This window comes from Oncorhynchus nerka, linkage group LG9a, assembly GCF_034236695.1.
Source record: "Oncorhynchus nerka isolate Pitt River linkage group LG9a, Oner_Uvic_2.0, whole genome shotgun sequence".
Lineage (NCBI taxonomy): Eukaryota > Metazoa > Chordata > Actinopteri > Salmoniformes > Salmonidae > Oncorhynchus > Oncorhynchus nerka.
Genome location: NC_088404.1, coordinates 38,578,295 through 38,689,929, shown reverse-complemented (window position 1 = coordinate 38,689,929; position 111,635 = coordinate 38,578,295). Strand labels below are relative to the sequence as shown.

Here is a 111,635-nt window from a genome sequence, read left to right as displayed (position 1 = left end):
AATTGTGATACAGTGAATTATAAGTTAAATAATCTGTCTGTAAACCATTGTTGGAAAAATGACTTGTGTCATGCACAAAGTAGATGTCCTGACCGACTTGCCAAAACTATAGTTTGTTTAAAAGAAATTTGTGGTGGTTGAAAAAATTAGTTTTAATGACTCCAACCTAAGTGTATGTAAACTTCCGACTTCAACTGTATAACATGTAGAAATACCTGTGCTTTGTCTTCAAAGATGGATCGTACTCATTTACTGTGCTCCCTTTTGTGTTCTCCCCTGCCCTGAGGATATTCACCAATTGTACAGAGTAGCAAGGGCTTGTGACTCTTCAACTACGGTACATGACCCTAACCCTCACCACTAAACTGTTTTCATGGATCTGACAGGATTGGATGGGTGTAAGCAATATGGTGGAACCTCTGTCTAGGCTACCAGAAGACCAGGTGGAACCTAGGGGTTTCGGATAGGGATGTATTTTGGACTGGGTATGAAGGTGGGACTTGTATTTTCGCCCATGGAAGGTGAGACTTTTTAATTCATGAGTGACATGTCTCTTGGCCAACCCACATGGTTATAGATCTTGTTCAGCCTGACCCGTGTGTTGTGGTTGTGTATTCCCCTAGCTATGTGCTACATCTCGTTCCTCTCCCTCAGGGAACTAAGATTACATATCGTAATGAGTCGTTCTCATTACACATGTCATACCTCTACATTAACAGTTGTGTGCTGCTCTACGCTGGGCTTGGTTAGTGTTAATTACAGTTGGTAATGAGAGAACTCATCCAGACTGTGAGACATTGGGTATTTTTAGATGTTCGACAGGGTTATCTAACATTCAACTTACTTACTGCTTTATTCCTTTAGAAATAAACAGAGTGCTTTCACCTGTAGACTTCCTTCCTATGTTTTGTGAAATAATATTTTTTAAAGTAATATCTTTAATAAGCTTTAATACATTTTGGGGGGAGTTCTATATTAGTGTATTGATACATTCAGACATTACTGTATATACAAGTTCTTACAGTTGCTTTCAAAACAAATTCTGTCAAAATGATTTTTTAAAGTGTTAAACATTTCAAATCAAGTTTCAAGACAATGTATTGTATGTGGTTTGTTGACTGTCTCTGCCCCATGACTGGATTTGGAGAGTGCCCTCATTGAAAAAGCAGAGATTGAAGAGTCAGGGATTGGAGAGGGGCGCTGAGGGCTTTTTAGAGGGGCTGTTTTAATGAGCCTCAGATAAGTGTTATTTCAGAGCTGCATGGCCAGACCAAGGTCTCTGAAAAATGTGTGACACAGGGAACTTTGTGGTGTCCTAATTTACAAAGTAAACATCTATTTCTTTCTTCAATATCATATACCAGATCAAACTGGACTCGAATGTACTGTCTGAGGGGTATTTTCTTCAATCCATTTTTTAATTGGAAGGAAAGTCTCTGGAGCTATTTGTGGTCTGGTGCAAAGTTGGAAATGCCAGCTGTCTCCCATCAGAGCTCTGATGGAACCAGTTGTTATCTTTTGTGTTATTGCAACTTAATATTCATGCCAAATATATGATTTGATATTAATACATAATTCATGCATATCCATTTTTTTATAGAAATTTAACTTTGTTAACAGACTTTTTTCATACTTCATGGTAATATGCTTCCTGTGGAAGAACCGACTGAGTTGAAAGGTGTTGCATCTACTGCCGTGAGGTAGAGATGAAGGATCTCTTTCCTGAACCTTACATTAAAAGTACTGTAAATCATGTTTATGGGTCATTTTATTGACCAAATAGCGTTTAATCATCAGCTCATGAATACACTAGAGAGACTTTTTATCAGGAAAAGTCATTTTTACTTGATAAGTCATGATGTTTGCCCGTCGAGTGTACAAAACATTAAGAACACTTTCCTAATATTGAGTTGCACTCCCTTTTGAGAACAGAACAGACTCAATTTGTTGGGGCATGGACTAGAAGGTGTCGAAGGCATTCCACAGGGATGCTGGCCCATATTGACTCAAATGCTTCTCACAGTTGTGTCAAGATGGCTGGATGTCCTGTGGGTGGTGGTCCATTATTGATACACACGGGAAACCGTTGAGGGTGAAAAATCCAGCAGGGTTGCAGGTCTTTACACACACAAACTGGTGTGCCTGCACGTACTACTGTACCATACCCAGTTCAAAGGCAATGAAATCATTTGTCTTGCCCATTCACCCTCTGAATGGCACGTACACAATCCATGTCTCAATTATCTCAAGGCTTAAGAATCCTTTAACATGTCTCCTCCCCTTCATCTACACTGATTGAAGTGGATTTAACAGGTGACATCAATAAGGGATCATAGCTTTCACCTGAATTCACATGGTCAGTCTATGCCATTGAAAGAGCAATATGTTGTACACTCAGTGTATATGAATCACAATAACACAATAAGGAAAACCTCCTAACACCTTCTGTGCCCATGACTGACAGCTGCGGCTGGTCCAGAGAGCCCCTGAGCCAATCCCTGTCAAACAACGCATGCCTGGCATGTCTGCGTCCATCTGGGGTCCTACCCTTCAAATTGCTGTCGCCCCACTCCCTCCCGGCAGAAAGACCAAGGGACAGGAGGAGGCAGAGGGTGTGAAGTCAGGCCTCTCAGGGGCAAGAAGGAAAGCATCCAAAGCCAGCTGGTCTGGCTTTGAAGTACAAAAGAGAGAACGAGTGATACAAAGAAGAGAGACCGAAAGATAAAGAGAGGAAATATATAGATATAGAAAGTGAATCCTTGCAGGAAAAAACCTGAAGACCCTTTACAGCAGGTTCTGTGAAGGCATTCGTGCAACAACTCAAACAGGTGAGACACGCAGTGACTTAGGCCTTTGTGTTACACAAAGGTTGGGGGGTGTCATGAGTGGCATCTTTGTCTTGACTTATGGAAGAGGAAGGTTGGATATGAGAAGTGTTACCCAGGCAAGGAGCATTGATGTGGACTCAACAGTACTATTTAGTAGGTGATGAAAGCAATGATGGGTGAGCAACAGCTCTTTCTACTGAGAGGTCATTCCCCTGAATCTCTTTAATTCACAAACAAACATGGTGATCATAAGATAGTTATATTTATTGTTATGCCTCAATCATGTGTTGAAATGCTGACCAGTGACTTCACACAATGATGTAAATCTTAGTTGATGTGTAAAGGATTTATAACCTGGTTGATGATATTTATAGAATCAAAGAAAAAACTATTTGAAATTGGTGATATGCATAGTTAAATCAATTGTTATGACATGTTATTGCATGAACACATTGTGAAAGTCTATACCATGTTATAGCACAAACACACTCTTATAGAGTACATACAAACATATACAAATCCACTTCCACAAACTTAGTAAATTATGCTGAACAAAAATATGAACACAACATGCAACAATTTCAACGATTGTACAGAGTTACAGTTCAAATAATGAAATCAGTCAATTCAAATAAATTCATCAGGCCCTAATCTATGGATTTCACATGACTGGGCAGGGGCACATCCATGGGTGGGCCTGGGAGGTCATAGGTCCTGGTCTGCGGTTGTGAGGCTGGTTGAAAGTACTGCCAAATTCTCTAAAATGACGTTGGAGGCGGCTTATGGTAAAGAAATTAACAAAAATGATCTGCCAACAGTTCTATATGCTTTCTTATCAAGCTGGGGCTGTGGAGCAATACACCTTTTCTTCATTAATATCACCAGTAACTGTGTATATGGTGAGGTTTTCAGGGGTACGTGGGGAGGTTTTCAGGGGTACGTGGGGAGGTTGACAGGGGTACATGGGGAGGTTGACAGGGGTACATGGGGAGGTTGACATGGGTACATGGGAAGGTTTTCAGGGGTACGTGGGGAGGTTGACAGGGGTATATAGGTAGGTTTTCATGGGTACTGTATATGGGGAGGTTTTCACGTATGGGGAGATTTTCATGGTTATATGGGATGGTTATCAGGGGTATATGGGGAGGTTTTCAGGGTTATATGGGGAGGTTGTCAAGGGTACATGGGGAGGTTTTCAGTGGACCGGGGATAACAAGTGTTTGTGAAACAGATCTACAGAATATGCCTCGCCATGGCAGGACTATTTTTGCAGGTGGCTTGTGCTTTGTCAGGACCAAAGTGGAGCTACAGAAACGGATTAATAAACCCACTAAAATCAATGATAGTACACCCATAGGAACAATCTAATGTGGGATTAAGGAGAGCTTCATTTGAAGGATTCATTACTGTGACACAGTTGCTGGATTTTGGAGATCGAACATGCCTGGGATGTAACTGTGTGTCTGTAGAGGCAGGTCTACTGTGTAGTGTACACACCCTGTTTCCATGCAGTCACTTGGTGCTGCTCACTTGTGCTCCTAACACACACACTAGTCTGACATAAGGCCAGTATTTTCCTGATTCCTGTATACAGTCATTTTAAAGAAGAGAAAGAATTTGATACCCCAAATACATTGAGGGTTGTTCTTCTAATGAGTTATAGCAATGGACATCCAAATGTTATTATTATTATTTATTTTTTAACCTCATGGGTAACACTTTATAACATTCATGAATAGTCTTCAATAAACTATACTAAATATATAAACTATGAATATCCTAACATACTAATAAATAATAACTTAATGATTTGTAACTTGTAATCATGTATAAAGGTTTTTATAAACATTGAATAATTCATAATAGCTTATGAAACTGATGATAGTATTAACCAGCTCATAACATAACAGTGTGTGCAGACTGTGCACATTGATGAAAATAGCGCCAGATCATTTATTTATTTTATAGGTGTTTCCTAAACCCATTCTGGTAAGGTGCAAATGCAAAATCTCATCACAAATTGTCAAGTTACAATAGCGTTACTTTATTTCCACATGCACCTGTTCCTTTAAATCCTGGTAAAAACAACGTGAGCCCCGCACCACTCCTCTTCCTCAGATCCTGCACTTACACGTGACTTTGCCACATGCCAGCTATTCAGATCCCACCTCCCTTCTGTAATTGGTTACTGACCAGCCGCTGAGTATTTCAATTGGATCAGAAACATGTCCTTTCAAAATCAATGTTCCCGAGTTGCTGTTGTCTTTGAGACATATGACGTCAATCGTAGGGAGTGAAGTGAAAGAAGCCAACAATCATAATTAGAATAATTTTATTTTATTGCTGAGATTTCAATTTATATCGTCATTTGAATGAATTTGAGTATAGTTGCTGCCACATTTACACTGTCAATCACTTACAATGTAAGATAGCCTACATTGTTGTATTACACTTCCTATGTCTCACTAACTTACTTGCCTCAAGACACAGATGTAGCAGATTTGAAATTTGACACTGGAATACAAGGGCAGGGGTGCTATGTTGACACCAAGACTTGCAATTATCATGTAGCAAGAATGCAATTACTATGTTATTATCATTGTAAATTTGATACAAACCATATAAAGTTTACCAAACTGTAAATAGCATACATAGGCTCGGCCTACTTGAGTAACATAGAGCACATCTTACTAATCATGTCATCAGATAGCCTATATCATGCCTTCGCGCACTGTCATTTTGACATTCTATTTCACTGTAAAAGTCACATTTATCGAGGTATATAGGTAGCCTACGATGAAAGTTAAACAAGTTTGGGTATAGTTTTTGTAACGATAGACATGAGCGGGAGGAGGTTGATTTCTAACTCGTCTGGTGTTCGTCAGATAAGGGGAGGAGTCTCACTGACAAGAAACTGGCTCTACTGAGTTTGGCTGCTCCCTAAAATAGCAGTTGTGTGTAAATGTGACTGAAATTACGTTAATGTTCCACGCACACGGTATCCATTGGAGGCTCTGATATAGAGTATCTATATACAGCGAGGGACTTGAGAGACAAGGTGAGTAATAAAAATAGCAACAATATTGCACTCGTGTGAGAGAGAAAGCGCAAGAGGGAGACGTAGAGTGAAAAGCCATCCCATACTGTAGCGCTTTTATATTATGTCAGTTTCTGTGTCTATTCTGGATAAAAACATTTTTATTTGTATGCCTATGAAAAAGGCTACAGTTATTTAATATTAATATCGATCGTATGAACGTGCGTCTTTGTACTTATTGACCCAATCGACTAAGTGAGGAGTTCCGCTATCTTTATCTTATTTAATTTGATAGTTTACGGTTAATTTGATCAACTTTTTCGGAGTCTGTCATTTTAAGGATATTTTTTAGAATAATAGCTTTTATCAATGGTCTTGAATTACTAATGGCTATGACTTTACTGGAACTAAGTTACAGTGGCTACAATAAGCTCTCATAGAGCGCGCAATATCATTTGACAGTCAGTGTCGGGGACTTCTCATACAACGGGAGGCATACCTTTGCTAATTCAATTGAACTTTGTTTTGTATTACCGACATTACACATGTATTTTACATTCACATAAATCACATCATCACTATAGTCTACATGCTATCAAACGACTGTTTGGATTTTGAATACATGGATTGCTTTGAAATCCATTATAATTTTCTGTGCATACTATAATTGCATGACGTACACTAATGGCCAGCTGATTTAGATGTCTGAACCACTAAAGATTGTGCGATTAAAAGTAAGGATATTGCCTATATCCATTCCATAGGCTTCTTGCTGTCACTGTAAACTCGAATGCATTTTCTTGGTTATGGACCTGTAGATTTTCTTATTTTAATAGGTGACACAATACCAACTGGTAACCTAAGCATGCAATTACATTGTTATAATCAAAGAGTATCCATGTTGAAAGTGTCAGTTTATTAGTAATATGCTTTGTATTGAAGTCCTGAAATGTATATGGTTCTGGTCAGTTAATGGCCACTTTGCATTTCCACCTCTGCTGTGGAGAAATGTATGTTTTCCACCATTGTCTCTCTACTCTCCTGATATTGATTGCACGATTAAGGTGAAAATCTATGTTGTGTGGGACATGCCGATACACGTAATCTGAATGTAGGTTTTGTCACTCACTCCTGGCTGAATTAAGCTTCCACTAAGTGAAGAATAAACTAAATTATACAGCAACACTCCACAATGGAATTAGTCCCTGCACCTGTTTGTAGGTTTTAATATCTAATTACAAGCTTGATGGGAGGCAGTCAGGTCATGGGGAATAGTTAGGAGAATGACCTCAACATGTGTGTCTGCTGTCCTGACAGATTTTTAACAGGTAGGAAGGAGGCATTGATTTGTTTTGATTATTTATCTGCCATTGAAAATGACCATAAATAGTTACCAGTAAGTGAATGTTCAACATTATAATAAATGACACTCTGCTCATTTAACATATTTGTTAAGTCCACATGCCATATTGCACCTGTCAGTGTAAATTGAGATTTTTTTGTTTGTACCAATTGTGCATTTTGAACTTGTTAATGAAACATATTGTTTTGTAAACTCACAAACTGAGAAAGTAAAATAATAAACCTGTCCTTAGTATAGTAGATAATTAACTGTCTCAGTCAGTTTAAGGACAAACGTTTATGGCGTCTTCACTTAACCCCATTGTTTATAAATCCAGATGAAGGTAAAGAGTGTGTTTGGCCGAGACTGACTGATAAATGTCTAACGTTCCCTATGGTCTCCCCAACCATGAGGTATTCCTGGCTTGGCACTAAATGAAAATAGCAAAGTTTTTCAGGGACAGCCGTCTTGGCAGCAATATAAAGGCATATCTGTGTGTATTTTTATTGAGTATCTATTTTGGTCCCCTCTGGAGGAGCCCCCCCGTTGCATTTACATTACTTCCCCAGCAGACCGATAGTGACTATTAATGCAGCAGAGCAAAGCACCCTCCAATCCGCCGACGTTAGGTTCTGAGACGCCGAAGGCTTAACCAATAATGAGGCCCTGTTGCTCCTGATGCACTTCATGTGACCTCTTATGTCTAGGGTGTGGATGAGTTACATATAGCAAGTCAGACAGCTTCCACCCATCTTACAGAAAAGTGTTGTGTTGAAGTAGAGTAAACTTATTTAAGAACATGCAATATGCTACTGCAATCACCCATATCACCCATAACCACCCATTACTTGTCTGTAATCGTCTACTGCAACATGAGCTGCATTTTTACGCTCTAGTGTTATGTCAGGGTGCAGTAGAGCAAGCTATCAAATGAATTTGACCTTTACCAGGTGAAATTAATTTTACTTTTACCACATTACATCATGGGTGTGTATAGGCCTAAATGTCTCTTTATAAATTGATAGATGTGTAAATACAGCCTTAGGTTTGAGTGGAGAAAGTTGACCCAGGTAAAAGGGATAAGTTCTGAGGTGGTGATTGGTGCGATAAGTGTGGGCCTGGAGGGTCTCCCACAACACTCCTCTTCATAGCACCAGAATATCACAGTCTGATCTCAGCTCCTTCCAGGAGACACAGGAGAAATGTGGAGTGTGTGGGCGAGTCTGATCTGCAATTAATGCTGGTTGTCAGAAAAAGAATGCTGCCGTTGACACCATGCCTCTGAATCACTGAGCAAAACACTTTCTCTCCTCTCCCCCTCCCAGGACATTTTTCCCAAGGAGGAGAAATCTGCAGGAAGCTTAACGCGAGTGAGGGAAGCATTGAAGGCTAAAAGAAGAGACAGACAGACAGACAGACAGACAGACAGGAGCTGGATATTCTTGGTCCGATAAAGAGGTTATCACTACTTTGATAGTTGGGTGAGCCCCATGTTCTTTTCCCCCTCTTTTCTTGTTTACCTGTTTATTTATTTATTTAACATATTTATTTATGTTTGATATACTTACTTTTGATTGTAATTGACATGTATCTCCATTCATGTTTCATGTTTTATTTGGTCCTTTTGGTTAATCTCTTTATATACGTTGGGGGGAAATCATTAAGACCATCTGGTTACATGAGAGTTTTAGCTATACATGGATTTTGTAGTGTTCACCATGTTACATCAGTGTACTGTAGGCACAGCACTTCCCCTACAGTACACTGGAGAGTTGAACTGTGTCAACTGCAGCTGGCTCACAGGCACAGATTTATAGCAAATGACATAGTCTTTGTTTGAGAGTTCTACAAGACTAGCTAAATGTTTGTTAAAAAGAACCAGTAGCTAACATGATGAGCTATTTTCATCTTCTTTAGATAGATCGATAAAATAACAAAGAAGACAAGCAAAGAAGAAAGGTTGTGTATTACACAAGCTCGAGACAAAAAAAACAAGTATCTGCAAAGGTCATGATATGAACTTTTTTTCATCAAAGTATGTGTGTATATTAGTAGTTGTTTCACTGTTTCTCGCTCATTATTCCCTAGTGTGACTGTGACCTTATGTAGCAAGTCCTCTCTTCTTCTCAATGTTAGGTGTGAGGGCACTTTGGCTATTACGTTAAAGATATTTCTCAGTTCAACAACGGGGAGAAACTACTCTTGTTCTCTATGTCCACTTTGCTTCGTTTTTTTGTTTGTTACAAAGCTCTTTGCGCATGCTCTCTGCAACATGATTCATTGTTTTTTAGAGCTCCATCATCGAACTGGAGATTCCAGCATTCTCCCGTGAGACCTGGAGGCAGGATGCAGAATCTTGAGCCCTGCAGATAATGTTTTAGGCCATATTTTGCTTGTGTATTCACTAGACTCTCAGTTCTAAAGGAAAGCCTTCTAAGTACCTTTAATAAATAAAAGGGTATAAATGAAGTTCTTCTATCCCAGAATGACCAAACCATGAATAGCTGTGTAACCCAGAGGAATGCGCAGTGTCCTAGCAGGGTTACCCAACCCCACAATCCGACCCAACAGAGAGCTGAGCTCCAAACCCAGAAACCCCTGGCTGCCTCCTGTCTCACCACCAGGCCACAGAGCCTCACCTTTGATGCTAAATGCGTTAGTTACCCCAGGATACCAGCCAGTGACATGTTTGACAAACATACAAAATCATAATTTAAAATGTGTATCAAAATATTTGCTCCTTGTTAGTTTTTTTCTCTCCTTCAATCTCACAAAACTGAGTCTGTGTTATTGTGCAAATACGTTTCTGTGGAGTGTGCCAAATCAAACTGTCTATCATGTTTTAATGCAGCACAGTTATAACTTTATTAGGCAGGCCCTTAACGTGCTGTGATGATGAATTCCAAACCTTTAGCCTGGGGATCAGGGACCAGCCCTGGCACAGGCTAGTATACCACATATACACTTCATAAATATGGCTTACTTTCCTACATGGCAGTGTGGTTTTCAAGTTAATGTAATTACAATATTTATCAAATCATATTCAAACACTTATTATGCCGAATTCATATATTTTTAAAGAAAAGGCTCATATATATGTATGTATGTGTGTGTGTGTGTGTATACACACAGTACCAGTCAAAAATTTGGACACACCTACTCATTCAAGGGTTTTTCTATATTTTTTTTCCTACATTGTAGAATAATAGTGAAGACATCAAAACTATGAAATAACACATATGTAATCATGTAGTAACCATAAAAAAATATATATATATATATTTGAGATTCTTCAGTAGCCACCCTTTTCCTTGATGACAGCTTTACACACTCTTGGAATTCTCTCAACCGACTTCACCTGAAATGCTTTTCCAACAGTCTTGAAGGAGGTCCCACTTATGCTGAGCACTTGTTGGCTGCTTTTCCTTCACTCTGTGGTCCAACTCATCCCAAACCATCTCAATTGGGTTGAGGTCGGGTGATTGTGGAGGCCAGGTCATCTGATGCAGCACTCCATCACTCTTCTTCTTCACCTGGCCTCCACAATCACCCGACCTCAACCCAATTGAGATGTTTTTTTTTGTCTGGTACTGTATATATACTCATATATAAATATATACATTTACAGTTGAAGTCGGAAGTTTACATACACTTAGGTTGGAGTCATTAAAACTTGTTTTTCAACCACTCCACACATTTCTTGTTAACAAACTATAGTTTTGGCAAGTCGGTTAGGACATCTACATTGTGCATGACACAATTAAGTTTTTCAACAATTGTTTACAGACAGATAATTTCACTTATAATTCACTGTACATACACTAAGTTGACTGTGCCTTTAAACAGCTTGGAAATGTCCATAAAATGATGAGACATCAGACAAAAAATTGTAGACCTCCACAAGTCTGGTTCATCCTTTGGAGCAATTTCCAAACGCCTGAAGGTACCACATTCATCTGTACAAACAATGGTATGCAAGTTTAAACAACCATGGGATTACGCAGCCGTCGTACCGCTCAGGAAGACGACGTGTTCTGTCTCCTAGAGATGAACGTACTTTGGTGCAAGAAGTGCAAATAAATTCCAGAACAACAGCAAAGGACCTTGTGAAGATGCTGGAGGAAACAGGTACAAAAGTATCTATATCCACAGTAAAACGAGTCCTATATTGACATAACCTGAAAGGCCACTCAGCAAGGAAGAAGCCACTGCTCCAAAACCGCCATAAAAAAGACAGACTATGGTTTGCAACTGCATGTCGGGACAAAGATCATACTTTTTGGAGAAATGTCCTCTGGTCTGATGAAACAAAAATAGAACTGTTTGGCCATAATGACCATCGTTATGTTTGGAGGAGAAATGGGGAGACTTGTAAGTCAAAAAACACCATCCCAACCATGAAGAACGGGGGTTACATAATCATGTTGTCGGGGGTGCTTTGCTGCAGGAGGGACTGGTGCACTTCACAAAATAGATGGCATCATGAGGATGGACAATTATGTGGATATATTGAAGCAACATCTGACGACATCAGTTAGCAAGTTAAAGCTTGGTCGCAAACATTTGACCCAAGTTAAACAAATTAAAGGCAATGCTACCAAATACTAATTGAGTGTATGTAAACTTCTGACCCACTGGGAATGTGATGAAAGAAATAAAAGCTGAAATAGATCATTCTCTCAACTATTATTCTGACATTTCACATTCTTAAAATAAAGTGGTGATCCTAACTGACCTAAGACAGGGAATTTTTACTATAATTAAATGTCAGGAATTGTGAAAGACTGACTTTAAATGTAATTGACTAGGTGTATGTAAACTTCTGACTTCAACTGTATATACTAATAATGTACAGTGGTGCGACCCAGGATTAAAGTGTACTCGGAAAAGGAAATGGAAAAAACACCATTATTTCCTATAGGCCTATATTTTCTTATCACATCTGCCTGTTATGTCACTGTAGTATATCAGCAAGGCAACTCTGTTGACAATTAGCCCCCTATCATTCTGACCTAGATATCAATATCCTGAACTACAGTGGCTTATAAACCTCTGATGGCCAGAAACACTGTTTCTAACACAGAAGCACTAATGAACCACTCACTAACGTACTGTTTGTCTAAGGGAGCAGCTAACAGTGACCTTTCAACTGCCCTGCCCTTGGTTGTGACCTCTGGTAGTAAGCAGCCCCATACGGCCCACTCAGCACATGTGCTGCTGAGCAGGGCAGAGCGGCTTAAGGATCGACAGCCTCTTCCTGTCTTCTTTGCCCTTCCCCTGCGAGCCCTCAGTCAGACGGAGGTGTCCTTACCCCTCAGCTTTCTCTGGCCATACTGGAGAATCAGCAGTAAGATCCTAAACCAAAGTGGCAGCCTCAATCTGCAGTTAATCCTCTTTCACAACTATCATCCCTGTCTCTTTCTCACCATTCCTCTGTATAAGTGGCCCACACAGGGTTAAGAGTGCAAGTCAACTTTGAATGTATATTTGTATTTTTTAAGTAAACACTAGAGAAAGTTTGCATAGTGTAAGTTGAGTTAAGGTTTTATAATAACCTTACCCTTTTAAAGCTATTAATCATCACAATTATATATTTGAGAGTTTTATGTACATTCTGATCCATGTGTCTCTCTATACTGTATTGATTTGGACTGTCTCCTGTAGGCTGGTTTTTCAAAGCATTCTATTCTGATGACATAAAATCCCACCTCTGATAAGAGCGCTCATATTTGCTTAATTTCATAATTTTCCATCAGTTTGCCCTTTTAAAGTCTCAGCAGTAGCAGAAATAACTTCTTCTCCAAAGCAAAATTGACACAGGCCATATTTTGATTCCCCATGTACATTAAATCTACGAGCTTCGCTTCTACAAAGCATTGTGTTGGAATGGCTTATGTGAAATGGCCTATGTGAAATTGACTAGAGCTGTTTTCGTGTTGAGTCATGTTGGATCAACAGTGCACTCCTATCTTTAGACGTATTTATTTATGAGTGTTTGTTTGACAGGCTATCAACAGATGAAAAGAAAGCAAATGCAGTGCCACTATGGTACACATGATAAACAAACCAGAGGGCTAAACTGACATTGTGTCATAGAACGAAATTACTGGCCATGTATCATGTGACACACTTAACTTTCAGGTGTACTATTATGTTACTTAATTGGCGTAGGACAAGAACCACACAATTCAGTTTAATCTATTCACCACTCCCAAGTCAAGTGAAGTGACTTGAGTTATACTGGGGCGGCAGGGTAGCTTAGTGGTTATAGCGGTGGACTAGCAACCGGAAGGCTGCAAGTTCAAACCCCTGAGCTGACAAGGTACATATCTGTCATTCTGCCCCTGAACAGGTTAATCCCCTGAACAGGTTAACCCCCTGAACAGGTTAACCTGTTCACTGTTCCAAGGCCGTCATTGAAAATAAGAATTTGTTCTTAACTGACTTGCCTAGTTAAATAAAGGTAAAATAAAAAAAAATACTGAGGACTGATAGCAGATATAAAGTGAAAAGACAGAAGTTGTAGATGCATGCTTCTCTAGCTGCAGTGTGGATTCTGGAGTTAATCTGTGAAAGATTCTGCTAGAGATGATGGCTTTGACCAGAGTCACACTGCAGCTGTGGGATGTCTGGTCTCTCATTCTATAATATTTGTGTCACTATTGATATGTTATCAAAAATTAGGGTTACTTGCATAACCCAAGTTATATTAGAACAGTGGTTCCCAAACTGTTTATAGTTCTGTACCCCTTCAAACTTTCAACCTCAATACCCCCTCTAGCACCAGGGTCAGCACACTCTCAAATTATGTTTTTTGCCATCATTGTGAGCCGGCCACACACACAATACAATACATTTATTAAACATAAGAATGAGTGAGTTTTTGTCACAACCCGGCTCGTGGGAAGTGACAAAGAGCTCTTATAGGACCAGGGTACAAATAATAATACAATAATCAATCATTTTGCTCTTTAGTTAGCCATCTTACATATTAAACTTTATTTGTTAATCGAACATTGTGAATAACTCACCACAGGTTAATGAAAAGGGTGTGCTTGAAAGGATGGACATAACTCTGCAATGTTGGGTTGTATTGGAGAGAGTCTCAGTCTTAAATCATTTTCCACACACAGTCTGTGCCAGTATTTAGTTTTCATGCTAGTGAGGGCTGAGAATCCACTTTCACATACAGTTGAAGTCAGAAGCTTACATACACTTAGGTTGGAGTCATTAAAAATTATTTTTCAACCACTCCACAAATTTCTTGTTAAACAAACTATAGTTTGGGCAAGTTGGTTAGGACATCTGACACAAGTAATTTTTCCAACAATTGTTTACAGACAGATTATTTCACTTATAATTCACTGTATCACAATTCCAGTAGGTCAGAAGTTTACATACACTAAGTTGACTGTGCCTTTAAACGGCTTGGAAATTTCCATAAAATTATGTCATAGCTTTAGAAGCTTCTGATAGGCTAATTGACATCATTTGAGTCAATTTGAGGTGTACCTGTGGATGTATTTCAAGGCCTACCTTCAAACTCAGTGCCTCTTTGCTTGACATCATGGGAAAAAAGATATCAGTCAAGACCTCCACAAGTCTGGTTCATCATTGGGAGCAATTTCCAAACGCCTGAAGGTACCACATTCATCTGTACAAACAATAGTATGCAAGTTTAAAAAACCATGGGATCATGTAGCCGTCGTACCGCTCAGGAAGGAGACTCATTCTGTCTCCTAGAGATGAACATACTTTGGTGCGAGAAGTGCAAATCAATCCCAGAACAACAGCAAAGGACCTTGTGAAGATGCTGGAGGAAACAGGTACAAAAGTATCTATATCCACAGTAAAACGAGTCCTATATTGACATAACCTGAAAGGCCACTCAGCAAGGAAGAGTGCTCCAAAACCGCCATAAAAAAGACAGACTATAGTTTGCAACTGCACGTGGGGACAAAGATCATACTTTTTGGAGAAATGTCCTCTGACTAACTCCTATGACTAATTGGGAATGGGATGCAAGCGTAGGATTGATCACCCTGTCGCTGGCTGCCTTTGGGGAGGGTGTATAGTGTGAAAGGCCGAAACACCCTAGGAACCAAAGGTACACTACTGACGATGCGCTCCCCAAATTTCACCAGGCTCACTGTTCATGAACTCTTGGAAGTGCTTGCACAAAGGATAGTAACATCTCATCCTGTGTTCTTGGAATCTGGTCTGATGAAACAAAAATAGAACTGTTTGGCCATAATGACCATCGTTATGTTTGGAGGAGATAGGGGAGGCTTGCAAGTCAAAGAACACCATCCCAACCATGAAGAACGGGGGTTACAGCATCATGTTGTCAGGTGTGCTTTGCTGCAGGAGGGACTGGTGCACTTCACAAAATAGATTGCATCATGAGGATGGACAATTATGTGGATATATTGAAGCAACATCTGATGACATCAGTCAGGAAGTTAAAGCTTGGTCGCAAATGTGTCTTCCAAATGAACAATGACCCCAAGCATACTTCCAAAGTTGTGGCAAAATGGCTTAAGGACAACAAAGTCAAGGTATTGGAGTGGCCATCACAAAGCCCTGACTTCAATCCTATTGAACATTTGTGGGCAGAACTGAAAAAGCGTGTGCGAGCAAGGAGGCCTACAAACCTGACTCAGTTACACCAGCTCTGTCAGCAGGAATGGGCCAAAATTCACCCAACATATTGTGGGAAGCTTGTGGAAGGCTACCTGAAACTTTGACCCAAGTTAAACAATTTAAAGGCAATGCTACCAAATACTAATTGAGTGTATGTCAACTTTTGACCCACTGGGAATGTGATGAAAGAAATAAAAGTTTGAATAAATCATTCTCTCTACTATTATTCTGACATTTCACATTCTTAAAATAATGTGGTGATCCTAAGTGACCTAAAACAGGGATTAAATGTCAGGAATTGTGAAAAAATGAGTTTAAATGTATTTGGCTAAGGTGTATGTAAACTTCCGACTTCAACTGTAGGTGTGTGGTTGCAAAGCGCATCAGTGTCTTAACAGTGAGATTTGCAAAGACAGGGTACTCTGAGCACAGCCCAATCCAGAAAGCTGTCAGTGGCTTCTGATTCAATTCAATTTTCACAGAACTGCTTGTTGCAATTTCGATGAGGCTCTCTTGTTCTTGTATCGGTAAGTGGACTGGAGGCAGGGCATGAAAGGGATAACGAATCTAGTTGTTTGTGTCATCTGTTTCGGGAAAGTACCTGCGTAATTACGCACCCAACTCACTCAGGTGCTTCACATTTGACATTGTCCTTAAGCTTGAGTTCTTTTGCACACAAAAAAATCATACAATGATGGAAAGACCTGTGTGTTGTCCTTGTTAATGCAGACAGAGAAGAGCTCCAACTTCTTAATCATAGCCTCAATATTATCCCGCACATTGAATATAGTTGCAGAGAGTCCCTGTAATCCAAGATTCAGAAAACGTCTCCCAGATAGGCCCGTCGTGTGAGAAACTCGTCATCATGCAAGCGGTCAGACAAGTGAAAATTATTGTCAGTAAAGAAAACTTTAAGCAAGTTTTTCAAAAAAAAAAAAACATGTCAATACTTAGCCCCTTGATAACCAGCGCACTTCTGTATGTTGTAAAAGCGTTACATGGTCGCTGCCCATATCATTGCATATTGCAGAAAATACACGAGAGTTCAGGGGCACAGCAAGTGGTACCGGAGCGCCAAGTCTAGGGCCAAAAGTCTCCTCAACAGCTTCTACCCCCAAGCCATAAGACTGCTGAATAATTCATAAAATTGCCACCGGACTATTTACATTGACCCCCCCCCCCCCCCCCATTTGTTTTGAACACTGCTGCTACTCGCTGTTTGGTATCTATGCATAGTCACTTCACCCCTACCTACATATACAAATTACCTCAACTAACCTGTACCCCCGCACATTAACTTGGTACCGTATATAGCATTGTTTAAAGCCTTGTTCTTGTTATTTACTTTTTATTACAATGATTTACTTTAGTTTATTTGGTAAATATTTTCTTAACTCTTCTTGAACTGCACTGTTGGTTAAGGGCTTGTATAAATAAGCATTTCACGGTAAGATATACACTTGTTGTATTCGGCGCATGTGACAAATAACGTTTGATTTGATGAAGCTGGTCGAGAGAATACCAAGAGTGTGCAAAGCTGTCATCAAGGCAAAGGGTGGCTACTTTGAAGAATCTCAAATATAAAATATATTTTGATTTAACACTTTTTTGGTTACTACAGTACATGATTCCTTATGTGTTATTTCACAGTTTTGATGTCTCCAAAAAATAAAGAAAAACCCTTGAATGGGTAGGTGTGTCCAAACGTTCTACCGGTACTGTATGTGTAACACACACACTACATGTTAATGTTTTTATATTTATGTACATTGTAAAGTCTCAGGATCTCTGTATTTCTGTACATTGAAATTGCCATTGATAAAATGCAATTGTGTTCATTGTCCGTAGCTTATGCCTGCCCATACCATAACTCCACCGTCAAACTGGGGCACTCTGTTCACAACGTTGACATCAGCAAACTGCCCGCCCACACAATTCATAGTTACATATAACTAACTATCATTGGCTAACATATATTAACATTGATTGACATTATGTTTCTGTGGTTTTATTTCTATTTGTCAGTATGGGATTTTGTTAAGGGGCTGATCACTGGCTTGAAGTATCCACCAAGACTTGGTTAACCAATACTGCAAGGCTTTAGCTAACTAGGTTAGCCAACGCCACAAGGCTTTAGCAAATTTGGCTAGCTAGCTGGAAAGCAAGCTAACCACACCAGCATTACACAGAACAAAAACATGAGCGCAACATGTAAAGTGTTGGTCCCACGTTTCATGAGCTGAAATAAAAGATCCCAGAAATGTTCCATACGTACAAAAAGCTTATTTCTCTCAAATGTTGTGCACAAGTTTTTTTACATCCCTGTTAGTGAGCATTTATCCATAATCCATCCACCTGACAGGTGTGGCATTTCAAGAAGCTGATTAAACAGCATGATCATTACACAGGTGCACCTTGTGCTTGGGACAATAAAAGGCCTCTCTAAAATGTGCAGTTTTGTCACACAACACAATGCCACAGATGTCTCAAGTTTTCTAGCAGCGTGCAATTGGCATGCTGACTGCAGGAATGTCCACTAGAGTTGTTGCCAGAGAAGTGAATGTTATTTTCTCTACCATAAGCTGCCTCCAACTTCGTTTTAGAGGATTTGGCAGTACGTCCAACCAGCCTCACAACCGCAGACCACGTGTAACCACAGCATCCCAGGACCTCCACATTCGGCTTCTTCACCTGCAGGATCGTCTGAGACCAGCCACCCAGACAGCTGATGAAACTGTGGGTTTGCATAACCTAAGAATTTCTGCACAAACGGTCAGATACCGTCTCAGGGAAGCTCATCTACGTGCTCATTGTCCTCACCAGGGTTTTAACCTGACTGCAGTTAGGCTTTCTAACTGAATTCAGTGGCAAATGCTTACCTTCGATTGCCACTGGCATGCTGGAGAAGTGTGCTATTCACCCATGAATCCTGATTTCAAATGTACCAGGCAGATGGCAGACAGAGTGTATGACGTTGTGTGGGCGAGCGGTTTGCTGATGCCAACGTTGTGAACAGAGTGCCCCATGGTGGCGGTGGGGTTATGGTATGGGCAGGTGTAAGCTACGGAATGCACAGAGATACCGTGACAAGATCCTGAGGCCCATTGTTGTGCCATTCATCTGCCACCATCCCCTCATGTTACAGCATGATAATCCATGGCCCCATGTCGCAAGGATCTGTACGCAATTCCTGGAAGCAGAAAATATCTCAGTTCTTCTATGGTCTGCATACTCACCAGACATGTCCCCCATTGAGTATGTTTGGGATGGTCTGGATTGACGTGTACGACAGCGTGTTCCAGTTCTCACCAATATCCAGCAACTTCTCACAGCTATTGAAGAGGAGTGGGATAACATTTCAGATCCACGCCCGTACCTTTTTTTGAGGGTGTCTCATGTGAAATCCATAGCTAAGGAGGTGGAGAAAACACCTGTCTCCAGATTACGTCTTCAATCAAACTGAGGGCAAACATGGCATCCGTGAAAGGGAGAAGCGTCCATCCATGATCTAGCTAGCTACATTTTCAGATATCACACGTCTCTAATTTTGACAGAAAGTCGTTGTCATTTCAAGTTAACGTGTACTGTTCGCTAGCTTGCTAAAGTTAACTGGCTGGTTCGCTAGCTAATATTACGTGTATGATCTGTTTAGTAATATTATTTGTATCTCAAAGCCATTTGCTTTGCTAGTTGTAGGTAGCTAACATTGAATCTGGTTGGTTAGCTACCTGCAGATTCATGCAGGGTAGTAACGTCATGAGTTGGGATTATGGTTCATTGTTTACCTAGCTAGCTACATGTCAACAAAATACTCCACTATGCAAGTAACAATTTCAATAGAATGTCACTGTGACAACTGTTGATAGACGTAGCTGTTAAATTCACTCTAAATTCACTATAAACTCAGAAGGCAGGAATCGTGGTTGCAGGCAAAGGTCAAACACAGGTAGGCAGTCAAAACCAAAACAATATCTCACAACCATACAAGCAGAAATAACTTAACTAAATAGGGAGCTGATGAGACCAGGTGAGAAACGAACACAGGTGAAAGAAATAAACAAAAATGAAAGATAGGGCTATGTTCTAGAACACAAAGAAACAGTGCTACGTTCAAGAACACAAAGAAAAAGAACACAAGTTTGACTAAGAAAAGAAAAGCAGAACCTTACAATAGCGCCTCAAAATCATCACACATAGCCGGCCGGCATTGCTATCATCCTCTTTCATCACTTCACCAAATCTTTCCCAAACGACTTTTCTCGCCATGCATTCTTTTTTAAAAACTCCATTTCGTAGCTTTTCTCTTTTTGAATTATACTTTTTGAATTGCCTCCATGGATAGACATGAACATTTTCTGTCCCTTCCCAAAAGCATTTTGCGATTGGCTTGTAGGCTATTTGGCGAGCGTACAGTTAGGCCCTAAAGCTTAGGTTTACGCACTAATGCCAGATAGCCAAAAATAATGAAAGAAAAACTTAAATGTTGCCTATCGATATAAATTGCACAAGAAGGTTACTACTACTACATTATTGGATTTTATAAGGTGTTGTTTTCGATTTATTTAACCTGCCGGCCACCCTCCCGCCATTCATCCACGTAATATTTCATTACCCTTAACCCGCCCTCCCTGCGGATATAATCGTGGGTACTGCGGGGTATGTGTCAAACTGCGTGCAAACTGCGAATCAAATCACTTGCCCACACACACATATTATGCGCACACATGCATACTTATGCCACAAGCACACACATATTATGCGCACACATGCATACTTATGCCACACACACACACACACACTTTTTAAAAATCTTTATCTTTAACTCCGCATTGTTGGAAATGGACCCGTAAGAAAGCATTTCACTGTTAGTCTACACCTGTTGTTTACAAAGCATGTGGCAAATAGAATTTGATTTGAATACCTACAGTATCATAGATCAAAATTGTTGTATTCATTTTCCCTTGAAGTACATCAATTTGCTGAGTTGCACTTTGGCTGAATTTCAATGAGACTTTGAAAAAGCATATACAGTATCAAAGGAATACATTATAATCTAATTTGCCAGATCAAAAGATTTCTTGTGATCGCTAATATGCTCCCCTGTATCACATTTAAGACGCAACCGCTTAATCTTAACATAAAAGTCTGGAGTCCCCATGAAGACCTGATTTCTCTTGCTGAGTTTATGCATTTTGAGAGTACTATATATTTACAGTATGCATAGACAAGCAGCTTATAAAGCCTAAAACATTTCCCTCAATCTGAATAGTATACTGTCTTGCACTTTAAGCTCCATGCATGTTATACAGGCAATACAAAGGCAAGGTTGCTCTGTGTGTGAACATTTAGTTTCTAATCAATGTCACTGATAAACATAGTGTATGCTGCTCCTGTTGAGAAGGCAATCTGATAATGAGTTCCACAGCTGCACCACTGAGAGCATCTTGACTGGCTGCATCACCGCTTGTTATGGCAACTGCTTGGCATCCGACCGCAAGGCGCTACAGAGGGTAGTGCGTAAGGTCCAGTGCATCACTGGGGCCAAGCTCCCTGCCATTTATGACCTCTATACCAGGTGTTGTCAGAGGAAGGACTCCAGCCACCCAAGTCATAGACTGTTCTCTCTGCTACTGCACGGCAAGCAGTACCGATGCACCAAGTCTGGAACCAACAGGAACCTGAACAGCTTCTACACCAAAGCCATAAGACTACTAAATAGTAAGTTAAATAGTTAACCAAATAGCTCTCGGACTGCGTTGATCCTTTTTGCACAAACTTTTTTGACTCATCACATACGCTGCTACAGTTTATTAGCTATCCTGTTGCCTAGTCACTTTATTCCTAGTTATATGTACATATCTATCTCAATTACCTTGTACCCCTGCACATCGACTCAGTACTGCTACCCCGTCTATATAGCCATGTTATCATTACTCGTGTATTTATTATTACTTGTTTTATTATTTGTTATTACATTTATATTATTTCTACATTGTCTTTCTCTCCGCATTGTTGGGAAGGGCCAGTAAGTAAGCATTTCCCTGTTAGTCTACACCTGTGGTTCACGAAAGTATGTGACAAATAGAAATGTGATGTTAGAGGATCAGCAGGATCATACGGTGGAATCTGTGAGCTATTCTTATAGGCACTAGCCATGGTCACAGGGTTGTGTAAGATATCCCAAAGCATTTGGTAGAAAACTATGGTATTTGCTCAGACAAAAAAATATATACAATAATATAGAATTGAATCCCACCAGGGGTCTTCTGAATAATAAACAGATTTGCAGGTGTTTGTTTGGGGATCTGGAAGTCATAGTCCCTAGTGTGATCCTGTGCAGTCAGTAAGTACAGTAGCTGGTGGTGGGAACAATCAGGCCTCCTGCAGCTGGAGCGAGTCAGGCAATGTGGGCTGGAGGAAGAGCCTGGGGCCTGACTGTATCCTTGTTTTTCTGCCTGTCTGTGAAGCCCTCTGAACCTGGACAGCTGGAGGGATGTCGTAATTCCCATTATCCTGCAGCACACAACATGTCTATTACCAGTGAAGGGAAGTGACTTAACACACTCTTCTGGTCTGAAAGGGGGTCGGGTCCACCAAAGGACTCATCCTAGAGTTCAAGTTCCACCATCTCTCTGCTGTGAGGGCAGGATGTCTTTACTCACCTTTGCTTTGACACTGTAAAATGATCTAAGCTAGTGTTGGGCGGTATACCGTATGTACCGTATACCGGGGTATTTGGAAATACCGACGGGATGGTTTTCATATACCGACAATATCGTTGAAACTATTTCTTTGAAGTACTTGTAGCTACTTGTTAAGTACTCTGAACAATTTTTACGATTTTACTGAATTTCAGTTCATATAAGTAAATGCCTTAAAAAATATTACAGATGCCTTAAAAAAATAGGTAGGGGCGTGGATCAGAAAACCAGTCAGTAGCTGGTGTGACCACCATTTGCCTGATGCAGTGCGACACTCTCCTTCGCATGGAGTTGATCTGGCAAAAGATTGTGACCTGTGGAATGTTGTCCCACTCCTTTTAGATGGCTGTGCGAAGTTGCTGGATATTGGCGAGAATTGGAACACGCTGTCGTACACGTTGATCGAGAGCATCCCAAACCTGCTCAATGGGTGACATGGCTGATGAGTATGCAGGCCATGGAAGAACTGGGACATTTTCAGCTTCCAGGAATTGTGTACAGATCCTTGCGACATGGGACTGTGCATTATCATGCTGAAACGTGAGGTGATGGCAGTGGACGAATGGCTCCACAATGGGTCTCAGGATCTCGTCACAGTATCTCTGTGCATTCCATAGCTCATGCCTTTACCATAAACCCACCGCCACCACTCTGTTCACAACATTGACATCAGCAAACCGCTCATCCACACAACGCCATACATGCTGTCTGCCATCTGCCTGGTACATTTGAAACTGGGATTCATCTCTGAAAAGCACACTTATCCAGTATGCCAGTGGCCATCGAAGAAGAGCATTTGCCCACTGAAGTCAGTTATGATGCCAAATAGCAGTCAGGTCAAGACCCTGGTGAGGACAACAAGCACGCAGATGAGCTTCCCTGAGACCGTTTCTGACAGTGTGCGAATTCTTAGGTTGTGCAAACCCACAGTTTCATCAGCTGTCCGGGTGGCTGGTCTCAGATGATCCCGTAGGTGAAGAAGCCAGATGTGGAGGTCCTGGGCTGGCATGGTTGCACGTGGTCTGCGGTTCTGAGGCCCGGACGTACTGCCAAATTCTCTCAAACGACATTGGAGACGGCTTATGGTAGAGAAAATTAAATTATCTGTCAACAGCTCTGGTGGACATTCCTGCAGTCAGCATGAAAATTGCGCATTCCTTCATATCTTGAGACATCTGTGGCATTGTGTTGTGACAAAACTGCACATTTTAGAGTGGCCTTTTATTGTCCCAAGCACAAGGTGCACCTGTGTAAAGATCATGCTATTTAATCAGCTTTTTGATATTTCACATCTGTCAGGTGGATGAATTTTCTTGGTAAAGGAGAAATACTCACTAACAGGGATGTAAACACATGTGCACAAAATTTGAGAGAAATAAGCTTTTTGTGCATATGGAAAATGTCTTGGATCTTTTATTTCAGCTCATGAAACATGGGACCAACACTTTACATGTTGTGTTTATATTGTTCAGTATCAATACCAACACTCAATGTGTGCAAGGAGATAAAGCAGATTGCATTCTTCGTTTCGCCTGTCACATGTTTGTTGTAAACAGCACAACAGGAGAAAGCGGGACCTGATATGTCCATAGCATTCTATTGGTGAGTCTCTCTCTGTTGTACGGCTGACATGAAGTTACATGTGTATGCTATCCGATTACACCAAGACAGTTGTGAAGAGGGCACGACTAAACCTATTCCCCTCAGGAGATTGAAAAGATTTGGCATGGGTCCTCAGATCCTCAAAAGGTTTTACAGTTGCACCATCGAGAGCATCCTGCTGGGTTGCATCACTGCCTGATATGGTAACTGCTCGGCCTCCGATCCCAAGGCACTACAGGGAGTACTGCATACGGCCCAGTACATCACCGAAGCTGGATTTGTCTCTATAATTACTTTGTTGGTTTCCTTGTGAATTTTCTATTACTTGTGAAAAAAATGTAAGCATTCTGGTAAAAATGCCCAATGCGCTTTTTTTGAGTTTTTAATGCCCCCTTTTGTTCTATGCCGGTAATACTGTGAATCCTGGGAAGAACAGTATGAAGGTACGAAAAACTGGGTACCGCCCAAGCCTAATCTAAGCACTAGGTACAGCCAATATTTCTCCCCATCAATTTCCCCTACGATGTTCCTACGCTAGTGTAATGAAAGAGACTTGACCCCTGCCTTATTAGGAGAAGTGGAAGCCGGGACGGGGACGTATCACTTTTACTGGGCTGGGCATGACATCATCCCTCTGCCTTTACAGCCCTGGCAGCATCCAACCAGGGAAAACATTACACCACTCCTGTATGAAAACATGTAGTCGCACAATCTCGCTGGGAGCAGTAATACAGTACAGGTTATCGCCTGGAATGTAAAACCAAAGTTTTATATTAAGGCACTCATTTTCTTTCTTCATTGCAAAAATATATATTTAATTCCTGTCCTGGCTGCAGTAGTTGTACCCTAATTTCAGTCTCCAGAGCCTGGCTCTCTTAAGCCTCTGTGTGAGAGTTTGTTGAGTCTGCCAGCTGTCTCTGCCCTCCCTCTCTCCTTCTCTCTCCCAGTCCAGTCTGTCTCTGCCTGGGACCAGACTGTGTGCAGTGTGTGGCGCATGTGCGCTGCTGATCCAGGTGAAATAGTAGACTGACTGATCCCACTGGTGTATCAGCTGTTCTCTGGATGTACTCGGCCAGTGTCACACTCTCTGCTCCCCAGCTTGTTCCTAGTCCCCTCCCTCTCTCCCCTCGGCCCCCCTGTCACTGACCAAGCTGCCAACAGTGTTCAGACCATGCATGGGGGGAGAGGCATCCGTCACCAGCAACTGGGCCTCAGTCAGGGCCACAGGCTATCACAAAACAGTCGGGTTGGAAAGATTCCTGGAGAGGCAGGCAGCAGGGCCAGTGGGTTTCTGTGTGTGTGTGTGTGTGTGTGTGTGTGTGTAGCACACTATGTATGTATGGATGGGAGGATATGTTTGTATGATGATCTGTCAAACAGCTTTATTTTGTGTTTGATCCATCTGTCCTATTGACTTTGAAAAGAATGTGTTTCATTTAGTATAATATCGACTCAGAGGACATTTAGGAAATTCCAAAAGGCAGAGCTGTGCTTGTAAATCCCAAAGTACAAAACAAAACATGCAAATTGTGGTAAAGATAGATCAGCTTTACATTCTCATCCATACATAATTCCTTGTTGTTCTCTAGCACTACTTCTTTATGGAGGTACTGAATCATTATGCAAACTAAGCCAATTCTCTCTGGAATGCCTGGAAATATTCATAATATCGTTTATTTGATGTTGAGCCCGTGGCATAAGAAATACATTCCTGGATCATTTACAATACATTATTCTTGATCTTGGGACATATTTGCTGGAGGAAAGTTCTTATGTTTGGTTCAGATTTGGTGTTCTGAGCAACAAACCAGAAGTATTGATAGAGTAAATACTTTAGAATGACACATTTTCTGTTCTTTTTGTCCTGTACAAGCATAAAGTTTCCAAGGATATGCCCCCATTCAAACGCTGGTTGCATAAGCGCCAGTCATGCACCAGGCAGACAGCGTTTATATAAGAGCACATCTATATTTCAAAGTGAAAGTTGTTACTCAGCTTTGGCTTGGCATTGAAGCAAAACAACTCTGCGTCCACTGAGCATTCTCTCTGGTGCCTATATGATGTGGTTGTTTAATGTTATCGCTACTGTACATCTTTCCTCTTTTTCCTGCCGTTCTTGACAAGCACTCCTTTACAATAAACGGAAGAGTTTTATCATGGCAAAAAACACGAAATAACTCATTGAAACCAGTGAACAGAAAAATGAAAATCAGGGCTTTTGTTGCAATGGAAATAAGTGGTTTCACCTTGCCAAAGTGACATGGATTTATTGGCTCTATATTGAGATCAGTCTATTCAAATTGCAATTCTGTTATTTAGCATTATATAATCTTCCAACCTCTGTACCCTTTCCTTACGGGATTAGTGTTCTATTTTGTGATTTCCGCGATCATCCATGTAGGTATGTGTTGAGTCATCCATTTTCTTTGTTAAAAAATCTAATCAATGTTGAACCTTTCACAGTTTTCATGAGTCATAATGGTCCATGCTGCTTGGGTTGCATAAACCTTTTATGTAATGGAACACTGAGAAACAGAGGGATGGAGAGCAAGAGAAACATGGAAAGAGAAAATCTAATATTTATTCTAAGCCATATTTGAAGAACAAAAAAATCCATTAAAAGAAGCACCAGTGCTCTGTTGGTCAAGACAGGACTTAACACACTATCAACCAACAGAAACAGTGTGCACATGATGTGTAACACAACATGGTAAACTCAGAGTAGTTTCATTTGTTTATATGGTTAAATCTGCCTGCTGTTGATCAAACAACATATTTGAAGAATTACCTATCTAAACTGTATCAGAATATTTCATCTGGATGTGCAGTTCGTTTAGTGGGGATGAGAGCTGGTAAATGTAGTGGTGCCGAGACACATTAATGCAATGCGTCCCTAATATCCTTACACAGCGTACTCCCCCAGGAGGAAGATCTTGATTCATCTGTGCTGTTTACCATTTTGGATTTGCGGTCTGTGGAACATCAAAAGGCTGCCATGCCGCTTAACACAGTTTGCAGGGTGCCTTGGGGGCTGAGGGTAGGGGGGTGTCACACCCCTCTGTGTTGGTGTGATTATCCTCCCTGGGGAGAAGTCCCTGTGATGATGGACAACCATGCAAATGGACACATAGCATCACATCACACAGACAACAGGTCCACAGTCCAACAAGGCTGCCATGCTAACCTTTAGGATGCAGGAATCTGGGTGTGGGTGCATGTATGTTTATAGGAGACTCTGAAAATGGGCTCTTCCTGATATCCCTGAAAAGTTGAGATTATGAAGGATGAAGAAAGTGTACAGAAATGTACAGAAAACTTTCTGGAATGTTCGGCTTGTGCATTTCTTTTAGACCTGTGTCATCTGTGAATCTATCAGATTGATTTAGAAAAGAAGAACTTGGGTGCGCTGTGACACTTGAAGTGCTCATCCATAGAGAATGTCAGATTCTGATGCTGATTCGTGTCAGGAAATTCACTGGTAAAATTGACATACTGTCATAAGGGATGTTGGTGATTAAATGTTTTTGGAGAGAGGTTTTGGCTCAGAGACAGTGATGTTGAGTGACTGTGTTTGGCCGTTACTCCTAATTTGATGTGAGTGCTTAGACACTTAGTCAGTTTCATTTTGGCAGTAGAATATGACATTTTGGTTGATTAGAAGTGATTTGTGACTGTCACATAACACGGTAATATGTTTTGGGATTCATCCAAAAACAGCAAGATGCTCAAATTAAAATAGTTGCATATCATTTGGATTTAGCTTGTGGGTTGTTCACCATTGCAAATCTGAGCGGGGTTTTTTTTCTTTCAAATCTGAATAACCGGCAGTATAATTCCTCTCAATGTATATCATGCATTTCTCAACCAGACCTTTTTAATGAAGAAAAAATCATTACTCTTAAGCTTGCGTTCTTTTCTTCATGCTAAAGCTTTGTACTACAATTAGCATCTGGAGACAAACCTTGAGAAGGAGAGTGGCCTCTGCACATGAAATGGATACAACAGTTAGGATAGGGTCATCGCTTTATCCTTGAGAAACTGAAAATCCATTCATCGGCTCGGCTCGAAAACCTGACTGACGCAAATGGATCATTGGGAATAGAGGCGCCCCAGCAGTAATTATGTTACAACGCTGCTGCTACCGCACACGGCAAGAAAGCTGGGGCTGGGGGTGGGGGGGGGAACTCTTCCATCTCAAGGTTTTATTCCTGTTTCCTCTCTATTCCCTTTAAGTTCACACACAAACACACGTGCGCTCACATACTCACACTCATACACCAGCTCCAGCACAACAACATCTGTTTGGACTATGACGCTTATCGAGCTCTGTTGTCTGAACTTCAATGCACTGTTCCATGCCTGTAGAAGTTACATGAGCAGTCAGAGTAACTGGCTGTCTGCTAAGCCAGTTAGGTTGTACATGTTGGCAGTGATCACAGTACACTGTGTCTCCTGCTTGTTGCAGGTGACTTACTGGCCTCAGATTCTTCTTTACTGTGCCTTCAAGCCAAAGGGAATATGTGTTAATGCCCTCTTAGTTTCATCATACAAGCTTTTAGGATTTAGGATGGTGATAAGTGAGAAAAATATGCCACAGTCAAGTCAATGGCTTTCTGTCATGGACCCCAGGCATTTAGTCAAAGTCACCTTGCATAGTCCTCTCATCCCCTGACATTACTGTGTGACTGAGAGTGAGGGTGTCTGTCTGCTAGCGCTCAGTTTCACTGTCAGCATCTCATGTTGTGTTTTTCTGTCCTTCTGGATATGTAGCCTATTATCCAGACATTACCATACCTTGAAACTTGCTGATTTCAGCATGCAATAGGAATACATTCAAAAGTAACAATAATACTGTATATCCGTCTTGATTGGCAAGGCTGTAAAGCTGTATGTTCTGTTATTGACCTCTCTCCTAAAGAGATTTGTTTTTGCAGTCGTCTATTTCTCCTAGGTTATTGATGGATGTTATATGATGGTGGCCTAAAACTATTTTCACCAAGAGAAGAGCCACTTAATCCGCTGGGGTTTTCCTGATGATGTCATTGTGGAGGTGATAAGTAGCTTAGTCCCTGTCTGCAACTCCATCTTCCCAGCCAGAGTTAGGTGCTAGCAGGATGGATGATTGTTTGAACTTGCATTGATCCAACGTGGGATTACAGCTGGGTCAGTGGAGAGTTGAAGTGAGGTAGCAGTCATCATTGGGAGAGATTAACCACTCGCAGCCTGGCCTGCTCTGGTCTGCCTCCTCAACACAACCACTCTGTAGTGTGTGAATACTGTATCATTGTCCCCTACACTTCATACTCTCATACATGTCAATTGGAGAAAAAATATATATAAACTTGAGACATAGGCCAACAACTTCAGGCTTCAACTTTTGGTCTGATTAAGATGCGCACTAAAATAGTTATACAAGTGAAGAAGCTTTGTCATGTCCCAGTAGCCGTAAACTCAATTAACCATTATTATTTACTATGCAAGCTATACAGAACATGCTTTGGAATATTTGTGTGAGTCACTGTCTAACCCTTGTTGTACTCTAACTTAAATTGCCAATGTACGTCAGGGCGGGATCCACTCAAATCATATCAATGTACGTCAGGGCCGGATCCACTCAAATCATATCAATGTACGTCAGGGCCGGATCCATTCAAATCATATTAATGTACGTCAGGGCCGGATCCACTCAAATCATATCAATGTACGTCAGGACCGGATCCACTCAAATCATATCAATGTACGTCAGGGCCGGATCCACTCAAATCATATCAATGTACGTCAGGGCCGGATCCACTCAAATCATAACAATGTACGTCAGGGCCGGATGCACTCAAATCATATCAATGTACGTCAGGACCGCATCCACTCAAATCATAACAATGTACGTCAGGACCGGATGCACTCAAATCATATCAATGTACGTCAGGGCCGGATCCACTCAGATTTATATCAATGTACGTCAGGGCCGGATCCACTCAAATCATATCAATGTACGTCAGGGCAGGATCCACTCAAATCATATCAATGTACGTCAGGGCCGGATCCACTCAAATCATATCAATGTACGTCAGGACCGGATCCACTCAAATCATATCAATGTACGTCAGGGCCGGATCCACTCAAATCATATCATCCATCAGTCCATTCATCATATCAATGTCAGGGCGTCAGGGCCGGATCCACTCAAATCATAACAATGTACGTCAGGGCCGGATGCACTCAAATCATATCAATGTACGTCAGGGCCGGATCCACTCAAATCAAATCATAACAATGTACGTCCAGGACCGGATCCACTCAAATCATATCAATGTACGGATCAGGGCGTCAGGGCGGATCCACTCAGATTTATATCAATGTCCATCAAATCGTCGTCAGGGCCGGATCCATTCAAATCATATCAATGTCGTCAGGGCGGATCCATTCAAATCATATCAATGTCGTCAGGGCGGATCCATCAAATCATATCAATACGCCGGATCCACTCAAATCATATCAATGTACGCCAGGGCAGGATCCACTCAAATCATATCCAAAATCATATCAATGTCACGGGGCCGGATCCACTCAAATCATATCAATGTCAGGGCGTCCAGGACAGGGCGGATCCACTCAAATCATATCAATGTACGTCAGGGCGGATCCATTCAAATCATATCAATGTATGTCAGGGCGGATCAGGACGTCAGGATCCACTCAAATCATATCAATCCATTCAAATCATATCAATGTACGTCAGGGCCGGATCCACTCAGATTTATATCAATGTACGTCAGGACCGGATCCACTCAAATCATATCAATGTACGTCAGGGCCGGATCCACTCAGATTTATATCAATGTACGTCAGGGCCGGATCCACTCAAATCATATCAATGTACGTCAGGGCCGGATCCACTCAGATTTATATCAATGTACGTCAGGGCCGGATCCACTCAAATCATATATCAATGTACGTCAGGGCCGGATCCACTCAGATTTATATCAATGTAAATCAATGTACGTCAGGGCCGGATCCGGATTTATATCAATGTACGTCAAAATCATATCAATGTACTTCAGGCCGGATCCAGTCAGGGCGGATCCACTCAGATTTATATCAATGATCCACTCAAATCATATCAATGTACGTCATATCAAGGTGTATGTCACGTGTGCTCCCTCTCCGGCCTCTAGGTCACCAGGCTGCTCGTTATGGCGCACACCTGTCACCATCGTTACGCGCACCTGCACGTCGTCAGACTCACCTGGACTCCATCACTTCCTTTATTACCTGCCCTATATATGTCACTCCCTTTGGTTCCTTCCCCAGGCGTCATTGTTTCTGTTTCATGTCTGTGCTTGGTTCGAGGTTCTTGTTTTGTATTATGTTTATTTTATTAAAACACTCCCTGAACTTGCTTCCCGATTCTCAGCGCACATCGTTACAGCGTACTTGAGTATAACTACTGTATTATGTGAAATAAAGGAGGAAGACACTTTCTGTTGTAATTTCAATATCATTAAAAAAAAACTAATTTTTAACATCCCTTCTGTCAGTAACATAAGGCACTTACTCAATGTAAAATGTTCATTATGAGATTTTTCACTTGGCTTGTAGTGGTTCAAAGTACCCCAGCTATTTCTAAGGGTGTGGTTTATCATGGTGCTAATATAGTAATCATCTTAACTTCTCAAAATGTTTTTGAAGTCATTGTCTAGGAAGATAATGTCACCCCAAGCAATGATCTACAAAGAAAGTTAACAAGCTGTAGAAAGTCCAATATGCACACACATTTAAAGGAGTTTCTTTAGCTCACTAGGCAAGCAGCTCTCTCTCTTTCTCAAGGCTTCTTTCTCAAGGCTTCTTTCTCACTAATTTCTGTTCACACACCCCTTTGGTAGATCTTATTAATTATATCTCATTAGTTGCCTTGGAAACAGAGGTGAGGGAATGTAAAGAGTTAGAGTGAGAGAGAGAAAGAGAGAGACTGAGGGGTAGGAGGGAGAGGTGGAGGGAGAAAGAGAGGAATGGAGAAAGAGAGAGCTGGAAAGTGGGAGAGAGGAATTGGAGAAAGTGGTTGTTGCAGGATCAGCCGTGTGTCAGATTAGCATCAGGAGACATTAACACTAGTGATGCTGCTTCTGGGGCCACAATCCTACCTCTCCCTGCTGGAGTGGGAGATAAGGGTGCTCTCACAAAGGGAAGTGTAGGAGCAGGAGAGAGAGAGGCTGGCTCTCATCCACTCCCCCCCAGGCCAACAGCCCCATTCCCAGGTACAGCAGAGCATGATGATAGGAAGAACAAAGAGTTGGGGTGTTCATTTCTTAATGCACTTATGTCAGGGTCTCATTGAAACGAAGCAGCAGAATCATGAGGGTTTACTTTGCTCCATGTCCCCACACCGCTTAAAGCCTAACAAACTGGAACTGAGCCATTTCCTTCCACTTTCAAGTTTTGGGATTATATTGCTACCATTTTGCACTGCTGTTTTCTTGTTAAGTGTGAACTCTGTTTAATCAGTATTTTACTGCTCATTAGTTTAGTGTGTGATGGAGTAGTTATTCATCATTATGTAGCTCCGGAAATGTTTCAAGTCATTATCAGTCCTGGCCAAAACAAGGAAAGGCCTGACATCTAACTGAATAGAAAGTGGTGCAGTGCTTGGTGTGGCAGCATGTGCCTGTCCAGCCTGTCTAATGGCCCTGTACTGTAAACATAATAAACACACAGAAAGAATGAACAGGAGATGGAGTCCTGTTGTTGTTTAGTCTCAGAGTTACAGTCAGGAGGCAACACGTGGAGGAGATCAGAGAGTAAGGGTGTCCCCAAGGCACACTCCCTCCCTTTTTTCTATCCCTCCCCTGCAGTGGGCATTTAGAAGTGGTCCTAAAAACAGGAAGTGGAGAGGCAGGAAGTTGAGTCTTGTCTGCCCACTCCGTGACCTGGCCCTGTGGTAGGATAGTCAAACTGAGCTCTTCACACACAGGAAGCACAACTGTCATGGCTATGCTCAGGACTTTGGCTCCTGTCCATGACAGTCAGAGTAATAAGGGAAATGGGTTAGGCTTTCCTCACATTAAACACTCACTTAGACAGTACAGTACACACATTTGAATGTATAGAGTCTTTGAAGAAAGTAAGAGCTAAACATTCAAAGCATTAATGTTCTTCTTGGCTTTAAGATATATCATTCTAACCACATCATGCTCTGAATGTAGTATGGCCAATAACAGGGTCAACAATAGATGATCTGGTCTCATCCTTTAAATGAAATGAACCATATAGGATGTCGTCTTTTGTGTTGGACAGCAGTGTAAGATGTAATATGAGGTTAAGTAATACTAGGCCTACAGCTCTGTGACTACGTGCAGAGCTTATTCAGGCTTACTGACTGAGAGGGAGTGAGGGAGTGAGGCGGATGTGCTGTGTTCAGTAATTACATGGGAGTGGAGCATGTTTTATTGAGTGTGAAAGGGCCGACCCCGTCACCAACCCTCCCCATCTCCCAGAGGCCTGTCTCACGGGAGGGAGGAAGGGACAGAGAGACAGAGAGCGGCTGCTACTGGGCCTGTCTCCGTGGCCAGAAATCACTCTTAATTATATTAATTCCAAGAATCTAAGAGGACTTTTTAACCTAAACAACAATGCTCAAAACGTCCCACTGTATTTACACTCTTGGTTCGTATGGTTGTAAATGAGGCTTGGTTTGGTCTACACATTCTGTGTGTCATGTAGCTGGTATTGATTTTGATGTCAGCCTGATGTGGTCTCTCCTATAGAGACATGTTCTCTGTGCATTGATCTCTGTGGTGCAAATGTTTGGTAAGCACCTTTACGAAGTGCTGGACTGGTTTAAACGAAAGGCTAAGTGGTGCAGGTGTACATTATCAAGTTCTTCTAAAGAGTACATGGTGAGATGTATACATTCTTACAAGCAAGGTGAAATGGACAGAATAATCCTATCAAGCGTGATTAACATAGAGTAAAGCTTTAAATGCATAGCTCAGTTAACATCACCTTTAAAACACCATGGTTGTATGGACCTGGAGAGTCAGTGACAGTTTAATCATCATTTAGTAGAAACTCTTATCCAGAGCAATTAGGGTTAAGTGCCTTACTCAAGGGCACATTTGACAGATTTTTCATCTAGTCGACTTGGGGATTCGAACCAGTGACATTTCAGTTACGGCCCAACCCTCTGAACAACTAGGCCACCTGCCGCCCATTGACATCAGTTATGTTACTTAGCTGCAGTTTACCATTGGCATCATTGAGCGCTAAACAATGGAAGTGTTGACTCATGGTAGCATGCTCTAGTTAGCGAGCCTTGTGGAGGGTTACGTACATCCACCTGTATAGAGGCGTGCCGTGCCGAGGCTGTGACTGGTGACACGCTGCAGTGCTGGCCCGTCTCCACGTGCTGCAGTAATCCACCAGGATTTAGTGTAACTCTGCATCCCCTCTGCTGCCCCGGCACTGCCCTGCTCTCCTCTGTCACCCAACGAGATTAGGACACAACTCACAGCCAGGATTACAACTCTGCTCTCTACATACAGTGGAAGTCGTAAGTTTACATTCAGCTAAGCCAAATACATTTAAACTCAGTTTTTCACAATTCCTGACATTTAATCCTAGTAAAAATTCCCTGTCTTAGGTCAGTTAAGAGCACCACTTTATTTAAAAAATGTGAAATGTCAGAATAATAGTAGAGAGAATGATTTATTTCAGCTTTTATTTATTTCATCCCATTCCCAGTGGGTCAGAAGTTTACATACACTCAATTAGTACTTGGTAGCATTGCCTTTAAATTGTTGAACTTGGGTCTAACGTTAGCCTTCCATATGCTTCCCACAATAAGTTGGGTGAATTTTGTCCCACTCCTCCTGACAGAGTTGGTGTAACTGAGTCAGGTTTGTAGGCCTCCTTGCTCGCACACGCTTTTTCAGTTCTGCCCACACATTTTATATAGGATTGAGGTCAGAGCTTTGTGATGGCCACTCCAATACCTTGACTTTGTTGCTTAAATATATCCACATCATTTTCCTGCCTCATGAAGCCATCTATTTTGTGAAGTGCACCAGTCCCTCTTGCAGCAAAGCACCCCCACAACATGCTGCCACTGCTTCACAGTTGGGATGGTGTTCTTCGGCTTGCAAGCCTCCCCCTTTCTCCTGCAAAACATAACAATGGTCACTATGGCCAAACAGTTATATTTTTGTTTCATCAGACCAGAGGACATTTCTCTAAAAAGAACGATCTTTGTCCCCAGTTTCAAACCGTAAGTTGCAAACCGTAGTCTGGCTTTTTTATGGCGGTTTTGGAGCTGTGGCTTCTTCCTTGCTGAGCGGCCTTTCAGGTTATGTCAATAACCTGTGGATATAGATACCTGATAGGTACCTGTTTCCTCCAGCATCTTCACAAGGTCCTTTGCTGTTGTTGTGGGATTGATTTGCACTTTTCGCACCAAAATACTTTCATCTCTAGGAGCCAGAACGCGTCTCCTTCCTGAGCGGTATGATGGCGGTCCCATGGTGTTTATACTTGCGTACTATTGTTTGTACAGATGAACGTGGTACCTTCAGGCGTTTGGAAATTGCTCCCAAGGATGAACCAGACTTGTGGAGGTCTACAATTTTTTGTCTGAGGTCTTGGCTGATTTCTTTTGATTTTCCAATGATGTCAAGCAAAGAGACATTGAGTTTGAAGGTAGGCCTTGAAATACATCCACAGGTACACCTCCAATTGACTCAAATTATGTCAATTAGCCTATCAGAAGCTTCTAAAGACATGACATCATTTTCTGGAATTTTCCAAGCTGTTTAAAGGCACAGTCAACTTAGTGTATGTCAACTTCTGACCACTGGAATTGTGATACAGTGAATTATAAGTTAAATAATCTGTCTGTAAACAATTGTTGGAAAAATGACTTGTGCCGTGCACACAGTAGATGTCCTAACCGACTTGCCAAAACTAGTTTGTTAACAAGAAATTTGTGGAGTGGTTGAAAAACGAGTTTTAATGACTCCAACCTAAGTGTATGTAACCGATTTCAACTGTAACTCTTACACCTGTGAACAAGTTGACTTCACATCCATCAAGCAGTTAACCCACAAGCATTTATTTTAGTTCAGTTATGGATTCACTTTGACGTACTTTTTACTTAGACTTTTTTTATGTTTAGGCAGCTATGTGAAAAGGTTTAGTAATCGACACATGCTACAGATGTACTGATACATAATGTATCAGTGAAGAAGAAAATAAAATCAGTACAGGTGTTGATTGTCTGTCTCCCATCTGCTGTCTCTTTTGAGAACCATGCTTTAACATTCACCAGTTGTTATGCATAGATTTATAACACCTTTTATTATGCTAAAACTGATCTGAATTTGTGTAATGGAAATCAAACTTTTACTGTGTTAAATGTTATTCCTACCCAGCAAAAATGATCCAACTACATCCTGTATATAGCCTTATTATTGTTATTTTATTGTGTTTAAAAATATATATAATAATAATAATAATTGATTTAGTAAATATTTTCTTAACTCTTATTTTTCCTAAAACTGCATTTTTGGACAAGGGCTTATAAGTAAGCATTTCACGGTAAGGTCTACCCGTTGTATTCGGTGCATGTGGCAAATCAAATGTGATTTTTGATTTGATTTACAGATAGAATAAGGAAATCTATTTCTGTGTTTTCTTCAGATAGTAGCTGTACCAAGCAGAGTGCAGTAGCAAACCTGGTGTCTGAGGGACCTCAGCTTGTCACCTCATATTTACGTAACAGAAATGTCATGACACAAGGCATTATGCCACAAGAACCTGCACTGTACTAGACTGCTATGACAGATCCTCTCACAGTTTAGAGACGAGGTGGAATGTGTGTGGTTCACTGTCTTCAGATGTAGGCCTACAATTGTACAGTAGTGTCAAGAGAAGCAAGTCAACTGCTCTTCAAAGCGAGAGAGACGGACAGAAATACACACTCATACAGACACACCAGTAGAAAAAGTGTCAGTAGGAGTATTTGGAAACAGTGAATGAAAAAGAACACTGTCGTTCTCACCGACTTTTTGTGATGTGGTTTAGGGAAATTCTTCAAGGGGGTTTGCGTAGTTAGTTTCCTTACTGTGGACAGCCGTGCGTGGGTTGGGGGTTGTTGGCTAGGTGATCTCATGTTGAGTTTGCCTAACAGTGGTTAGATTCAGACAGCCAGACACTATAATGCCAGTGTCTCAAAGCCTAAAATTACTGTGTGCCACTGGAACTGGCCATTTCTGGTCCCATGATGTTAGTCAGCTCTCACTGCTTTTTGGTCTATGGTGCTAACTGTATCTCTGCTGGACCGAGGCTGAATACTACAATGTTAACCTTGCCCAGAGGTTATTTTCTAAAGGAAATATAAGCATTTTTCCATTTGCTTGTAAATTATATCCATGTGTCAGTGATGAATGCTCTTTCAGGGAGATACCTATCTCTCATAGAACAGAGATCAAAGTTCACCGGGCCTGCTGGAGTCTGAACCAGTGACCAGGTTGGCAGGTTACAGAGTACCTCAAGTGGGAACTACCTCACCCACCTCAGAGGATTTAAACCTGACTGGGTGTACTCTTAATCATCTGAAGAGCATAGCTGGCAGCGGCCAGTATCAGATGAGGAATTAAAACAAATATGTTTTATTTATTTAACCTTTATTTAACTAGGCAAGTCAGTTAAGAACAAATTCTTATTTACAATGACTTCCTACCAAAAGGCAAAAGGCCTCCTGCGGGGACGGGGGCTGGGATTAAAAATAAATACAATAAAAATAAAGGATAAAACACATCATGACAAGAGAGACAACACAACACTACATAAGGAGAGACCTAAGACAATAACATAGCATGGCAGCAACACATGACAACACATGGTACAAACATGATTGGGCACAGACAACAGCACAAAGGGCAAGAAGGTAGAGACAATAATACATCACGCAAAGCAGCCACAACTGTCAGTAAGAGTTTCCATGATTGAGTTTTGGAATGAAGAGATTGAGATAAAACTGTCCAGTTTGAGTGTTTGTTGCAGCTCGTTCCAGTTGCTAGCTGCAGCGAATTGAAAATACGAACGACTTAGGGATGTGTGTGCTTTGGGGACCTTTAACAGAATGTGACTGGCAGAACGGGTGTTGTATGTGGAGGATGAGGGCTGCAGTAGATATCTCAGATAGGGGTGAGTGAGGCCTAAGAGGGTTTTCTAAATAAGCATCAACCAATGGGTCTTGCGACGGGTATACAGAGATGACCAGTTTACAGAGGAGTATAGAGTGCAGTGATGTGTCCTATAAGGAGCATTAGTGGCAAATCTGATGGCCGAATGCTAAAGACCATCTAGCCGCTCGAGAGCATCCTTACCTGCCGATCTATAAATTACGTCTCCGTTATCTAACATGGGTAGGATGGTCATCTGAATCAGGGTTAGTTTGGCAGCTGGGGTGAAAGTGGAGTGATTACGATAGAGGAAACCAAGTCTAGATTTAACTTTAGCCTGCAGCTTTGATATGTGCTGAGAGAAGGACAGTGTACCGTCTAGCCATACTCCCAAGTGCTTGTATGAGGTGACTACCTCAAGCTCTAAACTCTCAGAGGTAGTAATCACACCTGTGGGAAGAGGGACATTCTTCTTACCAAACCACATGACCTTTGTTTTGGAGGTGTTCAGAACAAGGTTAAGGGCAGAGAAAGCTTGTTGGACACTAAGAAAGCTTTGATGTAGAGCGTTTAACACAAAATCCAGAGAGGGGCCAGATGAATATAAAACTGTATCATCTGCATATAAATGGATGAGAGAGCTTTCTGCTGCCTGAGCTATGTTCTTGATGTAAATTGAGAAGAGCGTGGGGTCTAGGATCAAGCCTTGGGGTACACCTTTGGGGAAAGGCAGTGTCTGAGACAGCAGATGTTCTGACTTTAAACACTGCACTCTTTGAGAGAGGTAGTTAGCAAACCAAGCCAAAGACCCCTCAGAGACACCAATACTCCTTAGCCGGCCCACAAGAATAGAATGGTCTACCGTGTCAAAAGCTTTGGCCAAGGAAGAGTGGAGCTCTGTGCTCGGTCTTCACAGGCATCTTAGGAATACTTTTGACTGACTACTGGTGTACATATGAGAGTAAGACAGACACAGAGAGCGAGAGAGAATAGGATACATTTTTTGTTGTTAAAGCTCTGTAATTCTGTCATCCTGCTACTGGTTGTTAGGCTTAAAGATCAAAGCCAGATATACCCAGTAGACATTGACTTGGTTGGGAGTCAACACCAGCTCCACATGGCAACTTGTACTTCAGTAAGAGCTTAATGCAGCCATTTCTCACATAAAATGGAAAAGATAATTTCACACTTATGTATGAAAAGCTCTTGAAAGGCACTTTTATCATTGGTTCTGAATCAGGCCTATTCAACACTAAAGAGCAGATGAACTTATAAATTGCGTTTAGCATTTTCCGAACGGTTTCTCCTTTAAGTCTGAAGTGTTCTGACAGTGGCTCCAGCTGCTGTGGAAGTGCAGGTGAGGAGATAAGGTGCCATCATGTTCTCCTGTCTGTCTCATAACCTCTCTGTATGTGTCAGGGAATGGAACACAGAGCCATTGGGTGCTTTGTTGTGCATGCGAAGAGATCACTGGGTGTTATGTTAACTCTGTTCTCTCTCTCTCTCTCTCTGCAGATTGTGGTGTGGTCACGAAAACGACAGAGCCAGAGAGAGAGAAGAGAGAGTGTTGTACAATGTGCTAGGAGATAAGGAAGAAGACGAGCTCGGTAGTTTTTCTGATATTCTTGAGGTGTCAGAGAGACCGAACAGAACGCAGAGATGGGACGGAAGAAGATACAGATCACCAGGATCATGGATGAGAGGAACAGGCAGGTCAGTGTCACCCCTCTCCCCTGCCCTCCACTCAGCATAAAGATAAATCTCTCTCCACACACAAGCAAATGGCAGCAGGCTACTCCCACTTGTCTACCTACAGGCCTACAGTGTTGTTCCGCTTGGAGTTGAAAACAGGAGTTGTCTTCTCACCGCTTACCACCTGTGGTGAATTCTTGACAGGGATTCAAAGTGCCCACTGACTTCACAGGATTGTATGTTTTCATATAGCAACCATTTCTATTTGAGGTAGCACTTTTCTCTGGAGTGAATTGGTGACTCAAGTATTTTCAATCCAATAAACACCATTTATTGTTTGTAATAAATTAACATTATCCAGTCCTTTAAGAGAAAGTATATCTCTCCAGTTTAAGGGTTGGAGTAAAATGCCATTTCTATATTGGGTAATATTTTGGATAGGATACCTGTTCTATGGAACTGAAGCTGCTGTCAGTGGCAATATGAATCTGAACAGAAAGTCCCCAGCCGGATAAACAAGAACCATGACATTTTTTTGTCAGTGCAGCGTTATTTACAGACATGATTCCCCCGCTACCCTGCAATTTCAGCAGGAGAAGTTGATGAGGCAGCAGCAGTAGTATAGCAGGCTGCAGCGGGGGCTGCTTGGCGTGGGAGTGAACCCAGAACACTGAGCAGTGAGCGGGGCGAAGTGGGGCGACTGCGGCCTCTCCACACTGGAGGGCTTGTCCCTTGGCCTGACAGGGCCCCTCGCTGGGCTCCGCGCGGCTCCATGCGGTTGCAGCTGCTTGGTAGTAATTAGGAGCAGCCACTGCACCACACCACCCTCTCATTAGTAGGGTGGGTCAGTTAGCCGGACACAGAGCACCCTTCTCTATCTCAACTCTAACTGCCATGGATCTGGTACTGGCCAGCCACAGAGAGGAGAGGCCTGCCCTGGAATTCACTCTGTTTGCCTGCTCACGCTAAATATAACCCGCTTAAACAGTACAGTACCGTCCTGTCTGCTCAACCACTGTCTGAGGCCGACTGTATCTGTGGAGAACCGAAATCCCTAGAGTTTTCTTATCTTTGCATTACATATGCAGAATATGTAGATATATGTCAGGTAGTAGGTATTCCTGTGAACAGCAATGTGTTTGATATTTTGCATTACCCATGATAAAGTATGGAGACGTTGTCTTTGAGCCCGATCCAATAGGATGTATCCTATTCGCACCCTCTCAAAATATAATTTGCACTCTCTAGTGGGTGAAACAACTTTTATGCCATGCACACAGAAAGCGAATTGAGGTTTTGCTCACCCTCCTGAGAGTGATAACATGAGACCTCATGCCCCTTCTCCTCAATGCTGCTCCCGCTCCCCCCGTTTCTCTGACTGTTACTGTGTGGGATGCAGCTCAGCCAAGTGAGAAACCAAAATCTACATGATGGGCCAATTATCAGCATAACACCTGCTTCTGGGTGGGATCCAAATAGCAGTCCAGGTGAGAGCAGGCTCCTGCCAGAGCTTTATTATCTGCACCATCTGCACTGACCTGTGACATCAGCAAAAAAGTAAAAGGAAGTAAGCGACAACATCAGTTCAGGTTGTTTCTGATTGCTAAATTGGCTGTGAACCCTCAGGATAATCAGTCTAGCTAACCAACGCGATATCTCAGATACCATTGGCTAGATTTTGATGAAACTTGCGTGAATGATCAAATCACATCAAAGTTAATTTGTCACATGCTCCGAATACAACCTTACAGTGAAATGCTTACTTACAGGCTCTAACCAACAGGGCAAAAAGAGGTATAAGGTGAACAATAGGTAAGTAAATAAATAAAAACAACAGTAAAAAGACAGTGAAAAATAACAGTAGCGAGGCTATATACAGGCACCGGTTAGTCAGGCTGATTGAGGTAGTATGTACATGTGGATATGGTTAAAGGGATTATGCATATATGATGAACAGAGAGTAGCAGTGGTGTAAAAGAGGGGTTGGCGGGTGGTGGGTGGCAGGACACAATGCAGATAGCCGGCTAGCCAATGTGCAGGGGCACTGGTTGGTTCGGCCAATTGAGGTAGTATGTACAGTGGGGAGAACAAGTATTTGATACACTCCCGATTTTGCAGGTTTTCCTACTTACAAAGCATGTAGAGGTCTGTAATTTATATCATAGGTACACTTCAACTGTGAGAGACGGAATCTAAAACAAAAATCCAGAAAATCACATTGTATGATTTTTAAGTAATTCATTTGCATTTTATTGCATTAAATAATAATTTGATCACCTACCAACCAGTAAGAATTCTGGCTCTCACAGACCTGTTAGTTTTTCTTTAAGAAGCCCTCCAGTTCTCCACTCATTACCTGAATTAACTGCACCTGTTTGAACTCGTTACCTGTATAAAAGACACCTGTCCACACACACATAAAACAGACTCAAACCTCTCCACAATGGCCAAGACCAGAGAGCTGTGTAAGGACATCAGGGATAAAATTGTAGATCTGTGCAAGGTTGGGATGGGCTACAGGACAATAGGCAAGCAGCTTGGTGAGAAGGCAACAACTGTTGGCGAATTATTAAAAAATGGAAGAAGTTCAAGATGACGGTCAATCACCTTCGGTCTGGGGCTCCATGCAAGATCTCACCTCGTGGGGCATCAATGATCATGAGGAAGGTGAGGGATCAGCCCATAACTACACGGCAGGACCTGGTCAATGACCTGAAGAGAGCTGGGACCACAGTCTCAAAGAAAACCATTAGTAACACACTACGCCGTTATGGAGGTCCCCCTGCTCAAGCCAGTGCATGTCCAGGCCCGCCTGAAGTTTGCCAATGACCATCTGGATGATCCAGAGGAGGAATGGGAGAAATTCATGTGGTCTGATGAGACAAAAATAGAGCTTTTTGGTCTAAACTCCACTCGCCGTGTTTGGAGGAAGAAGAAGGATGAATACAACCCAAAGAAAACCATCCCAACCGTGAAGCATGGAGGTGGAAACATCATTCTTTGGGGATGCTTTTCTGCAAAGGGGACAGGACGACTGCACCGCATTGAGGGGATGATGGATGGGGCCATGTATCGCGAGATCTCCTTCCCTCAGTAAGAGCATTGAAGATGGGTCGTGGCTAGGTCTTCCAGCATGACAACGACCCGAAACACACAGCCAGGGCAACTGAGGAGTGGCTCCGTTAGAAGCATCTCAAGGTCCTGGAGTGGCCTAGCCAGTCTCCAGACCTGAACCCAATAGAAAATCTTTGGAGGGAGCTGAAAGTCCGTATTGCCCAGCGACAGCCCCGAAACCTGAAGTATCTGGAGATAGTCTGTATGGAGGAGTGGGCCAAAATCCCTGCTGCAGTGTGTGCAAACCTGGTCAAGAACTACAGGAAATGTATGAACTCTATAATTGCAAACAAAGGTTTCTGTACCAAATATTAAGTTCTGCTTTTCTGATGTATCAAATACTTATGTCATGCAATAAAATGCAAATTAATTACTTAAAAATCATACAATGTGATTTTCTGGATTTTTGTTTTAGATTCTGTCTCTCACAGTTGAAGTGTACCTATGATAAAAAATGACAGAATAAGAATAAGCTTTGCCTTGCCCTCTTCACGACTGTCTTGGATGTTTGTACCATTCTAGTTCGTTGGTGATGTGGACACCAAGGAACTTGAAGCTCTCAACCTGCTCCATTACAGCCCCGTCGATGAGAATGGGGGCATGCTCAGTCCTCCTTTTCCTGTAGTCCACAATCATCTCCTTAGTTACGTTGAGGGATTAGTTGTCATTCTGGCACCACCCGGCCAGGTCTCTGACCTCCTCCCTATAGGCTGTCTCGTTGTTGTCGGTGATCAGGCCAACCACTGTTGTGTCGTCTGCAAACTTAATGATGGTGTTGAAGTCGTGCCTGGCCATGCAGTTGTGGGTGAACAGGGAGTACAGGAGGGGACTGAGCATGCACCCCTGGGGGGCTCCAGTGTTGAGGATCAGCGTGGCAGATGTGTTGCTACCTATCCTCACCACCTGGGGGCGACCCATCAGGAAGTCCAGGATCCAGTTGCAGAGGGAGGTGTTTAGTCCCAGGATCCTTAGCTTAGTGATGAGCTTTGAGGGTACTATGGTGTTGAACGCTGAGCTGTAGTCAATGAATAGCATTCTCACATGATGCGTCTTACCATAGAGATCCATCATTTACAAAATCACACTGATTGGCCTAAGGGGGGCGCTGCATCATTCGTGGGGGACGACATGTTTACCGTTGCCTTTTTTATTCACAATACGATTTTGAAATGTCACACTTCTTCATCTCCCAGAATGGTTATCAGAAGAGCCCAGGCGCTGCCATTACTCTTCTATGAGAATAGGGCACACTGTGAAAACACTGGGAGTGCTGCTACAATAAAATTTCACCATGATAATGTGATGTGTGTGTATCTTCTCTCTATGGACCATGAAACACACAGTCCCCTTTCCCTGGGGTGTGCTCCTAACCAACGGGGAATGGCCATTAGCATTCAGGCTCATTATCAGAAGACAGTTAGAATCTTTATCCGCATGGCCAGCAATCCGTATTCATAGCATTAATGGGGAATAACGACATATTTCTAAAATGTCACTATGTTTCTAAACCCCTCTGACTTGTTGTAGGACTGTCTGTCAAAGTGTGCACCTTTCTCACTCGGAGCTCGGTCACAGGGTTACACAGCCCCCCACTCACTACAGCGCAAATATGCAGAAAATATCAAAGTTTTGTCACAGCGAAAAAATACTAAATTCAGGAAGTCCAGTCGATTGTGAGATATGGCATATACATTTTAAATGATACATTTGGGTCGCGGGTTCACATTTTTACATTTTCTGAGATCTCTGCCAAGCAATGAGGAAACAGCAGTCAACTCATGCAACAACACACACAGGAGGGGACTCCTCATAAACACAACACACACAGGAGGGGACTCCTCATAAACACAACACACCGGCAGTTTTCAAAATAGCCTACAGACTTTAGCACATCACCCAACACAACACGCCTTTTACTATATTGTCAGAAGCATCATCAGACCTTGGTAGTAGTCTATTTCATTTGTTTTTCAATGCACCGGAAACCAAGCAGAAAATGTTGGTCTCTAAAGATGGCTTCGTAGCCACACAAATACATCATAAGGTTATTGTCAGCCTCCCGAGTGGCACAGTGGTCTAAGATACTGCATCGCAGTACCACTTTAGAGTCTGGGTTCGAGTCCAGGCTCTGTCGCAGCCGGCTGCGACTGGGAGATCCATGGGGTGGTGCACAATTAGCCCAGCGTCATCCGGGTTAGGGAGGGTTTGGCCGGCAGGGATGTCCTTGTGCACTAGCAGCTCCAGCGGTGGGCCGGGTGCAGTGCACACTGACACAGTGTACGGTGTTTCCTCCAACACATTGGTGTGGCTGGCTTCTGGGTTAAGTGGGCATTGTGTCACAAAGCAGTGCTGCTTGGTTGTGTTCTGGAGGACTTACGGCTCTCGACATTTGCCTCTCCCGCCTCTCCCTCCTTGCTTGGCAGAGGTCTCAGAAAAGGTCAAATTGTGAACCCGTGACCCAAGTTTATCACATAAAATGTATATGCCATATCTCACAATCGATTGGACTTCCAGAATTTAGTAATTTCTGTGACAGGATGTTTATATTTTTCGTAGATTTGCATTAATCCACAAAGTCCTATCTAGCGCTGCAGTGAGAGTGGGGGGCTGCATAACCTGGTGACGTAGCTTTCGCTCTAGCTCTACCTCGCTCTACCTTGCTCTAGCTCTACCTCGCTCTAGCTCTACCTCCCTCTCCCACTTTGACAGACAGTCCAATAATGCGTCAGAGGGGTTTAGGAACATAGAAACATTTTAGAAATTTGCCGTAATTCCTAATTAAATAGTGTGGTAATACAAGACGCTGCACGGGGACAGCAGCAGGGGTGTTCTCCTAACATCAACACTTGAAGTGCTCTGGAAGGGTTGTTGACCTTTCACGCTTTATGGCAGAAAGATTAGCCTCAAGAGCCCATGCAGAGCTCAGGCAGAGCTCAGGCAGAGCCCATGCAGAGCTCAGGCAGAGCTCAGGCAGAGCCCATGCAGAGCTCAGGCAGAGCTCAGGCAGAGCCCATGCAGAGCTCAGGGAGAGCCCATGCAGAGCCCATGCAGAGCTCAGGCAGAGCCCATGCAGAGCTCAGGCAGAGCCCATGCAGAGCTCAGGCAGAGCTCAGGGAGAGCCCATGCAGAGCCCATGCAGAGCTCAGGCAGAGCCCATGCAGAGCTCAGGCACAGCTCGGGCAGAGCTCAGGGAGAGCCCATGCAGAGCCCATGCAGAGCTCAGGCAGAGCCCATGCAGAGCTCAGGCAGAGCCCATGCATTTACATTACATTTACATTTAAGTCATTTAGCAGACGCTCTTATCCAGAGCGACTTACAAATTGGTGCGTTCACCTTATGACATCCAGTGGAACAGCCACTTTACAATAGTGCATCTAAATCTTTTAAGGGGGTGAGAAGGATTACTTTATCCTATCCTAGGTATTCCTTAAAGAGGTGGGGTTTCAGGTGTCTCCGGAAGGTGGTGATTGACTCCGCTGTCCTGGTGTCGTGAGGGAGTTTGTTCCACCATTGGGGGGCCAGAGCAGCGAACAGTTTTGACTGGGCTGAGCGGGAACTGTACTTCCTCAGTGGTAGGGAGGCGAGCAGGCCAGAGGTGGATGAATGCAGAGCTCAGGCAGAGCCCATGCAGAGCCCATGCAGAGCTCAGGCAGAGCTCATGCAGAGCCCATGCAGAGCTCATGCAGAGCCCATGCAGAGCTCATGCAGAGCCCATGCAGAGCTCAGGCAGAGCCCATGCAGAGCTCAGGCAGAGCATGTAAACTATGTAATTTCTAGGAAGTTTCTTTGCTTTCCTTTGGATTGACTCATCTGTCAATTCTCTAAAATGTATTAACAACCAAATCACTTTTTCATGAATAGATTTCATGAATTTAGAATTATTTTATGATGCGTTCCTTCTCTTCATACTCTAGGTGTATGAAAGATGGCGGCTGAGGTCCTGTCAGGTAGAAACCTCAGCTCAGCCAGTCTCACTGAGCAGAACAGCCTGCCTGACATACTAATTGCAAACCTGTGTAAACGATGAATTCTATAATGGAGCTCGACAACAGAATCACTATGGATGGATCAATCCTCAGCTCAGCCCAGCCAGTGAAAGGCCTGATTTACCCAAGTGCACCACCCTACAATTAATACTCCAAATGATAACACACACCTGTCTCATTTAGATAATCTGGCTGAATAATTCAAGAGTAGGGGAATGTTCTGAGATGATTCCCTGAGGGGGAATCTGATTAAATAATATCATTTGCCTCACATGACCTGATGAGAAGTGCCTTTCAGACAGAGAAACTCTCTGTTGTGGCCTGATTGTGTTGTGATTGTTATGTTGTACTAGGAGACAAAGACTATGTGAGAGGCCATGGAGGAGACGGTGGGGCTTTTTAGTAGCAGCGTGTGCTGGGGACTCCCTCCCAGTGAAAGGACATTGGAAGGTACAGAGTGACCTTGTTTTGTGGTGGCTCAGTTGGTAGAGCACAGTGCTTGCAAAGGCAGTGTTGTGGGTTCGATTCCCACCGGGGACCAGTTATGATAAAGTATGAAAATGTCACTACTGTAAGAAAAAAGTGTGACTGGCTGTGTCTGGCCCAGGGAACGCTACGTAGTTAGCTCCTCGTGTCTAATGACGTCCTCTGGATGCCATTAAGCAGGCTCACTGGGGGTAATTGCCCAAGTCATTAAAAGTTTGATGATTTTTCTGCTGGGTGGAGGGTTGCCTGCCCTTGCTGTGGGCACAGTGCTGCTCTCTCTTTCCCTCTCCCTCTCCCTCTCTCTCTCCCCCTCTCCCTCTCTCACCAGGGAGCAGCAGAGCACATCTCTATTTTTCATCTCTTTCTCTCCCCACTCTGAAACTCTGAAAGCTCCAGGGCCAACTCCATTATTTATTTAACAGGTAAAAACCTTGTTGGTAGAGAATGCAGAGGGAATAAAGGAAGGTGAAGTGGTGGAAAACAGGGGAGGCTAGGTGGAGTGCATCTATGACGCATGTTTGAAAAAATATCATGTTTAACTGCCTTACAAATGAGAGGGTAGCAGCTATATGTGAAACAGGGAAAATTATGTTTTGTTTTCCAATGGTGAAGTATTAGCAAGAGGTTAGTGAGGGAAGTATAATGGTCTGCTCCTGTTGTCAGATTGAAAAGCAGAGCCAATGAGATTATTCAACCTTTTCTACCCATCAGGACAGACAGACCGTTATGAATTTAATGATTCAAATTACGACCAATAAGGAATGATAATTACATTATTTTCTAGCACCAGTCCTCTCACCGGCTCAGCCGAGTAAACTCTATACATCCAGTATCAATATAGACCTATCAGAGGAGGTCGGAGTGTTGGACTCTTTTCTTGTGGTCTAATGGGAAGGATTGTCCACTTAGGTTCCAAGGTCAAGCCCAGCTGGTGGGTCAGGCCTCTTGATCCTGCGGTGGTCCATTGGCACAGGGGTCCTCGAGCTGTCCATCCTCCCTGTGAGAGCTGATCCAGCCAGACAGGACAGGAGGGAAGGCCTTGTGCCTAGTACTGTACAGCCAAGGAGCCAGGGGGCCCGGGTCACTCTCCCAGCTGGTGTCAGGGCACACATGCTCTGCAGCCAACCAAGCCTACCTATCCTTCCACACCCCTGTCTGCCATGGAGACCATTAGAGTGGACATGGAGTTCCATCTCCCTTTTCCCTCAATGGGTCGGCATCACCTCTATCACCCCAAAGCCAGCTCTGATGGCCTGTTTGTCATGTTGACTCCTTGAAATTGATAGACCTGACGAGTGACAGGTCCCTCCATCATTGTCCTTCTCTGGAGACAGGATCATGTAGGTATTCAGTTCATATCATGGCAGAGCAAGATGACCATGCACTCAGCTTGATCTCTGGCAACAAATGCTATACAGTATAGTAGTTCAACACATAACACCACTTGACCAAGCTAAACATTCTATTGAACATCCTCTTCGTTCATCTTCCCACATTTAATTACTGACTACAGTTGTCAATGGAAGCACAATGCCTGAGGCATGCAGTTCATAGATAGGATGGGTGGAGACCTGAAGGAAAAGTAGTTGGAGAAAGTTTTCTATGAGAGCAGAATTAGCACCCCCAGCTCGTCACTAGCAGTGAGAGAGAATCTGAAAAGGTCAAGGTTTTCAGCCAGGCGCACAATCAGGTGAGAAATGCTAATATAATTACTGTCTGTCTGCTAGGCATTGTGTGGGTTATTATAATGACCTTATCAAAGGCTGCAGAAAGTTGGAGAAATGGATCCATTTTATATTTAGAGTTTAAAATAGTTGAGTCATTAGATTTTTTCTATATTTGCAGTTGATTGCTTGGCAGAGGATAACAGTAGCACACTAGTAACTTGTGGTGCCCTAAAGTAGTTTGTTCCACATGATTTACAGTGGATTCTCCTTTCGCTGTCACTGTCATTGCACGAATTAGACGGTACATTAACTAAACATAATCATTTACACTTGAAGCACCATCCAAATTCTTGAGGAACCCATAGAATGGTGCCTATGTGTGTGGGTGTCTTTGACGCGGTGAGCAATAGAAAACCCTGCCTACAGACTAGCCCACGTGACCTCAAGCATGTCTGTGGTTTTCCACTGTCTCACCAGGCAGTCACCCCATAGAGGACAGTGGCTGGGGGGTGTCAACCCAAAGGCCCACGCCTCAGCAAGGACTCAACTCTGCGGTGTAGGCTACTGATAGTCATGACACAAAGGGCTTGGTCTCGCTGCATCTAAGAGTTTATTTTATGATGAAGATATACCTTGTTGTACATTAGTATGAAGCACAGTATGTGGACATATTGTTTGCCATGTCTGTATTCTCTTCTTTGATCAGTGCATACAGAACAGAAACCATGTCAGACATGCGTCCTACAGTGTGTCTAGTCAGTGCAAGGATACAGACAGTACAATAGAATAGGAAACACGCCTCTTTAAGGGTAAGCAGCTGGCTCTGCAGGGGCGATGCGGAACGAAGCAGGGTCTCTGTGCTCCTCTGGGTGAAATGAAGCAGGAGCCTGGGTCAGCACAGCGCTGTGGCCCTGCTCTTTCACTCAGCACACCGAGAGCCAGCCCAGCCAGGTGGAACAAAGTCCCAGCTCACCAGTTCAGTTCATTCACCCAGGGTTAGCTTCCTGCTTCCTGCTGAAAGGTAATGCTCCCTCCCTCCATGGCTTAGCTTAGCAGACATACTCATCTGCTAAAATGCAGTCCATTTGTTAATCATTTCCCCACATGACAGTCGGTGCTTTCCAGCCGATTAAACAAACAAGTAAGCAAGCAAGCAGCTATGAGAAGGAGTGTGAGTCAAGGGAGGTCATTGTCAGGTGGTTTGACCTGTCACACACAGGTCCATTAACCTGCACCAGGAGCTACTGTAGCCTACTGTACTGTGTTATAGTCAGGTCTGATGAGAACGGAGTGGGGAATGGTCCTCTGTGGACCAAGGATACAAAGACTGCACATACCCTTGTCTGCCCTCATGGAGTGTATTACCTCCACAGCACAAATAAGCACTATGACATGCACAAAACCAATATATAGAGGAGTTGCTCTCCAGCAGGACTCGTATACATCCATATGTCAAACTTACTGTGAATGCAGATGTTTTTACATCAATATCAAATCATTTCTGGGTAATAATTAATAGGCAATTACAAACATTTTCTACATCATTTTCATTATCTCCAGTACATTACCAGTGTTTACATATGTGAAAATGGCGCACTATGTTTTGTAGAAAAAAATCTAAAGTAAGAAAGTTCATCCTGATGACATCATCAAAAGCCAAAGCGGTGATTTTGAAACACTATGAGATTCACAGTGACGTGGGGAGCAAGACAATACATTCCGTTTGGCTGGAAACTTGTTGCAGGTTTTGAAAATCATTTTCGTACTTTTAGTCCTACCCTGTCACGTACAAGCATTGTTTAAGACCGTTCTTATCTATTTAACCATAGAAACATACCATTTTCACATATGTAGACACTGGTATGGTGCTGGAGATAATGTATATGAGGTTGAAAAGTGGTGGAACTCTCTTTCATTGGTCTATTAACTAATTAACTAATTTACTGCGATGTCTGTGATGTCACCAGGCAAGCCGAAACTCCACGCATGCATAACCTGCCCATTAGGGCCTCCCGAGTGGCGTGGCGTTCTAAGGCACTGCATCGCAGTGCTAGCTGCGTTACTGCATTTTCTGGTTTGATACCGGACTGTGCCTCAGCTGGCCGCGACCGGGAGACCCATGAGGCGACTCACAATTGGCCCAGCGTCGTCCGGGTTAGGGGAGGGTTTGGCCCAGCGTCGTCCGGGTTAGGGGAGGGTTTGGCCCAGCGTCGTCCGGGTTAGGGGAGGGTTTGGCCGGCCGGGTTGTCCTTGTCTCTTCGTGCTCTGTCCTGTGGTGGGCCGGGAACAGAGCACACTGACACAGTCTCCAGGTGTACAGTGTTTCATCTGACACATTGGTGCGGCTGGCTTCTGGGTTAAGTGAGCAGAGTGTCTCGACCTTCGCCTCTCCCGAGTCTGTACAGGAGTTGCAGGGATGGGACAAGTCTGTAACTAATAATTGGGGAGAAAAAGGGGGTAAAAATAATACTTTTACAGTGTTAGTTTCATCAGCTGTTGTACAATATGATACAAAACACAGGAAAAACAGAATTTCGACGGCACTGGGCCTTTAACATGTTCTAAGACTTCCAACTCATACTATTAAAATATGTCATTTTAGGGAACGTCATTCTGGTATTTGGTTTTGTCATCATGTCCACACCTGACATGGGAGCAGTTACATGTGGAATGGGTCTGTGTGTCTCCCAGAGTTATAATGGACCTGTGTAATTACCTGTAGTGTGGAACATTTGAAATTCATTTTTCACAGTTGGAGTGACCCCACTGTCTGAGTGGAGACAGATAAGCTATGCAACTCATAGGACTATATTGCATTATGCCATTTTAAATGAGGGTAGCCGCAAGCTGTGACCAATTAAAGTTGAACAAAGCCAGCTCATCTGCTCAGCTCCTCTTAGTAGGTCAGTGAAATTGGCAGAAGTGAATACAGACACATTCACTCTCCTTTGGCCTGAAGCACAGCTTTCACTGGCATATCCATAGCATAGCTCTCCGTGTACTGTAACTGAATGCACTTTACATGATGCACACTGTGAGGATGATAAGCTTGCATAAATGCTATTGAGGAGGTGTTTCACATAAACAACATTACAGAACAGCTTGTACGTTCTCCTTGTTTCCCTGTTTGCCTGGATCAGGTTTTACAATGAAAGAGGGTCATAGCATACAGTACTGCAAAGGCAATAACGTAGTGTTACATAAGGACATGTGTATCAGGTACAAGAAACCACAGAGCTGAGAGATGCAGGACAGAAAGTCTGCAGAGAGGGTTAGGTGTCAGTACCACTGGAGTGATGCATGACCTGCAGTCCCGTCTGTGGGCTCGTGTTACAGGCAGAGTGATGCATGACCTACAGTCCCGTCTGTGGGCTCGTGTTACAGGCAGAGTGATGCAGGGGCAGGGAGGGACCGCTGTCCGTACCGTACATGGAGTCAGGAGCTAATGTAATGTATGGATCCCTGTTCCCAACGCCCTGATTCAGCTTACTGAACCGCTACATGACTTTACACTGCCTGACCTCTGGCCTGCTAACCAGTCACACCAGCCTCATATCCTCACTGTAGTTTTCCTAAAGGGATACACTTATGACTTGTGTATTATGAGAGATGGAGATAGGAAAGTGTCTTATTTTTAGTTCTGAAACTTTGCAGCTGCAGCCTGACCCCTTATCGAAGCAGTAAAAACACCCTCAGGCTGCCGTTCAACATCATTTCCAATTCTGTTTAAGCACCGTCTTTAATACATGCATACGAAATTCTGTGTGGATTTATTTATGCATATTTTCTGGATTTGAATAGTAATTTTTGAATCTGATTTTGTTCTGTGTGTAACTGATGATGTTGGTCTGTGTCTCCTCAGGTTACCTTCACGAAGAGGAAGTTTGGGCTAATGAAGAAGGCCTATGAGCTCAGCGTTCTATGTGACTGTGAGATAGCCCTGATCATATTCAACAGCTCAAACAAACTGTTTCAGTATGCGAGCACAGACATGGACAAGGTCCTGCTCAAATACACTGAGTACAACGAGCCCCACGAGAGCAGAACTAACTCTGACATTGTCGAGGTGAGTGGCTTCACATTTTCACTGTGCCATGGCAGGAAAACCATGTATATGCTTATGTTGGAAAAATACACTGTTTGGTCAATTGAAACTGAAGGGCCGGTAACAGTTTCCTTTTAGTTACCAGTCAGGCAGAGGACGTCTGCAGCCTCTGATAAGCTATGAGAGATGAGTTCATCACAGGCCTACACTCAGTAGCTGTCCAAACAGTATGGAAACCCTGTTTCCCCCAGATACTGTACTGTAGATACATGCATGGATGAATGGCAGAATTATTATATCACCATTTAAGACAAAAAGTCTTTAAATGTTAGGTTTCATTACACAGCATTGTGGAGTGAACATACTTTAGAGATTCATATTGGCTCTAAGAGTGTTGGAGAGAATTCCGGCAGCACTTGGTCTTCCTGGCAGCTAGTATCCGTCTACATGCCCAAACACTCACAGAAGAAGAAGAACCCACTTGTTATGCCAGCCTACCTAATCTGTCGGCCAAGAGCATCACTGAAAAGAAAATGGGGGTGATTATGTGATCCTTCTGGATACAAATACCTCTTACTGACGTACTTGTGGTTTTTCAACCTATTCAGAACCTGTTTTCTGAAGCTGGTGTCTTAATTCTTCACTAAAGGCCTTTGCAGACTGTAAGATTTTAGACGTTTTATGCCACGATTTTGTGCCAGGTGTGCAAAGCTCTTAGAGACTTACCCAGAAAGACTCACAGCTGTCATTGCTGCCAACGGTGATTCTATCAGGTATTGACTTTGGGGGTTGAATTACGTATCTAATCAAGATATATTTAAGCAATAAGGCCCAAAGGGGTGTGGTATATGGCCAATATACCACGGCCAAGGGCTGTTCTTAAGCACAAACCCAGAGGTGCCTTATTGCTATTATAAACTGGTTACTAACGTAATTAGAGCAGTAAAAATACATCTTTTGTCATACCTGTGGTATACGATCTGAGATACCACAGCTGTCAGCCAATCAGCATTCAGAGCTCGAACCACCCAGTTTATAATAATGTTTAATTTTCCATTAAGTAATAGAAACAATATATAATTTTTCTTCCACTTTGACATTACAGAGTCATTTTTATAGATCGTCGACAAAAATTACAATTAAATACATTTTCATCCCACTTTATAATACAACAAAATGTGAAAAAATGCAAGATGTGGGAATACTTTCTGAAGGCACTGTACCTTATTATTACTCTGTCCGACAAAGAGACATCAGGAGTTTAACCTTTTACTGTGGTGGGCTAAAGAGTTGAAATGTATTCAATTTTGAGTTTGTATCCAAATATTATTCTTTATATACATCACAGAAGAAATATAACAAAACCGTTTGACATAGAAACACCTAATTATCAGCGTGTATTATGATATTATGAAAAATATGAATAACATTCCACCCATGAGACCACTAGTCATTTGACTGCAGGAAAGGGATACAGAGAATGATACATAAATTCCAAGAATCCCATGTTTTTAAAAGTCTTTCACTTAGCATCCAATAGCATGAAAGGAGTCAGCTGTGCCTGGTATATTTTATTCATGGTACTGCTGCTAGTAAATTACCTGCTTGGCAGAGCTGCAAAACAGTGCTCTGGCATCCAGCAGCCTCAGTCCCCCACCAGCGGCCCTGATCTCTCTCCCTCTGAGCTAAGCAGGGTCTCACCTGCATTAAAAATACATGGACACACTCCACAATTATGTAAAAGTGACCCTATGATTGTTTTCTGCCGTGACTCGGGAGTCCTTCTTGGATTCATCAGGACCAAAGCACAACAACTAAAACTGTTTCTCACAGATGGAAGAGGATCCATCATTTGCTGTATTTGCTCTTAATAAATAGGCATTTCCTTTTTGTAGAGATTCCCGTACAGATTCTACAGTACAGTAGTGTATGCCTTTTGCCATTGTAGTTTATTGATGTATATGTTAGCTGTATCTTGTAAATGTCATGTACTGTACTCTGCAGGGCACACAGTGTCATCTCTAGGGGGCACTGCCACTAACTGAAGTGTAGTGTGTAGTACAAGCTGGTGGCGATCTGTTCATGTCCCTCATAGCCCCTCTAGCTACTCGCAAGGATTCTGCCCTGCTCTTGCGGCGCGATCGAAAGGGGAGAACAATGCAGCGTTGTCCCTGCTCACTCGGCCAGCATCTGTGCAGATATGTGCAAATCCCTCTAACCCTGCTGGCTATGTGACCAAGGTTCAGAAGTGAAGAAGCAGAGCAGAAGTAACCAGGCCTGTCCAGGCTCCAATTCTGAATATTTCCACACTACCCACCATTCACTGTTCCAAAAAGTGCTGCGGCACAAGAGCAAATGTCAGAGCCGTTAGATAGAGCTCAGTGTCTGCTGTGGGCTTATCTGATCTAGCCCAGGCTGTTGGCTGCATCCTGTTGTGAAGTGTTTATATAGAGAAAGCCAGGTGGCGTCTTCAATAAAAGACAAGTGAAATGTTCAGAATGTCCTTTCGTTCTTACCGAACACAGAGATTGCCAATAGATGTGATCTTTATCATTAAAACACGGACGATCCTTTTGAAATGACAAAAGCACAAATTGTATTTTATGCCATGATCTGAATGTCTATCTGTCAGCTGCTTCCCTATCTGGGTGTAGTCAGTGTCATTGGGATATAGGATGACTGCACGCCTAATGAAGCAATAGTTCCCTTCTTAGTCTAAATGGGTGAGAGAAGCACAGAATGGGTCTATAATGGATAGATCTATCTCACTCCTTCCCTCTCTCTCTCCCTCCCTCTCTCTGTCACAGGAGGTTGGTGGCACCTTAATTGGGGAGGACGGACTCATGGTAATGGCTGGAGTGGAATAAGTGGAATGGTATCAAATACATCAAACACATGGATTCCATGTGTTTGATGCCATTCCATTTACTCTGTTCCAGACATTATTGTGAGCCGTCCTCCCCTCAGCAGCCTCCACTGGTCTCTGTAGTGATGTCTCACATGGAGACACTCACCCTGACACTCCTCTAAATGTAGAAATTGCATTAAACTGATAATTGCCACACAGTCATTTGCTCACCTGCCTCGCTTGAGAGACCAAGCAAATCCTTTCTGAGTTTTCATTGGGCAGCATACGTTCCAATTCCATGTGCGAAGCCAAATCAAAGGTCACATTCCTGCTCAGTAGTACCATCTGTAGATAAAGGCTGGGCCTTGCAGTGTGGGAGAGCAATTGCCATGTTTTCCTCAGATGGAGACATGCCTGGGGCACAGTTTGATAACCCAGTGGAGGGCTATGGATTTTGTCTCAAACTTGGCTCGCTGTGGAGACCAGAGCAGCAGGCTCAGATCGCTGTGCCTGAGCATAAATGTGTGTGCGGTGTGTGTGTGTGTGGTGGTCTGAACTGCAGCAACACTCCGGGCGACAGGTGAACTGTTGCATGAAATCTCCCTTTGTGGATCACGTCCACTTCTCCGTCTGATTAGAAGTCTCCCCGTTCCCATCTGATCTCATCTGCGTCTCACCTTTCAAAGACCCGGCTCTCAGAGCAACCTTTTATTTACTGAGTAGCTATGCTGGATGGATTGATGTACTGTTTCCTTTCCTCAGAGGTTAGGGCAAGCCTGTCTGGGTCTCTAAGGACTTTATAGAACATATATTGCCAGAGAAAACGTCGTTCCTTGCCATGCCGTTTTCCTGTGCTGAGTGAACACAGGGGCAAGTAGAGAAGAAAAGCTTGCTTTTACAGGATCATTTTAGTTTCTGGTACCCTTTCTTTACTAGCAGTTTGCAGTGAGAAACCTGTGAACCTTTTATCTGAGAATCTGTATTAAGGCTGATGTACAGAGGATAGATCACATGCATTTCAACTGGATCAATATCACTGTGATAAAGAAACAGACAGACCAGCTTGCATATGTCATACTACCCTGTATAGTAGATCACTGCTGTTCATGTCTGGATTTGGGTGCTGTCCTACAGTGTTGTTGTGTTTAGTATTGCATTCTATTTGTACCTCAAATGAAAATGCTGCTGTAGGTAATTAAAATAATCAAATCATCCCTTCTCCTCTTCCTCCCCAACTAATGAAATCTTCCTTTAGCTATTCTATAACCTTCTACTGCAACTCTGAATACAGACTCCTCACTGTCTAGCTGCAATTCCCTGAAATCAACTTCACAGGAATGTCCATCTGTGCTTTTCTTTAGAGCATTTCAACACAATTACGGTTTGCAGCAATGCTTGGATTAATCAAGTTTGCATTTAAACTAAATTGACATTGACTGAACACATTTAAAGTAATCTCATAAAATAGGGGATGTGGATATAATTGCATGGGATTATACAGCTGTACTAGTTTAAACACAACTGGTAGGCTACACTTTAGTCCAGGCTAGTAATAATCCTTAATCAAATTTGGAACTGCAGTTTTACTCAAATAGCTGCCTGGGCTTGAAAAGAGCCGGACTACACTTTTTTTGTTTGTCTTTTTACATGCCCGTCTTGTGGAGTAAGTAAGAGAAGTCATATGCAAATTCACCTTTATCTCCCAGCAACATTAGAGAGGCCATCTTTGTTAAATGTGCTTTTGGAAATAACTAATTTGTCATTGTTGAGTGTTCTAAAGGTAAACAAGTCATTGAGTGAAAGAATGAGCGTATAAATGACTCTAGATTTATTAGTATTGTTACTTTCAATGATCATCTGTTATGATGAATGGCACTCACCATTCAGAATGATAATCCAAAGATATATGTAAATCCTGACCATTTCATAATGTCAGGTCTATTGGGCCTGCTTTTCTCTTTCCTCCACTACGTTTCATTTAAATCACTCCGCTCTTTCACCACTAAGCCTGCTTATAGTAACCACATTGGCCATTGGCAGTGGATCATAAAACAAATGCCATTGCATATAGAAACGACTATTTAAAATATAGAAAAGAGCTATAAAAAGCAGTGGTCCCAGGATTTGAGACAGGGGCTGTTTATGTTGTCAATCAAATCCAGTACAGTGATTAAGACTCATCTCTGTCTTAATGAATGCAAATTGGCACATCTGCTATGGTGGGCTAGCCGTCCAGACTGTTCAATTTGCCTGATTGATCAATTATCTTCCTCCCGGTGCTTCTGCGGAGAACGTGAAAGTGAAGAAAATTGTCTGCACTGAAAGAGCGAGAGGAAGAGAGGGAAAGGAAAGCCTCTGTTTCAAACCCTTCACTCTACCCATCAAAATACAGATGCTTTATTTGATTAGACAAAAATCATGATGGAAATTCTTTCATTTTATTATAGTGGAGCTATCAATTTAACGATGAAATCCTCAAATAGACAAATACGACTCTTGGCACTTGACAAGATGTATTCCTTTCATTTATGGGGATGAATCGTGCTTCTCAGGCAGTGGACACCAGACACCTTGCAACGGCATGACATGCTATGTATTTATGCCCGACAACTGCACTTCAATGGCCCACATAATGCAGTGATGATATGATGGAAACATTTGTCCTTTCATTTTAGTTCATCTCTCCAAACCAAGTAACCACACCAAGGCTTCCCAGGTAATACTTGTATACACACAACTGTTCCTGAAATGCAGGAATCAATCATAGAAATGAATAGTTGAAAAAGCGTTCTACTGTGAGATGGTGCTAGTCTTTGTTGAATATTATGACCATACTCTTGTTGACTTATGCTTAGTGAGTAAGCACATTGTAATAAACATCAAACGCCTAGTGGCTCCCTCTGTGGAGCATCAGAGACAGATTCAGGCTTGTGTATCTATAGTTGTGACATTCCAAGATAATGGGGACAGTCACATGAGGCTCTGGCTGGCACAGAGAGAAGCTGTCACCACTCCTGAATTCTCTCATACAAATCCCTCCTCCAGAGGGCTGGCTCTCTGGAACATATAATAACAGTAATACAAATCCCTCCTCCAGAGGGCTGGCTCTCTGGAACATATAATAACAGTAATACAAATCACTCCTCCAGAGGGCTGGCTCTCTGGAACATATAATAACAGTAATACAAATCACTCCTCCAGAGGGCTGGCTCTATGGAACATATAATAACAGGAATACAAATCACTCCTCCAGAAGGCTGGCTCTCTGGAACATATAATAACAGTAATACAAATCACTCCTCCAGAGGGCCGGCTCTCTGGAACATATAATAACAGTAATACAAATCACTCCTCCAGAGGGCCGGCTCTCTGGAACATATAATAACAGTAATACAAATCACTCCTCCAGAGGGCTGGCTCTCTGGAACATATAATAACAGTAATACAAATAATAATAATCATATTAACAACAATCAAAGCTATATACAGGTGTGGCCAGATCCGGAGGACACGAGAACAGAAATAGCAGAGGTCCTTGAAGGCTTTCCTGAACAGCACTGCCTTGAGCTGTGTCTTAAAGGAGGCCAGAGACTCTGCAGCCCTAATAGTGTCTGGAAGAGACTCAGCCCTAATAGTGTCTGGAAGTGCGTTCCACAGCCGTGGAGCCGTGCAACTGAAAGCCTTGTTACCCATAGTGTTTAGACTGCTGCAGGGCTGACAAGGGGGACAGACATGGAGGAGTGAAGGGTGCGTGTGGGGCAGGAGGGTAGAATGAGGTCAGACAGGCACTTGGGTCCAGAGTTGTGGATAGCTTGGTAGGTGTGAAACAGGATTTTGTAGTCGATGTTCAGTAGAAAGTAGTGCATACAATGAAGTATGCAGTAAACATGCACCTAACAGTATTTGTCTCAATAAAACAAGAAAAAGGTGTAAAAAATCCAAGCTTCAGTCTAAATTGAATACTTGGTTTCAATGTCAGACATTTTGTGTGAGTCATGAACAGTCAGTAATCACCATACTGTATCATATTATGACACAGTGTTGCATCCCAGGAGAACATAGAGCTGCCGTGTACTGAGGAGATTCCCCTGCCTTAAAGTTACTGGCATCACACGGATCATGGCACTTACAGATGTAGGATCTTCATTTGATAATTTGATCACTCTTTTGCCGCAGAGAATTTTCCCACCTAGCAGCAAATTCAAACTTGTAGTGTATTTAAGTTTTTAAAAGGCTTCTAAAGTTTGAACTGTCAGACTTGATTTGCCCTGACGAAAAGTGTATCACCCCCTACAAAAATGTCTATTATAATCCACATAATAATGATAATTTCCTGTTGCTGCAGGATTTTTTTCCTGCTGTAGCAAACTGGCTCAAATTAAGATCCCACATCTGTACCTCACGCTCCAGTGATGTCACTGACTCGCCCAATCCTGGATGATTAACCAAGTTTGAAAGATTAATCTAAAAGGGGTCAGGGGCCTAATTTATGTTTGATATGCACAGATGACAACACAAAAGACAATATTACATTTTAATTGGCAAGTGCTTAACGTAGCGACTTGACTTTGGGTTGGCCAGTGCCCAGAATCCCTCTGTGGTCCACTAAAGCCTTGTTTGACATTTGAGATGGCTGAAGGGTACGCATAGTTAGCTGCACTGGCTCGTCTGCGTAAGGTCGCTTGGAGGGAGAATCTAAAAGCCCACTTCCCCTAATTAACACATGTTTTACTAAACTTATTCTACATACAATGTCCACACTATACATCAGGGTTACACTGCCTGCAAAGTGATATAATCTGTCAAGATTTCAGAACGCATTGGGCAGTACTCTTCCTCAGTTTAAGCATACAGTATATCTAACAAAGTAATTTAGGCAGTCTGAGCAGCCTTTTTATCATTTAATTTGATATGTTCCCATAAGTTGTACTTCATCATATGTTGTGACTAGTTTACCTCATGGTCTAAATTCCTCATCTGTTTTCTTCAGCAGCACCTTCTCATCCTTACTGCTATGCAGCTACAGCTCTCTCTCTCTGAGCATCCATGATATTAGAAATACACCTTAAGCTCAGTCAAATGTTAGTTCTATTGACATAGATGTATTAAAGTAGATTCAGGGCATTCTGATACACCAGCCGATCCCAACTTTAATATTCCAGCAGAAAAACAAATATGTACTTTTGGGCTCTCAAGCTTTATTAAAATGACATTCATTTGCTTTCCCCTTCACTTTTATAACCTATGATACATTAAATAATTTCTACCTATGCCTGGTTTGTATAATTATATCCATAGGGGGGGTTTGGTAGAGTACTATGCATGGTGAGATATTATAACTGTAATATTTAGTATCTGATAAGCTGTATTGGCGACTTTATCTCAGAAGCCATCTCTGTATTGATATATTTGTCGCAACAGGATTCTTTATGGGATTGGTCTGTAGTGAGTAGGATATGACTAGAAGTGTCAATTTCTCCCCATACATTCATACTATAAAGTCTGAGGCCGTCAGTGTCTGGGAACGTGCTCTGCAAATGTGACTTGAAATGGAAATGCAAGGGTCAGCCCTGAACATGTATTTAGGCTTATCTTTAATATTTTTTCATTTTTGTTCTAATATTCATATTTAGGTAATGGATTTGATTTGAAAAACGAAGCAAAGGGCTATTTACCTACATCTCTGCTGTCTGTATCCAGTTCAGTACAGGTGCTTAAGTGTTGCTGTTGCTGTGTATTCCAGGAAAGTCCTTTAAAGGTGCAATCCAGGATCTTAAGCACTTACAAATTCGTAATATACTGTATCATACAAAATGCAAAAATACAGTGAGCTCCAAAAGTATTGGGACAGTGACAAATGTTTTGGCTCTGTACTCCAGCACTTTGAATTTGATACAATGACTAGGAGGTTAACGTGCAGTACTTTTTGTACACAGTCCCCCCATTTTAGGGGAGCAAAAGTATTGGGTCAAATTCACTCATGTGTTTATTAAAGTAGTCAGAAGTGTAGTATTTGGTCCCATATTCCAAGTACACAATGACTACATCAAGCTTGTGACTCTACCAACTTGTTGGAGCCATTTTCTGTTTGTTTTGGTTGTGTTTCAGATGATTTTGTGTCCAATAGAAACGAAGGGTAAATAATGTATTGTGTCATTTTTACTTTTATTGTAAATAAGAATAGAATGTTTCTAAATACGTCTACAGTAATGTGGATGCTACTATGATTAAGGATAATCCTGAATGAATTTTGAATAATGATGAGTGAGAATTACAGACGCACAAATATCATATCCCGAAGACATCCTAATAAAATACCAAAATACCATACCATGCTAACCTCTCCCTATTACAATAACAGGGGGTATGCTATTTACGCCCCTGTAAAGTCACCAGTTTTGGCTCGTGAGCGAGCACTACTTTCAAAACTGCTGTCTGAAATACAGTTGAAGCATCACTTTAACCTGTACAATCAGTCTGCACCATCAAAACAAACACAGTATTCTGAGCAAGCCAGTGAGCACAGGCATATATATAAGCACCTATAAATAAACAAGGAATCACGAATGTATAACTTGAAAGCAGAAATAGCAGCACTATCTTTGCATAAAAGACCAGATAAAACACTGTGATATATTTTTGTTGATTGTGGTTTTAGGAAATATGCTTGGCACTGCAATCCTCTTTCACCTGAGTCATTTCATCTGCCTCCACATGTGACGAGGGAGCGATACTAATACGTTCAGTCTGATTTACAGTAACACACACTGTACTTTATCACTACACGATGAAAGAATGGCACACAAACACTACTCCATTTTACTTCCAGTGTCAAGTTGTTGGTCAGGCTTTGTTGTACAAATGTTTTCTGTCATACTCTGAAAGAAGCCAAGCTCCTCATATATTTTTATATCGTTTGATACATTTTTCAGATTTCTTCTTTGTAGTTCTAGATAACAGAACCGTTACCCTTTCGCATGTACTGAGGTGCAGTACACATGTTGGTTGAAAAGCCTTCCTTTGCATGGCTGAGTGAAGGAGTGCTAATGGTTTTGTAGCCAGTCTCCTGCTGGGTTTCAAAGTGCACCTCTTTATAGGACAAGGACTCCTTTTCCTCTGGGCTTTCACTAGAAACAGGGTCACCACTGTCTTAGGAGTTTTTTTCTTCCATGAAAAAAACAATAGTGATAATTTTTATGTAAGTCTTTCATAGAACATCCTATTTCAGTCCACATTTATGTAACAAACCGTGAATGGACTATGATTGTCTCTTCTCCCTCACGTTCACTGTGACTTGGTTGCTGTGGAAACCCATGTTAGTGTTTGAGAAAAACAGAGGACATGAACAGTGAAATCTTCCTCAGTTTATCACAACCAGTAGAGTCTCCAATGAAGTGTGAGAGTGTGTGCATGTGTGTTTGTTAGCCATTTGCCCCTGTTCGTCAACAAAGCCTCTGCACTCTTCACTTTGATGCTTGTTACCAGGTTACAGCCAATAGTTTTTTGTTTTCGGGCACATGTCGTGCTTCATTGACGTCAGAGTTTTTTTCCATCCTTCCCTCTCAAGTGTGATACGTATTTTTCATTTCAAAACTAGGTCTTCTTGGAGAGGGTGGAATAAAAGGAGAGAGAACAACAGCCATGGCGGTCCCCGGTAAACATTACTCTCCAATGACACTAATGAGCCATGCTCTAATCTCAAGTGCTGAAGCTCTGCACTCGCAGCTTTGTACCAATAACACTCACGCTCATTCACAAAGGGAAAAAAAGAGAGATGACACGCGAGTACATGTTTTTTAGACTGAATGACAAATTACACAGCATTCGGGCTCTTTTTGTTATATATATAACATTTTCCTTCTGCTGCTCATCTGAGTAGGATTTGTATTATGTTGCTTCTTTGTCATGTACTGTGTCCGTAGCTTAGGGAAAGGCGCTGTGTGATTGAAAGGTATTACTAGTGTTTCAGTGGTTTATGTCCTCAGACATGTTTGTGATATAACCACTGATGATTTTGTTGCTGTTATAACTCTCTTTTGTTAGAACTGGTTGGTATCGGTGCAGTTCACTTCTTGAACCCAGTCTTGGGGCAAGTGAGACAGATCCTAACCTGTCCCTAGGTTACCTGGCACCTGGCAGGGGGACAGAGCCCGCTGGGCTGGATTAGCTGGCTCATCATGGCCTGAGTCTGAGCAACAGCATGAGCAGCAGCATCTTACACAAGCAACACTACACAAACCTGAATATAGAATATAGTCTAACGATATAGTATAATATAGTATAGATTGCATTTTGATTGCTGTTACATTGCTATTGGGGTTGTTAATTGGATTCATACTGACTTTCCTTTTTCCTTTTTAAAACGTTTGAGTTATTTGTGTACTTATTTGTCATTTTACTGCATTGTTAGGAGCTAGTAGCATAAGCATTCCGCTTATAGCGTTCCGATATAACATCTGCTAAACTGTGTACGTGACCAATAAACTTGGATTTGATTTGAAAAATAAAGCAATCATTTGCACCTTATTACATGTCGACCAACACTTAATTTATGAATCCACAAAGTGAGAAAGATTGAACACTTTCTGTCAGGAAAAGGAACATAGAAAATGACAACATGAGTGTTCAACCTAATTATTACACATACACTGAACAAAACTATAAATACAACACACAACCATTTCAAAGATTTTACAGTTCATATAAAGAAAATAGTCAATCTAAATAAATGAGGTCCTAATCTATGGATTTCACATGACTGGGCAACGGCGTAGCCACGGTTGGGCCTGGGAGGAAATAGGCCTATCCACTTGGGAGCCGAGCCCAGCCAGTCAGAATGAGCTTTTCCCAACAAAAGGTCTTTATTACAGACAGAAATACTCCTCAGATCCCGCAGGTGAAGAAGTCAGATGTTGAGGTCCTGGGGTGGCGTGGTTACACGTGGTCTGTGGTTGTGAGGCCGGTTGGACGTACGGCCAAATTCTCTAAAACAACATTGGAGTCAGCTTATGGTAGAGAAATAAACATTAAATTCTCTGACAACAACTCTGGTGGACATTCCTGCAGTCATCATGCCAAATGCATGCTCCCTCAAAACTTGAGACATCTGTGGCATTGTGTTGTGTGACAAAACTGCACATTATAGAGTGTCGTTTTATTGTCCCGAGTACAAGGTGCACATGTGTAATGATCATGCTGTTTAGTCAGCTTCTTGATATGCCACACCAGTCAGGTGGATGGATTATATTGGCAAAGGAAATGCTCACTAACAGGGATGTAAACAAATCTGTGAGAGAAATAAGCTTTTTGTGCGTATAGAACATTTTGGGGATTTTCTTTTCAGCTCATGAAACATGGGATCAACAATTTCCCTTTTCCGTTTTATATTTTTGTTCAGTATAAAACAATGCATAATACGTTGCATTGCATTCTAACAAGTCTCACCCCCAGCCATTTGCTAATGCTAACACCAGAGCTCACCCCCAGCCCTTTGCTAATGCTAACACCAGAGCTCATCCCTAGCCCTTTGCTAATGCTAACACTAGAGCTCACCCCCAGCCCTTTGCTAATGCTAACACCAGAGCTCATCCCTAGCCCTTTGCTAATGCTAACACCAGAGCTCACCCCCAGCCCTTTGCTAATGCTAACACCAGAGCTCATCCCTAGCCCTTTGCTAATGCTAACACCAGAGCTCACCCCCAGCCCTTTGCTAATGCTAACACCAGAGCTCATCCCTAGCCCTTTGCTAATGCTAACACCAGAGCTCACCCCCAGCCCTTTGTTAATGCTAACACCAGAGCTCATCCCTAGCCCTTTGCTAATGCTAACACCAGAGCTCACCCCCAGCCCTTTGCTAATGCTAACACCAGAGCTCATCCCTAGACATCAAACCGTGGCTAATGGAATATTTCTATGATCCTATTCATTCAACTTGAGATCGTGAGGGAGAAAGCATCTCCAACACTCAAATACATGATTGAATGTAATAACTGTAACACCAGGAATGAAGACCTTTACTAATACAATTCTTTGCTCTCTACCTCATTGTTCTGGCAAATGTTTGTGGATTACATTTAGCTGACATCATCCCATAAACACTTGAATGATTTCAACATTGCCATGATATATGATTCCTTTGTGTTTTACTTTATTAAAATGTCTTAAGTGATGTATTCTTTAGTTTCTAGAGGCATATGGCACTGATTAACTGGCACAGGCCTACTATGGCGTATGGTAAAACTCTTTGTAAAGCAAGGCCTAACTTGTAATGAAAAGAATTCATTACATGCAGCTCAGTGGCAACATGCAACACAATGTTCAGAGAATAACCACTTCATTATTCTTTCAGGTTCATATAGGAACAGCCAGATTGACAACCTTAACAGACACGTCATAAACGTCAGAATATGTAAAATAGGTCAGACATGAGCTGCCCTAATTTGGTTTGAACTACTTTAATGACAGACATGCCACCATTAGAGCGCCTTGGTGCCCGCTGTGTAGTGCAGAGCTGACATGAGAGACCACAGTGACCAGAATGGACAGAGGAACAACCACGAGCCCACCCCAATGGGTAGTGTGAGACGCCCCACCCCTCCCCTCTGCCCAGGGGCGAGGGCAGAGCAGAGTTACTTGGAAGGAGGAGGGGGTTAGCTGGCATCATGCCACCCTCCCCGACTAGCCTGCCTGAGTGAGGAGGGGGTGTCAGGGAGGGCTGCTGATTGATGAGGCCAGGTCTGTGGTCTGGGTATAGAGTGTTGCAGAACAGACGTCCTGCTGGTACATCCTGCCCTTTCCCTCCGCTGTGCGCCCCCAGCCCTCCGTGCCCACACCAGCCCTCCACACCCGCCTTATCGGAACTCCTAATTGTCCTTATGAATATTTTAGAAGCGAGCAGGAATGGGAGTTGAGGGCGGGGGTACGGTTTCAAGGGCTCTGACAGCTAATGATCCACTCTGGGGGTACAGGGAGGAAGAGATGGGGAGAGAGAGAGAGACAGAGAGAGACAGAGAGACAGACAGGGAAAGAGACAGGGAGGGTGAGGCGGAGAGAGAGACAGGGAGAGAGAGACAGGGAGAGAGACAGAGAGAGAGACAAAGAGACAGAGAGAGAGACAGAGAGAGAGAGACAGGGAGAGAGACAGAGAGAGAGACAAAGAGAGAGACAGAGAGAGACAAAGAGAGAGACAAAGAGAGAGACAGAGAGAGAGACAGAGAGAGAGAGACAGGGAGGGAGAGACAGAGAGAGGGACGGGGAGGGAGACAGGGAGAAAGACAGGGAGAGAGACAGGGAGAAAGACAGGGAGAGAGACAGGGAGAGAGAGAGAGAGGGAGACAGTGAGGGAGGTCGGGAGGGAAGGTTGTGAACTTAGTGAATGGTTATTTACTTAAATTGTATACCTTTTTACACCTTTTTATGTTGAATGTAATCTATTTTCATCTCAAATATACCGACATGGTGCTCTATAGATGTCTAGAGCTAGTTGGATGTAATGGAGCGTGTTCGTCTCATTTGTTCCCAATCTTTTAAAGATGTAGATAATGATGACTTTGAGATGCCTTTATCCTCAATTTGGACTTCAATTCCCAGTTGGCAAAATTTTCTGAAAATATCCAAGCCGCTGATTGAAAGTGTGTTCTCTTTGACTGTGGCAACTAATATCTTTGTCGCGTCCATCAATCAACAGTCTCTGAGCAGCTGTCTCTCTGAGGGAAAAGTATTGCTCGCTGCAGTGCAATGGATTCTTATTCAATAATATAGCGGCTATATTTATCAAAGTGATAATCTAGCCGGTCAACCACAGTATTGTATATTGAGCTGAGACGGAGGCTTTCTCCTCCCTGTCTGTCCTTTAGACACACGCAGACCACTGCTCAGTTAGGCTCACTCTACTTTTATATGTTTGCATGTGTTAGTCTTTTTGGTGTGTTAGCTTGGAACTAACTGTTGTCTCGCCATTGTCCTGTTTTTGGAGGGGATTGGATTACAGACTGTATATTGTTTCCCAAACAGCTGCAGACCGATAATAATAACCAAACAAAATGCAGTCCGTCCCATCCAACTGAGAAGGAGGCCCTGCTGCTGTAGTTCCTCTGATTTGAGGAGTCAGACAATGGTCTGACAGAGAGGTCATATCACTTAGATCACTGATGATGTGGAATGGTCATGAGATTGAACCAGATATGTCTGGGAATCAAAACCACTCTCCTTATCTAGCCCTCCCTACTTCCCTACTCCCATACCAGTAACATGACCAGTACCAGGGAGTAGACAGGAAAAGCTTTTAGGGCCCTTGGTAATGGCATACAATACATACAGCCACTAGATAGAGTGCAAACGAGAACAACCAACAGTTCCTTTCCCCCCCTCAAGTGAAATCTACAGCACCAAAGGAAAAATGGGAGCATACTCACACTGAAAGACTTGTCTCTTAAGATGTTATATAAGAGAAATATATTTGTGAGCAGATGAAAGCCTTGCTATCAGCCGCCTCCCCATGCTGATTCTCAACTGCCTTCACACTCAAAGAGGCCCTTTTGATAAGCACATTAGATGGAACGGACTGGACACAATGGTGATGTCATGAGGATTAGCATGCTACCTTGCTTAGTGCGGCAACAGGCACAACAAGCTCATTCACAACAGTGCAGAATGAGCAGGGTGGGGATGAACGCTACAGAAGCAGAAATAGTTCAACTATACATACTTTGTATAGACTATAAACAATAATAATGGCTCTTAAAGTATGATCTTGGTGTATGTTCTGTATGTTCTACCTTTGCACACTGGAAGACAGCCTCTACCTGCCTTCTCACCACATTTGAGAAGTTTGGCTTTTATAGCGGCATTCACTGTCTACTTCCAACCTCCCTTTTATTCAGGTACAGTACATGAATAAGTGAAATCTAAAAAGCTCTTGACACAAGTGGGGGGCATTGGAGTGTAATGGTGTTCTATCCAAGGCAGACTGTTTCAGTGAAAGAGCTTCACAAGGAACAGGGAATGTAGGTGGCTTACGCAACAGCTTCACAAACAGCCTCAGCTCCACTTTATTTTTAACTCCTGAAATGATGGTGGCCTCAGTTTTGAATGTGTATGGGGCTATGATATAAACTCTGCGGTTGGCGTTAAACTCAGCCAATTATAAAAAAAAATATAAATAAAAAAAAATACCCTGTCAGTCTTTTGAGTGTTACATTCATGTTTATTTTATGTGACATAAACGCGGATCTTTATAGAACACTATACTCTATGCTGGGTGAAATGTAATGTAAAAAATATAAAGATTTTTAAAGAGTACAATTGACAGTACATTTAACACACTGCTCCAAAAACTCCAAATACTCCTGTGTATGTTTGTGAGTTTCAGCTAAATGAACAATTATTGTCACTATGGAGGAGATGAGTGATACAGGTACACTAGATGTTATTGTCAGTATGTCGGTTTGGCATACAATACTGAGAATGGAGAGACACATTTCAAGGCCTGAAAAGCAGAAAGCCTGTTCTCTTACTGCTAAATTCACACACTCACTATGATGTCCAGCTGGTTTGATGTCAGAATCCCCGACTAACATGTTTGGTGTATAGAGACACATTTCTATCAATCCAGGTCTGGATAGCTGTGAGAAAATAGCTGCTGGCCTGGTTCCCACTGAACTTTATGAGCCTCCACGGGCCTTGTGAACAGATTACACAAGTTCACTCGTCACTACTCTCTGACTGCAGCCCCGTACACAGACAGACCCACCACCCCCACCCAACCTCCATTATAAATGTTGTTGTTGAAAATCTCTCTGTTCAACTGTATTCATACCCCTCCAACTTTTCTTTCTTAATAAGCATAAAACCACACAGCTTGACATGACTTTTGAAAATTTGTTTCAGAGCTAGAATTTGAAAAGCAATAGAAGGGACGCTTGTTTTATTTTGGATTTTGTTTACCATACTTCCCATGGGGCAAAAACTGTTTGAATCAACGCTGTTTCCATGTCATTTCAACAACAAAAAAGAATTGTGACATTGAATCAACATAAGATCATTTCATGTTTTTTTCGACCCAACTCTTATCCTAAATGCAGTGACATGGTGAAATGTTTTGTTGATTTTACGTTAGTTGACAACTCAACCAAATGTAAATCAAAACTATACATTGAAATGACATCTGTACCCAATGCGTTCAGAGTTGGTTGGTTTTGTTTTCTAGGTTTTGTGTAAGATTTGAATTGCTTTACCAATACTTGGCTGGGGGAAGGTTTGATGGCCTTCAGGGTTCCATGTGGCCCCTTCTAAGGCCATGTCGGTGTGAGACTGTTTGTGATTGGCTGGGCCGGGGAACCAGGGCCTGACAGGTGTTTGGTAGAGAGACACCTGTTTGGCCATGTGCTGATTTAGTGATCCATTTACTGGGAGCTGCGGGCAGCGTCTGTGGGACACCAGAAACATGCCAAGTCATTTAAGGAGGAATAACGGCCATGCTGTCCCAGACCTTCACTCTTGAGCATGCTCAGCTAGGAGCACCTCAGAGGAAATATTCACTCTTTCTTAGGCGTGCATGATTATTGTCCTCATTTTAAGTGATGTTGCATTTCAGGACATCTCTAATCAGAGTGATCAATTTTCACCTATGAATCCATCTCTTATGGACAATGACCTAGATATGAGCACTCGTTGTTAGGCTCTGTGTTGTTTAGTCTCAGTGCAACATGTTCCATGGTTTGTTCTGAATGCTGAGTGTCCCTGGCACTGGATGTTTCCACTGGCCCCTCTCTGAGTGATCACGGCCAAGGGCCAGAGGGGTGCGGCTGGTTGGAGGCTTGTTGTGGAAGTGCTGCCTGCTGCCCTGCCCATCTCACACAGCCATATGGCCGACCAGCCCAAACCAGCTATTCCCATAATGAGCAGGTCGGGACTTTAATTTGCAGGTCCCGATCAGATCTGTGGCAGTCTGGTGGAGAAAGTGCATAGTTTCCGTAGTAAACACAGCCTTTACGGGAGCCTAACTAAAGAACAGCCTTAGTAAACAGGAAGGTGGGGTTTTTTTGTTGAGAAGAATGCCCCTGCTCTGTACCACACCAAACACAAGTGCATCTAACTGCACATTTACACATGTTGTGTATCATTCTCAGGGCCGGCTCTAGGGATAAGCGACATAAGCGGTTGCTTAGGGCCCCCGGCCTATAGGGTAACTCAGTTGGGGTCTCAACTGTTGAGAGTTAGAATAGTAGATTACACAAGGTGCAATTTCGACATTTGATTGTGCATCAGCAGTTTTTCTCATGTTATGTCAGTCACTGACAGTCACTCAATTAATGCATGTCAGCATTTTCTTTTAGATTGTTAAGTTACTCTAGCCAGCTATCTAAACTTGTAGTAATCATGGTCAAATTATCGACCGGGCACGAAGGGCACTTGCCCAGGGGCCCTGACCTACAGGGAGCCCCCAATGAGTTTATTAGTCAATCTCACTCAGATATCGTATTAACATGGCATAAGTCATGGCTAAATGTGTAGAATTGCAGGAAATTAACTCTGAAATATATTTTTTTCCTATTTGACATTCAAAACGGGGGCCACTAAAATAATTGCCTAGGGCCCCCAAAAGGCTAGGGCCGGCTTTGATCATTCATTACTCATGAGACTTTCTCTCTCTCCTCAGCAACACTGTCAGACAGATATGACTGATGAGATTTAGGTACTTTTCAGTTCTCCTGCTTAAGCTTTTATATTCTACACCATTTCATCATGTGCCTAAACTAGAGTAGAGGGTCATTTGATTCAGTACTGGTCAATTTGCTGGGATCAACTGAGCCTTGGTAGACAGGTACATTGTAACCAAGTTATGTTTCACACCATTTCAAGCCTAGGAAATCCAACAGTAATGTGTCATACAGAGCTCGTCAGCGTGTTGGTAGCGACTGTAAGCAGGGTTGGGTAAGACACGTTGTTAGATAGAGATCAGTCGAGACACCACTGTACTGTCAGAGAGCTGTCAGCAGACGCCAGCTGCTGCTGCAACAACCATGAACACACACGCACACACAGCAGCCAGTGCGTTACCTCCAGCACCTCCAGGGTGATGGAGACGGAGACTAAGGGCTCATTAGTGTCTTTGGGCCCAACTACATTCCCTCTCGCTGTGACCTCTCCATCCAGAGGAGTCAGTGGCCTTGCTGTAGATATCTGGCTCAGACGCAGCCCAGAGACAGGGGAGGTCACAGCTCTGGACCTGCACCAGCGTGCTAGGGGAACCTGAACAACACACATATAAATTAAGCTTGATTTGCTCTGACTGGCTTGATATCACATGCTGTCATCGGCTCATGTAAGCACCGTCATTCAGACTCTTAACGAAGACAAGAGAACCACTCCTCTGATAGAAAGTTACCACAAACCTTTGTTTTATAGTGTGGGATTCTTTTAAGATGTAAAACAAATCTCATTGGACTTCTATATCACAACACACCATACTGTGTGCTCGTTCCTCTTACAATAATCGCTCCATTTCATGCTCTAATAAGCGTCTTTGACCACATATAATAAACTATTTTATTTGCTACATTACTTAACATTGATAAGATCCTGCGAGTGGCAACCATGCAGAATTAAAGTCTGCAACGGTTTGAACTGCTGCTCTGTGGGATCCTCTTATACCGGGGTGTCTTCCAGCTGGGTGGCTTATGATAACTGAGAGATAATGAAATATGTATTGAAACACACACATGCAGCGAGAGAGAGGGAGGGAGATAGAGGAGAGAGAAAGGGGGAGGGGCAAGAGAGACAATGAGAGAGGGCAGAGAAAGGGTCAGAGACAAGAGACAGATAAATATTTAGTTTCTCCCATGCTGAAGATCTCTAAATGATGAAAGGATAAGGAGTGATATTTCAATTTCTCTGTCATTGTCAACCATTGCATAGGAGTAGAGTACCTGTAACGTTTACAGCTCACACCAGCACACTGGCAGGCCAAAAAATAAGAAATGAATTCAAGATATGTTTTATTATTTATTTATTATTTATAAATGTACATGCTAGGGCAGGTTTATTATAATGGTTGCATTGTGAATTATTAAATTATTAAATTAATTTGCGTCTTGACATGAATGATGCCTTATATGTTTATATTTTTGACAATGTTCATGTTTTGTTCTGGGAACAGGTTTGTAGGGGATGTATTTTAACCTAGCTAGACAGAGAGTCATGTGGTAGTAGACTGAGTTTCCTACAGTATACATTGTGTGTGAATTGTGCAATTTTATTTCAGAAATTAAGAAACAAAGGCCATAATGACCTGTGTGCCAGTCCTGATCCAGATGACTGTTTTGGGCACAGCCCCCTCATGGACGACCGTTTCGGCAAACTAAGCGAAGAGAGTGATTTAATGTACAAGCGCTGTGGTGTAAGTACTTCCTCCCTCTCCTGCCATTTTGTGTTGATTCCTGTTTTTATGTTGATGTTCACTACAGGCGCTAAACAAGAAAGAACACAGAGGCTGTGATAGCCCGGACCCTGATGCCTCATATGTCCTCACCCCTCACACAGAAGAAAAGTATAAAAAAATTAATGAGGAGTTTGATAATATGATGAGAAATCATAAAATCGTAAGTAAATGCAATGTTCTTGCTGCTTGGCTTTGTGGCACAAAGGATTTTGACCTTTTGGTTCTTATTTGTTCATTATCCCACCCTGCAACCTCTGTCAACTACTATAAGCAAACATGGACTATTCAAGCATAACCTTTTTTCCGTTCATTGGAAGTGTAATTGTTTAATTTTGTTTATTTGTACTGCAACTTATTTTTTGGCACAGCCTGATAAGATCACATTGTTGTTGATAGGTTTAACCTTTTCAAAGATCTTTTGGAATTATCACGTTTCTTCACATTATTTGAAACATTTGAAAACTATATGAAAAGGATAGTGCATTTTCTTTATTCCAGAGGAGAAGCTTCTTTATTATCAATGTACATTTCCCCCTGGAAAAAAATAATATTCCCATTCTGGCTTAAATATTGACTTGTTCTCTAGCTTTAGTGATTGATGTGTTTTTTTCCCAAAACTCAATTGTCACCCCCAAGCAAATGTGAAAATTGAATCTCTTTTAGTCCCACAGTGGCCAGATCATGTGACTGGGGAAATAAAATAATGTTTATCTCCCCTTTGCTCATTGTATGGTCTTTCCTGGTTCCCCATCTCCTCGTGGGGCATCCTCCATTCACCTGGGCAAATCATACAAAAAAAAAGGTGCTATCTAGAACCTAAAAATCTTCTTTGGCTGTCCCCATAGGAGAACGCTTTGAAGAACCCTTTTGGGCTCCACGTAGAACACTCTGTGGAAAGGGTTCTTCATGGAACCCAAAAGGGTTCTACCTGGAACCAAAAAGGGTTCTTCAAAGGGTTCTCCTATGGGGACAGCTGAATAACCATTTTAGTTTCTAGAAGGCATCTTTTTTCTAAGTGTATGATTTTCCAAAGTGAATGGAGGACGCCCCACTAGGAGAGACCGTAAAATGAGCAAAGTGGAGATCTTTTTTAAAGTGTACAGTCCTCCTAAAGTACAACATCAGTGGACTATCACTGTGTATTTTCCAGTCCTTCATCAAGCTACTACCATTACACAGAGCTTTACCTTGAGACAAGAGTGATCTTATTGCGGGTGGCAATCATAGAATCCTGCATAAAGTATAGTGCTTCAACTGTTGTTTTCTTTAATTCTGACATGGAGGGCACCACTGTTTGCAATTAACACACTAATAATAGCACTAACTGACTGCCTCACTGGACTATGCTGAATGGAGTGGTCTCACTGTCAACAGTCACTCTCACACACTGTGGATAGTTAGCACTGCACAGACATGGAGGAGAGTAATATTAACGTCACGTGATTATAACTCATCATTCTTACTATACGTTTTTATCCAAAATGCTTTCACATTGTTGGAAATGACACAATTACACCATCCTGGTTAAAAGAGAAAACGTTGTTTTGCAGTGCTGACTATTACAGTGCAAGACTGAACACCTCGTACACTGCTAATGGGCATGTTTTGGAATATGTCATGTTTTCAGTGATGTGTAATGATTTTCTATAGCAAAATGATTGTTTTCTGCATTTACAATAACATAGTGTTAATTTATACATTTTTTGCAATATTATTTATAAATATATTATACAAGTTTATGACAGCATCATATGTAGTACAGCAATTTTTCAGATTCCACTTTAAAGCATATTCAAGACAGTTATTATTTAATCCCATTACAAACCAAGGGTATATTTATTTGTGGTCATTTCTTGGCCATTCAGACTAAATACGATGTTAATGGAAGTGAATGTGTAAGAGTGTAAGATACACTTGTATAATAAGCAACCTGGATTAGGAACATGAACAACTTGCCAGCTGCAGTTGATTTTCCATCCGTTAATAGGACTGCTCTGTTAACCTACCGATATGATTGATGTGGCACCATCACAGATGCCATCTCTGCAGTCTCCTTCCCCCTGTGACCCTCAGCCCAGTGCCAGGTCTTTGATTCTCCCCATGTCTGTGTGTTTCCCTCCTGTAGCCCACAGCGCTGCCCCAGCAGAACTTCTCCATGCATGTGGCAGTGCCAGTCTCCAACCAGAACACCATGTCCTACAACCCAGGAGGCTCCATGAGCAGCCAGGCCCAGGCAGCAGCCTCTCTGAGCGACAGTGGGATGCTCTCTCCCGCTCAGGCCTCCTTACACAGGAATGTGGGCTCCAGTGGGGGCCAGCAGAGGCCCCCTAGTCAAGGCAATGCAGGTCAGTACTGTTACATTTCACTGTTTTTCTCTCTCTCACTACAACTGACTCTACATCCATGGTGGTAAAGATTCAGATCTTTATCCACCAGTTTCACTCTTGCTCTTCCAGATATAACTTTCTCCATATTTGCCTGATATGTGATATGTTTGCAATGGGCCTATTTGCATCTAGTTTATGAAAAAAAGTCCCACTTATTTGAAGGGATCTTTCATGACTCAAGCAAATGTCCAGTGGTGTCAGTGAGCTCATGTTACCACTTGTTTACCGCTCCTGTTTATAGTAATGGCTGCATTATGACTCATGTTTGACACCTTTTTAAGACTTGTATTGCTCACAGGAAGTGGGATGAACTGGTAATGTTTTGACACAATAGCTACATCCTCTGTGTTGTGCGGAGGGGCCTGTGCATTCAGCCAGTCCATGCCTCATCAGGATGCAGAGTTCTATATGGTAAAAATAGCACTATGCTTGAAGTCCATCTGCATTGGAAATAAGTAATGTGTGGCTTTTGTATTCATTTCAGTCACATGAAAAGTGGTAACCACAACTGCAGCATGACCACCTAGCTGGGTAAAATACAATTTCTCTATTCTCTGGGGAGCCACTGAAACAGCAGGGCAGTCTTTAGCCTTACTGCCATCTCATTCACCCAGTTTACAGCTGAATTCATCTGCACTGTGCCTGTAAAGTACCTACTGTACCCAAACACATACAGTACTGCTGTATACCTATTCAGTGGGTAGATTCACAGGTAAATAATATTTTGTTGTTCAGTTCCTTGTACTAGGTTATTACCATAATATGTAAACAAAAGCAAGGCTACTGGCTGGTGGTGTTGTGGTCAGAATACTAAAGTGTGGAACTGAACATGTCCCTTTTACAAACTATGGAATACTGGTATAGTTGCCTTAAAGAAAACACTTTGATTTAGGGCCATTCCTTGACAACTTTGACTTGGATGACTGCACAAAGTAAGGACAGGGCCAATGGCCCACTCACCATAGAACCAGAGAGAATGCATTCCCTCTCACTGATAGCTCCCAGTAGTGGTAGAAGTGATGGAAGTTGTATGGTGTTGCATGTTGTTTCCATGCATTCCACTATTAAATCCTAAACATTTCCAGACACCTCATATTATGCTCTACGGCAGTGGATAACTGAGAGAATGACCCCAGCCTCTTTGGAGGGATTGAGTGCAGCTCTTCCCTGATCCCTGTGGCTCCCAGCTGAAGGATACAGATGGTTAACCTGTTGCGACGAGCAATCCCGTAACCGGGAGCGTAATTATAGCCTCAAGCTCATTACCATAACGCAACATTAACTATTCATGAAAATCGCAAATGAAATGAAATAAATATATTGGCTTACAAGCTTAGCCTTTTGTTAACAACACTGTCATCTCAGATTTTCAAAAAATGCTTTTCAACCATAGCTACACAAGCATTTGTGTAAGAGTATTGATAGCTAGCATAGCATTAAACCTAACATTCAGCAGGCAACATTTTCACAAAAACAAGAAAAGCATTCAAATAAAATAATTTACCTTTGAAGAACTTCGGATGTTTTCAATGAGGAGACTCTCAGTTAGATAGCAAATGTTCAGTTTTTCCAAAAATATTATTTGTGTAGGAGAAATCGCTCCGTTTTGTTCATCACGTTTGGCTAAGAAAAAAACCTGTATCTGGGAGCGTAATCATAGCCTCAAGCTCATTACCATAACGCAACGTTAACTATTCATGAAAATCGCAAATGAAATGAAATAAATATATTTGCTCTCAAGCTTAGCCTTTTGTTAACAACACTGTCATCTCAGATTTTCAAAATATGCTTTTGAACCATAGCTAAACAAGCATTTGTGTAAGAGTATTGATAGCCTAGCATAGCATTAAGCCTAGCATTCAGCATGCAACATTTTCACAAAAACAAGAAAAGCATTCAAATAAAATAATTTACCTTTGAAGAACTTCAGATGTTTTCAATGAGGAGACTCTCAGTTAGATAGCAAATGTTCAGTTTTTCCAAAAATATTATTTGTGTAGGACAAATCGCTCCGTTTTGTTCATCACGTTTGGGTAAGAAAAAAAACGAAAATTAAGTCATTACAACGCAAACTCTTTTCCAAATTAACTCCATAATATCGACAGAAACATGGCAAACGTTGTTTAGAATCAATCCTCAAGGTGTTTTTCACATATCTATCGACGATAAATCATTTGTGGCAGTTTGGTTTCTCTTCTGAAGAAAATGGAACGCGCATGGACCTGGAGATTACGCAATAATTTCGACGGAGGACACCGGGCAGACACCTGGTAAATGTAGTCTCTTATGGTCAATCTTCCAATGATATGCCTACAAATACGTCACAATGCTGCAGACACCTTGGGGAAACGACAGAAAGTGCAGGCTCATTCCTGGTGCATTCACAGCCATATAAGTAGACATTGGAACACAGGGCATTCACAATCTGGACCATTGCCTGTATGAAATTTCATCTTGGTTTCGCCTGTAGCATTAGTTCTGGGGCACTCACAGATAATATCTTTGCAGTTTTGGAAACGTCAAGAGTTTTTTCTTTCCAAAGCTGTCAATTCCATGCATAGTCGAGCATCTTTTCGTGACAAAATATCTTGTTTAAAACGGGAACGTTTTTCATCCAAAAATGAAATACTGCCCCCAGAGGTTCAAGAGGTTAATAATATCATTTTGTGCATCTCATTAGGTGGCATGCTGGGTAGGACAGACCTGGCAGTGCCAGCGTGGCGTGAGCCCCAGCCCAGCGGGTACAGTAAGTCCTCCAGGAGGAACTCATTAGGTCTCTGTGGCTCTGCCCAATAGGCCCTCACCTCACTGTCTGTGGCTCTGCCCAATAGGCCCTCACCTCACTGTCTGTGTCTCTGCCCAATAGGCCCTCACCTCACTGTCTGTGTCTCTGCCCAAAAGGCCCTCACCTCACTGTCTGTATACATGTACATGTGCCTGCGACATGGCCTGCGACATCGACGGCTTTTGTCAGGTTCTTGGTCATTTATTGCATGCGAGAGGACTGTATTTGTTGTCTATCTATGAGTATTGGGAACATTGAAGGCAGTAAGTTAACATGGTCTTCATATACAGTGGGGCAATAAAGTATTTAGTCAGCCACCAATTGTGCAAGTTCTCCCACTTAAAAAGATGAGAGAGGCCTGTAATTGTCATCATAGGTACACTTCAACTATGACAGACAAAATGAGGGAAAAAATCCGGAAAATCACATTGTAGGATTTTTTATGAATTTATTGGCAAATTATGGTGGAGAATAAGTATTTGGTCACCTACAAATAAGCAAGATTTCTGGCTCTCACAGACCTGTAACTTCTTCTTTAAGAGGCTCCTCTGTCCTCTACTCGTTTCCTGTATTAATAGCACCTGTTTGAACTTGTTATCAGTATAAAAGACACCTGTCTACAACCTCAAACAGTCACACTCCAAACTCCACTATGGCCAAGACCAAAGAGCTGTCAAAGGACACCAGAAACAAAATTGTAGACCTGCACCAGGCTGGGAAGACTGAATATGCAATAGGTAAGCAGCTTGGTTTGAAGAAATCAACTGTGGGAGCAATTATTAGGAAATGGAAGACATACAAGACCACTGATAATCTCCCTCGGTCTGGGGCTCCACGCAAGATCTCACCCCGTGGGGTCAAAATGATCACAAGAACGGTAAGCAAAAATCCCAGAACCACACGGGGGGACCTAGTCAATGACCTGCAGAGAGCTGGGACCAAAGTAACAAAGCCTACCATCAGCAAGGGCATTGAAGATGAAACGTGGCTGGGTCTTTCAGCATGACAATGATCCCAAACATACCGCCCGGGCAACGAAGGAGTGACTTCGTAAGAAGCATTTCAAGGACCTGGAGTGGCCTAGCCAGTCTCCAGATCTCAACCCCATAGAAAATCTTTGGAGGGAGTTGAAAGTCCGTGTTGCCCAGCAACAGCCCCAAAACATCACTGCTCTAGAGGAGATCTGCATGGAGGAATGGGCCAAAATACCAGCAACAGTGTGTAAAAACCTTGTGAAGACTTACAGAAAACGTTTGACCTCTGTCATTGCCAACAAAGGGTATATAACAAAGTATTGATAAACTTTTGTTATTGACCAAATACTTATTTTCCACCATCATTTGCAAATAAATTCATAAAAAATCCTACAATGTGATTTTCTGGATTTCTTTTTCTAATTTTGTCTGTCATAGTTGAAGTGTACCTATGATGAAAATTACAGGCCTCTCATCTTTTTAAGTGGGAGAACTTGCACAATTGGTGGCTGACTAAATACTTTTTGGCCCCACTGTACATGTTAGAGTGATGGTACACTGTCCTTACTGTATAGCAAGACAGCCAAGCTGAGTGTCAGCATGTTCTGTCCTCAGAACCCTGACAGAGATGCTGTATGTTCAGTATATTATTCAGACTGCAGCTAGACAGGTTGGTGAAGTGATTGCATCCAAAGCTCCAAGAGTCAGTCCAAAGGGACAGATCTTTTTTGCCAATGTGTTCCAAAGAAGAGGCGTATATGGTTGAGTACAGTAACAGAGGAAAATGGCAGCAGCTGCTAATGTCTGGCCAACCGCTATGGTGACACACAATCAAACCACCAAGGACACCAGGAAGGTCACACGTCCATCTGTTCCTCCTGAATAGTAACAGATCAAGAATGCCTCTTGTTCTCAATCGGCTGCTCACTTTGTGTCGCTCCAAACATGTTTGTGGTACAAGTTTTGTTTGGGGTTTATGGATGACAACAGTCACTATATATTTTATTAGGACTATCCTTTCATTGTGAACTTGTTTGTGCCTGAAAGGGTTAACATATTAAAAGGTAGGGTTCAGGCGGCAGATTCTCTTTGGAAGGTAAATAAACACAGTGTTTCCTTTAAGACTGACACCTCCATCCGACCCTCCCTCTAGTTTCCTTCCCTCTATTGACAGGTGCATCTGTTTTTCCCAGTACCATGGTAGCCCTTATAAGGCTGGAGAGAGCCTGCAAGATGCCTAGGCCAGCAGAACCCTGGAGGTATTCCGGCCATGACACCCCTCTAAGTCCTCTGTACACAATGACCGGACAGCCTGTCATGGCTGCTATGTGCTGTGTGAGAGGCAGAGGCAGGTGGACGTTAACCCTCTACCTACCAGACAGGCCACTGTGTCTCATATGATACCGTATTATGATAGTAGTGAAAATACATTATGCAATTAACAGATGCTATATTTAAAGCTATAGATTATGCATTTAATTATGTCCTGCTTCGTGAGCATAGATATACTGGGTATAAGTTTGAGTCTGTGGTTGGTGAGGTGATTCGATGCTCTCAGTCAGGGCTGAGTGAAATATTTGGTCTGTCTGTATTTGGTCTTTGGCAGTGCACGGAGCCCTGTCCCTGTGCTGGGTAAGCGGTAAGGTTGTGGGGTGCTGTGCCGCCCCCATGCCAAGGGAGGGGTGTCAGCCGTTGGCACACTGGCAGGAGACTGCAGCTGTTGTTTGTACCAAACTGGGTAGAACAGCAGACACAGACTGCTTGGAAGAGAAACCTCTCTCTCTCCGGTGCTGCTGTCAGATGGCCATTCCTTACATAGCTCTGATTTTTCACAAGCAGCAGCTATTGGGAGAGGAGAGTCCTTTTGCACCAGTTCTGTCTTGTTGCTCACTCTCTTTTCTCCTCCGGTGGTGTGGCTTGATATCGCCACTAAGAGGGGCTTACAAGCACGGAGAGTGTCCTGGGAAATGCTCCGGATCGCTGATTAAGCCTAGGGAATGGTGGCACTGATCCAAACCCTAATCTCATCTGATATGCCAGCACTTGTCCTCAGAAAGAAAACTCTTTCTTCATATTGACGTACAGCGGCAAAGTGCAAATGAATCATTTTGTCCATGGACAGGACATGGCATGTCAATGCACCTTAGCTTTTCTCCCCTCCACACTGTGGAAGCATATGAACTGTAGCTTGAAATCTTTTCGGAGCCGTTTTCGTAGTTTCCTTTCTGCAGCAGTGTGAAGGAGGTCTTTACCACATGTGATATGAGTTGACTATATGCGTTCATTAAGAATGAACATGAGTCTGGTTTCAATCTGAGATCATAACAGGATTTGGCAGCTGACAAACTAACACATGAAAGTGTGTTTCTGTTAATACACCACATCTTACGTTGAGCAGAAATTAGATTTTCATACAGTCATTTCACTCCTAGAACATTACAGGCACCTCGGGTAAATGAGGCTCTGCAGAGGGGTGATGTTAATTTAGCACATGAGTTGCATAAAAGCCCGTGTTTAAGATTAAATAAGGGGGAAGGGCTCCACTATTCTTCCTGCAGTCTTAGGGAAAAAAGGCGCCTAAAATAGTTATTTGAATGTCCCTATTGGAGAACCCTTTGAAGAACCTTGTTGGTTCCAGGTAGAAAGGCCCATTTGCTTCCATGTAGCACCCTTTTTGGTTCCAGTCAGAACCCTTTTTGGTTCCATGTAGAGCCCTTTCTACAGAGGGTTATAAGGGTTCTCCTATGGGGATAGCCAAATAACCCTTTTGGAACCCTTTTTTCTAAGTGTGGAGAGTTCTCACAGTGGCTCAGTCCCAGTGCTCTGCAGACATGATTCAGGATCAATACGGAGAGTGGAGAGCAGTGGGCTCCACATGGTAGTCGGGGTCTAAGTGATCATGACTTAAGCCTAGTGAGGGTCAGAATATTCACATGCAGTATTCTGGTTTTGCAGGCAAATTGTTGTAGCTGTATTTTAATTCTGTATTTTCAGAGAGCAGTTTTTGATAGCAATTATTTTTCAATTGTTCTGTCTAAAATGAGCCATCTGTTTTGGCTCTCGTTCAAATACCTAAACCTTGGCTCACGAGAAGGCTATGAACTTCTTATGCTTTGCTCAAACATAAATGATATGGATGTAATTAAAGCAACTCTGTGATATCATTTTTTACACCTAATTAGCAATCCAATGTGGAATTCTTTGTGTGATACAGTCACACTCCTCAATGCATGAGAGATGCTTCACACACAGTTTCACTCTTTCCATGCTCTCTCTCTCACTCTGTTGAGCATTAAGAATGAGAGCTTGTCAGAATGTTAGGGGATGTGACTCTTCTCTCTCTTATGCAATATGCCTGCAAGCGGTGCAGATTCCTTCATTAATACTGGAGAGTTACAGGCTCTTAAAGAGTGATTGCAAGGGCTGTTTGTGTGTCAAAAAGAGTCTATCTGAACATATTACTCCTCTATTTCTTGAGAACCGTGGAAGCCGTTGTTCCCAGTGGATTACCACTTCCAGTGTGTGTTTTGTCCATTAACAAAGCTTTCTAAACTGTATTTGTTTTTATACTAAGGGGCCCTCCAAGTGGAATATGGATTTCTTGGAACAACTAGTGAGTGTGTGACTGCACTGCAGTCTCACAAACTGTGGCCCTGCTCTCGGTTTCCTGAGCCAAAACAATACCAGAGCACCCGCTAAAGAGTTTCTATCCAGGCTCATTAATGGACACTATTATTAGAATTTGCTCTCTTTTCCACTTAATCTATTAGAGGCTCTTGATTCACATCCATTAATCTTTTCTCATTCATGTATGCATATTCTCTTCCCTCACTGAGACTCGAGTTCCTCTGGTGTTTGCCTAATGACAGTCAGGTCTGGTCAGTTCTGCATCACTTGCTCTTCAATGCATTCTAGTGAAAGCACAATTTAGTCAACAGAGTTTATTTTATCTTACGTTCAGATGAAAACGAAATGTTTGAGTGGTACATACAGCCTCTTATGTAATCCTGCTCCCACGGTGGGCGGTGTTAATTATTTACAACAAAGAGTATATTTATTTACCCAAACACAGAAACTAAACATTCTACATGTTCTAGGTTCATTCACTGATGATTTGATGGCAGAAGAACCACTGGTTCAGATAACACACAGAAAAACAAATCTGCAAAGATGTTTCTGCCAAAAGGCTTGTGTGATCATGTGATCTCTGCATGTGATCATTTTCTTGTTTTAAAATGTACTTTAAGGTAGAAACAGTTGTTCTGTCTTGTAATGGTGCCCCGTTTTAGTGACTGTTTTAAATGGATACTGGTTTCAATTACGTCTAAGTCTTTTGCTAATCAGCAATTTCAGGCATTATGCTCTGCACAAATGTACTTTACAATTCTGTATGTTGCTTTTGTGCACAACTGGCTGTAGGCTATGTTCAACTAGCTTCAAGGAGCATGTTTTTTCTCCATTACGCCATAGTTGCTGCCTGAAATGCCTACACATTCACGTTTGTGAAACAACAGATTTTCATTTTGAACTGATTCCCTGTGATGATACCATAGGCCTCGGATCATTATCAGAGCTGTGTTGCTGCACCTTTTACAGTCAGGACCCTCCCCCTCCAAACACCAGCCCAGATATTGCCTCGCTTGATTTGCCCACCCACCCCCACAACTTTTTCTGAGTAGAGCAGAGGAGAGAAAAAACCTCTGTGTGGAAATACACAACCAGGGTTTTGTCTGATCAGAAAATAATAAATCTTTCTCAGAAACAAAGAATTATAATTTAGACAGATTTATCACATTTTTGATAGTGAAGATACCTTCTTTGCAACTGTTGATGACCCATATGGTACTCGTCCTCCAATTAACCTATATTTATGTTAAAATATTGGATTAAAAAATATATAAGCAATAACAGTGTCTCCTATTTGTAGGGTTTGGGTAATTTACATAGCTAATTATATGCGTGCACCTTAGTTTTTACTGCAGTATAAGATGAAAGCGAGTGCTGGGAACGATAGTAGCTATGCTGTTGATTCAGCTGTGACATACCATTGTATGTCTCATAACTGTTTATTTGGCCGTGTATTGTGGGGGTTCTTATCTGTAGCTAGAGAGGTGATTGTTCCATTATGTCACTAGGTCCTGCTTATCCTGCAGCCTGCTTGTGTTTCACTGGGCTCTATACAACACAATGGAGTGCTCAGTTACTTGTTGAAGTGTGACACTGATCTGTTGATGAAATACTAGATAGCATTGATTCTTTCATCCCTCTGTTTCTCATTATTCTCCAGATTCTGATATCCATTTTTTCAATGTTCTGATGCATCAGAATGGTTATAGCTGAATAATGCATCAAAAAGAGATATAAACTGCTAGTGCATTTGCAAATACTCTCACATTGATTTCATTTTTTAAATTTATTTAAAAAAATATATATATATTTCACCTTTATTTAACCAGGTAGGCTAGTTGAGAACAAGTTCTCATTTGCAACTGCGACCTGGCCAAGATAAAGCATAGCAGTGTGAACAGACAACACAGAGTTACACATGGAGTAAACAATTAACAAGTCAATAACACAGTAGAAAAAATGGGCAGTCTATATACAATGTGTGCAAAAGGCATGAGGAGGTAGGCGAATAATTACAATTTTGCAGATTAACACTGGAGTGATAAATGATCAGATGGTCATGTACATGTAGAGATATTGGTGTGCAAAAGAGCAGAAAAGTAAATAAATAAAAAACAGTATAAAAACAGTATGGGAATGAGGTAGGTGAAAATGGGTGGGCTACAGGATTGTGATAGCATAGCATGTAATTGATTTCATAGCATATATAGCTCACTTTAGCCCCAGTCCAGGCATTGTGCGACATGTACTGTACTGGTCCTTCTCCTGATCAGCTCTGAGATGGTGTCAATGCCCTGTGCCTGCTTTCACTTTGTTTTAGAACAGTTGCCACAGGAAGTGACTCTGGGTGGGGGGTAAACCAGCCTTATGACTCTGTGTTCTGTAAATCTACCATTAGAGTAACGAAGAAATGACAGTCCACACATACGTATATAGTACTACGAATACAGTACAATGAGTACATAGATAGTCTTGCACACTGTAGCAAGACATAGTATTCTCATGTTGTCACACCAAAAAAGTACCATAACAATCCTTAGCAAACAGTTTTACCCAACTGTAATGGATTGCTATTCCCATCTTAAACAGCAGTCACAGTACATTTGTTAAGGGAATTGCTCCTCATCCCAGGATACAAGGAGTTGACTTTGATATCGTCACTCACAGCAAGAATGAAAGGCTCATAAATTCTGAAATGGACGTTTTATTTTGGTAAATGTGCAGGATAATTATCTGAGACTATTAAAACTTCCCAGAGGGTTGGGAACACTTAACGTTGCGTGCCGTGGCAAGCTATGCAGCTTTGAAATGGTGCGTTGGAGATTTGGCAGATGACTGTTGTTGTAGTGTCTCACAGTCCCATGACTGCTTCTGTCTCTGTCTCTCTCTGCAGGGAACGGCTTTGTCAACCCTAGGGGCTCTCCGGGACTCCTGGGCGCAACCAGCGGGAACGGCCTGGGGAAAGTCATGCCCACCAAGTCTCCACCGCCCCCTGGAGGGAACATGGGGATGGGCAACCGCAAGCCAGACCTGAGAGTGCTGATCCCCCCGTCCAGCAAAGGCATGATGCCCCCACTGGTGAGTAGCCTACAGTCCCCACTCCTCACTGCACATGAGCTGACTGGTAGAACACTGTGTGTATCTACCTCGGGGCTGCACCGATTTTGGCTTTTTTGTACCTCACATGTGTGCAACAGAGGGAGTTCTATTTTCCCCCTCACAGGATTGTGATGGTATTATTGTGGTATAGTGTGCAATGTTGGAAATGTTTTGGAGCAGGAGAAATGGTCCTCCTTGCTTGAGGATATCAGTGCTTTTGTATTTGATCACCTACAGGAGCTAGACTCTGGACAGTGACAAGAACACAAACAGCACAGCAGCTAGCTAGGCTATACTGTATCTCTGAGGCCCAGAGATACATTTATAACCGTTGCGTACATTTTACAAAAATATTGTGATTTCTAAACTTGGCGCATGCCAAACATACACTCTTCCCGCTATACGGTAAATCAGACCTATCGTAAAACTGTGCAGGTGTGAACGAGCATTTTAACGCCGCCTAAAAAATGACCATTATTAACCTTTTATGGTAACAATAACCCCCTTATTTGCTGCATACTTTGGACGTATTGGAATTAGGCCAAGAGAGTATCTAAAGGAAATAGCAATGGCCAACGTGATCAAATGTTTTTGGAGGTGTTGGAATTAGGCCAAGAGAGTATCTAAAGGAAATAGCAGTGGCAATGTGATCAAATGTTTTTGGAGGTGTTGGAATTAGGCCAAGAGAGTATCTAAAGGAAATAGCAGTGGCAACGTGATCAAATGTTTTTGGAGGTGTTGGAATTAGGCCAAGAGAGTATCTAAAGGAAATAGCAATGGCCAACGTGATCAAATGTTTTTGGAGGTGTTGGAATTAGGCCAAGAGAGTATCTAAAGGAAATAGCAGTGGCAACGTGATCAAATGTTTTTGGAGGTGTTGGAATTAGGCCAAGAGAGTATCTAAAGGAAATAGCAATGGCCAACGTGATCAAATGCTTTTGGAGGTGTTGGAATCAGGCCAAGAGAGTATCTAAAGGAAATAGCAATGGCCAACGTGATCAAATGCTTTTGGAGGTGTTGGAATTAGGCCAAGAGAGTATCTAAAGGAAATAGCAGTGGCAACGTGATCAAATGCGTTTGGAGGTGTTGGAATTAGGCCAAGAGAGTATCTAAAGGAAATAGCAATGGCCAACGTGATCAAATGCTTTTTGAGGTGTTGGAATTAGGCCAAGAGAGTATCTAAAGGAAATAGCAATGGCCAACGTGATCAAATGTTTTTGGACGTGTTGGAATTAGGCCAAGAGAGTGTCTAAAGGAAATAGCAGTGGCAACGTGATCAAATGTTTTTGGAGGTGTTGGAATTAGGCCAAGAGAGTATCTAAAGGAAATAGCAGTGGCAACGTGATCAAATGTTTTTGGAGGTGTTGGAATTAGGCCAAGAGAGTATCTAAAGGAAATAGCAGTGGCAACGTGATCAAATGTTTTTGGAGGTGTTGGAATTAGGCCAAGAGAGTATCTAAAGGAAATAGCAATGGCCAACGTGATCAAATGCTTTTGGAGGTGTTGGAATCAGGCCAAGAGAGTATCTAAAGGAAATAGCAATGGCCAACGTGATCAAATGCTTTTGGAGGTGTTGGAATTAGGCCAAGAGAGTATCTAAAGGAAATAGCAGTGGCAACGTGATCAAATGTTTTTGGAGGTGTTGGCAGAATGTTTCCTTTTGCAGTGACATTTGCTGTATCTGACCGTTTCTGAAACAATGGAAATTTGTTGTGGACCTGTAAACAGATCGTTTGAATTCAATACTGTTTTGCATGTACTTTTTCCCGAACCTAAATATGCGCTGCCTGTGAATTCTGAAACATTGTCTGTTCGGGAAGAAATGTAAACTACAATAGGCCTACTTACAGTGGTAGTCTACACATTTCAATGCGGAAGATCAACTGTCTGTTCACCTGTTCAATTCTACTGTAAGTTATAAACCGCGCTCCCTTTTGGATGATAGAGTAAAAACGATTGAAATTATAATAGCCTATCTAATAGGCCCAATTATATGAGAGATGCGCATGGTCATTTGTTGTACGGCCACTTTGGGATTATGAACTCATCGTGGCCAGAGAAAGTGAGGAATTTATACTGCAATTTTTTATAAATGCCAACTTTTGCGTGTTTTGGAGCATATTCTGTGCGTACACAACGTTTATAAATGAGGCCCCAGGTGCCTTAACAGTTACTCAATTATAAATATTGAAATTAGAGGCCCTCTCTAATTCTGATAATGAATGTGCAGAGAGCTCTGACCACATTGAGCATCTGAGGCTGCACTACACTGCCATGGCCATAAATCTAAATGGGAAGAAAAGGTTTCAGACATTAACCAGTCATTGACTCTTTCCAACCTAACTCCCATTGCTGAGAGCTGGAGCTCTCGGCAATGGGACTTTCTCCAAGACAATTGTATGGTAAATATACCTGGGGTTACCATAGCGTGGGTACCCCTGATACATCTACCAGCCTGGAGCAAGGGATCAACATGTGTGTGTTACCATGCCAACATCTGGAGGTGGTAGAGCTCCCAAACCAAACCACAGAGCTTCCAGTGTTGGAGAGTAGTGAACTACATATAGTCATTTAACTACATTTGCAGTAGCTTGGTGGTAGTTGAACTAAATTCAAATCTAGGTAGTGTTTTCAGTAGTTAATAACTGTTTTACCATGTAGCGGTGTAGCTAACTACTGGAACTACACAATACTTTTTTAAAGTAACTTTAGTTAAACTTTTTTTCCATAGGGGTGGCATTAGTGTAGCTTAACTTCTTTCAGTGTGAAGTAATTGGTAGCTTGGTAAACTATCTTCTCAAAGTAGCTTCCACAACACAGAGATTCACACATCACAAGGACAAAGCAATTAAGGCTGCGTTTAGGCAGGCGGCCCAATTCTGATATTTTTTCCACTAATTGGTCTTTTGACCAATCACATCAGATCTTTTCACATCAGATCTTTTTCAGAGCTGATCTGATTGGTCAAAAGACCAATTAGTGAAATAAGGATCATAATTGGGCTGCCTGTCTAAACGCAGTCTTAGTGTTCGTTATTAGAAATATTGAGCAGGATTACAATGTTTCAGACAGAGAGATTCTAGAAGTCCTGAATGTGTCAGTAGTATTGAGACAAAAGGGAGGGCCTGCTCGGCTCTGCTCTGTCAGTGTAAACGCAGCGTTCCAGATGGGTTAAGGCAGCGTTGTGGGCTGGCAGGTCTTCAGACAGCCTGTCATTAGGCCATAATGGTATTAAATTAATCACATCTCAGTGTGACAGAGTGGGGATGAAGGCTTAATCAGGGGCCCAGAGTGTGAGCCAGATAATATCTTGTCGCCCTTGTCGTGTCTTCCTGTCGCTATTGATTGAGTGTGGGTATTATTAAGACAGTCCTGGCCAGGGCACAGTCAGTCCCTCAGCACAGGGAAGAAGGAAGATGGGCTTCCAGTTAGCCTCTTGTCTAGCAGAACAGTAGGCCTCACATACAGAGACTCCTATAATCTACTAGGTGAAGCAAAAATGCACAATATGCAGGTATCAATGTATTATATTGACTTGTACCTCATTGACTACTCTACTTTATAGATAGCTACAAATATTTGATGACATTACAGTTTGCATTGAGTTGACCTAACTAGTCCGTTTTAGTTTCTTGAACTCAGTTTTATTTAAAGTAAGTGGAGAGTCTTCCAAATGAGTCAAGCTATAGCCTCAGGATTGATGATGTAATTAGATGGATGCATGAGAGGTTAAGCACTTATTCAATGTGAGTCCAAGTCATTAAGTGTGTTTGCTGACTTAAACCATTCTTGCTGGAGTGTCTTTAATAATTGACTCTAAAGTTGACCCATTTTGGTTTTACACCAGTAACCTTCTGAGTAGCAAATAGTTATGGGTTCAAAAACGATAGGTCTTACTCTGAAATGGTCACAAACACAAGCTAAAGTGTTATAACATGGTCATTTAGTAGGCACTTTTATCCAAAGCATTGTACAGTATTGCCTTTGACAAAGACATTGCATTTGACAAAGAAGGTTTTGCAAGGTAACATGAATAGTAGAGGACAGAGTGAATATTTAAGTCTAGAGGGCAGGCACGTCTAGATGACTTTTACTCGTGGAATACAATCAGGCAATTAGGACGTTGGTTTTCAACATCAAAAGGGTGACTGTAGAAGCCATCCCGACCTTCTCTTGTAACCCTGCCTCTCTTCTTCTCTTCTGTTGAGAGCAGTCGGAGGAGGAGGAAATAGATTTGGTGAGTTAAGACAAATGGCTGAATGAACACACTTTCAATTTCATCGTAACAACAACAAGAGGCAAATTGATCAGTAATAACATGTTCAGGAGGCTGTTCTTGAACTGTAGATTTGAATACCTTGAGTTTATTGAATTTATTTGATTGAATGGATTTTCTTTTTATAAAGACTAAATTGAGAATTGATGAGCAGCGTCAGTGTTTCACTGCATGTTATGAACCTGGCAAGATGCCTCAACCTGTCTAATGTCCTGTGCCCCACAACACCGCCACTCCCTGTGCACCGCCACTCCCATGTGTTGTTCAGGGAATGCTTTAATGTTTCTGTTTGTTTGTGAGTGAGCACACAATGCACACATTCACTAGAACTATTAGACAGATCGTTATCACTCCTGCGTCTTGTTACTTCAAGAAAGTAGTTTGGACACACATCGTTACATACAGGTGAAGTCGGAAGTTTACATACGCTTAGGTTGGAGTCATTAAAACTCGTTTTTCAACCACTCCACAAATGTCTTGATAACAAACTATAGTTTTTTCGCAAGTCAGTTAGGACATCTACTTTGTGCATGACACAAGTAATTTATCCAACAATTGTTTACAGACAGATCTATTTAACTTATAATTCACTGTATCACAATTCCAGTGGGTCAGAAGTTTGCATACACTAAGTGTCACACCCTGACCTTAGAGAGACTTTTTATTTCTCTATTTGGTTAGGTCAGGGTGTGATTTGGGTGGGCATTCTAGTTTTCTATTTCTTTGTTGGCCGGGTGTGGTTCCCAATCAGAGGCAGCTGTCTATCATTGTCTCTGATTGGGAATCATACTTAGGCAGCCTGTTTTCCACCTTAGTTTGTGGGATCTTGTTTTTGCATAGTTGCTGTGGAGCCTGCAGAACTTTACGTCCGTTTGTATTTTGTTGTTTTTTGGTGTCATTTGAAAATAAAGTAAAATGTACGCCTACCACGCTGCACCTTGGTCTCCTTCTAACGACGGACGTAACACTAAGTTGACTGTGCCTTTAAACAGCAAAAATTTCAGAAAATTATGTCATAACTTTAGAAGCTTCTGATAGGCTAATTGACATAATTTGAGTCAATTGGAGGTACCTGTGGACCTGTGGATGTGTATTTCAAGGCCTACCTTCAAACTCAGTGCCTCTTTACTTGACATCATGGGAAAATCAAAAGAAATCAGCCAAGACCTCAGAAAAAGATTGTAGACCTCCACAGGTCTGGTTCATCCTTGGGAGCGATACCACGTTCATCTGTACAAACAATTGCACGCAAGTATAAACACCATGGGACCACGCAGCCGTCATACCGCTCAGGAAGGAGACACGTTCTGTCTCCTAGAGATGAATGTACTTTGGTGTGAAAAGTGCAAATCAATCCCAGAACAACAGCAAAGGACCTTGTGAAGATGCTGGAGGAAACAGGTACAAAAGTATCTATATCCACAGTAAAACGAGTCCGATATCGACATAACCTGAAAGGCTGCTCGGCAAGGAAGAAGCCACTGCTTCAAAACCACCATAAAAAAGTCAGACTACGGTTTGCAACTGCACATGGGGACAAAGATCGTACTTTATGGAGAAATGTCCTCTGGTATGATGAAACAAAAATAGAACTGTTTGGCCATAATGACCATTATGTTTGGAAGAAAAAGGGGTAGGCTTGAAAGCTAAAGAACACCATCCCAACCTAGGATTAAATGTCAGGTATTGTGAAAAACGGAGTTTAAATGTATTGGACTAAAGTGTATGTAAACTTCTGACTTCAACAGTATACTTGTTTTAAACAAAAGGTTTTGTAATATGTATAAAATTACAAAGTAATTTCCAAAGAACAGATTTCAAATCTTGGATTGTTCTTCATGGGGAGGGGCAGATTACTTCTTTGTGGATTATGTCATTCTTAGAGAAGCTTGTTTTTGGGTGATGACATCTGTTTGGAGAGAGTAGGAGCAGCGGATATTTCCAAGGAAGTTATCAAACTGTCATGATGCAATATTGCCTCAAATGAAACCCTCAACTGCACTATATTACAACCAGAGCTGCTCAGATCACAGAGTAATCATATGATATGACATGCTGTATGTGTTTCCTAGATTGATGCAGTAAAAGGTGTCTCTTGATGTTATTCCCCCCCCCAGATCACAAACAACCCTGCAGCGTAGCCTAGTGGTTAGAGCGTTGGACTAGTAACCGGAAGGTTGCAAGTTCAAATCCCCGAGCTGACAAGGTACAAATCTGTCGTTCTGCCCCTGAACAGGCAGTTAACCCACCGTCATTGGAAATAAGAATTTGTTCTTAACTGACTTGCCTAGTTAAAAAAATATATAAAAACTCTGCCATTTTGCCTCTGTTAGGTGCTAGCAAAATAGTCTCACTTTCACATCAGAACAAACAAGTGTAGCATTAAACGTTTATATTAGAGGGTACATAATGAACAGAATACTATATTCTCAGAAGATTTGACTAAAGAATCCATAGATCTATAAATGATCCAACATTTGACCAGTAAGTTTGTGGTCCTAATGAGTGACTACCATGATTGGCCTTCTCAGAGCTTGTGTGATCCTGTTGCTGCTGCATGAAGGCACTGTGTTTTGTGACTGTGTGCTTGGGACAGCATGCAGCCACTGCACCCAGGATTGCGTTTTAGGAGATATGTAGTAGCTACTATATGTTATGAAAAATTAAGGACCTGTCTCTCTTTCTGGCAGTAGTTGTAAGAGATCTTTTTTTCTTTTTTTTGACATCTTTGGTAGTCATTGAATTGACCGTTTTCTTTATTCACAGTCTATAAACAATTTGAGTGCTGAAGAGCATTTGCCTTAGCTTGTAAGGAAATCTGAATACAACAACGAGTGCATGTCAGCACAAAATCCCACTATTGTGTGAAACGGTTTCCTATTTCAAAACGTTATTCCGGTTTCTGATAATCTGTTTACAGATTTACCCACAAACAACATTCAATTGATCAATATTGGACAAAAACAGTCTTTAAGTCTTTATGGGATATCGTTTTTTAAATTATTACACATATTGTCAAACAGTCATCATATAATACAAACATGGCTCAATACGTTATCTGGATTGTAGCTACATGTGACATGAAGCTACAGTGCCACCTCTTGGTGGGAAGTAGTATTGCATTTTTCATTGCTAAATTATTATAGTCTTATCATATTATGACTTTTAAAAAATGCGGTGCAGCTCATTTATACACAACACATCTGTAACATGTTTTTAGCTATATCAATTTACCATGTTGCACTTTGGGTTCACTACAGTAAGCCTTTACAGCACCCTACAGGGTTGTTTTGTTCATTCAACCTGTTTTCTTTGTACTGTTTACAGAACACCCACAGGATAAGCAGCTCCCAGTCCCAGCTACTCGCCACCCCAGTAGTGTCTGTCACCACCCCCAGTCTGCCCCCCCAAGGCCTGGTCTACTCAGGCATGCCCACCGGCTACAACACCGGTGAGTCTACCCCTCTGTCCCCTGCCACGGCGCTGCCTGTCTGGCTGTTACTGATTGGTCTGGTCTCCTGTGGTGAGAGGTGCCGCTGCAGTAGCAGTGGGAGGGGGAGTGTGTGTAACTCACTGTTCTCTGGTGCTGTTGTTGTTGCAGAGTACTCCCTGAGCAGTGCAGAGATCTCCTCCCTACAGGGCTTCGGCTCTCCAGGGCTCTCTTTGGGCTCCATGTCGGCATGGCAACAACATCAACTGGGCCAGGCAGCTCTCAGCTCTTTGGTGTGAGTAACACACTAGCAAACACACACACAGACACCCACACATTAATAGAATATTCAGTGCACACATTATATACACGTTCAAAGCACATAGATTGGACTCTTTCAAATGTCCATTTTCCAACCACCACTCCAAGCACCTGATCTATGTTACTATCCAAATGGCCACTGACCCCGTGCTGTTCCTCTCTACAGGGGTGGTGGTCACCTACCTCAGGGCTCCAACCTCTCTATCAACACCAGCCAGAACATCAACATCAAGTCAGAGCCCATCTCCCCACCGCGGGAGCGCGTCACCTCCTCTTGCTTCCCCCAGCAACAACAGCAACAGCAGCAGCAGCAGCAGGCGTCCAGCCGGCAGGACCTGGGCCGCTCGCCTGTGGACAGCCTCAGCTCCTCCTGCAGCTCGTACGATGGCAGCGACCGCGAAGACCACCGGCCGGACTTCCACTCCTCGTCCATGGGGCTGGGCAGACCCCCAGCCGGAACCGAGGACAACAGGGAGAGCCCCTCTGTCAAGCGCATGCGCATGGACACCTGGGTGACATAGAGTCACTCAGTCAGGCCTCCAGTCACCAGCTAGTCAGACGGAGGGAGGGAGGGGGTAGACTTGGGGGAGAGATGGATGGGGTAGGAAAGGTCCTTATAGTTATCATTATAATATTATTATTTAACTCCATTTCATTTTGTAAGAAGGAGAATGGCAAATAAATTAAATACGTCTCACATTAATAAGAAAAACAATCAAGTAGTTGGACTGAATTATGTACACAAACAGATGTTATCAGGTACTGGGTGCGAATTAGATGTTTGCAGGAGTCTGATGTTCAAAGAAAAAAAAAGAAGAAAAAACCGAATCTAGATTATTGTAGTCACTGGTCTAGTCTGGCACTTGTAGTTGCTGTTTTTGCTGTTGTGGTTGCAAGTTACAAACAATCCAAAAAGTCAAGAGTGTTGCCTGCTGGCTGAGGGCCCCTGCTTGTGGCGTCCACTGTTAGAGCTCATGTTTCACTACATGGTGTAACCTCATACGACTTTAATCTCATACAACTTTGTCTCAATTTGTCTCTTCTATGAACTTATTAAATCAGTAGATGTGGAATCAAATTTGAAAACAATTTGGACCTCAGAGACTAAAAAGAGTTGTATTTCATTTGAAAGAGGTTTCCCTTGTGTGGTTATAGACAGGAAAAGCTATCCTGTATGGGAAGGACATGGCTCAGAGTCATGTGTTTAGTTCTAAAATAAATAGGAAAAAGTATATTGCAATAATAACATTAATTTTATAATCTGATATATGGGACATTAACATTATGGGAAATTGTCCAGTTGAACTGGTAACATGGTAATAGCAAGGCATCTTCTCATTGCTCCAACAATTCATTGGTAATGTAAGCCAAAGCTGTACTGTACGTTTCTTTCTGTTATTTGTAGCTATGTTTTCCTAGCAATTCTCTCAAACAATTGTTCATTTTAGTTTTGTTTTTACTGTGCTTTGTTACAAACATTATAAAGACATGCAAGCCAGATCTTGAATCAATATCTCAAGCCATGAACACTTGCTGTTCTGTTTGTTAAATTAAACATTTGAGCCAAACACTTTCTTTTGTTATGTAAATAGCAACTTTAATATATATATATATCACCTTGGTGTAAGTACGTATGTATTGTACCATCACCAGATTCAAGAAAAAGGTATATTTTTGTGGATTACTGCCATGTTTACAGGGCGAGATCCTTATTAAGTAGATTATTCACTGGTTAATATTTACTATTTTGTTAATTATACTGTACTTTCTTCAAAATTGAATTACTACCATTATAGTCAGTGATTTTCTTTTCAGAGAGTAGTTTTTTGGGTTGTTTTCCCTTTAATAGTGTTGAATGTCTGTCCTTAAGAAATTGTAATAACAGTGATGTAAGGTTAAAGTTCCACTATATCTTATGTTGTGAAGGATAATCTCAACGCTGAGGAAAATATGGTTTAGGGTTAGGCTATTTACCTGTAGCTGCTGAATACACTGTCAACTTTCAAACCCAAGGTCCCATCTCAGCATTGAAAAACCATCCATTGTGATTGTGCTTTGCTCGATTGAAAGACATGCCATTTCATGAACCATGCCAATAAACCTATTTGGGTCGCTCCACGAAAAGAGTGCCTTTTGCGTCACTTTGATATTTGAAGTAGAAATTGTGCACCAATATTGCATTTTAAAAGCCTGTTATGTTAAATTAAGTGCACTTTAATATACACTGAGTGTACAAAACATTAAGAACACCTTCATAATATTGAGTTGCACCCCCTCTCCCCTTTTGCCCTCAGAACTGCCTCAATTTGTCAGGGCATGGACTCCAGAGGGATGCTGGCCCATGTTGACTCTAATGCTTCCCACATTTGTGTCATGTTGGCTGGATGTCCTTTGAGTGGTGGACCATTCTTGATACACACAGAAAACTGTTGAGCGTGAAAAACCCAGCAGAGTTGCAGTTCTTGACACAAACCTGTGCGCCTGGCACATACTACCATACCCCGTTTAAAGGCACTTAAATCTTTTGTTTTACCCATTCACCCGCTGAATGGCAATGATACACAATCCATGTCTCAATTGTCTCAAAATCTGCATGTCTGTCTCTATTGTCTCAAAAGCTGCATGTCCCGTGTCACTTCAAGGAAGATTTTAACCCATTTAATCCCAAAATCTGCATGTCCCGTGTCACTTCAAGGAAGATTTTAACCCATTTAATCCCAAAATCTGCATGTCCCGTGTCACTTCAAGGAAGATTTTAACCCATTTAATCCCAAAATCTGCATGTCCCGTGTCACTTCAAGGAAGATTTTAACCCACTTAATCCCAAAATCTGCATGTCCCGTGTCACTTCAAGGAAGATTTTAACCCATTTAATCCCAAAATCTGCATGTCCCGTGTCACTTCAAGGAAGATTTTAACCCACTTCCATCGCAAAATCTCTCCAAGTTTCACCATCATTGTAAAGCCCTAGTTATTTCATTGCTTTGACAAAGTCATTCCTGGAGATGATTTATTTCATGTGATAATGATTCATTTACTACATTCCTTTAAGGTCAACCCAGTTACGGGAACTGAATATGGTGAAACTATTATTTTTTAAATATATAATTTTTCAAAATAAATATTGGTCGAATCATACAGTAAAAGCAGGTGAGCTGGTTCTACTCTTTTTGGCAATTATCTGGTGTTTGGTGGTGGAAAACTGAGTGGGTTGAGCATTATACGTCAACCTTGTTACTCATAGATAGACAGGCTAGAATTATTATTTTATTTTTTAAATGTGTGTGCTTGCATTCAATTGCCACTCTCTGTTGCACACAACAAGCTTCCATTCCCCCTGTCACGAGGGGATTTATGGCTGATTAGTTTTTAGTTTTATTCAGATTGTTCAGGGTTGCTGCAGGACCCTCAGCACCCGTATTTCCCACACTTCATTTTTTTATTTAACATCTTGAGATGGGAAAACTAGTTTATGAAGTTGAACATATGCTCTTTATGACAGAATGTAAAAAGTAGGTGGAATCAATTTTTTTTTTACCAAGTTAATACTTCTCAAAAGGCACCGAATTGGTGGAACGACCCATTTATGGTTAATTAAATGATCCATTGATGGATCACTCTCTGGTGAAAATGTTCACACTTATGAGTAAATTAACTTGCAAACGTTGTAAATAGCATAGCCTAAATGTAATCCTCAGTCATGATTATGTATAAAATGAATCCGTTTTATAAATTGGCACAGCAAAATACCCTATGTTTGAGGCCCATCACTAGTAGGAAATGAACAACCCTGAAATCATGATCCCATGAGTGTGTAGTACTGGTGAGTGGCAGCAGCCATTTTCTGTTTCACTGTTGTATATTTGGCTGTGTGGGCATATCAGACCATGCAAGCCTGTACGTCATTGTCTGTTACATGTGGCCTTGGCTTGCATTATACCCCATCCTCACAGTGGTAAAGTGTCAGACAATTCAGCAGCTAATACATACTAGAGACAATGCAACAGAATAGACTTGATCCGACACTGCTGGATTGCACACATTTGTATGAGAAGTTTGCTGTACAAAAGGAGTATCTCTTTACATTTGCTATATTTTCCCTTGTGTGTTTCTCCTCCACGCCTGTCTCCGCCCCTTCATTTGATCCATAGCAGTTGGCAATAAGCCAATAGTGATCTATGCAGTTTCCAACTCATACTCTGCCCAGATGCAGACCCTTAAAAAATGTCACTTAAAGGGTCCAATCTACTATTAAATGTTATTGCATGTCCCATAGAGTCGGGGAGCTGGATAACCAGTTGCACATAACATTTTATCAATGTCTACCTTTTTGAACAAATGATTTTCCTCAGTCTTGATAAATTCTGAATTATTTTAGACATGCATAAGAAACACAGCATAACTGATTTAATATCCATTTGAACACATGTCAGGTTACAGAACAGCAATAATACCATTACACTATTCCAACAAGACTTTAGCAGTCTTTTTTTCTTCATTACAAATGACATGCACACTTTAGCACTTGATAGGACATCAGGGAATTTTTCTAGCTTCACTCTTTATATGCACGGTTAGAAAATAGCCTTATCCCAAAGAATGACTCATGTTATACATCAAGAAAAGCCTCACATAGCTCCAAACTAACGCCGCTAACATACATTACAGAACATAGAGACTGGTTCGTCTTTCCCACTCTGCCCTCCCGTGAAGTAAGATTCACACAAGGAATGTGTATAGAGAACGTAAAGTGATACACTTGCTCTTTTGGTCTATGTGCTGTGTAAAAACCTGCACAACTATTGAATGTGAAAGAACAGGATTATATCAGACAACGGAACTTTGTTGAAAGAGCGTTCTTCACTTTGCTGTGCAAGAGTACACTGCTTTGCTGTATGGCTTTTATAAACAGAACTATGTATTTGGTAATTGTTTGTAGTTAATAGTTCACTTCAAGAAGCTGTTTGCGGTTTGGATGCTCAAACCGTTTGGCGGCACAAGCTGGACTTTGTTGCCATGAATGAAACAAAATCAAGAGAGAATTTTAAGTTGATCTGCATTTTATTTCCCTTGAATGTGTTGTTTTATCTTCATTATACAATAAATATTGTAGTGAACTTTTTATTGAATGACTAAGATACCATGCTAGAGATTGTTGTAAAAATGTGTATTCTACATTCACTAAAGTAAAATTATTGGCTTCTACTGTCTATTTTAGGTTCTCTCACTTATTCAGTAAATTAAGTGAACAACTTTCTTACCTAGATTTTGTCCACCTGTGATGTCCCAAACAATAGAGACTGTCAGCATTATTAAACACCTCAATGTGTGCTCAAACACTAACTCCATGTGCCTTCATAAAGGAGTGATGGAGAGGAGTGTCATAATTATTCACATGCATCATTTTATATAGATCAGCCCAAGTTGGCTCTCATAATACATAAGTGCAGTAAGTGCATTTTGAAACTGAATAGTTCACATTGCTATTACTGATTTAGTATAACTTTCACTGATATTTTGGGAAAACTATGATGTAGACAGGGAAGAATGTTGAACTAGTGTGGAAGGGTGCAGTACCAATACTGACCAGCAGGTGGTGTAAAAACAATCTATTCACATCCATATCTAACACTGGAACTCCTGCATAGCCTGACCATATTCATTCAATTCATTTACCACCATGAATATGCTAACATTATTACAACCAGTAAATAGTGGACCCTACTGTCAGGGGTGTGTGAATCATAAGGAGTCAGATGGAATCAGGTGCAAAATGCTGTTTATTTACAGGTTTTGGGCTAGAAGGTGAGCTGGATCCATGAGTAGGCCTATTTACAAAATGTTTACGAACTCTGTCCTAGAATGAAGACTAAAATAACAGACAATAGGCCTAAACTAAATAGCCAATAACTGAAGCTATGACTGGCTTCTGCAGATCGCCTCCAAACAGTGGCGGTGCATGGGGAAATATCAGTTGGGAAGCTAAGCCAAGTCAGTAAACAAGCCATAATTACAACCTGTTGTCATAATTGTGTTGTTTGCTTTATAACCCATTTCTTCATACGCCACCGTGATATAAAATAAGGCAGAGACAACAAAAACACTACAGTCACACAGTGGCGGAATAAATTCAACTACACATACGTTGGTTTCATCACAAAGTCCACAAAGTAAATATTGCATGTAACAAACAGTTATGACCTGCAGCATGGTCAACTACTGATTTAGAACCCCGGAGTTACCGCAATCAGCAGCAAGATAACAGCAGCACTGCCTCAGCTATTCCAGCACCATTTCAAGTTAAACATCTAAATCATCATATCAACAAGGCTATATGCTTTGTTTAATACAGTGAAAACAAACTTGAAGATACCTGAAACAATTTAGTCAAATCAATGTTGCTAAATATCATGCGCCTGTCCACGGTATTGAATTCTCTCTGTGTGTGTGTGTGTGTGTGTAGTAAAAACGATTTTTGGGACTCAACCTACTTGTAGACTAGTTAGTTAAACGCCCAATGCCATCCTCCTCTCTTTCATGTTGGCAAAACAGTATATGCCTCTTTTTAAAATGTTATTTATTTTATTTCACCTTTATTTAGCCAGGTAGGACAGTTGAGAACAAAGCAAAGCAGTGTGACAAAAACAACAACACAGAGTTAAACATAAACAAACGTACAGTCAATAACACAACAGAAAGATCTATGTACAATATGTGCAAATATAGAAGAGTAGGGAGGTAGGCAATAAAAAAAGGCCATGGAGGCAAAATAATTACAAATTTAGCATTAACACTTGACTGATAGATGTGCAGATGATGATGTTTAAGTAGAGATACTGCGGTGCAAAAGAGCAAGAGGTTAAGTAATAATATGGGGATGATGTAGTTGGGTGTGCTATATAAGACTCCAGCTTCAGTGATTTTTGCAATTTGTTCCAGTCATTGGCAGCAGAGAACGTGAAGGAAAAGCAGCCAAAGGAAGTGTTGGCTTTGGCTCTGTCATACAGTATGCTTTAAGTTTTTGTTGTCATAGGCTGAAATGCTTGCTAGCCTAACTTCCTCACATGGGCAACAATGAACCAGTTAAGTTACATTGAACAAAAATATAAAACGCAGCATGCAACAATTTCAAAGATTTTATTGAGTTACAGTTCATTTAAGGAAATCAGTCAATTGAAATAAATTAATTGGGCCCTATTATATGGATTTCACATGACTGGGAATACAGATATATATCTGTTGGTCACAGATACTTAAAAAAAAGGTAGGGGCGTGGTTAAGAAAACCAGTCAGTATCTGGTGTGACCACCATTTGCCTCATGCAGCCCGACACATCTCCTTCACATAGAGTTGATCAGGCTGTTGATTGTGGAATGTTGTCCCACTCCTCTTCAATGGCTGTGCGAAGTTGCTGGATATTGCCAGGAACTATAACACGCTCTTGTACACGTCCAGAACATCCCAAACATGCTCAATAGAGGACATTTCTGGTGAGTATCCAGGCCAAGAACTGGGACAATTTCAGCTTCCAGGAATTGTCTACAGATCCTTGCGAAATGGGGCTGTGCATTATCGTGTTGAAACATGATGTAACGGTTCTCTTTAGTTGAAGGAGAGTCGGACCAAAATGCAGCGTGTAGATTGCGATCCATGTTTATTAAACTGAAGTAACACGAATCTAAGTACAAACACTACAAAACAATAAACGTAACGAAAACCGAAACAGCCTAATACTGGTGCACATACACACAGAACAAGGACATCAAGACACTAAGGACAATCACCCACAAAACCCAACACAAAACAGGCTACCTAAATATGGTTCCGAATCAGAGACAATGACTAACACCTGCCTCTGATTGAGAACCATATCAGGCCAAACATAGAAATAGACAAACCAGACACACAACATAGAATGCCCACCCAGCTCACGTCCTGACCAACACTAAAACAAGGAAAACACATACGAACGATGGTCAGACCGTGACACATGAGGTGATGGCGGCGGATGAATGGAACGACAACGGGCCTCAGGATCTCGTCACGTTATCTCTGTGCATTCAAATTGCCATCGATAAAATGCAATTGTGGTTGTTGTCTGCAGTTTATGCCTGTCCATACCATAATCTCACCATGGGGCACTCTGTTCACAACGTTGACATCAGCAAACCGCTCGCCCACACAACGCCATTTGCCCGCTACAGTTGAAACCGGGATTAATCCGTAAAGAGCACACTTCTCCAGCGTGCCAGTGGCCATCGAAGGTGAGCATTTGCCCACTGAAGTTGGGTTACAACGCCAAACAACAGTCAGGACAATAACCTGGTAAGGACGACGAGCACACAGCTTCCCTGAGGCGGTTTCTGACAGTTTGTGCAGAAATTCTTCTGTTGTGCAAACGCACAGTTTCATCAGCTGTCCAGGTGGCTGGCCTCAGACGATCCCGCAGGTGAAGAAGCCGGATGTGGAAGTCCTGGGCTGGCGTGGATAAACGTGGTCTGCGGTTGTAAGGCCGGTTGGACGTACTGCCAAATTCTCTAAAACTACGTAGAGAAATTAACATTAAATTATCTGGTCACAGCTCTGGTGGTCATTCCTGCAGTCAGCATGCCAAATGCACGCTCCCTCAAAACTTGAGACATCTGTGGCATTGTGTTGTGTTGCCTTTTATTGTCCCTATCACAAGGTGCACCTGTGTAATGATCATGCTGTTTAATCAGCTTCTTAATATGTCACACCTGTCAGGTGGATGTATTATTTTGGCAAAGGAGAAATGCTCACTAACAGGGATGTAAACAACCTTGTGCACAAAATTTGACAGAAATAAGCTTTGTGTTTGTATGAAACATTTCTGGGATATTTTACTTCAGCTCATGAAACATGGGACCAACACTTTATATGTTGCGTTTATATTTTTGTTCAGTATAGTTAACGTGAGCATAGTCTACATCTAAGTCAAAACAACAAGTCCAAATCCCCATCTCCATCCATGGATTAGGAAAAGGACGATTTAGAAAGCTAGCTTCTGCAGGATAACAACATAAGTAGACCAGAGACCGACACGTTTTTCTGAGAATGACATTTTGCGTTGGATGTGATTTGATTGGCTGGAAGCCAAATCCAAACTGGCCTCCCCTTTGAGGGGGCGTTTTGCTGTGCCAGGACAACCCAGTTGAGCTCAGCTCAATACTAATTGACTAATTTTTTCAGACGTTTTTTTTAATCAAGGGAGGCCAAATGCTTTCTGGCATCAATCAATCAAATGCTACAGCGGCAACATGTCATACTCCTTTGGTTCAGACAGTGTCAGAAACATGGGCTACACATACTGAGACAGAGGGGCACTGTTTCCCTCATTCGGATGATTTCTCAGGTGAGATTCAGCCACTTGCAAATTGAAGGGAAATTATGAAAACACAGAGAGACAAAAGATACATTATTTTATCATTGACATTTTTTATTGGTCAAATATTTGGAGAAGCCTGGCTTCCCTTGGCATCCATGAATACACACCACTGACTCCAAACTAGGCATAGGGCCTAACTGAACAGGAATTTAATCTATCATCATTACTTCATCATTACTTCTTAAAGCCAATATACCAATAACAAATACATTTCACACTAACCGGTCATAGCCTAAAATCACAAATATTCAATGGATAAAGATCCATTGGAAAAGAACCCTCAGCATATAACACAGCACGCACCTGCTGGATATATATCTAAGGTGACCAGCGTATGCTTTCCAAATCACTCTCAGTCTACAAACAATCTGCAGTAGTGAAAAACTTGAGTAGGCCGCAGGTTGTTGATACAACGTAACTTTTCTTTGCGTCTCATTGTGTGATAACCGGGGGCATATCTATCAACAGGAATATGTGCTGGTAATCGCATAATAACCGGGGGCATATCTATCAACAGGAATATGTGCTGGTAATCGCATAATAACCGGGGGTATATCTATCAACAGGAATATGTGCTGGTAATCGCATAATAACCGGGGGTATATCTATCAACAGGAATATGTGCTGGTAATCGCAAACCCACTGCACTTCACTCTTGTTTGCGCAGATCAAGTATGCATATATTTGCGCAGTCTTGCTAGAATTGGAAAATGTTCTTGCTGGCGCTCGCTTTGCCTTCCTTGTTGTTTTCCTTACACATAATAACTTTGACATGTGTGCGTTCCTATCAAAGTAAGCTCCTTATTTTCTGTATATTGTGTTGTCATTTCTAGTGAGAACCTTGGCGTGATCCTGGACAACACCCTGTCGTTCTCAAATAACATCAAGGCGGTGGCCCGTTCCTGTAGGTTCATGCTCTACAACATCCGCAGAGTACGACCCTGCCTCACACAGGAAGCGGCGCAGGTCCTAATCCAGGCACTTGTCATCTCCCGTCTGGATTACTGCAACTCGCTGTTGGCTGGGCTCCCTGCCTGTGCCATTAAACCCCTACAACTCATCCAGAACGCCGCAGCCCGTCTGGTGTTCAACCTTCCCAAGTTCTCTCACGTCACCCCGCTCCTCCGCTCTCTCCACTGGCTTCCAGTTGAAGCTCGCATCCGCTACAAGACCATGGTGCTTGCCTACGGAGCTGTGAGGGGAACGGCACCTCACTACCTCCAGGCTCTGATCAGGCCCTACACCCAAACAAGGGCACTGCGTTCATCCACCTCTGGCCTGCTCGCCTCCCTACCACTGAGGAAGTACAGTTCCCACTCAGCCCAGTCAAAACTGTTCGCTGCTCTGGCCCCCCAATGGTGGAACAAACTCCCTCACGACGCCAGGACAGCGGAGTCAATCACCACCTTCCGGAGACACCTGAAACCCCACCTCTTTAAGGAATACCTAGGATAGGATAAAGTAATCCTTCTCCCCCCCTTAAAAGACCTAGATGCACTATTGTAAAGTGGCTGTTCCACTGGATGTCATAAGGTGAAAGCACCAATTTGTAAGTCGCTCTGGATAAGAGCGTCTGCTAAATGACTTAAATGTAAATGTAAATGTAGTGTAGGCGCACACAGTATGTATGTATGTAGCATAATGTATTTACAGTTTTCAAGTAGTTGTGCCAAATAATGCATTCCGATTATTGCATCTATTGTAATGCACACCTATGATGTGTGTAAAATACTTTTGAAGGTTGTACTGAATAATGATATTTGCTAGCTATGTGTGGCACCATGTTTGATGACATTATACAATGCATTCTGGGTGTCACGTAATCTGTCAGACCAAAGATGTTTTAATAAGGTGAAGGAATGGTTCAGTCATCTTTCGGGTAAACTTCTGGAAGTGAATGAAGGGAAGTGTAACGTTCTGGGTGTAGTGGGTGAGCAGTCAGGTGCAGGAAGCAGAGAGTTCAGGGTAGTGCTAATTTAATGCACAAAACGGCAAACATAAGCTAACCCCACGAAAACACAGGGCGTACAACAAAACAAATGCCCCAAACACGGGGACTTAAACTGTCCAGCAAAACCCATGAAATGGGAAACACGTAATCCACAGACGTGCACACAAGTTACACAAAACAATCCCGCACAAAGAGCAGGCGGGCCGGCTGGCTACTAAAGCCCAACTAATCAGCAAATACACAACAGGTGTAAGACAATAAACAGACAAGGGGGAGAAAAGAATCAGTGCCAGCTAGTAAGCCGGTGACGACAACCGCCGAGCGCCACCCAAACGGGAAGGGGAGCCACCTTCGGTGGGAGTCGTGACAGGAAGTGGATAATCGTAGACTACACACCCCCTTCAACATGCATACAAGCTACCCATCCTCGGATTTCTTTCGATTTCTAGAAAGTGTTTCACTCAATTATTTCAATCAATGGTGAGCTCACCCGTGATGTGATTAATTATATATAGTAGTTGCTATTAGTTATGCATGATTGTGTTATGCTGTAGCTACTTCTGTGAATGTCTTTACATTGCATCCAAAAATAAACTGGTCACAGTCTGGACATAACTTTGTAAGGACTGTGTTTGCAACTGCGACCTGGCCAAGATAAAGCATAGCAATTCGACACATACAACAACACGGAGTTACACATGGAATAAACAAAACATAGTCAATAATACTGTAGAAAAAATAAAACAAAAAGTCTATATACAGTGAGTGCAAATGAGGTAAGATAAGGGAGTTAAGGCAATAAATAGGCCATGGTGCAAGTAGAGATACTGTGGTGCAAAGGAGAAAGATAAGTAAATAAATAAAATATGGGGATGTGGTAGGTAGATAGATGGGCTGTTTACAGATGGGCTATGTACAGGTGGAGTGATCTGACAGCTGGTGCTTAAAGCTTAGTGAGGGAGATATGAGTCTCCAGCTTCAGAGATTTTTGCAGTTCGTTCCAGTCATTGGCAGCAGAGAACTGGAAGTAAAGACGACCAAAGGAGGAATTGGCTTTGGGGGTGACCAGTGAGATATACCTGCTGGAGTGCGTGCTACGAGTGGGTGCAGCTATGGTGACCAGTGAGCTGAGATAAGGCGGGGCTTTACCTAGCAGAGACTTGTAGATAACCTGTATGTAACGGTTCTCATGTGGTGAAGGAGAGTCGGACCAAAATGCAGCGTGTAGATTGCGATCCATGTTTAATGAACAAACGTAACACGAATCTAAATACAAACACTACAAAACAATAAACGTAACGAAAACCGAAACAGCCTATACTAGTGTAAACTAACACAGAATAAGGACATCAAGACACTAAGGACAATCACCCACAAAACACTCAAAGAATATGGCTGCCTAAATATGGTTCCCAATCAAAGACAACGATACACACCTGCCTCTGATTGAGAACCACTCCAGACAGCCATAGACTTTGCTAGATAACCCCACTAAGCCACACACCCAACACCCCACAAAACCCCAAGACAAAACACACCACAATAAACCCATGTCACACCCTGGCCTGACCAAATAAATGAAGAAACACAAAATACTTTGACCAGGGCGTGACAGAACCCCCCCCCCTAAGGTGCGGACTCCCGAACGCACATCAAAACAATAGGGAGGGTCCGGGTGGGCATCTGTCCATGGTGGCGGCTCCGGCGCGGGACGTGGACTCCACTCAAACACTGTCTTAGTCCCTCCTCGCGTCCTTGGATAGTCCACCCTCGCCGCCGACCATGGCCTAGTAGTCCTCACCCAGAACCCCACTGGACTGAGGAGCAGATCGGGACTGAGGGGCAGCTCGGGACTGAGGGGCAGCTCGGGACTGAGGGGCAGCTCGGGACTGAGAGGAAGCTCGGGAGTGAGAGGAAGCTCGGGAGTGAGAGGAAGCTCAGGCAGGTTGATGGATCTACCAGATCCTGGCTGGCTGGTGGTTTCGGCAGATCCTGGCTGACTGGCGGATCCTGGCTGACTGGCGGATCCTGGCTGACTGGCGGATCTGGCGGATCCTGGCCGACTGGCGGATCCTGGCCGACTGGCAGATCCTGGCTGACTGGCAGATCCTGGCCGACTGGCAGATCCTGGCCGACTGGCAGTTCTGGCAGATCCCGGCTGACTGGCGGATCTGGAAGAGTCTGGTTGACTGGCGGATCTGGAAGAGTCTGGTTGACTGGCGGATCTGGAAGAGTCTGGCTGACTGGCAGATCTGGAAGAGTCTGGCTGACTGGCAGATCTGGAAGAGTCTGGCTGACTGGCAGATCTGGCAGACTGACGGATCTGGCTGCTCCATGTAGGCTGACAGCTCTGGCGGCTTCTTACAGACTGGCAGCTCTGGCGGCTCTGTGCAGACTGGCAGCTCCGTGCAGACTGGCAGCTCCGTGCAGACTGGCAGCTCCGTGCAGACTGGCAGCTCCGTGCAGACTGGCAGCTCCGGCTGCTCCATGCAGACTGGCAGGTCCGGCTGCTCCATGCAGACTGGCAGGTCCGGCTGTTCCATGCAGACTGACAGCTCCGGCTGTTCCATGCAGACTGACATCTCTGGCTGTTCCATGAATACTGACAGCTCTGGCTGCTCCATGCAGACTGGCAGCTCCATGCAGACTGACAGCTCTGGCTGCTCCATGCAGACTGGCAGCTCCATGCAGACTGGCAGCTCTGGCTGCGCTAAACAGGCAGGAGACTCCGGCAACGCTGTAGAGGCGGAAGGCTCTGGCAGCGCTAAACAGGCGGGAGACTCCGGCAGCGCACGTGAGGAGGAAGGCTCTGGTAGCGCTGAACAGGCGGGAGACTCCGGCAGCGCAGGAGAGGAGAAAGGCTCCAGCAGCGCTGAACAAGCGGGAGACTCCGGCAGCGCTGGAGAGGCAAGGCGCACTGGAGGCCTGATGTGTGGTGCTGGCACTGGTGGTACTGGACCGAGGACACGCACAGGAAGCCTGGTGCGGGGAGCTGCTACCGGAGGGCTGGGGTGTGGAGGTGGTACTGGATAGAGCTCTTGAGCACCGAGCCTGCCCAACCTTACCTGGCTCGATGCCCACTCTTGGGGCGGCAGGGTAGCCTAGTGGTTAGCGCGTTGGACTAGTAACCGGAAGGTTGCAAGTTCAAATCCCCGAGCTGACAAGGTACAAATCTGTCGTTCTGCCCCTGAACAGGCAGTTAACCCACAGTTCCTAGGCCGTCATTGAAAATAAGAATTTGTTCTTAACTGACTTGCCTAGTTAAATAAAGGTAAAATAAAAAAAACTCTAGCCCGGCCGATACGAGGAGCTGGAATATACCGCACCGGGCTATGCACCCGCACTGGCTGCCTCTGCTCTCCTCGCTGCCTCCACCTGTTCCCATGGAAGGCGATCCCTTCCCGCCAGGATCTCCTCCCATGTGTAGCAACCCTTGCCATCCAATATATCGTCCCATGTCCAATCCTCATTGCGCCGCTGTTGCTGCCTTTGTTGCTTCTCCTGTGGCTCCTGCCTGTTGACACGCTGCTTGGTCCGTTTGTGGTGGGTGATTCTGTAACGGTTCTCATGTGGTGAAGGAGAGTCGGACCAAAATGCAGTGTGTAGATTGCGATCCATGTTTAATGAACAAACGTAACACGAATCTAAATACAAACACTACAAAACAATAAACATAACGAAAACCGAAACAGCCTATACTAGTGTAAACTAACACAGAATAAGGACATCAAGACACTAAGGACAATCACCCACGAAACACTCAAAGAATATGGCTGCCTAAATATGGTTCCCAATCAGAGACAACGATACACACCTGCCTCTGATTGAGAACCACTCCAGACAGCCATAGACTTTGCTAGATAACCGCACTAAGCCACACACCCAACACCCCACAAAACCCCAAGACAAAACACACCACAATAAACCCATGTCACACCCTGGCCTGACCAAATAAATGAAGAAACACAAAATACTTTGACCAGGGCGTGACACTGTAGCCAGTGGATTTGTGCAAAATGTTTCTATGAAAAAAAAAGTGTGGCCAGCTCAAATGCTGATTGTTGTGTCAATCGAAAAATGGACGTTCTATATAAGCATTCTAATCAAGCATTCTAATCACACCGGTTTGATCGTACACAACAGGAACCACTATAGAACGATCACACCCGTTTGTTGGTACTTTCACGCTCCACATATCTCTAAAGGTTGCCCCAGCCTGAGTTGTTTTATGCAAGTGATGTCAGAATGCACTCACTGTTACAAAATGTGATTGTTACGCAACAGGACAGTTAGCCTACAGATAATTAGCAGGCAGGGCAGGTTATGTTTCAACCTGTACATTTTTTATAATTTTCTAAAAGTTTTATTTTCTAACAACAGTTTGAATTGAGGTGTGTTCCCGGCCTCCTCATTAATTCACATAGAAGTATCCCATTTCACTGTTGCAGGCAATTTATGTTTGAGGCATTACTGAGTCGGACAAACTTGCCTCTTCAAGGAGAGCCCAAGCACTTTCCCAGTGTTTCCGTAGATCAAGTAAGTAGACATTTCTGTAGTCTTGCACAAACATTTTTCCCCTAACAGATTTTCTGGCTGGCGCTCGCATTGCCTTCATTGTTGTTTTCCTAACAAATAATAACAATAATAATGTGTGCGTTCCTATCAAAGTACGTGCCTTATTTTCTGTATATCATGTTGTCGTTTCTACTGTAGCATACAGCATGTATGCATGGAGCATTATGTATTTACAGTTTTATTCACGTTTTCATTTAGTATGGTATGTTACATTTCATTGTTATATATTAATATGTGGATGTCCATCATTCATTTTGTATGATATGTTACTAATTACAATTCGAAAGATTTGAGATTACGAGTTTGCAAAACGCATGATATGGTACAAATTCCACTAAGTTGTGGCTAATGCCAACGTTAGCTAGGCTAGGGGTTAAGGTTAGGAGTTAGGGGAAGGGTTAAGGTTAAGGGACAGGTTAGCTAACTAAGTATTTGCAAAGTACCTACTGTAACAAGTAGTAAGTAGTTGCAAAGTTGCTAAAGTTGTCACCTTTGGGTTGCTAGACATTCGGTTTATACAACCCTCCTTTCGTTTTTGCCTTAATTAACCTTCTGTCTTATGTAACCATACCAAACTTAACATATCATACTGATATGAGTGTCCGGGTTTGACGTTTACTATGTTACATCTAGTCTGTGAGACCAAAGTACCATCTCTGAGACTTCCAGCAGGTTCTAGAATTCACCATGGCATAACAGTAGCAATAACTATGAAAGTGCAGCGGTAGCGTGCGCATACAGGCTATACAAATAACCAGCTCTAAATGACTTATGTGTAACTGTATTGTAACAGTACTGTTATCTTGCAGCTAAGGTTTGTGTATTTTAGATTGTGCATGTTGTTTACATTGTCTAAGTGCCAGCATTGCCTTAATTGCATGAGTATTTGCACAGTTGGTGTTATTGTTATTGTACTATTGTACTATGCTTGGGCGGCAGGTAGCCTAGTGGTTAGAGCGTTGGGCCAGTAACCAAGCTGACAAGGTAAAAATCTGTCGTTCTGCCCCTGTCCCTGGTAGGCCATCATTGTAAATAATAATGTGTTCTTAACTGACTTGCCTAGTTACATAAAAAATAAACAAGTACTATTAGTAACTAAGCATCGTTTAGCAGCATAAAAACCCAACAGTTGGCCCCATAACTCACTTTCTAAGTGCACGCACAATCTTCCTAGTAAACACTTGGTTACCATCCAATAC

At 42.4% G+C, this 111,635-nt stretch overlaps 1 protein-coding gene across 7 annotated transcripts; it reads left to right on the top strand.

Annotated features, from left to right (window-relative positions):
• The first annotated feature begins 2,577 nt into the window (after positions 1-2,577).
• LOC115134263 (myocyte-specific enhancer factor 2A) lies at positions 2,578-99,626 on the top strand. 7 transcript variants are annotated; one of them, XM_029668053.2, is made up of 11 exons: positions 2,578-2,828; positions 8,533-8,688; positions 39,843-40,040; positions 53,135-53,338; positions 73,429-73,563; positions 75,731-75,950; positions 86,272-86,456; positions 90,691-90,714; positions 94,081-94,204; positions 94,355-94,478; positions 94,671-99,626. In XM_029668053.2, the coding sequence occupies exons 3-11, from the start codon at positions 39,987-39,989 to the stop codon at positions 95,023-95,025; spliced, it is 1,425 nt and encodes a 474-aa protein (XP_029523913.1). In that variant the 5' UTR covers positions 2,578-2,828; positions 8,533-8,688; positions 39,843-39,986; the 3' UTR covers positions 95,026-99,626. The 7 variants fall into 7 exon arrangements, with proteins under 7 accessions (XP_029523913.1, XP_029523916.1, XP_029523914.1 ...); XM_029668054.2 differs by lacking the exons at positions 2,578-2,828; positions 73,429-73,563 and adding exons at positions 5,726-5,886; positions 73,631-73,765; XM_029668052.2 differs by lacking the exon at positions 2,578-2,828 and adding an exon at positions 5,727-5,886.
• Positions 99,627-111,635: the final 12,009 nt, after the last annotated feature.

What these genes read in the sequence shown, in the direction of transcription:
- LOC115134263 (XM_029668056.2), top strand. Translation starts at nt 39,987, where the DNA reads ATGGGACGGAAGAAGATACAGATCACCAGGATCATGGATGAGAGGAAC. An exon ending in CTAACTCTGACATTGTCGAG is followed by an intron (nt 53,339 to 73,428) that starts GTGAGTGGCTTC and finishes ATTTTATTTCAG; the next exon opens with AAATTAAGAAACAAAGGCCA. An exon ending in AGGAGGAGGAAATAGATTTG is followed by an intron (nt 90,715 to 94,080) that starts GTGAGTTAAGAC and finishes TACTGTTTACAG; the next exon opens with AACACCCACAGGATAAGCAG.